This window comes from Mytilus californianus, unplaced genomic scaffold (genome assembly GCF_021869535.1).
Source record: "Mytilus californianus isolate M0D057914Y unplaced genomic scaffold, xbMytCali1.0.p SCAF_9, whole genome shotgun sequence".
Lineage (NCBI taxonomy): Eukaryota > Metazoa > Mollusca > Bivalvia > Mytilida > Mytilidae > Mytilus > Mytilus californianus.
The window spans coordinates 52,488,883-52,609,501 of record NW_026262745.1 but is presented as its reverse complement, the minus strand read 5'-3'; the positions used below and the strand labels follow the sequence as shown (position 1 = coordinate 52,609,501).

Below are 120,619 nucleotides of genomic sequence, written 5' to 3'. Positions count from 1 at the left end.
TTCAATTCTCGTACCCCAAAATGACCATCCAAAGCCAAATACCTCCATATTTTGATAATATAGAACCACCTATTATTTCGTATTCTTATAATAAAAAAACCCAGCAAAGTTTGATTTTTAATTATACGTCAGTTACATCAGACGTCAATATAGAAAATAATGTCCCTTCCACTTGAGATTGTGAAACATCTAGTTTTAGATATGTTCCCTATGGTCATGTCCTTACAGGAGACCTCAACATCGTCGAAGACCGTGAGGTCATAACTTTTCTTAAGAAAGGACCGAAATATCGACCTCCATCTAAAATAGATTGGAAACAGTGTCGTCAGGTCATTAATGACGCTCTGTCTGTATACTGTAAAAAATGGTGTAAACGTGAAAAATCTGATAAAAAATCTCTAGACAGTTTTTTGAATAAAATTATGGATACTGTTAATATTCGTATATCTCATTTTGAAAACAATTCTGAAATTAGTAATAGGGTCCATGATATTCCCATTTCTAGAATAAAAAAATAAACTCCAATTACTCGCAAAGGGGTTTGTGTTCGTACCGGCAGACAAAGCAGCAAATAATGTTGTGGTGGTGTGACGCATATACTACACGGAAGTTCTCCAAAACGAAATTTCAAATTCATCTACATTCAGGTCCGTACGCTCCACAGAGAGTCAAATTGTTAACAAGCATATCACTGCCACTACCCAGCTTAAAGCCTCTTCCGAACATTTGAAAGTCCCTACTATGTACTGGTTACCTCAATTGCACAAAAAACCATTTAAATTCCATTTCATCTCCGCATCTAGTAAGTGTTCTACTACCAATCTATCAGTGCTTCTAACTACCTCCCTTACTACTATCAAAGAACTTGTTATTAACTTTTGTAATAAAGCTTATGAAAATAATGGTATTAATTATGTTTGGAGTGTTAAAAATTCTTTAGATAAAATACATGCTTTTGATGGTCCTTCTAATTCTGTTAACTGTTATGATTTTTCTACTCTCTATACTACACTTCCACACAATCTTATCAAGAAAAAGTTTTCATATTTAATTAAATGGTCTTTTGAAAAAATCTCATTACAAATTTATTTGCTGTAACTCGTTTAAAGCCTTTTTCTGTAACGAAAAAGGAAAGTATACAAGATACACTTACTGGAAATGTGAAGATATGATTGAAGCTTTAAATTTTCTCCTGGACAACATATATGTACGTTTCGGCGATAAAGTGTATCGACAAGTAGTAGGTATTCCTATGGGCACTAACGGCGCCCCTTTAATAGCAGATTTATTCCTGTATTGCTATGAATCTCAGTTTATGACCAAACTCAGTAAAGACACGTCATTGTTACATTTGGTCGATACATTCAACAATACCTTCCGTTATCTAGATGATATTATTTCGTTAAATAATCCAGAGTTCTCTACATATACTACCGAAATTTACCCAATAGAACTTACTTTAACTAAATCTAACATAAACAGCAGTAGTTGTCCTTTTCTAGATTTGAACATTTCAATCTCTAAAGGAAAACTCCATACGAAAATTTACGACAAAAGAGACGACTTTTCATTCATTATTGTCAATTTTCTTTTTTTAGACGGCGATGTTCCTTTGGCTCCGTCATACGGTGTTTATATATCCCAACTCGTTCTTATGCCTGTGTGTGTAGTGATGTTATAGATTTTAACGAACGTAATCAATGCATCACTGGAAAATTATTAAGTCAGGGATTTCGTTACCATAAATTACGTAAATCTTTTACTAAATTCTTTCATAGATACAAAGATTTGATTAGTAAATTTGGCTGTACCTGTAGAAAACTGATTAAAAACGGAATTTCACAGCCTAAATTTTACGGTAATATTGTACTTAAAGCGCGGAAATCACTATGTGATCCGTGTAAACTCAACAAACCTTTATACAAACTTATTAGTGAAGGTTATCTTACCAATGTTGTAATTAGATCTTTGAATATAGTTTACATTGGCACTAATATCGATTTTGTCATCAGCAAATTAAAACATAACTAAATTTGTATTCTTTTCAAACGGGATGTATAAAGACAAACCCACGTTCATTTTGATCTATAAAGAGGTTAAACTCCTAACTATCCTACTGCCTGTCGATACATTTATTTTTGGCATTGCACAAGTCATGTCTTCTTTGACTGTCCATGACGTTAAAATACTAAATCCCTGGGATGTGTTTTAGTTGATTTTAGTCTCTGATGCATGATTTTTTATTATTAGTTGTTTTTGGCTTTTAACTAGCTGTCAGTAACTGCGAGTACTCTCAAATCGTACTTTTTTGTTTATTTGACCTGTTGATACTAATTTTAATGCTTTTTTGTTATTTAATGTTATTCAGGGTTATATCTGGTCTATATACCAGCTTTGATAAGTGTTTGGTATTACTATAAATTTTCACTTCGTACTATGAACATCAAAATTATTTATTTTGTAAAAATATTTCCAATCTCTATTTGAACTGTACACGTATACCTAACAACAAAATTATTTTCATTTACCTATGTTTAAAGTAATTGCAAATGGCTGATATTTTTGTTCGAGCTTATTGTTTTTCTTAAATTGTTTAACATTTCATAGCGGTATAACATGTTACTTTCATTATTCTTCCCTTAGTTTATTTATTTTGTATTTACATTGTATCATAGGTCAAATTTATTTGTTCAGTGTATGTTCACTGGTGTTAATATGTCCTTTGATTGAGTTAAGCTATTTCAGTTGATATTTTATAGTGTGTCTTTCTATGTTGTGATGTTACACTATTGTTTCAGAAAAAGGGTGAAGGTTTGGTACCATTAAAACGTTTAAACCCGCTGCATTTGTTTGCACCTGTCCTAAGTCAGGAATCTGATGTTCAGTAGTTGTCGTTTGTTGATGTGGTTAATAAGTGTTTCTCGTTTCTTGTTTTTTATATAGATTAGACCGTTGGTTTTCCCGTTTGAATGGTTTTACACTTGTAATTTTTGGGGCCCTTTATAGCTTGCTGTTCGGTGTGAGCCAAGGCTCCGTGTTGAAGACCGTACTGTGACCTATAATGGTTTACTTTTATAATTTTTGCCTTGGATGGAGAGTTGTCTCATTGGCACTCATACCACATCTTCTTATATCTAATAACGTCACTTCAGTGGTTTTATTTCATTGTTCAGGAGGTTTTTAACCATCACCAAATTTTGGTGTACGCTTTTGAATCTATTATATTATCCAGATTGCATTAGATTCTGAATTGTGATTATATATTGTATGATCTTTACAACTGACACACAAGTAGAGCAGTCAATTGTCCTTAACATTCAGCAGCTTTAATTATGTCATAGCTCCCCTCTGGTATCAAACAAACATATGACACACTGCAGTTTTTAAACCTATGGAAAGTTGAATAAAAAAAAAGAAGTTTACCGATTTCAAATTTATTATTTCATTTTAATAAAGAAACCGGTAGAAAATAGACATGACACTACCTTTTTCTAATACATGATTGTGTAACTTTATTCAATAATTATCGTGTCCGTTTGTATTAATTCCTATTAATTTAAGTTAAACCATTTCCGCCTTTTTTATAGCACTACAAATTGATGAACACTTCCTCATTCTGCAATTTGTTGAGGAAGCTTGCACAGCATGGGTTTCATGCAAACTTAATAGTTTTCCATTGGATCAGTCGCATTATATGTTCAGAAACATTTAAACCTTAAACCAGCCCATCAAATTATTTTGTGTATTCCATTTCTGTTCACAAAAGAAATCCTACGGAATCGCTTTTATTACGCTTTACGATTCATTAGAACATGCAGTGGTTGGAAAAGAAAGAACTAATGTTTCCTTTGGTAGTGAAAGATAAATTGAGTCAAAAAGGGATGCCTGAAGGCCCGAGAACACAGATATTCCTTAGTGCATTTCTTTTAGACAATAATTTCAAATTAAAAAAAAATCGCATCTGCTCCATCTCAAACAGATTTTTACAGTGTTGTGTACTACCTTTAAGACAAATTATATCAAAATTATAGAAAAGTCTATAGGCTCTAAATGAAAATTGGACAACTCTATGTTAAGGGGGTCTGTTATTCAGTTTGACAGCTTCAGACATACTCATTTTTGACCTATTCCAACTGGACCAAATCACTACTTTACATAAAAATTCATCACCCAAATTTTTTTAACATGTATTTTCATCCCCTTACTTAATATTTCATGCAGTTACACACTGTCCCCACTATGGAGTATATTTGTAGTCAACGAAAATCAAAAACCGATAATTGTGTCCTTGGACCTGATATAAATTGAGCCTGCAGTTTCGGAATAAATTCAGCGTGAGACCGAAAATATTGGAAACAATATAATATTTTGATTATCAAAATAAATAAGACATAAAAAAAATGCAACCTCCAAAGAAATTAGCCTGAGTGATCGAGTTGCAAATTACTACTGTTAGATTGTAATAAAGGATCTAAACTATGATATATAACTCTACACTCTCTCAAAGACGCGATCAAAAAGAAAAAAAAACATTTTAAAGCCATTATTTGAAATCTAGTCATATTGAATAACATTATTCAGATGTTAATGCTGTCAGATTTGAATTTGTACACATTTTGTTAGGATAACAACCTTTTATTTCTAAAATAAAAAATTCCAAAATATCCTCACTGAAATACTTTGCTACACTTTATCGTTTACATATTTGTAAAGATACGGATGTCAGTATATTATCTTTTTGGTATGACTAGTGTTCATATTTAATTTAATTGCCTTATATGAGATTGTAACATCTACTAAATACATCAATACAATTAACATCATTTTAAAAGGATTAAAGAATCTTACTTGTATTGTAATTCCAGAGGACAAATGACAAAAAGTCCCATGACATCAAAAAATGTGTTGACAAAAAGAATATTTTTGGTAAAAGATATGAATTAAAATATCTAAAATTTAAAAACAATTCGAAACTACAATATTAATAATCGACCCTTGTTTGCATAACAATACGGAATTAATGATTGATATCGTCTTGCATAAAAATATAAAGAATAAATAACTGAAATTTGTTTGCAATAATAATAAATTGTAATAAACATTTGATTGCATAGACAAATGAAACAAATAAAATCAAATAAATACATACTTGAACATTTTAAAGGTTTTCCGTATTTAGAGAGATGAAAATAGTTTACCATTCTCTCAAGTGGAAGAACATTTGTATTGTCAATTGTTTTTATCTTCCTTTCACGTATTTTGTAAAGAAAAAAGACACAGATTTTTATTTTGTGTACCCTCTGTTTCCATTTTCAGCGCTGTATCTAACAATGGACTGATCTACTTCCAGGAACAATTCTGTTGTGACAATTTTGAACGACATGAGGATGGAAAATGCCATGGTATAGACATTTATATATGTCAATATAAAAAAAACATAAATTAATTAATTCCTTTTTTAATTAAAAAATAACATGAACGGTACCAATTTGACTGCAGAAAATACAACGTGTTCCCATATATTTGTCTAAAGTAAGACTCAATGAATATATTCAATATTATACACGACCAACTTACATTTGTTTTCAAAGAAAATTATCGTGTATTTACATCAAATATTACGTTAAAGTGTAATGAAACGTATTAATCAACAATCAATAGCGCCATTGGAAAACAGTTTATATCTTATGATTATCTCGATCCTAATAACAAGGCTCTGATTTTTATAGACATTTTACAGGCAAATGGTGTAATACTTAGCGATAAGATATATCATACATTATCGATTTCTCGATTTATTCTTTTCCCCATGTGTTACAAATACTATTTAAATAAAAGAATATATCTCCCTCGTACATAGCTCTGATTCCTTATCCGTGTTGGCTTTACTTTAGTTCCTTTTTTGTTTTATTAGCTCTTCCACGTCTGTAATTTGTTTTGGACTCGTGCATCACTTAAGAGACATTAATTGTCGAATTGCGCATCTGGTGCAATAAAATTGATACTGTTATTATTATGATATCTTTAGAGTATCATAATTAGTTCATTTTTCACTTTTCGCGGGAAATAATCTGATATAAAGAAGACGAAACTGAAAAAAAAAATGTGTGAAATAATGGCTTGAATACATATGAACAAAAAACATAAAAGTCAATAAAACCATCCAGTTATACAAAAAATCAGAAACACATCTAGATCTAAAAACTTATAAGTGGTCCTCAACTGACAATTCTCTATAAGCATATCCAAATCTAGGATAAGCCCACGATACTTAATTCAATATGAATAAGAAAATGTGGTATGAGCGCCAATGAGACAACTCTCAATCCAAGTTACAAAGTATAAAAAGTTAACAATTATAGGTCAAAGTACGGCCTTTAACACGGAGCCTTAGCTCACACCGAACAGCAAGCTATAAAGGGCCCCAAAATGACTAGTGTAAAACAATTCAAACAGGAAAACCAACGGTCTAATCTATATAAAAAACGAGAAACTAGAAACACCTATGAACCACACAAACAAACGACAACCACTGAAAAACAGGCTCCTGACTTAGGACAGGTGCATAAAAATGCAGCGGGTTTAAAAGTTTTAACAGGGGCCAACCTTCACCCTAAACTGAGACAGTAGTGTAACATTACAACATAAAAAGACACACTATAAAATTAAATTAAAAAAAACTGAAATGGCTTAACTCGATCAAAAAACCATTTAAACAAAAACAAGTAAACATACACTGAACGAATAAGTCTATGACACAATATAAACATGATAAATACAATATTAAAACGTAGGTGCCTATATAACATAGACGTTATAGGTAGTAATAAAAAAGATGTAGGAAGAGTGTCAATAAAACATCACTTACCTGAGACAAAATGGCGTTAAATAAAACAACGTACACAGGTAAATTTAAATATAATAATTTTGTTGTTTTTTACAAGATTTATAAATTTGTAGTTCAGAGTACAAGTACAGAAGTGAAAATTTATCGTCATACTAAATACCGAAGGTGGTACATATTAAAAGTAGTGAGACGAGATATAACACAAATAAGTAAACATTGAATTACAGAAATGCATTAAAAATTGTGTCAACGGGTCAAATTAACACGAAAGTACGATTTGAGAGTACCCGCAGTTACTGAAAGCTAGTTGAAAGCCAAAAACACTTAACAATGAAAAATCATGCATCAGAGACTAAAATCATTAAAACACATCCCAGGGATTTAGTGTGTTAATGCAAGGACAGTCAAAGAATACATGACCTGTGCAATGCCAAAATAAAAGTATCGACAGGCAGTAGGATCGTTAGGATTTAACCTAATAATAAATATGTATCATGTTATATACAGATAAAGCAATCTCTAAAAAGAAAATTAACGTGGATATGTATTTATGCATCCCAAAAACCATTTGAAAAGAATACAAATTTAGTTATGTTTTAATTTGTTGATGACAAAATCGATGTTAGTGCAATGTAAACAATATTCAAAGATCGTATTACATTATTAATAAGATAACCATTACACATAAGTTTGTTTAAAGGTTCGATGAGTTTACACGGATCACATAGTGATTTCCGCGCTTTTAGTACAATATTACCGTAAAATGTAGGATGTGAAATACCGTTTTTAATAAGTTTTCTACAGGTACAGCCAAATTTACTTTGTATCTATGAAAGAATTTAGTAAATGTTTTAAGTAATTTATGGTAACAAAATCCCTGACTTAATAATTACCAGTGATGCATTGATTACGTTCGTTAAAATTTATGACATCACTATACACACGGGCATAACGAACGAGTTGGGATATATAAACACCGTATAATGGAGCCAAATGAACATCGCTGTCTAAAAAAGGAAAATTAACAATAGGGAATGAAAAAACATCTCTTTTGTCGTGAATTTTAGTATGGAGTTTACCTTTAGAAATTATATAGTTAATATGGACTAGTCGATAAAATGTGAATATCCAAATCTAGGATAAGCCCACGATATTTACTTCAATGACCATATACTATTTATATGGACTAGTCGATGAAATGTGCATATCCAAATCTAGGATAAGCCCACGATAGTTACTTCTATGACTGTATATAGTTTATATGGACTACAAGTCCCAGTATATATCTATTTTGAAAAACTGACAATCATTAGAAAAACGCAAATCGAAGTAATAACATATCTGTAAATACTGAAATCAACTTACATAGTTTAAGCACAAAGACGAATTATAAATACTGTCTAATTTACGTTAAATTAAAATAAAAAGACAAAATCAAACTTTTAAATCTATGGCACAAGTATGTTTAAAACACATATAACAGTATAGAGGACACAGTCGTTTAAATAGACGAACGATGGTTTATCTTTAAATTGTGGTAAGAATTGAACACTTCATGTTATCGTTTCGAACCATGTAGATTGAGAAAAGCAACAAAACAGCATTTTTGTTTTACCTCAGATGGATTTTTCTATTCTATTTTGGTCAATATTGGTCAAATAGCTCCTCACGTATTTAAGTACTGATACATTTTGACTTCCAATAATTTGAACTGAGTGTTCCTAATGCGCGCCGGACGAATCGACTAAATGTAAGAAGTTTGAAGCCCTAATGCCAAAATATCAGACCTAATTCACAATATAATGTCTTATGTACATCAAAAGAATGCTATTTGGTATAGATTTTCAATCCCTTTTTATTTTCGAATTATAGAGGCCACACGAAGTAGCTTTATTAACCCTTCTACTTTCTTAACTAGCACTGGGTCGATACAGCTGTTGGTGGACTGCTACTTCCCGAGGGTATCATCAACAGAGAAGTCAGTACCTTGGTTCTGACTTGATTTATAATATACTGTTTTTTTTTTATTTCTGAGTAGAAATATATAGAAATTAATAGTTAAGGTACCATATTCTTCAAGCAATGTTGACGTTAAATGGATTTTGTTATTCTCTTTTTGTCCCTGTAACTCATATAGCTCCTCCCATTTTCAAGAATTTAAAAGCCAGTTGCTTTCATTTTTGGGGTTTAAGTGTTCCTGATGAAGGTACAGTAAGAAAAGCATTTTGGACGCATCAAATTGAAAAATTGTGATTTTTCTTTTAATATATTAGTCTTCCAACGTTTGTTCTATTATTGTATTTGGAATTATTATATCATCTTCGTCGTTCAACTGAAATCCCAAAATTAGACAAGCAGATTTAACCTTTATATTTTGGTTGTTTCGTTTTCTATACATACGTATAAAATAAAGGACTTTATTTAAATAAAATAGTATACCAGTGGCCAGGAATAAACAACTCTAACTGTATACATTCAATGGGCAACCGGTATGTGGGCTAATTTGTCTAACATATTTCGTAGAAAGGATGATTTAAACAGATATTGTAATTTTGATCGATAAAAGTATTATCATTGATATCTTCATGGTAATGTTTCCCCGTGACTTTATTCTGTGTGTTTACTCAGGGCCGGAGGTTCACAGCGGATAAAACACCAATGCTATCACAAAAACGAACGTGAATATTTCAATAAAAAATATGTTCATTCAAAAGAAACTTTGCAATGTAGTTTAAATCAATGGATATCCTATAAAACTGGCAATTGATCAATAGCAAAAGTTTCCTTGATGGTAATGTCACCAGGTTGTTTGCGTTCCTGACAAGTATTTATTTCCTTTGTTTTATATAAATTAATTTTAATTGCAATCATATCGCATTATTAAATGGGTTAAACATGTATGCATTATATCTTCCGATTCGGAAATTTTAATAATCTATTAAAGAAAATTAATTACCTAATTTGCAAAAACTTCCTCATACGTACGTCTCTGGACAATGACCAATACACCGGAATAAATCGAAATCAATCTGAAGCTTTTTGTTACAATAAGTAGGCGAAATGTGTCCACAATCATCATTGGTGTATCTAGTTTTAAAAACGTGCCCGATGACCCACCTGCTTTCCAAGATGGCTGGCATGGCTAAAAAAGAACATGAGGGGGTAAAATACAAGTTGTGTCTATAATTTTGAAAACCGTTACACATAGAGAAAATATGAGAAGGCAAAAATGTTCAGAATTTTGAGCTCTACTATTGTTTATTGACGTCAAAACTGTCAGACGACTTCTTTTGGGAATTATTGCCCATAAATGACAAATTATAAATTTGAAGATCTACGAAGAAGTATGATGTTTGAAATCGTCAGTTGAGTTATTGCCCTTTGATGACGATTTTTACCATTTTTTTTACGTTTTTGCCTTATATCTTAAAAATTATAATAGATAGATAGATAGAAACTTAAATAAGCAAAACTGATTAGCAAGACAAGATCTGCATTTCAGACAATATGGAGGAAATTTTCCAACGGATCATTATTGGAGTTATTGCCCTTTAATGACGATTAATACCCTTTGTTTGGTTTTGTTTTGGCATTTTGCCTTATATGTGAAATAAATATAATAGATAAATTGAAACTTTACATAACAATAATGATCAGCAAAGCAAGATCCACAAACAAGTCAAATTTTGCCAATATAGTTAGTAGACTGTCAATCTGCATAGGAGTGATTTTCGTTAAATGAGGATTTTTTACCCTCTTTTGTTTTTCGAGCAAAAACTAAGGAACATAGAGAGAAACTAAACAGACAAAATGATCAGCAATACAAGATCAACCAAAAAGAAATTTTTGTCATGAATTCTATGTTGGAGAGATTCCTTTGTTGATTATGCACATAGACCTAGGTGAGCGACACTAGAGCCTCTAGTTACCAAATGTCAGTACTCATAATTTTAAACTAATAATAGTGTATGTAACATTAAATTGTTATTTATGAACTAAAATTGAAGACGACGATTTTTTTTGCATCCATCAACTGTTTTCTAATTAACAACAAATATAGTGCTAGCCAAATTATCGCGAACTTTTCCCATTCGAGATAAAAACAAAATATTCCGAACAAGGAAAATCTTCAAGAAATAAAAGAACATATAATTTAACTTATTTATGAAATGTTCATCTAATTGTTATGTGATAGCTGTATCAGAAGTATTTACCATATATAACTTATTAGTAAACTTCAAAGTTGACCTTTAGTTTGGCTATTATTTTTGGGTCTTTTTGGTCATAAAGCTGTTAAACTGTTTCGGTTCTTATACATCATTGGCTTTTCAAATATTCGGCTTTAAGCGTTCCTGCTGAAGGTAAATCCAGAAAAGTGCTTCGGCGCATGAAGTTGTTAAGTGTTGTTTTCATTTTCTTACACGTTAAAGTGACAGATTTTGATTGTTAAATACGAGGGAGATATTATTAGTTGTCTTGGTGTAAATCAATGATAATATGAATAACACATCTCTGAGAGGGTGATAGAGCTGGTTGTAAACCATCGCCTCGGTTGTCAATTTTTTCGGGTTAATTATCAGCTATAAAACCGTCTTTTGTTTTTAATAGATATAAGAAGATGTGGTATGAGTGCCAATGAGACAACTCTTCATCCAAGTCAAAATTTATAAAAGTATATATTGATTGACCTTACTTTGGTGTCTTTTGTAGTGATAAAATCAGTTTAGGGGATATGTTCTATTTAAATAAAGTCATGTTACGTACACAAGCTGTTGAAAATCAAACCATTGCTAGCCGAATCCTATAATAATGATATTTTCATAGATATACTATATAAAGCTAGTCTTCATACCAGGTCATGATACCTTAATCTATATTTGATTAAGGCCACGCATGACGAGACATACATGCATGAGCAGCAGGATATGTTAATTCTCGCGCGAGGTTACACTCCTTGTTGGGTTTGCATCTGCTTCTTTTCCCATAAAATAAAAGTAAAAATATTTCATATTTTCAAGATTTGAATAACGATCAAACAACAATATTCCATATGACTACTAATGTTAGACCAACAAGGCCAAGCAATGAACTACATAGTGGTATATGAACAACACCAAAATCCATAAAAGTAGATAAAAACAATAGTAAGACTATATTTGTGCTTGTCAATGTTAAATCTTTAAAATTAAAAAATCGAGCAAAGAGGTCAGAAAATTTATGACGACTAATGTGTACACACTAAGGAATCATGCATCATTGGTTCTGCTATTACTGCATGTTTAATGTCTCCGAGATCCATAGCCTGATATGAGATCAATGATAGACATGCCGTTGTCTCAGAAACTCCTCCTAAACAAGTGGGTGAAGTTTTCCCCTACAGCCTTTGTAAATCTACATATAAAGACAGGATACGTTGGTGGTAGGTTATTGCATCTGCAACTCATCTTGAATCTTGGGTTGATTTCAAAAATTGAAAAGATCGCGAAAATTGTGGAGTTGATCTTTAGAATTTTTATGAATCTACATCTGATTGCCATCGATGATTGAATGTACCTCATCATTCGACATTTCTCGTGTCAGTTTTTTTACCGTAGAAAGAATTGCAGTTATAACAACACTAAACTATTGACACAGAAATGTGTCTCACCTGTACGTAATTTGACAGTAAAATGCAATGTTCAAATTAATATAGCAATACTTTGAAATGTAAAAATACGCAAAATTTTCAAAGTCAATGAACCATGACTAGAGGTACAGTGCCATCTTATTTCCATAGAAATGAGATGTTACAATCTTTATACGGATGCATACCAGAACGCATTTACTGATCATAAGTAGCTCCTCTTAAACTGACTTAATCGTAAACTTAAACATGTACACTAAGCAAGAGTTTAAAGTTTAAAAAAAATTGTTGCCGCCCCCTACGGAAACAGTATGATTCTCATTTTTTTCGACAAAAATATATATCACGTTTATTATACACTCAAAAGAGAGGCAAAAGATACCAAAGGGACATTCAAACTCATAAGTGGAAAATAAACTGACAACGCCTTGGTTAAAAAAGAAAAAGACAAGCAGACAAACAACAGTAAAGAAAACATAACATAGAAAAACTAAAGACTGAGCAACACGAACCCCACCAAAAACTCGGGATGATCTCATGTGCACCAGAAGGGTAAGCAGATCCTGCTCCATATGTGGCACATATCGTGTTCTTCATGAAAGTACAAACCCTATGATAAGTCTAATGCGCTAGGTCACATTCGGAGAAAAGGGGACGGGATTGTGGTGACGACAATTGGAACATATCGGACGTCATCTGTGAAACAGATATTCCATAACGGTCAACCAACTCGTGATAGCATCCGTAAAATTTACGAAAGATTGATTTCAAGCTCACCATTTGGAACTCGTGGTTGAATAGCTTCCTTGTGAGCAGCAACCCTCTATCAAGGATATCATGATAGGAAATTCAAGCCCTGATTCCAATGAAAATTCAAATATACAAATTCGAGAAAAAACCGATTGTTTTATATTTTTATACTTTTTATACAAATTTGCAGGCTTCATTGACCAGAAGGTACTAACCTATATGTTTATGGCTGTAGCTGAAGCTCTTGTGGTGACTATAGGACTTTGTCTGTGTCTTATATGCGTTTGCTGGAAGCGACATTTGTCTTCAAAAAAGAACATCACTACTTCAAGTTCTGCTATTCCACTTACTAAGTTTCAGATGTCCAGGAAAATGTTTCAGATTCTCAAGGAACCAGCGGATACGGATATGAGTTAATTGATGAATCAAAACTTGAACGAGAGATACCAGTTATTCAACTCAATTTCGTTAGCGTTAAAAGTTCGAATGACGACATGTAAAGCAGATCTCATTTCCACGATTTGAACTATAAATTCTTTAAGCATGACATCAACATTATATTGTACATATTTACACTCCCAAAGAAACTAATTGAATAGTTGCGTTAGGCAAGATATCTATTTGTCTTTTAGAAGTAGGACAATATGTCGTTTTGATTTAGTATGTTTATGTTTGCCCGCTCATTAACGAATACTCGCTGCTTTTATCATTACACCATTCTCTTTTTTGTTTCCTTCTTTTTGTTCCACTATTATGTATTAGAAGGAATGAAACAGAATTTATTTTCATAATGAAATGTCGTTCTTTTTTTCAAAAATTGTTGTTTTTGGTTTATCACAGGTGAGTTACCAAAATCATTGAATGAATTAATTGATTCATTCATGGAATACTTGATTTCGCTGAATGCTGATTTCTTGTTCAAATAAACAATTACAAGAATTTGCATAACGTACAAATAAGTTGATTAATCCACATTTTAATTTAATACAAATTAAAGTTTTTGACGATATTGAAATAGCGATCTTATACATAAAAATTTCAAACCTAAAAGGTAATACAGCCTTGAAAATGTTAAATGCATTCGATATAATCAATTGAATTAAATAGCGAAAACGTAAATCGTAGTGTATCGTAAAAAAAATATGTATTGAATTAAAATGTTAATGAATTTATTCTCTACGCGATATATTTCAAAATTATCATAGACGGGGAATTTATTATTTGATTCAAGCAATGCAAGCGACATTCTTTACCAGCATTTTAACCAGCCTGATCATTCAATCCTTTCTATGCAAGTTCGCATCATCGAAAAAATATACCACAGGACTAACAATCCTCATCATGCAACGCCTCTCCGTAGACAAAAAGAAGACTACTGGATTCGACTATTGGGAACTGCGACACCATATGGTTGCAATGACAAAATTGATGGTTTAGATATTCTGTCTAGTCCTGTCTGTAGCTCGGTGAATGTGATGAATATTTTCAACTCAACTCCTCGACGTAGACGCAGTCATGGTCATCATCATTATACATCACCAACTCTTCATGATGTCTCAATTAATGACTTGCTGCCATTTATACAAAAGCCGTTAGGTATTCATCACATTCGCACGACGCTCTATTCATTACCCCTTTCAAAACTTCATTCTCTGTTCAATTTATGTTTGGAAACCACTGTTACAAACCCTCATTCAAACCAATACAAACTTACAGCTATCATTTCGGATATTGCAAGTCACAGACATTTCAAACCAGTTCGCATATTAAAAGATGAAAAAGAGAAAAGATCCTTTCTTAAACTTTCCTTTGCCAAACCTAAACTACATATTAAGTGTCCTTACAAACAACGGTATATTGCTGGGTCTTCCAAGTGCTCCACGAAACCTCTTTCTAAATTATTGACATCAATTTTATCAGCAATCAAAGCCGGGCTTCAAATTTATTGTGAAACTGCCTATTCCAGAGGTGGCGTGAATCAGATGTGGATACTAAAAAATTCCAAAGATCATTTAGAGTACATACAATCTAAGACTCTTTCATCTTGCAATAGTATTAAAACATTTGACTTTTCACACTTTACACAAGCATTCCCCATTCCAAACTAAAAGACAAATTGAAAGAGTTGGTATTGCTTTGTTTCATAAAAAAGAATGGCCAACGTAGATACAAGTATCTTGTCTAAGGGAGGGATAAATCCTACTTTGTAAAAAATCACTCTGATTCAAACAAAAAATTCTCTGAAACTGACATTATCAAGATGCTTGATTTCTTGTTTGACAACATATTCGTTTTATATTTTTCCTTTGCTATGACACTAAGAGGATGATACGAGGGGTTTTTGTGTTCAACACTATTATACGAAAGGCCGTTCCTGATGTGTTTTATACATTGATAACATTCGGGATTTCTTTTCAATTTAAACTATTCATAGCGACATCCTTCTAATCCAGATTCAAATGGGATAGGTCATAATATCTTTATATTCCTGATATGAATACATGTATATCAGTAATCGTAGTCTTCAAATATTTTTTTAAACAGTTCGTGGCATTCTATGGCTGACAATCTCTTGAATATTTTGCAGTTAAAAAAAAAAAGTAGAGTTATTAGTTTCCTGTTTGAATTGTTTTACACTAGTCATTTTGGGGCCCTGTATAGCTTGCTGTTCGGTATGAGCCAAGGTTCCGTGTTGAAGGCTGTACTTTGACCTATAATTGTTTACTTTTTATACATTGTGACTTCGATGGAGAGTTGTCTCATTGGCATTCATGCCACATCTTCTTATTTATATTTATTATGCATATTTAGTTCAACAAATCTGTGACGTAATGATTTTGTGATATTTGGCAATAATGACCTGAAGATGATTTTTACCGGACTTTTGAGAATGTAAAATTAACATAGTTTTATTGGAAAATATTCAATAAACAATATATAAACATAACTTTTTTTTCGAGAGCCCTGCAGGTTGTTCATAGTAAGTGTGAATGATAACGCGTTTTGATACTTATACTTGTATATCACGGCTTACGGGTCATCGAGCTTTGCAGTGAAAGTAACGTATAACGACTTGATGGTCGATAACATATGACGTCATCAATTTACATTAATTTTTGGATGAAGTTCTACTGAATATTAGAAAGGAAACACACCTATGAATTGAAAAGAGTCTGAGTTGTCAATTTCCACATTTACTATATGGGCTGAAATCTGACGCCCCACAGCCCTGGTAAGTTCTAAATCTCTGTTAAACGTCAGAGCAATCTAGGACTTACTCTTAACATGAAACGCATTTAATTCGATCCCGAAATATGATATTTACAGGACTATATCGAGCATAAACCTATCCAAATCAAAATATTAAATATTATTTAGATTTTCTATCGCTTTTTTTTTCGAAATCGTTGTTTTATTTCATATTTTGAAACAATGAAGCATTAAATTGCTAATTGATCATCAATGCAGTAATTCTAAGGCAAAAATGCATTTGAACTGTGCAGAATTATCAAGATTAAATCACATTAAGAACAAACAGAGTGTGCTTATGTCTTGTGTTAAGGATGTTTGTTGTCATACATCAAATGAATTTTTCAAGACAGTTGCATGTTAATTTTATTCAAACATATTATATTGTATTCTTGTCCGACACCCCTGTTATAATTTAACGCGACTAAGCACAAGGTAACAATCCAAAAGAAAGTTAAAGATAACTAAAACTACTACATGTACTAGGTTACGTAATAGGAAATGAAAAATCATCTCTTTTATTGTAAATTTTGGTATTAAACTTCCCGTTAAAGATATAGATATATCCAGGAAAGGGTAGTGTTCATTGTTAATATTAGCTTTATTTAAAGTCAGTTAAGCAGGATAAATCTCTTTAGTGTACATACTGAAGTCGTCATTATTGAGAGTCAATATATTATCCAAATATTTAAAAGTGTTATAAATTTTTTGTGTCAGATGTTGTTTCGATGGGTCTTTGCTGATTTTAGTCATAAATTGTAATTCATAACAATACAGAAACAGGTCCGCAATAAGTGGTGCAAAGTTAGTCCCCTTTGGAATTCCGATAACTTGACGATATACGGAATCTCCATAGCGAACAAAAATGTTATCTAGTAAAAATTCAAGTGCAGTGATCGTATCAAAGCAGGTCCAATTGACATAGTTCTTTTGTTTGTTGATTCTAAAAAATGACCTAAAAGAGTTTGAACATATATATTCGCACTCTGACTTTTTAAATGCCCAGTTAATTGGGTGTGTGAATTTTTCTTAATGAGATTATGAGGCAAAGTGGTATATAGGGTAGAAAAATCAAACTTTGAACAGATTCGAAATCACCAATATAAGCATGCAATTATCAAGTACTTCTAACGAATTTTTGACACTCCAAAAATAATTAATTCCACTATTTTCAAAGGCCTTATTTGAACAATTTATTACCAGGTTTTTTATTGTACCAAGTGTACTAGTAAGTAGAATAGACAGTTCAGTTGTGGAACAATGGCTTGAAGACGAAATAAATTTATATTTGTAAGGTGTTTTGTGATATTAGATAACGGTGTACCATTCTTCAAATCTCGTAAATCGATTAAGAAGATACAAAACAAAGTTCCCAACAACAACTTGGGATATATCTCATGACCTTCAAAAGGAGCGAGACATGGTACGTCGACATGGTAAACGATTCCTGCTATGAATTTATCCCCTCCCACCTCAGAATCTGGACACAATCAATATAAGTATAGATCGGACGACAATTCTTGTACAAGATCTAAGTAACAAAACATTACGCACGCTAGTAAAGTGAGACACAGCGTATCGGTCAAGCAATTCGTGATTAAGACCGTAAAACTTATGTTATGTCGATTTCGGTCGGTAGCAGGACATAATCAATATATCTGAAAGTGAAATTAACTTTACTAGATGCTTTTTCATTTTGTCTTTGAGAAAGTTGTATATGATTCTACTTCTTACAGTACAAAAACAAAATTGGACAGTAGAATAATACTGACTGTATGAAAAAATATCAATTCACCAAGTTCAACAAATAATTATGCTGTCTACCAAAAAGTCCAACATTATGATGATATCATCTTTGATGTATTTCTTTTTTAAAAATCAGTGTAGTTCTTCATAAATTAAGAATTGTTATGACCTAATCAATAAATTTGTATCTTCAATTCCAATTTTTGTAGGAAAAGCTCTGTTTATTGAGATTATTTAGTCGATCTTTCTATTGAGCATAGGGAATAAGAGAAAAGCGTAGAAAAATCAAAAGTTTTAATATTACTGCAAAATTGTAAGACTGTGATTGAATATTTTGGAGTAGATTTTTAGACTTCAAAAGAACCCACACAACTGATTCACATCGCAATATTTCTGAAGTCCACCTTTTACAGTAGAATAAATCTGGTAAGAATTTTTGAAAGATGTTTAGTCGAACAGCTTGACAATCCGGTAATGCATACTTATTTACTTATTTATGTAATTTTTGGTTATCCAGTAGAAAGACTTTTTTATGTTAATACAAATGGAGGGAAGGACAGATTTGTTATTTCCTAACATATACTCTACGTTGGTGGTAATGGGGTATATGTTGGAATCCAAGTTTTGCTGTGAATTCCAGATTCTTTAGTCAGACATTCTAAATTATATTGTTTGGTATATAAAAAAAATGTTGTTAAACCAATTGATGGAACAACAACATATTTGTCGTTAAAAGTGTACAAAGCACCCACAACCTCGGGCTTCTTTGTTCAATTTAGATAAAGCTTCTCTTTATGTGGCATAGTCCAAAACAACATTATTCAGGTACCTGAAGTTAATCTTCCTGTCGATATACTGGATAATTTGATAGTTCGGGTCTTTGGCTAACAACTTTGTAAGTTGTTCATTGTTTACGATTTCTAGGTCTCCAGTTATAAGTTGACCATTCGAACTTTATTTATCTAGGGACGATGGACAAGAGCAATCAAGAGGTTTGGGTTTTACATCTTTGATGGTAAAGGTCTCTTATGTCCTCTTGTGGTTGGAAATCTTCGATACAATCGTTTTGGTGTATAGGTTTATTAAATGGCATGTATAGTTTTATCTTTGAAGTGATAACTTAAAGGTATTGTTTTCTGTCCAGATTTGTTGGGTAAATATTGGTAATATTGATAATATAAAGATCCTTATGAGCGAGTCCTCTTAAAAACTACGTTTTTAATCATCTTTGGAAGTAGTTGTTATGGATTTTAATTACCCATGGTTAGCAATAACCATAATTGTTTAAACAAATATATACTAAGTATGATTTGTACTAGATAGGCAGTTTTTGAGTTTTCAATGACTTCCTAAAATTGTTCACGGTAGAATTCATTAGTTCTACTTAACAATCAAAATAAAAATTTTAGCAAAACAAAAACAACCTCGTTTTCATCAATAAAAAAGTAATCGTTAATATCAATTTCATTTTAAACAGTTTCCGGTACTTCAAAGAACAGTGCTTAAAATTGGTGATTTCTTCCTTAATTTGCAATCTGTTTTTAAAACTAGAACAAAATGAGTTTAATTAACAAATGTTTGCTAATTTTAATATCGGGATATTTCAATTGCTGCAGGTCAACCGGAGTTTGCAGCAAAGCAAAGAGGTAAAACTTCATTAAATTAACACATCTTAAAGATACCACCTGATATCAATTATCTATCAATAAAATTTTAATCATTTTGAAAAAAAATCTGTTTGTACTTTTTGCATATCCAGAGGGAAAATCATGTAATTGCAATTAAAATAAAAAAAATAAATGATTGTCTTATTTCAATCTTTTGTTTTCCCCTTTTTGAGATTTTTTAAGTTAATCTACAATTCTGAAGAAACATGCTAATTATGAAGATTTCGGGTTAAAATATGACTTTAAAGCAATAAAAAAAGAAGATTTGAAATCTTCAGAAAAAATAATTGACATCTCTTTGCATAATACATAAATCAAATAAATAACAAAATAAATGTCGCAACAATGAACATAAAATTCACAATAAGAAGTGTTATTTAAATAGTTAACTATATCTTAAATGGTAACTTTATCTGAAATAGTTAATCTTTATTTTCTTTTTAGATTATCTGATTACACACAAAAATATTGCTTAACAACATATTATAGTAAAATATAGCATGTCTGATTTTATTTGATTTCTTCCTACTGAAGTCAGGAACAAATATATACCATTGTTTTATCTTATAATCTTTACCCTTTATTTCCGTTTTGCAGCGCTGTATCTAACAATGGACTGATCTACTTCAAGGAACAATTCTGTTGTGACAATTTTGAACGACATGAAGATGAAAAATGCCATGGTATAGTAATTTATAATCTTTTCAGTTTGTAGATCATTTGTAGTTAAGTTAAAAGATTATCTTATGATGGTCGTGTGTATAAAAAGTCTACGGTAATTCCCTTCCTTTTCAAAGTTTTCTGGTTGTTTTGGTTTTTTTTTTGGAAACAGTTCTATTGCAGAAGGTTGTCATATCCGAAATAAATCGTCCAATGGAAACATTGTGGTAGAAAACAAAATTCCTTTTTATCGATTTTTTTCATAATGTAATTCTATTTACGTGTATGTGTTCAGTTTTGATATTTCTCCACGTTTTTAACAGTTTAGCCTTTTCTTGATATTTGTCTTATTATCAGTTATAAACGTTTCTTTTTTTTTCGTTAGCAATATTTTCGTGACGAAATTGATATTGATTGTTTGAAATAAGTGATTGAATTCATGTGAATTATTGGGAATAGTGGGTGTCGGTCAATGAAACAAATTCAAGACAAACAAAAAAAAAACATCGAGAGAGAAAAAGCATCAAGCGGTCAACAAACGGTTTATAACAACAGACCGTAGTCAATGTAACATGTGATGATCTTAATCACTCATAGTCTGTACCAAAATATGTTTTTCTTATTTGAATCTCATCATCTCTGTACGCTACGACAAAAAATAACACGACAATTGTTTATTTAACTAAAATCTATACATTTTTGTCTTGAGCATACCTGGTGAATAATATCCCAGATATGTGTCAAAACATATCATGTTCTCGAATATATATTTAGTCAAGATACTTATTTCTTGTCTTTGTTTTGTGCCTTCGTTGTTAATAAATAGGGATTTTCCTACTAGATTACTTTTCTCAGTGTTTTAAATTTTAAGAACTGATTATTTTTGGGCAAAGAAAAATGCTTTCTAAAATAACTTCATATTACTGATATCGAATAATAAATACTCTCATTATTCGAATGTATCCCTTTTGAAAAGCTTATGAAATACTTGAAGTAATTTCAATGACCGAATAATTTTCTTCATGACAGAAAAATGAAATTTATAAAGCTGGTACATTATTTTTTAAAAGAATTATCACAATAATATTATGCGTTTTCTCAGTTTTCCATGATAGTGTTCTTTCATGTGCATTGTTTCACTTCAGATACCAAATGTAGACTCACGGGAACTACACTTTTATTGTGTTTTTTTCTTTTCCCCATGACTATGAATACAATTAAAATTTAACATAAATGTATTTAAAAAGCACAAACTGTGAGTGTTTCATTTAAAACGAGCGCTCTCAGTATGGCAACAAAACACTAGTACATGTAGCATAAATTTGATATATAGAAAATAGGGAATTAACTCTTATTGGGTGATATAACACCTATATATATTTCAGGTAGTGATTCTTTATACTGTTCAGCCATGTATTGAGTTTAACAGAAGTGCAAAAAACTCACTTTATCGACAAAACAAACATAACTATTTCAAAGCAAACAAAATGTCATTCATGACACACTTTGATTTTAAGGTTGTGCAGTTTGTTCCCGTCAAACTTAATTGTTTAAGCGGTACAGATACAACAGGTTTTGATATCACCTTATCCAAATTTATCAACAGTCATTTGTATATTACATGTAATATGTAAGGTGCGGCGTATTTTTCATCAATCAATATTATAACATTCTGAAAAAACGATAATTGTTAATAGTTTCATTGATGGCTACGTCACAGGATCATCCACTTGTATGAAAACAGATTAACTTCGATTGTTTAAAATAAAAATCGTTTTAATTGCATCCGAAAACAATCATACTGCACTATTATACGGGTTAAATATATGTGCATCTCATCTTCCGCTTCGGAAATTTGATAACATTTATTTTGAAAATTATAAACAAGTTTTCAAAACCTTCCTCATTCTACAAATGAGCATTTTTAGACAATGACCCATAAAATCTGAATGGAATTGAAATTGGTCTGCTAGCAACTGCAAAACGCGACTTTATTCAAAATTGATTCATTAATTTTTGTGGAACTGCACTAGATCGCCGACGGTCAAAATTATTTTAAGGAATACCGCAATACACCTTTCTGATATTTTATTTATTATAATATAACTTTGTTGGTTATCATTACGTTTGAATGTTGCATACTATTACGGTTGTTTATTAAAATGAATCCATCAAAGTATAAATAGTAAAGAATTTGGTTTATCCATATACATTTTATAATCATCTGGTGGCAATTAAAATATCAAACACTAGTTAACCCCACCATATGTTCTTCTGTCGAGTTTTATAAAACTTATGATTTAGTTGATGTAGTATGTCCACCAGCAGTGGCATCGCGACAGTCAATTTTTCTTGATGTACTTTGCGTGTACGGGTTTCTTACTCGCTGAAGAGACCGTTTGTTTGTTAATGTCCTCTCATCAAGACCAATATGTTGCTGTACCAGCAGACTAAAGCCTAAAAGTATGCTGTTCTTTATGCAAAAATCATAATTTGGATTTCCACTTAAACATCCCATTTTCAAACTTACATTATTCAGGAAAGAGGAATTTTATTAAATTTAAAATATAGTATCTCTGCTTTGTTGTAAGAAGAAGAAGAAATACATGTAAAATCTCCTTCCCAAAATTAGACACACAATCATCGTATGAATAAAGATAAATATACCTCATCGAGATATCTAACTACACATTTTTTTCTATAAACATTGGAATATCTTTTTTAAGGATGTTCGCTACTCTGTTTCAAAATAACAAGATTTTTAAAAGACTGTTCTAAAATGATAGTATATGAATAAAGGAACTAAAAAAGCAGAAAAAAATGAAGGGTCCGTGTGCTTGTTTTCGAGATAAAAGCCTTTTTTTTTCAAAAACTATGAAAAAATAACAAGGATTATATAAGATTTTCAAATATGGCTTTTTAAACTATATGTAATAAAATTATCAAAAGAAAAGAAGGGGTTAGTGGGCAAAATGTTTTAATGGCAAAACATGGATAAAACCAGAGGATTCCGAAAATCTGGCAGAAATTCAAAAACAAGAGGAGCAAACATGCTTAAGAAGGGAAAAATCTTTCTTTTTGAATAACAACAAACATTACAGTAACAAATACCAATTCAACCTCATAAAAGGGTTGATCTTTTTTTTATCAACAACGTATATGTCGAGTTTAATGGATTGATATTGCAACAAACAGTCGATAAGCAAATAACTACGTATTGTGCATATATTATATGAATCAGAACCATGCAGTAATACAAATGTTCATAGACAAAAAGATCAACATCTGGTCAAGTTTATTTCACGTCCAACTTTATTGGTGATGTTATGTCACTAAAGAACCCCTTTGTTATCATGTCATGGCTTTTAATGACATATAGGATACACTAAAACAAGGTCGTCTGTATGTCTAACACTTTTTCTTGACATTTACAGGACTGGAAAACCTCAGACAGTTTTCCCATCGTTAATTTCCAATTTCGGAGTTGTAACATTTACTCTGGTTAACCATGCACTGGTCAAATAACACAATTTATATGTTACTAGTGTTAGGAAGGATTTATTCCTCACAAACAAACTGTCCCAGCAAGGTTTTAATAGAGAAGTACTTATATCATCTCTACACAAGTATTGGGAACACCATAATGGATTAGTTGGCATATACGATATGTCTATAGCTCTACTCACGAGTGAATAGTCATATGATCTATAAAAATATACAGATTGGGGTGTTTGTCCTATCTTAACATTTTTATCATATCTAGATTCTAATGACGATCTATACATGAGTAACAAGAAGCCATTACCCTATATCGTTCCGTTTGGATTTCATGCGATTCGCTTAGATTTGTATTTAGGTTTTAATATAAAACTGAGACATATCCATCAAATACGATATTAAAATTGAATCCAATGACACATGGAACAGTTGTCGAGACCAGGAACCGACAGTAAGCAACCGTGGACAGGCATACGATCTTTGACAGAAATTCTATATCATCAGTGACAGAAAATAAATATATTGTACCGATTAACTAGTAACTTTGGTTATCGAATTGTTGGAGTGATAACATAAGGTGTTTTTTCTCATAACTTGCTAGACGATTTTTCTCAAAGAGAGGTTAACCTCTATCAGTTAATGTAGGCAACATTATTTTACCTATTTTCATTTGTGATTTATCTATTAAGAAGATGCATATCGAAGAAACAAACGAAAACTGAGGGAATCGCATAAACTCAAAAAATGTGCTAGACAGGTTAAGTGTCTGCTGCTATGTATGAAGTACCTGCCATGCGAGAATGCATCCTCAGTCAACTTGTCACAATCTAGAACAGGTCTACAACACAATCAGTACAACTACAGATCAGACGATTATATGCTCTATCTAAAAAGTAAAACAGCTACATGACAAATGTTCTAATATATCGTATTAGCTTAAAACAAACCTATTGACTGAGATAATAACTATGTTTTACTCAAGAATGGGAAAATAACATGAAAACGTAAATCTTCGAGTTTGTAATTGAGTTTTATTAAAACTTGTCCGTAAGAGTCAATTAAAAAATACACTAGTATATAGACAGAAAACATATATGTGTGTGCTTGTTCAAACTTTTATCTGAACGTTACTATTCTTTTGACAACAAATTACCGTAACGGATATTTTGAGAACAGTAGTACTTAGAATATTCAATGGTTTCTGGCTAATGGTACAAATATAAATTGACACTTAATTTTGTTTAATACATATAGAATAATGGCATTTTTGTTTGTGATACAGACTTTATCAGCAAGAATATCAAGTGAGTCTGCCAGGGCAAGCTGGTATTCGAGCTGATGAAGTCAGTATCAAAAAATAAAATGCCAATATTTATCGGCAATTTATCTTAACTGTATGTTTTTTGGGGTTGAGAATATGAAGTAAAATGAAATAGTAAGTAAAACTACTTTTACGCATACAAAAACGTTTGGATGGTTGTTCGGTTGTATGAATAAAGTCGCGTGCATTTCTTTGATAAATTGACGCAGATGGACTTGAGCATGTAATGTTGCTGCACTGATACATGACGTCATTGCCTAATATTTAGTATCAATTCCTGTCCATGATCTTAAAAATATTAGGCAGTAAGATCAAAGGGAAAATGTACAAATTGCCGATAAAAAAAGATATACGAAGTAAATGAACACATGGTTGCAGTAAATAATTCCTACATATAAGCATGATAAGGTAGGGATTATTGTATCACATTAACATTTAAGACTTGACTATTTTTGTTTTTAGCTTGTCGTGTTGGATTTACTTCAAAAGCAGGACTTGACTGTACTCCATGTCCCCAAGACCATTTTGGATTCAGATGCGCTGAAATTTGCGAATGTGACCACAATAAAAGGTTGCACTTTTGCTATTTTGTTTGCATGGAATTTACTTCGTAGTAACTCGCACTTAGAATAGCGAATTGTGAACGGAAAATATGCCATGTCAACGACTTTAATTCGATAAAAGAGTCACTCATTTTAAGCCTATCAATTCATGTTATGAATTTTTGTATGATTTTAAAACAAAGATGTTTAACAACTTCAAAAATTCAAGAGATTTATTAAGTATTAACAATGAAAACAAAATCTTAATAAACACGAACGGCAGTTAACAAAACGAAAAATTTAAAGTAAACAACGAACTAGCACCGGATAACGTATCTAATAAATCACACAATACCTGTCAATTTAAACCGTACCGGATAACACTGAAAACTTTAAGTAGTAAGTAATGAAGTAGAAATCGAAGGAAATAACATTTTAACTTTTAGACTTCAAAATGGTGTGATATCTTTTTAGATATAAAGCCATTAGATAAAAATGTGGTCATGTTTGACATCCCCTTTAAATTATTACTCACCATCCTACATGACAGAGATATTTCGGATTTTGAAAAAAATATTCATTTATTTCTGTGTATTTCCTTTGTATAATACATGGCTTTATGCACTTAAAAAAGAAATATCCTTTTTTGTAGCAGTCGAATGGTCTTTACTTACTGATATATTTTAGTCTGCACTTTACCCAATATTTCAAATATGTATATTTTCAGGAAAGAAGTAGGTTAAATTTCCCTTGTATTTTCTTCACTCATAAGGTCAAATTCTAAAGGTATTTAAAGCCTACTGGAAATAAAATATCATATATATTAAATATTTTTTCAACAATTTTACGACCAATAAAATATTTTTATACAGAGTTAAGGCACATAAATATATCAAATGGTAAAAACAAATACAAAAAGATGTTCAATGCCTATCGAGTCGGCCACCATCTGTATATTGGCTACTCTGTTCGTGATTAGACCAATCAATACGTTTAAAACAGAGATAATTTAAATAAGAAATAATTCTTGTTATATAGAAATTTCCCCTATAGGTTGATAAGATTTTATTTAAAAGATACAGATACACTGTGCTAAAATTACCATACAAGGTCAACATACGATAGTAAATAATGTTTGGTCGGTTTACTTTATTTCAAGTTCGAAATTTGCTTCAGTGAAATAATAATATCAGGATAAAAGAAACACGCCACCAACCCTTCCCAAGAAAAAGGACTATAAATGAATACACACAGTGACTAAAATTCCAAGGTATTCAATCTGCTAAACTATACAAAACAAATATAATTAATAAAATTAAAATTAAAAAAACAAGTATCAGCGTAATATTGTCTGTCTGTTTTGTACGATATACGCCCAAATATTTCAATTTATTTATTTCTTCTTTTCAATAGGTGTGACAACGTGCATGGATGTGTCCCTAAACATTATTTAGACAATCTTTCGACTCAGAATAGTTTCTACAGGAAGAAGCGAACACAGAGTGGTATGTAAACTACGTCTAAGCTGTAATGAAAGTTTCTATTCTATTAAAACTGATAAGTTCTTGTTAATGGACTATGCCCATCATTCCTAATATACGGTTGAAATGCTTTTTTCTTTACTTAATTGCCAGGTGTTCGATCAAGCTGGATTTCCTGTTAAATCTTTAAAAATGAACCAATAAAAATTCGTGTATTGAAGCCTTAAATCCGCCTAATCAACTGTCCATGGTATATTGCAATCGTGGCGTAAGACAGCTTGTGAATTATAAGAAATGGGAGTTCGCTTTCACTAACAAATTACATGCTTAAATAAACGCTACAACAGTAGTGGACTAATGTAAAAATGTTTAACAGAGTATAAGACAATATTTAACAGGGTGAAAAAAATAACAAATTTTCACTTTTACAATGAAAGTTAGCTCAGTCTTCGGTTTCATTTAAGTCGACTAACAACGTGGAAGATAGTTATTTAGTTATTATAGAACGAAATGGTACTCTCAAACTTTCTGAAATGTGTTCGGCCACTTTATCAATAACGTTTGACGGTTTTCTCTATTACATGTATTATTAAACATATCAAATAAAGTAAAGATTGCCAACGGATACAATTATAAAATCTGGTGATTCAAAAACATATTCATCAAAGGCAAAGACTATAATGATATTTCGTAGAAAGATCTTGAATTATACAACATTTACAATTTGACAGAAAAACATATTTAGATATTTAAATCACACATTTGAAAAATTTTAAAGAGAAATATTGCGACAATAGTCCATAGATGTTAATAAGATCAAACTGCGACGTAATTTAATAGTATATGTTATCACTTTGACTTCAATTTTTCTCTAAGTGAATTGGAATTTCAAGGGATAGATGTCTTATACGCATCTACCTTATATAATCCTATTACATTACGAGGGTCTATTGCAGTAATGAGAATATATTCTCAACTGAGCAGTTTTTTAAATGTGATTCATCCATAATGTCGTTTAGCCGCACACAATATATAATAAGAAGATGTGGTATGATTGCCAATAAAACAACTCTCTACCAGAGTTCACATGACGTAAGCAACTATATGTCACCGTATGACCTTCACCAATAAGCTATATGCATACCGCACAGCAAGCTATAAAAGGTCCCGAAATGACAAACGTAAAATAATTCAAACTAGAAAATTAACGGTCTGATTTATGTACAAAACAACAAACGAAAACTAATATGAAATACAGCAACAAACGACAACCGCTTATTACATGCTCTTGACTTGGGACAGGCACATTCACAATGTGGCGGGGTTAAACATTTGCGAGGGTGCCCAAACCTCCCTCAACCTGGGACACAGATAAACACACAACATACAACCAAACTATAAAAAACAGTTAAAAAGGGCTTTTTTTTATGTCAAAAGCCTGTAGTTCAGTAGTTGTCGTTGTTTCATGTCTGTCATATTTGTTTTACGCAAATTGTTTTGTTATAAATTAGGACTTTAGTTTTCTCAATTGAATTGTTTCATATTTTTCATGTCGGGGCCTTTTATAGCCGACTATACGGTATGGGTTTTCTCATTGCTGAAAGCCGTACGGCTGCCTATAATTGCTTACATCCACTTCATTTGAACTTTGGTGAATAGTAGTCGCATTGGCAATCATACCATATCTTCTTTTTTTATATTAACTCATCAGATCGATACGAAGCACAAAAACAACTAACACAACACAAAACACACAAAGTGCAGATCTGAATGTACTCGCAGTTACTGAAAGCTAGTTTGTAGCAAATAACAACTACTAGTAATAAAAAATTATATAAGACTTAAATAGGAATCATTGCACATCCAGCAACAAATGGATTTTGTGTAAAGATGTCATAAACAGTCAGAGAAAAACATGACCTTTTGCAATGCCAAAAAATAGGTATCGACAGATTGTAGAACCATGAGTGTTTTTAGCAATAGCATTTGTTAGGTGTTAATTTATTGATAACAAAATCAATATTTATAACTTTTCAGAATTAGTTTATTTAACGGATCGATAAGTTTACCGGGGTCGTATCTAAATTTAAGGGCTCGTTTGTAATATGTTTTCTACAGGTACAGCCAAACTTCAAAACCACATCGTTGTATCTATGAAAGAATTAAGTACAGGTTTTAAGTAATTTGTAGGAACGAAATCCTTGACTTACTAGTTTACCAGTTATACATAGACTACGCTCATTAAAATCCAAAACGTCGATTCCAACAAGGACATAGCGAACGCGTTGGGATATATTAACATCGTTTGTTTTGGCCAAATGACCGTCAAAAAGAAAAATTAATAATAAAGAACGAAAAACCGTCACTTTTGCCGTTAATTTGTGTGCAGAGTTTCCCATGTACAACTGAAATATCTAAATCAAGAAAAGGACAGTTATTGATGTTTATATTTGTTTATATTTGTTTCTTTTTCGCAATTTCTCTTCCCTGTAATAACATGACCAACGGGATCATGTCTAAAATTTGATGATTCACAGTATGAAGTTGAAGGAACATTATTTTCTATACTGAAGTCTGATGAAACTGATGCGTAATAAAAAGTTAAACTTCTATACTGGGTTGGTTGTTTGTTTGTTCACGAAATAAAAGGTGGAGTTTTTTTTTTATTAAAAAAGTGAGTTATAAAGTTTTGAATGATAGAGTCATTAAATATACTAGATAAGTTGAAAAAATCCATACCTCTGTTAATCGATACATGGGATCAGCCTATGGTGATAACAAAAATGGAATTAAACGCGTACATTCATAGAGTGGGCTGAAAACGAAATTGCGTCACGTCTTAAAACATTCCAAATGTAATTTGTTGTCGATGAAGCTGTGTTGCTTTTTAGAAAAAGGTAAATTCATACTCTAGAGACTGTACATTGGGAAATAAGTTCAGGTTTTAAGCATTTCCAGATGTATTGTTTAGTTGTTTAACAACATTGCTATTTCAAAATGGTTATAAGGAAGTACATGTACGTCTGAAATTGTAACACAACAACTTTAATGGAAATAATAACGAGGTTTTTTTTTTATACATTACACCCTCTGAATGTCTCAGATTATAAGATTTTTTTTTCTTTGGACATGGTGAAGATTCCATCGCATCCACTAGTCCAGAGCAAATATGTGTTGTTCTCGTTAATGATAAGTTTAAAAATATGACTCTGACATAAAATAATTACGGAATAAACATGAACGTATATTATGAAATGCGTATTGTGTCAGTGTTCGTGGTCTTGCTCCGTACGGAAATTGCATTTACCTTTTTAACAATAACATTTACATAAAGATGATTTTACTTTTCAAGATTCGATTACCGCTGAAACAACAAAATCCCATTTGACTACTGATGTTACACACACAAGAACAAGTAATAAACTACATAGAAGTGTATCAACATCACCTAAATCCATAGAAGACAGGGACAATGGTAAGAGTATTGTGCCGTTCATCAATGTTAAAATTGCATTATTTATTACAATACTAGCGCAAATGATATATTGAAACTAATGCTGACAAATGTTTACGCGTAAAGACCTCATATATTATGGAAGGGAATATCCGCCATAATTATACATTTCTTAATTTGTTAAATGCAATTTCTTATTTTGTAAAATGTAATTTTTTTAAAATTTGTAACATGTAGTTTTTACATCCGTTACATGAATTTCTACATTTCTTGAATTGTGAAATGTAACTTCTTAATGTGTAAATGCAATTTCTTAATTTGTTAACTTATTTTCTTCGTTCGTTACTTGAAACTCTACATTTCTTAATTTGTGAAATGTAATTTCTTTGTTTGAGTCACGTTTTGGGAAAATGTGTCAGTGTAATTGTTACCACTGCCAGGCAATGAGAAGTTCCGTTTCTTAAGAAAAACTACAAGTTAAAAATCAACAAGTTACAAATCAAGACGTTTTACATATCAAGAAGTTTTACAAATCAAGAATGAAATAGTTCCACAATATTCCGCACGAGGTCGCTGTTGATCCATGTCAACTCGTACCTTAGCCAACTCGTACTCAACCAACTCATATTTCTTTCAACTCGTACCCAATATTTTATTATTTATATGCATTAGAGTTATTATGTTCTTTTATATAATATAAAAACAAACAAATACAATAAAGTACAACTCTATTGATTGGTAATCTGATGCAATTTGTTTTCAAATCAGAAATATTTAAAGTTAATCATTCGTATTAGACAATCAGCTCTATATTGATGGCACTGTATTCGACGAATTTAGAACAGAGCGTACCAGCTCTTCGGCAACAAATTATGATACGACCACAAAAAGGTCTTACTCTAGTGCTACCCCACCTAGCAAAAGATAGCGACAGGGACCGTCCCCTCGTCCACCGAATGCAATTGCTCCAGCGACTTCTGGCAGATAGGGGGTTTGGTGCAAGAGGCCTATATCTAAAAAGAAATCGACCAGTAATGGAATTGTAAATAGTGAATATAATTTAACAACGATAGCTTAAAGTTTTGTTTCTTAAATGTTTGTGGGTTGAAGAAAAAACAACTGTCTCCAGATTTCATTGACATTTTGCTTGGACATGATATATCTGTATTTTTTGTTGAAACGATCTTAACTGGCTTAGATAATTTAAACCTACCAGACGATTGTATCTATGTTTTTGGACTATTTTTAATTCCTGTGCTGGCTTTATCGCTGCAAAAAGATTAGAAATGCCTTCTTATATAAACTAACTAGCAGATCTTCTTGACTGAGTGACCTCTTGTTACTGAAACTGTGTGATGCACCTGATCATACAACGAACGAATACTCTGATTGATAGTAGTGACAGGCTTGGTGACTGACTGAGTCAGTTGCCTGGAACTCTGAATATGAAACTCTGGTGCAAACTAACTACTGAGAGTCTGGAATACGCGATGAATAATTAATACTTCAGCATGGAATACTTTTGTTACAGATGGACTGTGTTCAGTGCAAAGTCCTGAATCCGAATCTCTTTCATAAAAATTATCAACAAGTATTTATACAAAATGAAGTAGACAAGAATAAACATAACAAACAACTCTCAATTTGAGTGATATTGTTCACTGTCAAGGATTAAACTATTTTTAGAACTTGAAGAATAAAGTTAAATTACTAATCTCATTATGATATTTAAAAACATATAATTATGAAAAAGGTAAATTGTCACTAATTAGTTAACAGAGTAAAACATGTCACTCAATGTCCAAACTGAATTTAAGTCCTGGATATGAAATGTAAATAGAAACGAACATATAAAATAAAATGAATTATAAAACACATAGAATTAAAGTATAAAATATCAAAATTGAGAATTTTATATTAAAGTCCTAAATAATAAATAAAGCTGCTTTTTCCCTGGTCACAATATATTTTCAACGCAAAAATTAGTAAACAAAAGCTTCATAGAATATGAAGAAAGATATGTTTTACTGATTTTTGCGTTGAACATGTGTTCAAGAAGATTTTTCTAGTTATATATGAAGGTCTTTTATATCTTTTTGAAGCGATAAAGCCAGCACAGGAATTAAACATAGTCCAAACGTTTTTACATATACAGTTATTTAGATACTATAACAGATATGTCAAGCTTGGTTTTTACAAAGTTGATAAGTAAAACTCAACGGAATTTGGTGAAGCATTTATTCCGAAACCTGTGTTTTCATAAACCCTTCTATGTTTATTTTTCATTTAAACAACCCCATTCTATTTTTGTAGGTCCGAGCCTATTTTCCACCTATCGGGCGCGGATCCAACCATTTTAAAAAGGGGACAAACACATGTATACAAGTCATATAAAAAGGTCATTCAAATAGGGGTTTCAACGAAGGAAATACGTTAACAAATTAAGAAATTGCATTTACACATTAAGAAGTTACATTTCACAAATCAAGAAATGTAGAAATTCGTAAAAAAATACATGTTACAAATTAAGAAATTACATGTAACAAATTAAGAGATTGCTTGTTACAAATTAAGAAATTGCATTTTACAAATTAAGAAATGTATAATTATGGCGGATATTCCCTTCCATGATATATGTCCATCATTAAGGTTCAAAGTCGGATGACACTTGCCAGTCAAGAAATGGGTAACTTGTACACTAAACCAAAAGACGGAAATAAGTTGACTCGTAACTTCATGATATTTAATAACTATTTAAGTTTATATAACATTCCACCATGTCTGTCCGGTGGCAATTCATAATTGTTATATGTTCGTTACATTTTAAGTGTCTTTCAGTGTTAAGCGTTGAAAAAACCCATAAGTTTGTGTTGTTTCAAAATGATTTAGCATCAGATGCACCAAATTTTTAAAGGATTCATTCCATTTACTAATAGGTAATAATTGGTGGTAGGTTTCTCGTATCAGCAACGCAATTTAAATGATGCGGATTTCAATAAAACCTCGAATAAAATCTTCGTAACTAAATACTTTAATTGTTAATGCAATGATTGTTTGTGTCCTATGCGTCAGCAATGCTTCAAGAAAAACGGAAATGAAAAAGAATGCAATATAGAACGTTATAAAAACGCTGAAAATAACTCAAATAACAATTAAAGTATACAAATTACAAAAAGATTTTTTTTTGTATTTTGTTCAACTTTTACAGGCTTCATTGACCAGAAAATACTAACTTACATGTTCATGGCTGTAGCTGGGGCTCTTCTGGTGATTATAGGACTGTGTCTGTGTCTTGTTTGCGTTTGTTGGAAGCGTCATGTGTCATCAAAAAAGAAGAACATTGCTGCTGTAAGTTCTGCTGTTCCGCTTACTCAATTTCCTATCATTCAGGAAAATGTTTCAGTTTCTGAAATTACCAATGGATACGAATATGAGGTAATTGATGACTCAAAACTAGAACGAGAAATACCAGTTATTCAGGTAATTGATGACACAAAACTAGAACGAGAAATACCAGTTATTCAACACGATTATATTAGCGTTGAAAGTTCAAATAATAATTCAGAGGTTTGTGGAACAGACAGTGATGGGTATTTACACCCATATCATTCTTTAGTTTCTGAAAACAGTATTTCATCCAATGGTGTTGATGATAAAAATAATGAAAACATATATGAAGAAAAGCCTTACTTATCTGTAGAAAAGGAATGCAAAAATGAAGTGCAGCAGAATGAAAATTGTGAATTGGTAAACAATGAAACAGTCGATAAAAAGGAAGATGAGATCATGTATGACGTACCCAAAAAATACCAAATCTAGTGGTGACAAAGTCATTTTCATGTAAAACAATGTTACTACTTAATCATAATTTACTTGACTTTTGCTTGAATTCTATAAAAAAAATATATACCAACTAAATTGTATGATTGACTCTTAAATGAATGATGGATTCTGGGGATTTAATCAATATCCAGTGAACATTCCACTTTAAGTATTGTTGTTTATTTCCCAATTAATATGAAAGAGCTTCAAGGGAACTTTGGCATATTCTTTGTATTCTGCGTGATCATAAATGTCTAAATCCAATGCAAAAACAAATTTCATAAGGATAATTAAATTTTACATGTAAAGATATTAGAAATGTCTATCTTATATAAGCCGCCTCGGTGGTATCATGGTAGCGCGTTGTGCAGGAGGTCGTTGGTTCGAACCCCGGTCGAGTCGAGCCAAAGACTTTAAAAAAGTACTATCAAAAATACCGAACATCAAGATAAATTCAAAAACGCGGAAATCCATAAAACCTGATAAAATCAAACGTTAGACTTTATCAACCAATAGAACGAATGGAAAACAACTGTGATATTCCTGACTTGATACAGGCATTTTCCGAGAAAAAAAAAATGTTGGGTTAAACCTGGTTTTATAGCTAGTAGTTAAACTTCTCACTTGTATAACAGTTGTTTGTTGTTCAGTTGTATCGACAGAATTGGGTGAGAAACCTGAAAAGATATAATTGGTTAATGAGAAAATAATTGGGATTAAGCAGGCAAAAAAGTGTAAACATACATCACAGACAACACAACTGACCAAAAAATCCAAACAAACATATATACCAATAAATCTGACAAAGACGCCAACAAAAAAGTTATTGAAGTTGATTGAAAATCTGACAGAGCCGCCTATACAAAACAGGTATTAATTGAGGTCTGGAGCTGGCATGTCAGTGACTGCTAGTAGTCCTTTATTAATTTATGTATCATTGTCGTTTTGCTTAGTTTCTTTTGTTACCTATTCTGACATCGGACTCGGACTTCTTTTAAACTGTGTTTTACTGTGCGTATTGCTATGTGTTTCTTTATTCTACATTGGCTAGAGGTATAGGGGGAGGGTTGATATCTCACAAAACATGTTTAACCCCGCCGCATTTTTGCGCCTGTCACAAGTCAGGAGCCTCTGGCCTTTGTTAGTCTTGTGTTTTTTTTTTAATTTTAGTTCCTTTATATGTTTTGGAGTTTAGTGTGACGTCCATTTTCACTGAACCAGTACACAATTTTATTTAGGGGCCAGCTGAGGACCACCTCCGGATGCGGGATTTTCTCGCTGTGTTGAAGACCCATTGGTGGCCTTCGGCTGTTGTCTGCTCTATGGTCGGGTTGTTGTCTCTTTGACATATTCCCCATTTCCATTCTCAATTTTATTTGTATTTGATAGTACATAAAACGTAATGCCCTACTAGTATACACTTTCCCGATAAAGTACAAATTAAGTATAATATAAATACAAGGGTAAACAAAATGAAAACAACACTGTAACATCTTTCGTCCGAATCGCACCTCTGGATCCACCTGCACCAGGAACGCCAAACGCCAAAAACCCGATAGCTGGATGCATAAAAAGCAACTAATGTCAAGAGTCGTATGAACAAAAGAATCGTTATAGCTTAAAGACAAATGAAGGGAAAGCTGTAGATTCAGAGATTAATGCGAGGTTTTTATTAATGCGAAAATTGCGCAATAATAAGAACTGAGTCTCGCATTCTGATATTCGATACATATATATAACTGTATGCAGATTTTATTGAAATTACAATTATTAATCTCTCATTTATGTTTTTTTCATAAAAAATCGCAATAATAAATGCATGCAATAATTTTTAATTTACAGCAGTAAATACAAAAATACACAACTTATAACTCAAGACTATTTGGTATTATTATGTTCTTTGGCAAAACCCTAGCTCATTAATTATTTGCTCAGACATTGATTGGTCTTTGCTGCTGCTTTTCCGCTAAGCACGCGACATTAACGAGTAAGAGCAGAGACTGATCGGCTCGAAGTCAGGATAATGTGTCAGGGTAGGGTGACATGTCTTCCGGTGGACTGTTACCTTCTGAACTAGCACGTGAAAAGTCCCGCTCAGCGTGTCCGTCCAGTAGCAGGGTTCATATTCATATCGCACTTATATGTTCTCGTCCTGAATTGGCATTTGATTTACCACTGGACGTTATATACCCATCAGTCCATCTATCTATGGTACATCGTGATGGGATAAATCTGCTCAATATATCATGTTTCTCTATAATGTTAGGTCTCACCATCTAACAATGTAAATGCGGCAAAATATACTGCCCATGCAGGTGTACAGCTGATTTGTTATGTGATAACCATTATAACCTATTTTTGTTAATATCAACATAAATTTAAGATATTTCCCGAAGGGGGGACCTGCTGGGTATAGAAATATGGATACCTGAACTTCCCTGCGTAAAGTCCTGCTGAGCTGGCGTCCATTTGCCTGTACTGTATCAGCGGGATGTTTCAAAACGCAGTCACGTCAAGCTGGAATGGTGCCGCTTAATTCAAATCCTCTTGTAGAAAGAGTGTCAGAATAATAACCCATTGCAACATTCTTAGAGAAGCTTGAAGGTTGCAAGCTGAATATTTGAAAGGCAAATAACTGTCCTTTTCAAACATACCCTCTTTTTGTTGCCTGGTCTTCTACCATAACGAAGGTCGTACGTTTGGGTGTACGGGATGTATAAATACGCATCCACGTCCAGATGGACTGGGAACTTTCATGCTGAAGGCGTGTGTAAGGAGAGTGTAATGCACTGTGTACTTCTTTGCAATAAGGAGGGATCTGAAGATGTAGAGCAAAATTTCTGTTTCCAATTCAACATACCGACTTTCCTTCAGTTGCAGTTTACATTTCCCGCTTTTCTCAAGATAAAAGACTAATTGTTTGATCTGTAAATTTACCGATCGTTTTCTATTCTTTATAGTTACAATACAAGTGAAACCTCACGTGACAGGTGACGCATGAAAAGCTCGAGCTACCCCTTTCAACGCGACAGGTGTCGTTTCATTTTGATGAAGATGTGGTTTGATTGTCAATGAGACAACTCTCTACAAGAGACCAAAAGCGACGAAATAATATGCAACTAAAAGTTATCGTACGGCCTTCAATAATGAGCAAAACCCATACCGCACAGCCAGCTATAAAAGGCCCCGAAATAACAAAAGTAAAACAATTTAAACGAGAAAACTAACGGCCTGATTTGTGAACAAAACATCAAACGAAAAACAAATATGATATGCAGCAATAAACGACAACCATAGAAAAACAGGCTCCTCACTTGGGACAGGCACATACAGAATGTGGTGGAGTTAAACATGTTTGCGGACACCCAACCCTCCCCCATTCAAATGTAACCTGGAACACAGTATTGTTTTATTATGATTTGTTATTCAAAATGTATAGGAGTTTTGAACATTGATAACCTACTGTTGCCTGTGAATTTTATTTGAAGATCAACCAACTTTGTAAGACCTACCTTTTGGATTTATTGTTAATTTGTTCTCATCCTGAATATGCATGAAATATTTGCCACTGAACTTAAAGCAAACAAAAAATCTGTATGTTTAATATAGCTTATTCTAATATAGTCTACTTCTCTTCAAGTCACAGACTTCCACTTAACAGGCATAAAAACAAAACGCCAGAGTTAATGTTAAAATTACGATTCGGTCCCAGTGCTTAAAAACCCAACGATCCTTTATTGGTTGATTTGGCATACATAAATAAAATAAGCAATGAACGGGGTTGTTAAATGTGATATATGCTTTTTTGTGCTTCTATACAAGTGAGAGGTTTAGCGCTATAAAACCAGGTTCAATCCACCATTTTCTACATAAGAAAATGCCTGTACCAAGTCAGGAATATGACAGTTGTCCATTCGTTTCATGTGTTTGTGCTTTTGATTTTGCTATTTGATTAGGGACTTTCCGTTTTGAATTTTCCTCGGAGTTCAGTATTTTTGTGACTTAACTTTTCATTGATTTCTCTAGGACTATTTTCAAGGAACTCTCACAAATTATCAATAAAGCGAGCTCTGCTTGAAATGTAGAATAATAGAACAATTAGAAATTAGTACACAACTAATTTTTTATGCTTGTGCCTTTTTCTGAAACTGTCAATGCAAAAGTGGATGTGCAGACTTTCTTCATCTCGTAGAATATATCAGTAGAAAACTCTGATTTGCTCTGCATGTTATTATAAACATTACCGGTGAATAAAAAAGAAAGGGTTGCTTGATATCACTCAGTCAAAGGCGTGAATTTATGAAATCTAAATGAATTTTTGTTTTAGATTTTAAAAATGTGATAAACTTTTTAGGGGGTGTTAAATACAACATTTATTTTAATCTGAAAGCAGAGGTGTGCCTTTGAAAGGCAGGATCTTCATACAAGACAAGAAGGCATTATGAATTTACTACTGACTTTTAACACATTTGGACAAGCCACCCTAAGAAGAAATTATTCCACAGTGTAGAGAAGTGTTCAGATCACATGTTGAACTGCTTTTTAGTTTGGAATTACGAAGGGAAATAACTAGGATTTTAAAACAATCTACTGAACGCTAAAAACAAGGTGTTTTTCCACGATTTTCAACATTATTTTTTTTATTAAATACTAAAATTCCAGGCTTTTTTCTAGATTCTAAGGTGAGGTATAGTCAATCCTGGCACCTCAGATTCTCTTTGCGCCAATTTTCTTTTTCATTGCGCATTATATGTTGTCTATATTTTTGACACCAACTTTTGCCCGTGTAATTTGTGCAAAGCTTCTCCTGATATTCTGTTTGGAACGTTAACTGAATATGAAATTAATACTGTTTTGCTTATATTTTGAGTTTTTTACAATTTGTTTTACAGAGACTAATTTAAAAACAAGAGAGCACAAGAGTGTCTCGGCTGCTTTACTTATGATTGAATTTATATTTAGTCTGTAATATGAAGGTTTTGCATGTCTACAAATGTAAGTATCACATAAACTTAACATTATGAATGATCCATGAAAATGAGATCATGGTAAGATTAACCAGACAAACATGAACATCTTGCAATCATTCCATACACCAAATATAGTGGTGCTATTGCTTATAGTACCTGGAAAACAGACCAAACCACAAAATCTGAACATTGACCAATGAACCGTGAAAACGGGGTCAAGGTCATATGAACCCTGCCAGACAGACATGAACACCTTACATTCATTTCATACACCAAATAAAGTTGACCTATTATAGTATATAATAAACTGACAAAACCACGAAAAACTTAACATTGACTAATGAACCTTAGATATGAGTTCAAGGTCATATGAACTCTGCCAGAAAGACATGTACACCTTATAATCATTCCATACACCAAATATAATTGACATATTGCTTATTGTATCTGATAAAATGACAAAACCATGAAAAAATTTACATGACAATGAACCATGAAGTATGAGGTCAAGGTCCTATGAAACTTACCAGTCAGACATGTTCACCCTACATGCATTCCATACACAAAATATAGTGGCCCTATTGCCTATAGTATCTGAGAAAAAGTCAAAACAACAAAAAGTAAGCATTGCCCACTGAACCATGAAAATGAATACAAGGTCAGATGAAATATGTCAGTCTGACATGTACACCTTACAATCATTCCATACAACAAATAAAGTTGACCTACATGTATTGCTTATACAGTATCTGAGATACAGACTTCACCTTGATCACTGATCCATAAAATGAAGTTGAGGTCAGGTGAACCCTGTCTGACAGCCATAAATATTTGCAAGGAAGCAATATTCCAAATATAGTTATCCCATTACTCATTATAATTAGTATTTTAACATGGCAAATAAGCAACATTTTTTTTTCAAGCAATCACTGAAACATGAAAATGAGGTCAAGGACAATGGACAAATGACAGAAGGAAAATTCGTAACATAAGGTATATGCATACAAGATATGAAGCATCCAGGTATTCTACCCTCTGAAATATAAAGCTTTATATACAAATAGTTTATGCCATCGCCACCACTGCCACAGGATTGTAATCCTTATGTCAAGCATTCTGGCAGGCGAGACAAAAATAATGAAATAAATATTACTCTTCATCAATTTTATTGTAAATAGAAATGCATCACAATTTCATATTGTGGGCAAGTAGATAAATATATAAACAGAGACAGTGGCTTGTTAACTAAACTGGTAAACAATGGTATACAATTCAATCTTGGAGGATACAAAAAAATAGTTCTAATCACTTGTTTGTGCAGGTACAAACAAAACAATAAAGGGACATGAAAAATTGAATGGACCATAATGTCAGAATGTTCATGCAAATACCCTAGTCCATTTTGTTTAATACATTTCAAGGTATCTGTATAAGTTTTGGGTATTATGTGTGGACTTGTTTAGGTGCCTACTTATGATTTTTTAATAGTTTGTTTAATAACTGGACAAATAAAAATCAACAACATTAGTGTAATAGGGTAATAACAAATATTTGTTACAATTCATTAAAAAAAATCAAGAGTATAGTTTATATAAGAATAATATATTGTAATGATTGTCTTGTGGTTTTAACCATACAAAAAAATAAAATCTAGATAATACTTTCATTTTCAAGATATTTTTTTCTGATATTTAAGATAAAACAGAGTAAAGGGAATGGAAAGGCCTGGGCATACTTCATCAAACTTATTCAGATATAACTTTGGATACAATTCATAATAAAACATTAAAACACTACTCCAAAATGGACATAAACCTATAGCTACGTACTCTTTCCCAATCTATTAAGAACTTTATAAAATAGCTTTATTTGAAAAAAAAATATATGAAAAACCTCAATCAATTCTGAATATAGCCTAATTCACTTGAACGGTAGTAGAATTTATGTCTTATTCATAAATGTGTAATTATAGAAGTTATTTATTGTAAAAAAAAATAACATTTTTTTAAGAATCTAAGGCATGAAAAATTTCCAATTTTTAAAGAAACCTGTGACACTTAGTGTAAAATAGAATTATGAAAAATAAAAACTTGAATACCCTTTTTAGAAGTTAACCTAATGGTCTTTATAGATTTAGATAAGATTCCTATAATTGATCATTTATTAAATATATTGATTTAAATGCACATTCCTCAAAAACTTACAAGTAAAAAAAAAATATTAAGCCCTAAAAAGCAGTGACTTCAGCAGCAAAATCTCTGTGTTGCAGGAAGTGAATACTATGATCATAAATATATATAAAGTTGGCACACATGAGGAAAATATTGCATAACATTATCACATATAAAATAATATACTAACAGTATACATAAACTCTGAAATATGTACATATATACATGAATAAATACTATACAAAACAGTAAAATAAGATAAAACTGAGTATAAAACAGGAGTGTTGCCTGCCTTCTCCAAATTCTACAAGCAGATATAGCAAAGTCCATGCTTTGGTATAGGAAACCCCAAAAATTTACCATATCAAAAATTAAAATAACAGATGCAAAAGTCATTTCCAATAAAATAATCTATGCAAGTTAATTTAAATTCTGTCAATCCATTTTTTTAAGGAGTTGTGGATTAAGCAGAAATGGCCAAGTCCATGTTTTGGTAAAATTGTGAAAGCCCAAAATATCACTCAGATCAAAAATCAAAATAGCCAGTGCACAAATTCATGTCCTGCAGAAGGGATCTGTGAAAGTTTGGGAGAAATCTGTAGTGATGTTTTAAAAAGTCACTGGTTAACAAAGAGTGACATGGACAAGGCAAGACAAAAGAAGTAATCCTTATATCATGTATAAAACGCTACAGCATCCCCGTCAGGCCACATAATAACTTGAACAAAATTGTATATCATAATTTTTATCACATATTTTTTATTCATTTGATTGACACAAAATGGACGGAATTATTCAAAATGGTAATAAAACTTTTATTCATATTCTCGACATATGAATTGAAAACTTGGGATCTTTTGATGCTAGAATGTGCAGTGGCCTTTAGCTTGTGCAGTGAACAGACTACTAACAATTTAAAAAAAATTATGTAAACTTGCACTTCTTTTCACTACAGTCACCTGTCCTGTATGTGTAAATTCAAAAAGATAAAGCTAGATCCCAAATTTACTTAGAGCCTCATGATTCAAAGTTCAAATTTTCATTAAAAAAGACACTCAATTATGCTACAAAAATAATAACAGAATAGACTTTTTTCAAAAATATACTTTATAAAAAGTTTCAACAGACTAACCTCTTATACTATCAAATTCCATGGGAGGCCTTATATACTGAAAATAGCCTCTTATCTAACAAATTGGCTGCTGTCATATCATACAGAAAATCATGTAAATCATTTGTAAAAGCAGCAAATATTGGATTTGTTTTCAATAAGCATTCTATTAACAAAAATTTCTACATTTAAAATTAGTCAATGTAATAACTTTATGAAAGTATAATGTTGGGTCATATCCCTGCTGTCTAGAAAGGGTAACAGGAATATAATCATGATTATCACAGTAAAATGGAAAAAAAAAACAACTATCAAATGCAAATTGAGGTAACTAATTCTAAAAAGTCTCTGAAAGTAACTATAATATAAATGTCTGAATGGTATAAATTTTAAGCAGCAGTGCTTTTGTGCATTTTAAAGAGGTAATAGAATTTAAGTAAGTAATACACACCCACATTTTTTTTACTTCATACATGTATAAAGTTCAAGATTATCATTCTGTGCATAACATGGCTAGTACATATAAAAATAACATTATAGTAGTTCTATAGCATTTTTGAACATGTAACAAAATGAAATTCAGTTACATTATATTTATGATTTTTTCATTTGTGCAAATAAAAATCAAATTACAATAAAACAAATCTAAAAAAAATAATTTTCATATTAAATATTGTTTCTTTTATACAAAAGACCAATAATTATGACACAGCCTGCTGTTTATTAGTAAAAGATTTAAGACTATTGGTCATCATTTCAGGATCCATTCCTGACCCAAAAGGATCGTCTTTGTCAAATTTCACTTTGGGAAAATCTGGTTGAGGTGGGTCCACAATTTGGGACCATTTTAAAGTCTGATAATCTGAAGGTCCTCCTTTGTCTATTTTCTTGATCTTTGTTTTCTCATGTCTTAACCTGAAAGACAGAAAATTCAAAATGTATATGCAAATTAAATAATGCTGGGTAGTTTTTAATATGTTGGTTCAAATGGTTGTGAAAAAATCGGGCATACATGCTTGGTTGGTTAATAAAATATAAAGTGGAAAATTGAAAATATTCTACAGATTATTAGCAAATATAACCGATTGTTCCTGTCCCTGGAAAAACAGCTACAAGGAAATTTCCTATTTTGTATATTAGACAAACATAAATATATATGAACATCTTAAAAAGTGACCACTACATTCCTTAAAATTTGAATTTTGTGATGATTTCATTAAGCAACAGCCAGTACTTAGAAGTCGAAAAATTTGGTTAATCTCCATTGTCCTGAAAAACTAGTTAAAACTTTTAAGTCTTCTTGAATTCTATCCAACTTCAGAAAATAACTTCTAAACATGGCAAAATATTTCCAAACCATGAACTCAAATTTTGTTTACATTTGGATGCTCAAGTTTTATTTGATTCTGGATTAATTATCTCATTAACTCTTCAACTTTGCAAACTAAAGGCTTTTAATATCCATCTATTTTGAATAAAAAAAATAGTACAGGGTTTTAGAAAGTTCATCTATCTTTAGTTTTCACAAAACTATTTAAGAAAACTCAACTTATAAAATTATACAAAATAAAATCTACAATCTAAGGGGGATAACTGGGGAATTTTTTCAAGTTTTTAATTTTTATGTCATTTTTTCAGATTTATAAATCCACTGTTCAATCATTTATGAATTACTTTTATTTCTATTATTCCTTTTAAGATGATTCTCTTCCTTTTCATATTCTGTTTTTTTTTTTTAAGTGTGTGTTTTTTCATTCCTATTTAATGTAAAACATTCTGATATTACTGAAAATTTTATAATTTCTTATGCTGTCAAGAGTTAACTCCCTTGCATAATATGTTATAGGGTATATCATTAAGCCAAATAACCACTATGTATGTTTTTAATGTAGTTATGTGAAATCTTTTTTTAACACTTATCAAATAACACATCTATTTATTTTCTTTTTAAATTTAAAATGTTTGTGTTTTAGTCATTAGTTTATATATCCAATGTAATGTTTAAGTCGTATAAAAATTAATGTCAGTCATTATAGCAACACTAAGTGAAATATGGGAAAAGTATCTAAAAGAAGTATGCAGTGTCCCAGAACCTAGCTCTTCAAATCTACAAATTAGAATTGACATGACCTGAAAATTCTGTTTATAGAGTGAAAAATTTATATATTCTATGATGTTCAGAGCTAAATTTATCCAAATCTACCTTTACAAGGTGGAAAAGAATCTGTATTATTCGTTTAAGTGTTTTGCAAAATTTTGGATAAATCTTTGTTGATATATAGAAAATTTTACAAAATTAAAACTTTAAACTTTGTAATTTATAGCTGGATAAAAATTTAAACTTATTATGTGTTATGATCTATGGGAGACAACTCAGATATTTTTTGAAAGTTTTTTATTTAATATATTTTCATGTTTTTCAGTTCTTAAATAAATGTAAGATTATATTAAAAAAAAATGAACTGATTTTGACATTTTCCATAACATTTTCTTTCATTTTCTGTTTTGGGCTTGTTTATTTTATTCCTTCCACATTTTTTTACATAATTAAACTTTGCCAAATTTAACATTTCATTAATTCTATGTGATCAAGAGTAAGCTCCCTTATATATTAATGTTGATCGTCTTTAATTCTGTAAAAAATATTCAATTTATTTTAGAATTTTCTCTTCTTTCTCATTCTACATTCAGAAATTATTGTGTGCAGACATTATTACATCTATTCATCAACAGATAAAAATGTGAGACAATTAAATTGGTTTCTGGAAATGCTGCATACAAAGGGTGAAGTCAAATTTTAACATGCTAGTTTAAAATAATGCTCGGCATTAGATACAATAATGAAAACAAAGCAATTTTTTCTCTGAAATCACAGTATTTGAGAAATAATTTAGGGTAAGTTCTTGCTGAAATAGGTATTTGTGTAAGCTGTAAAAGTCTTTTAGAAGTTGGTTTACAGTATTTGCCTTTTTATGAACATAAATTAAACACCTACCATTTCCCGTGATAGTTTTTCGCCTGTTCTTCATCAAGTCCTGTATCTTTGAGGATATCATTTAGATCTCTGATGTCTTTAGCAATAGTTTCATCATCTATATTGATCTGTGGCTTGACATAAGATGTATATGCTGGCTGGATCTTAGCCTAAAATATATTTGAAAATGCTGTTGAATTGTGTATTATTTATAAAATATGCTCATGCTGTATCAGCAATAAAAATGTTTTTTTGTTATGTGGTAAATTTGGTTATTTCAGGTACTATCAATCCCAGGTATAAGGATAATCCTAGTGTATTACAACATACCTAAAAATACCATTGCATTTTGATTTTGTGTCCAGATTATATTTAATGATTGAAGTTGTACTTCTACCACTGATTCCCATACAAAGACTGAACAAGTTTCCTTGCTTTCGAATCAATAGAAAAATGTTTTTCTGACCTAAATATTCATTGTTTAAACTATTGTATGCAAATGTTTTTTTTAACACACAATTCTTTATTTAAACCTATTATTAACTTTTCTGTTTAATCATTCTTTCAATAACTACTAATGGTAATTGAACCCAACAACATCAAGTGTATATATATATATATTATAAAATCCTGCCAGTTCATCCACCATTTATTCAACAAAATACAACCACCACATGTTTCTATTCTAATATATAATTATATCATGACAAGTGAAAAAGGGATGTAGAAATAAAGGAAAAGTACTGTCCTTCAGCTTTTTTTTTTGTGTAATGACATAATTCTGGTGCATTGCACTTGCGCCAATGTTGACAAAATCCAATCTTCATTTGCGCAATAAGGTTATATTTCATTTGCGCAATAAGGTTATATTTCATTTGCACAATAAGGTTCTATTTCATTTGCGCAATAAGGTTGTATTTCATTTGCGCAATAAGGTTATATTTCATTTGCGCAATAAGGTTATATTTCATTTGCACCATAAGGTTATATTTCATTTGCGCCAAAAAATGAAAACTACATTTGTGCCATTTTACAGGTAACATATAACGGAAACTTTTAAAAGATTCATTGCTACATCGTGAATAAGATTATTTTTAGAGTATTTCCCCTGGGTAACTAAGTAAGTTCATACTCATTTCTAATATAAAACTGAGTCACTTAGGTTAAAAATTATATAGTGTTCACATGTTTGAGGTGTAAAGATGGACATTGTCAATTTTGAGACAAACAGGCCTTTAGTTTTCTCAGAATTAGATTGTTTCATATTTTTCATGTCGGGGCCGACTATACAGTATAGGTTTTTCTCGTTTTTGAAGGCTGTACGGTTGCCTATTATTGCTTTCATCTGCTTCATTTGAACTTTGGTGGATAGTTGTCTCATTGGCAATCATACCACATCTCCTTTTTTTTATATAGAGGAAATAAGTCTGTATTTTTATGACCACACATCTAGGTTAGCTAATGTACATGAGTACATCCGAGCCGTTGCTTATACAAGTCTTGTGTCAGAACAAACTTTTGGTTTTACTCCAGTGTATCGTGCTTTCTTTAGGTTTTGATCTCGTTAATTTAAAAGTCTCTTTTGAATAAAACTATTTTTTTTACTATTTACCTGTATTATTGGCGCAAATGAAATGTTTTATTTTGGCGCAAATGAAATATGGTTTGTGGCGCAAATGAAAGATTATTTTGGCGCAAACGAAATGCCAATTGGCGCAAAAGCAAAGCATAATTCATTTAAAATACCTCAAGGGCTGTTCTACAAAAAAATGTAGGAAGGGGGTGGGTGAAGGTTGGTGGAGGCAGATAAATAAACTATTTATCTTACCCAGCCATACCTTAAGTTTTAGTTAATTGTTTTCTATTTATGTTTAGGCTATCTTTCTAACCCATCAAGTTTAAATTAAATTTTTTTTAAAGCTTTTCGATTTTGCAACTGGGAAATTCCAATTCAAATAAATTTTTAGATATTAAACGTGTGAAAGAAAGTGAGAACTTTTAATGTTTAACTAAGATGACAGGTGGTTGAATAACTGTCAAAACAATATTTTAATTATTCTGTTGATTAGGTTTGAAATGGCATGGCTGAAAGTCCATCACACTTTATGAGGTATAACGGAAGAATTAAGAGAAATTATAATATGGCACACGCTTATAACAACCCCGGATCATGTGACTTCTGCAAATTTCCTATTTTTGTAACCCTACACCATACACTTCTTTCAACAAATTTCAAAGTGCAGAAATACCTTGTCTAAAACCAATGACTTTCTAAATCTATTTTATAGTGCATATATATCAAAATGAACCTTATCCCATTTTTTTGTCTGACTTACATAGAAACAGAATGAAGATTTATGCCAAGGTGAACCACTCTAAATGAAAAATATATTTCATGAATTTAGGCTAAAAGGAGATAAACTTCTGTAGCAGTCAATGAATAAAAAAACAAGATGGACTTTATTTAAAGTGGTAGAGGACTTCTATAGTCATCATTCACTAGTTCTCTTGAAATATGTTTTATAATGTTGAAGCTTTTTATAGCTTGTTATGGGTTTTGCTCATTGTTAAGGACCTTTAGTTGCTAACCTTCTATGTCATTTTGTCTCTGGTGGAGAGTTGTCTCATTGGCAATCATACCACATCTTATGATTTTATATAGATGAAGCATTCTATTTCTTTTCTTTAGCTATTTCTTTATTTAGACAAATGCAACAAATATGTATATAGAATTATGCTGCATCAATTTTCTAGCAAATTAATGGGCAAAACATTGTCCAATAATAAAAAGTGTTTGCAAAAACAATATTACCTACTGGAGTTACCCTATTACTGATACTAAACTGCTTTACCCTGCTTTGTACTAAACCAATACACTGAGTCCAATTTTCATTATATTTGGCCTAATGAAATACTTTGTGCTTATACATATAATACTAACAGTTTCATCTTCCTTTTTTTTAATTTCCTCCAGGAGATCTTCTGTCTTTGTTCCTTCTTTCAATACAGGGTGAGATGGTAAACTCATGGGGTCTATCAGTACATCATATGGCACCATGGGATGACAGAAAGTAGATGTGTTATATAGGTCCCACTGTTCTGGCTGACCAAATGTACCTGAAAATTATATGTTGTCATTGAAAAAAAAATTTATTTAAAAAAAAATTAAAATAACACTTAATAAATTTGTTGTGTCCAATTTTACACAAATTTACAACATTTTATTTATGTCTGGAGTTCCAACAGACATACATGGGAAATTTTAAGCCATAATTTGCGATAGAACAATATGTGGATTTGTTTTGGAAGACACAAAATGGTTGGTGTTCCTTATAGCTATGATCAGCTATTAGATAAATTTGAACTCACTAGGGTAATATATGACATCTACCTGAAACTCAACATTTTTCTTTTTAACTTAGAAATATGACTATTTATTCCACAACTGTTATTGTAAGATTTTCCTAATGTTTCTTACTAGAATATACTGCAATTTTACTTTCTGGGTATCAATATTTGGGTAAGGCTGTTCCAGAAATAAATGCATTGGGGGAATGGGAGGCACTTTTCGAGACCGAAACTACCAACAGACTTGGAAAATGCTATTATTGGAAGACCTTTAAACATAATTTTTTCACCTTATTGTTAGGTTACTGTTTCATTAACATTTGCCTGGTATCTATTTTTTTTTATTATTCCTGTTTAAATAATACAATCAGAACTTACCTATATAATTGCCTTCATAGTTCCACAATCTGACTGTACAGTCTATAGCCGCTGTCATTATAACTTTGTTTTTCTCGACTAAATCTATACATGATATACTATCTACGTGACCTCTCCATGTGTTCAATAAACAAACAGAACTTACCTATATAATTGCCTTCATAGTTCCACAGTCTGACTGTACAGTCTATAGACGCTGTCATTATAACTTTGTTTTTCTCTACTAACTCTATACATGATATGCTATCTACATGACCTCTCCATGTGTTCACCACTGTAATTATATAAATATCTGGTACAAATTTGACATTTCTTATACAAATATTCATATTCAAAAATAACTAGTCTGTATTGGTATTTTTAGGTTATATTGTCAATTATCTCCCCTTGATTTCACATTAAGATTAGATACTGATTGACACAACGAAATATTGTTCTAAAATGAGCTGTGATATTTCTCTTTGTAGTCTTTCTGGTAGTGATGTTTTATATCCAAATCAAAAAATTAAACCCAAACCATTCTTGTGACATTATAGTTTCCTATCATAATTAGAAAATTGATCTCAGATGGAAATATGGTGGCACATAATGACTATCCTGTAATTGTGGAAGGATATCTAGATCAAAGCCTTAAAGGCTGTAAAAGCAATTGCTGCCATGTTAATGTTTTGGGGACTTTTGTTTTTCATCCACATATATATATAAGAATTAAACCTGATAGGAGTGTTGTCTAGTGAGAAGTAAGAAGGTTTTAACTTTATGTCAATAAAAGACTTTAGCAGAAAGTCATTTTTAATATGTTTTATATTTCACAAGGAGACAACACGTTTACCAGGCTAAAGATGGGGTCAAATTTACATGTGCTGAAACATATAACTCAAGAAGAAATTACCCCCTGGTAGTGTTTGTAACTGGGCAATAATTTCCTTTATTGATTTAATTTTAACAATTATCATAATTAATTTAAATTAAAACCATTCAATTAAAACATTTCAACTTTCCAGACGTAAATGTTGAAAAACAGGAAAGAAATAAAATATCTTACAAGACATTAACATGTAAGTAATAAATATATATTTCAGCTTACTAAAAATATTTTCATAATGTTACTTTGTCTTCATTTCTTAAAACTAAGTCCCAAACATTATTGCTCAGTTGATATGCGTCATCCTCATGCGGTACAAGATAACTTTAATTCTCATGCAATCCTGAAAAGGGGGGGTCATCACAGACAAACATGACATTAAATTGTCATTATACGAACAAGAACAAACAGCTCTTCGTTGCTTTGATATTTATCAATTTTTAGGAAACATTGTGAAAAATGATCTTCAATATTTCGAAAACATGTGAAATAAAATTGCAAACACGGTGGACCGTCGAGTGTCAACACACGTAGTAGACTCGTCCACTGGAAAGACGAGGATAATGGTTTCATCATTTGTCATGCATACCCAGTTTTGATTATGATATCCAAAAGGACGTACTTTTTTTCAATCTATGAAACTAGAAAATTCCAAATTGAAATATCTCTTTGACGGGTCCATATTAGTAGGGTGATTGATAAATCTTACGGAGTTATGACAAAAAAGGAAAACGAACTTATTGTTATGTGTTTTTAACAAGGGTTTCGTTCCGCTAAATTATTTGCGCAAACAAATCAACAAAATAGGTCAGTTAAGTTTGTCTATTTTTAGATTACAGGTAATCATTTGACACTACGTATAACCTGTGTAGTGATTTTGATTTTAAAATAAATTTATGAATGAACGATAATTTTATGAATGAACAAGCGCACCTGGCCTCTTTCTTAGAGAAACACCAATTAAACATATAAAACCGTATTTAATAAGAGATAATTCTGTAAAATTTTCAATACTAAATCAACAACTGAAATGATTCCATATTTTGTTGAAACATCGTACGAAAGGAGAACGGAATCGCAGGTATAAAAATGCACTTTTTTTCACTCGGACTTCTATGTTTTTTGATAGTCAAACGGTTGTCCCCCTAAATACAAAAATACATCTACAAGAACATATGCCGAAACCTCTTAAATCCACTAACGTTTTTCAAAAGTTTCAAGCTATGTATTGCATTAGAAAACATACATAGGTGTTTAAGAATGACAGACCAGGAGACTGTTTAACAAAATACTATGGCTTGATCTGGGCGGAGTCTCTGATTTGCGTCACAAAGATGGCCATACGCGATGGCATAAAAGCAATTGCTTTAAAAAATGCATTGTGCATACATGAATTTCTATCATCTGTTCATAAAAGCAAATGTCTCTCACAGCAAGTACCCCCATTTAAACCCTTACTGTGGGCAAAATGATGGGTGCCACCAGTGAAACTGCTTACCCTTCTAGAGTACTTGAGTACCCCCTGTTTTAGTAGGGAAAGTGCTTGCTTAGTCTAATCTTATGAGTATTGCTCTGTGGACTATAATTGTTCCTCTGTTTGCTTTTTTCTTTTAGTTTAAACTTTTTTTTCTTCGACTTAGGTTTTTGATTGTCCCCTTGGTTTATTCTCCCCATTTTTTACCATTTCACAGAAAAATTGAATTTAAGGATGTTCGCTCCAGTTGTTTTTGAATTTTTATCAGATATTCGGAATCCTTTGGTTTAATCCATGTATTGCCATTAAAATTTTTGCCCACTAAGCCCTACTTTTCTTTTCATAATTTTATTACATATAGGTTCAAAAGCCATATTTGAAAATCTTATAAATCCTTGTAATTTTTCTTAGTTTTTGAAAGAAAAAAGCTGCCAATGTTAACTGTATGAAAAATCTAGAGAGAATCATTTCCCGCCAAATTTTCAATGGCTTATATCTCAAAAACAAGCACACAGACCCATCATTTTTTTCTTCTTTTTCAGTTTCGATATTTACGTACTATCAATTTATAACAGTCTTTTAAAAAGCTTGTTATTTTGAAACAGAGTAGCAAACATCCTTAAAACAATACATGTACTTACATTCTGGAGGTTCCTCTTCATACCCTGACATTGCATAGCCTTCAACATTATATACAAATACAAATCCTAAATTATCAGCCACACATAGCATAGTGTTGGCTTCGTTGATTGTCATTGTACTGATTAAAGCACCCTCTGTGGAAGTCTAGAAAAATAATAATTATTCAAATTAAAAAAAAAATTGATACTGAAGATTCATAATTATTCAAATTAAAAAAAAAATTGATACTGAAGATTCATAATTATTTGTAGGATACTAATTTTCATAGATTAAGTGGGTTTATGTGAACTTAATTGTTTGCACATAGATATTGGGAACACCATGATTATCCATGAAAAAAGTAATTTTTTCTCAATCCACAAAAATTGGAACCCACGATCGATAAATCTGCAGACATTAAGATAGGATCAGAATTGACAGGTAGAGCATTATTGATTAAAAATGTTTTTAACAACGATGCAATACAAATTATATTGACATTTTATAATTACTGTTGTCTACAATACAAAATCATGGGAAAATAATTGAATGATACTAGTTATGAGGGTAGGAATGCCCTTTACCGTCAGGCGTCAAAAGCTCATTTTCGGCTACCGTTAGCGTCAAATTGATTAAAATTTTACCGTGATTGGTCAAAATATCCTTATCGTTACCGTTATTTGTGGAAAAAAATTAAAGTGATTCGTCAAAATCAGTCGATTTTTTTTATCGTCTAAAAGAAAGTGTACATTTTAACGTCATGCACCAAAAATTACCATTAACGTCATTTGGCAAGATTTTTACCGTTATTCGTCATGAAGGGACCCCCATTACGTCCCTCAGTTATCATTATGTAGTTCTGCAACATAATTTTATCTTTAATTTTTGGTTCCTTTTCAGAAATTAGGAATTTTCCAATTGGAGTTTTTAAATATAACTTATAAAATCTAACAAACACTGATCTGAGACTGCCCCATAAATGATATGAAGCAAAATGATTTATGTTTTACATTTTCACCATTTATAGCTTACTATACGGTAAGGGTTTAGCTCATTGTTCAAAGCTATACAGTGCATTATAGATGTTTACACCCTCGTCTTTTGTCTCTTGTTGATAGTTGTCTCACTGGCAATCATACCAAATCTCCTTTATTGTTATTATCAATTATGCATAACTAATTTAAAGCTCGTTTTGCATCTTTCTCCTTCGTAGTGAAAATTTTTGAAATAATTTTCATGAATCAGCCAAATGTTTTTATCGTTTCACTTACCCCAGAATCTCTTTGTTGTTATTTTGAGATAATCATTACAAATGACGTTTGTTTTGCCATCTATCTCCTTTGCAGAAATTTTTTAAATAATTTTCATGAATCAGCAAAACGTTTTAATTGATTCACTTACCCCAGGGAAGTCTGCTTCTAGAGATCCACCCTCAAAAACTTTCCAGAACAGAATATGTCCATCAGGTCCATTGGAGATCAATGAAGCTGCCCCTTTGTTATAGGCTCTTTCTGACATAAATACTAACTTGCTCACACTACTCTTACCATGTACTGTAAAGAAAATCCTACTGGTTATGCACAGTGTAAAAGAAATTAATGCATCTTTCAAGCAACTCCATTTTCATTGTAAATTGTTTAGATTCAAAATCCTCGTTATTAACATCTTTACAAATTAAAACGTCCAATAAATCAATAGATTTCAATCACATCTAAAATAAAATCCAATAAATGAATATTAAAATTCAATGAGGACCTTTAAAAAGTACATTATCCAGTCTTAGGGTCCTCATAAATGACATCTTGACCAATCAGAACGTCAAAAACTGTTGCATTCCCAGAATGCAATTTCTATCCTGAATAGGCTGATTTTGCAGAATCTTGTTTAAGTAAATGCTATTGTGTTATATCTGTATTCAGTTTTAAATTTAATTGTCATGGATTCTGAGTGAAGATGAGTACACAAACGTTTGTGTCAAATTTTTGATTTTAAATCATGAAAACTGAGCCTTGCAAGTTCCCAGAATAAAAAGAGAGAGATGTCATTTTATACAACTGTCATACAACTGATAGGTTTAGCTAGCTATAAAAGCAGGTTTAATCCACAATTTTCTACATAAGGAAATGCCTGTATCTAATCAGGAATGAGACAGTTGTTTTTGCCATTTGATAAGGGACTTTCCTATTTGATTTTCCTTGGAGTTCGGTATTTTTGTTATTTTACTTTTCTCATATACATGTATATAATTGATAAACTTACATTTACAGAAAATATGACCAGATACCATATTCCATACAACTATTTCACCATCATACCCTGCTGTTGCTAGTAAGTTTGGCTGGCACTGGGCTATGGACAATATGTCTTCCTTATGACCATTTTTCTGTAATATTTAATGCATAGTTTAAAGTACAAAATAAAAACATCTAAAATAATAACATCATATGAGGTAGGTGCCTGGTAAATACCTCAAGGTAACAGTTTTTAACATGTGGGAATTTGCATGTTTGTTTTACTTTTCAAAATACTTTTTGGTAATCGGACATATAAATTAAGGGAAATCATATACTCCTTTTATGTATGTATGTAAGCATTTACAAATTTAGTTGAAATTGTATTCTCCTTTATGAGGTTTTTAGAAAAATCAGGAAAAACCTGAAACTGGACAGAACTTTGCCACCATTGTATATAGACCCAAATCAACACGTCTACCATGTATGCTATCTAAGAGAGCATTCATAGTTAATGTTATAAAATAACTGTTGCCTAAAAATAAAAAAAATAAAACTTCCACATGAAACTAAGGACTATATTTTAAATTGTAAAATGTCTTCCCTTTAGTTCATTACTGAAGATTTTCTTCTAACTGCCAAGATGAAGAACAGCAATTAACATGTTGGACAGAGCAAAATGTAACTGTCCACCATTCCCTATTCAAATCTTCTACCTTTCATAAAAATCTGTCCTCAAAATTTAACCAAAATATCTTATTTTGTAGAAATTACCCTAAACATTGTTGCTTAACGTTCTGTAAATCAGATCAAAGTTGGGGCTCTTTCTCACGAAAAATCTTAAGACAAAAATTGATAGTCAGTTATACTGAAATGTTTATAACTTACAAATCTTTTTTATCATACTATATTTTTTTTGTGAAATGAGTCGTTGGACCTAAACATATGTAAGTGGACCTCGTCACATTCTCTTTTTGTTTTCAATTGTTTCCACTATGAACAAATTTGGGTTATCAAGGATATCTCATTCAATATCCCTAATGCGCCTCAAATGGAGGAACACAAAAGTTGTGTGTAAACATAAAATCTGTGTAGTCATATTGGACATGTTTCAATTTTAGACAAGTGACTGAACTTAACCATTTGTGCTGATTTGGAGAGCAGAGGACCATAGAATAAATGTATAAAAACTATGGAGTTATTAAATTATGCAAAGAACTAAATTTTTGGGATGTGCTAATTTACGGAAAAATGAATCTCACTTCAAACCTCGAAAATTTAACCACATATGTGAAAACATCTCAGCCTTGAAACGAGCCATCATACATATCCAAGTTTACGATATAAGCAGAGGAATTGAGGAAAGGCTACCATTACCGCCTACCTGAAATGAATTGACCATCTGTGCCCATCTGAGAACATTAATGTTAAGTACTGGATCATTTTACCCATCATTTCCATGCTACTGAACAGATGCAATATATCTAAGTACCTACCAAATCATCAGTCCAGACTATATTAGGATTCTGCACTTGATGTATATTGGAATCAGTCTGAGAGTCAGAGTAAATATTGATTCTTTTGTCCCATCCTACAGATATAATGTAGCGATTCTTGTTCATCTCTACATAAACAACATCACAGATTTCATCATTACCCTTGGCTGAAAATAGAGGTTAAATCATATAAATAACAGTTAGAAAATTTGGAGGTGCACAAGACATTAGATACTAAATGTTCTAGAAAAATTATCATTGAAATTTAGTCTCTGGTTTAAGAGATGCAGATCAGCAAAGAGCGCACAGGGGAAAAGAAGAAATGTATGATAAGACAAAACATTCACTATTTGAGGGTCCAGAATGGGGTCCTTCATTTTTTATTCTTTGATTGTTTAGACCATTTTTCTCTACTTCTTATCTATTTCGCCCATTATGCTCGATTCTGTATATTTTAATACCTCGTTATTCTCTATTCATTTTTTTCCCTACTTTCTCTATTCTAAATTTTTTGTCCTTTAATCTTCACTTTTTGACCATTAATTTCTGGACTGTAAACCCCATCCAGACACTCCTATATACCATTGCTTTAGTAGTGAGAGGAGAGGTATAGAAAGAGACAGTGAAGACCATGGATGACAAATATAAACTGTTATCACAGAGATATGTCTCGCCTTTTTGTAATTTTGATAATGCAAATGTTGAAATTAAAATAGCAATACTTTAACATGTAAGTTATGCAAATATTCAAAGTCCATGAACCATGAATGAAGGTTCATGGCTAAACAATCTCCATGGAATGAGATGTGCCAATGCTAATACAACTGCATACCAAATACCATTGACTTATTATAAGTCGTTCCCTTTAAACAAACCTAAACACAAACATTAATTTGTAAACTATGTAAAAGTTTCAAAGTCAATGAACCATGATCAGGGGTGGGGCTATATAATCTCCATGGAAAGGATACTTGCAAAGCAAATATCATTCACTTAACATTAGCAATTCATCTTAAACTGATCTAATCACAAACTAATACATGTAAAATAAGCAAAAGTTTCAAAGTCAATAGACCATGACTGAGGGGGCGGGGCCAAATATTCTCCATGGAAATGAGATTTGCTAATGCTTATACAACTGAACACCAATTAACATTGGCCTACCACTAATGGTTCCCCTTGAACTGACCTAATCACAAACTAATACATGTTAACTAAGCAAAATTTTCAAAGTCTATAGACCATGACTAAGGGGAAGGAGCCAAATAATCTCCATGGAAATGAGATATGCCAATGCTTATACAACTGCATACCAAATATCATTGACCTACCACTAGTGGTTCCCCATAAATTGACCTAATCTCAAACTAATATATGGAAACTATGAAAAGTTTCAAAGTCAATAGACCTTGACTGAGGGGGCAGGGCCAAATAATCTCCATGTAATGAGATGTGCCAATGCTAATACAACTGCATACCAAATATCATTGACCTACCACTAGTGGTTCACCATGAAATACCTAATCACAAACTAATACATTGTTGACGCCATCGCCGACGCCGGAAACAGCATACCTATGTCTCGCTTTTTGACTCTGTCAAGGCGAGACAAAAGCCAGGAAAAATCAAGACAAAATACATTAGTAAAGAGATTAGTACACAGAAAAACTGGTCGATGCTTTATTTGATTTCAATGGACCATTTAAGTCTCCATAACAGATCAATATTGAAGTATCCCTAATAAATTCATTAAAATCACATTTTAACAGATATTTACGCAAATATACTTTCAAAATGCTCTGGTATACCAGCATAAACTTGATTAAAAACTTTATTTTTGACCATGACACAATGGACTTGATTTAACCGATTATTACGAAAGATCTCTGAATATATGTATTTTAGTTTGTAGTACACATATTTATATGTAATTGATTATCTGTCAGTCATTCATATTTATGTTGTTTAGATCTTTAACAATACAATACGGTGATTTTTTCGCGTGTATTTTCCCATTCAGCAAAAATTATATACAGCGAAAATTTAACCTACCCATTTTGCCATTAAATAGCGAAAAAAAGCCGACAGGAACAAAACCCGATATACGGTATATTGGCATAAAAGTGATACAATAAAAAAATACATCCTTTCAAAGATGAGCCATGCAATTCTTCCTTATATCAGTTTAGAGTTTCAAATTGATGGGCTAAGTTTGTTTAATTTATTTAATCATTCAATTATTAAAAAGTTTTTTCATGAACATGATCCGGCCACAACTCGTTTTTTTTAATTTTAATTTGATTTACAGATGAAGCAAGTTTTTAATCATATGGCTTTCGTATGATTCATAATCAAATGTATATGTATAAAAATAAGAAGATGTGGAATGATTGCCAATGAGACAACTCTCCACAAGAGACCAAATGACACAGAAATTAACAACTATAGGTCACCGTACGTCCTTCAACAATGAGCAAAGCCTATATATATAGTTCTTACATTTTTGTAGTTTTCTGAGACAATGTCCATTATTGTAATTCCATATATTCAACACTCCATCTCTGGCTCCAGTTATTAACCTGTAAAATCAAAAGTAAAGTTTTTTTTTTTTATTTAAACAAATGATCAGGGGCTCAAAGGAAACTTTATCAAACACTGCGCATTGGTAACCCATGAGCCATGGTATATTGTTGTCAAAGTGGTAAATCCTATTTTTCACCCATTTGATCCAACTTTTCTTTTATTTCTGAATCAATTTCCTCCATTTTTTGCATCTTCCTACAGTTGAAGTCCATTTTTTTTTTTACAAATTACTAAATATTATGTCATCCCATTTGTTCACATTTACGGAGGATACTATTTTGTTGAAATGATTACAACTACGTCTGCCAATCCAAAATATTATAGTAATGTTCATATATATCAGCTGGCTCTATTTAACCTACAGAATAATTGAGTGCTTCTTTATGTTATAGCTACACATATTACACACATTCGCCAGAGTATAAGTATAGCATCTTAACGCCATAAGAATATACCTATGCTTTGAACAAGACCCAAAGAGTGTCATTAGTATAAGTATAGCATCTTAACGCCATAAGAATATACCTATGCTTTGAAAAAGACCCAAAGAGTGTCATTAAAATAATGCTAGCTCAAAAACTGGTATATGTGTCATTATAAGTAGACAAATTATTCTTGATGTCCAATTATCCCAACAAAAGAACTTTTAAATGGTTGTCCTTACTTTATGTGTATATCAATTTTGTGTTAAGCAAATTAAACAACAATCAATCAATCAATATTTGTACATAGTTTTAATTGTTTATATCTCAGAACATTTAATCTGGAATGTCAGTAACTTCTAGTAGTCCTTTGTTAATTTATGTATCATTGTCATTTTGCTTAGTTTCTTTTGTTACCTATTCTGACATCGGACTCAGACTTCTTTTAAACTGAGTTTTACTGTGTGCATTGCTGTGTGTTTGTTTATTCTACATTGGCTAGAGGTAACGGGGAGGGTTGAGATCTCACAAAACACGTTTAACCCAACCGCATTTTTGCGCCTGTCCCAAGTCAAGAGCCTCTAGCCTTTGTTAGTCTTGTATGTTTTTTAATTTTAGTTCATTTATATGTTTTGGAGTTTAGTGTGACGTCCATTCTCACTGAACTACTTCACATTTTTGTTTAGGGGCCAGCTGAAGCCGCCTCCGGGTGCAGGATTTTCTTGCTGTGTTGAAGACCTATTGGTGGCCTTCGGCTGTTTTCTGCTCTTTAGTCGGGTTGTTGTCTCTTTGACACATTCCCCATTTCCATTCTCAATTTTATCTGTAAATAGTTACATGAGAATTGCTGTCTCATTCTCCGTCTAGTGGACTAATTACATTCCAATAGGAATCCAATCCATAGAAAGGAAGAAGAAGAAGAAATTTCCCTCTTCAGGAGCCCCTGAGATCACCCCTGGTTTTTGGTGGGGTTTGTATTGCTCAATCTGACTTGTAGTGTTTTGTGAACTTTTTGTCTTTTGATGTTTCTCATTTTTTGCCATGGCCTTGTCTTTCTCATTTTTTGCCATGGCCTTGTCGTTCTCATTTTATGCCATGGCCCTTGTCAGTTTTTGTTAAACTCATGAGTTTTGAATGTCTCCTTGGTAACTTCTGTCTCTTTTTTGCTACTGTAGATTCAGAAATTATTGCGAGGTTTTTATTAATGCAAATAATGCTACTGGCCGACTATTACAATAATAAAAACTTGCATTCTTATAACTGAGACATATATGTGTATGCAGATTTTCCTGAAATCACAATCATTAATCTCGCATTTTTACCCATTCTTCAAAAATTGCAATAAGAAATGCACACAATAATTTCTGAATTTACAGTATTATTTTTTAAATAACTTTTGTAAAGAACAAATTTAATTCTGAAGCTGATTGACTTTGCATATTTCATGATTTCATAACTTTATTGATGTATTAATATAAGAGAACATTCAATTTTGACATTATCTTAACAAATAATTTAAAAAAATTATTAAAAGATTTATCTTTTGACCACATATAGCTCAACTGACTGGCCATGGTTATTAAACATTAGCACATACTTACAACTTCTCGTCCAATCAAATTGCTTATATTTGCCTTCTAATTTTCATAGTACATACTTTTCCTGTGTACTAAGTAACTACGCATGAATGACCACAAGGGTAAGGTTTCATTGTATCGTAATCAAGATATTTAAAACAAAATTTGCCACTGGCTATTTTGAAATAAAATGCTGTGTTCCAAATTAAATTAAATAGTTTGTAATTAGTTTTCACATTGATTTTAAATATCCTGCTATTAAAATCTTTGGATCTAAAAAATGTTTTGACAATTGCAAATGTTATCATTTAAATAAAGGGTAATACACATGGTTCTTTATACCTTGATTAGAGTACAATGATATCTTAAAATTATGATAATGTATCATCCATGCAATTACTTTGTACACAGAAAAGTGTGTACTATGAATCCTTGTGAAGGAAAATTAAAGCAACTTGGTGATAATTTTTTAAACTTTCTTAAGGAAAGTGATCTATTTCGTCATGAATTGATTGATTTATTGATTATTGGTTGCTTAATGTCCAGTGGCAAATATTTCATGCATGTTCAGGACGATGTCATGAATTGAAAAACTGTGATTATGTCTGAAAATAATGTGCAAGCTATATATATAAACATATTCTGATAAATCTTTTAGTTTTTACTTTGAACTAATAAAAAAAAAAAAACACAAAACCTATAATCTTTGATCTATTTGTAGTTGCTTTTTAATGCCTATCTGCTAGACTATATGTTTGGGGACAAACTATCTATATGTTTCAAATTTATTATAGCTTTAGTTTTACTGTGAAATTAAAAAATGTTTTCAAAACATGTAAAGCTTCCACTGCAATTTAATTATTGCCTGCTTTTGGTCAATTTATTTTGTCATCTTACCTTGTAAGAAGAACATGTATAGTAAAACACCGCTTTATATCAGTATACATACTTACACTAGCAGCTACCATCTTTTCATTCTGGAGTGAAGGGCCTTTTGAAATCACATATTTTACAATGATACTAGTGAGTAGATTTACAAAACTCGTTAATGAGCTCCGTTTTACAAACACCTGTGATACAAGTAGTCAGCCAAAATAAACTATCAATAGACCAATTAAAAGATTACTCGAGTTGTAAATATGTGCTAAATTGGATAGTCTATGGAAAGGTATATACTATGAAATTAAGAGCTCGGGGCAAGCCCCTCGCTCTAAATTTCATAGTATATACCTTTCCATAGACTAACCTATAATTAATCATTGTATAAGTAAATGTTCTAATTCCTGACTTGGTAAGTGTTCACTAGTGAACTAAAATCTGGATTTAGGTAGTTTGGTTTTTTTTTAGCTCCAAACAGACAAAAGTTGTTCACTGATTAATTAAATGATTGGGCTTATACAAATATTCATTATCGTTTTCAATTGATAAATCAATTTTTCAATGATAACATATTAAGTCAATCTTAAGATGGACTAAACCATTTTAAGGGACAATCCATCACAAGACGGACTATTCTATACTAACATGGACTAGACCATTAAAACGGACAATCCATCACAAGACGGACTATTCTATACTGACATAGACTAGACCATTAAAAAGGACAATCCATTCCAAGATGGACTGTCCTGACATGGACTAGACCATTATCAGGAACAATCCATTCCAAAATGGTCTATCCTATACCGACATGGACTTGACTGAAATGATATATTAACCAAAGCCAGATTTAAATTTAATGCAAGATAAATGTGCAGCACTATTTCCTATTATTAACTAAAATTTCATTTTTATCAATTAATTTCTTCAGACAAAATATTCCTCCTTGTAGGTTTCAGTACTGTCCCATTCCAGTTACAGATTCTACACCTTATAGGCCTTTTCCTCACACAGTAGCCTACTCTAGACAAAATGTATGTCTTGATGGTTTAAGCCTCTCCACAGGTGAAAACTTGTATTTTTCTACCTAAGTATTTGAGTCATTTTTGAAACTCCTCTGAGGCATTAGACATAAATTTGTACTCATGTTCTTAGAGGGGCAGAAGGACCTTTCACAGGACTTTGGGATTGGGCCTTTAATTTTGGGAAAATTCAGGATTGGGCCTTTATTTTTGTGGGAATTCTGGATTTACACCTATCGGGACTCTGGAATTAATGATAAATTTTTCAAGATCTGGGAAAGAATACTTTATTTTTTCAGGAATTTGGGATGACACCCACTCCTACAGCCCCTCTTCTTAGTTTTGAATTTAATTCATATAAAATCTTCAAATAAAGAATAAAATATAAGGCTACAGATTTTGAAAACATTTTATACAAGAAGAAAGAAAACATTAAACATTTACTTATAGATCACTGCAACAAAAAATTATGCATTTTATTCCTCTGGAATTTGATTATTAATTATGATCTGATATCCTACTTGAACTCATTTTTCATAACACCTATCATTGAGAGTAAAACTCATTGACCACTACTCCCTTTAGTCCTTCACTGACCATCAATAATAAATGGTTTGATGCATTACTCAGTGAGTAAAATCACTCATGAGCACATATCTAGATTAAGAGTTTGAGATGTTAAATCAGTATGTGTTAATACTGATAGCTGGTCAATATGATTGACAATGAAAGTCATGTGAATAGATTTTAACCACCATTCAGTTCCTTCAATTGTTAGATAAGTGAATTGTTCACAATATAGAATTCACTAATCATAACTGTTTTTAAAAAATGGACTTGACCATCATGGGGTATAACCTATTCCCAACCAGACTTACCCATTTTTGGAATGAATACAACTAAAATGGAATATACCATTCCTTGCCAGATTAGTCCATTTCGACGTGGACTGGGCTGATTTGGAATGATCCATTCTAAATCAGATTTGCCTTTTAAGAATTCATACTGATTAAAAAAAAAGGTTAACAAAATAGTAATATACTTGTTGTTCAAAATACCACACATAAGTGTCAAATATTACCTTCTTTCTGTATTATCAAAGGTCATACATGTTATAGCAGAGTCACCATGTGCTTCTCCATACTCAAATATAGCTGTGCCTGTCTCAAAGTCCCAGATCTTTATTACCTAAAAATAATACATAATACTCAAATATAGCTGTCCCTGTCTCAAAGTCCAATATCTTTATTACCTAAAAAAGTAATACAATAATACTCATACATTGTACTCGTCCTGAATATGCATGAAATATTTGCCACTGGACGTTAAGCAACCAACAATCAATCAATCATACATTGTACTAAAATATAGCTGTCCCTGATCTTTATCACTATAAAAAAACACCATAATTATCATACATTTTACTCAAATATAGCAGTACCTTTCTCAAGTCCAAGATCTTTATAACCTAAAAACATAATACCATAATACTCGTACATTATACCAAATCTATAAGTTTTAGGTTTATGCATCTATTCTTACGGATATTTTTACTGACAATTGTCTCCCCTTGTTCATGTTTCAACTTGGATAGGTAAATTGTAACTTTTAAAATAATATAGGTCTTAGTTTAGAGGATAATGATGAATTGATGCATATAATCTTAATCAGGCGATGATCTTTCAATGGGTTTTTTCAATTCAGTGTATTCAAGAAAAAAGAAAGTGGGGAATGTGAAATAAACCATCATCTACTTACCGAGCCCTCAGAGCAGGTAATAACATAATTAAAACAGGCATTATATTTGCAGCAGGTGACTGGTTCTTTGTGAGTAACTGTTATATCTCGATGTAACGTTGGTCTGTAAATAGTCCAATCCATAAAAAATTACAAAACATTTAACAGTAGCATATGCATTATAACACATGAAAAATCTTTATGGAATCCCTATAAATTAAACTACAAAAATCGTAATTGCCAGAATTTATTAAAATTTTGAAAAAGATAGTAGTCTGTGTATATCACTCTTTTAACATTGAACAGTATTTGAAGTCTAAAATATTGCAAATACTGCAATTTCTGCAAAGCTATAACTAGCATATCAAAAACCTACAAGAGTAGCATAAATTGTGTTAACCTAGTTTGATTTTGTAAACTTCATAAAAGATCAAAATTTTTTGAATAAATTCTTATGCATTTCTTCAATTGCATTTTAAGTCTTTTACAACTAGCTGCAAATAGTTTAAAAGCTTTAGAAGAATTAAAATTCTGAAATGTTTCAGTTTGCTTAACAGTATTAGAATCAAGCCCTAAACATCCAGTTAAAATCTTACCATGCATTCAATGTAAAACACAAATTTGCAAATTCTGCTGGCAAAGGTCAATTTTAATAATGGCCAAGCAAAATCATGCATGTTTTAATATGTCAAAAAAGCAACTTTGCCAAACTTTTATAAGAACTGCATTTAAGAGACACTTAGAAAGTTTATTCATTTGTTTCGTCAAAAGCAACTGTTTATATGATGGGTGATTCAGGTTAAATAGGTCCATTGGCCTGTGTCAATAAATCATTTTTGAGAGTCTGGGACTATTGTCTAATGGACAATTTCAAGGTTTTAAGGAAAACATATGTCAACAAGACTTGCTTAATTGTTTTTAAATCTATCTGCAGTGAATTCTATTTTCAATAATGTAATGTTCATTCTGGTCAACAGCATGATGTGCTGAATATAATACTAAATTTGATAAATGCACAGTATCAAAAATAAAGGGGGAGGGTGGTGCTTGCCAAAAAAGAGAATAACTTACATGAAATTATGCTATTTGGGTTAAATTCATGGTCTTTAAAATATTCCTTTCAGGAAAGAGCTATCCTACAGCAAATAAATCAGTCTAATTCATGTCATATTTCTTGTCTCAAGCATTTTTTTTTATATTATAGGTCACATGTGTACATGTTTTACAAACTCCATTAAACTCACAGTTTTACTCTAATGAACTGAATATCAATCCTTTGTAATATTTGTTTTCTTTAATCTAGAACTCATTTGGTTGTAAAAACATGTCAAATCATAGAAAGTAGCCCTGTATAGAGGGTACCTGCTCCAAAGAAAGACAATTCCTACAGAACCAAATAGGGGAAATAACTTGAAAAGATTGAAAATGTGAAATGCAGTTACATTTCAACGGGGTAGAAAAGAGAAGCTTGGTATTAGGTCAAAGGTTTTCAGGACATATATATTTTTTTCATCTCATCAACATTAATACTATATAAAAAGTACTTTAATTAACATTTCAAATTAATATTTTAGATAATACAGTACTAAATATATGTTTGATATCTGATATTATATTTGGTAGAATGGTAGAATATATTATGTTGTTTAACAATCCCTTCATTTCCAGTATTTTGGTTAGTAAATATATTTTATGTTTTGTCAGCAGACATACCATATACCCAAGTTTTACAGACATCTGACTTATAATATTTACCCTTCAGAAGTTTCTAATTCATCACTACATCATAAAAGAAGAAAATGATCGTGAGAAAATTGTACACATACATAAAGTATGTAATTTCTCTCTTATATTCAGTTATTAACAGATAACATTTATTCTAGTTTTAGTAGGCTAACATATATATTGTATGTAATAGAAGTTCAGTCAATTTGTTTAGTACCATCTGGAGACTAATTTAAACCATATAAAGACAGACAAGTCTGACCATGGTCAGTGCAAGAGCCTCAACCATTTAAAAGCTATAAGAAGAGCCCAAGAGACAAAAGAAAACATTCAAGCATATAGGCAATCAGGCTCAGATACTTTAATTTTGGTCTACAACAATAAGGAACAACTATACATGAAAAAAACTGCAAAAGTTTCTACACATGTTTTTGTTCTAGGGGGGAAACGGGAACTAAGTTTTTCAAATTTAGAATTGTAAAATTAAAACAGAATATTGGTAGGTAGACAAAATATGAAGTAATTACTGTGCTCAAACTTTCGTAAAAAAAATTACTGGTGTCTAAACAAGCCAGCACTACAGACTCAAAATTTTTGGTTAATATTGTGTTTTAATTAAATAAACTTTATAAAATATTTTAAAAAAATGTCTGAATTATTAATTGAAAAATTTGTGAATAAGATTGAACATGGTGATGAAAATTCAATGTTCTATATATAGAAATTCTACAGGTGGGGTAAAATAAAAATTATTTTTTACATATATAATATAATTTTTTTTTGAGATACTTGAATTTGTGGTGAAACAAATTATAAATTAAAAGTTTTTTAAAACTAAAATTTTGTAAAGCACTTTGTGGTAAAGGGTTATTTTCGTGCAACTTGTTTTGCCATTTTTTATTTCACATGCAGCCGTGAAAATGGTTCGTTATTCACCGTGTCGTGAAATCGGTAAAAAGATCAACGTGCAAGAAATTTTAAATTGTTCGTTCATCATGAAATGGCAATTTTATTTCATGTTCTTCCGTGCAGATACCCCCCCTTTACACCCCTCTTTAATTCATGGTGAAGGTTAACCACTATATCTATGAAAATTTGAACCCCCAAAAATAATAACTAATCCACATTAACTATATAGAAAAAAAAACTCTAGATCGACTTTATAATTTTTTTCCAGTATCCACGTCTTAAAAGGTAATACCAAACACAGTGAAAAAATTCATTATACAACAGCAATACAAGGTGGGACAACTCTGCATTGGATATAAAGGAAAACACAAAACCTGGTGTCTATCTTGATTGCATTGTTTAAAAACTTCAAATGGTATAAAAAGTAAATTTCCAATAAAAACAGCCATGGTTTGTCATGGTCTTGAAAAATTTCTGTAAGTAATAAAGCATTATAAATGACAAAAAGAATTGTCATTATAAATAGCAGAATTTGGCTGAGGTTCTGTGTATATTTCTGAATAGATCATCTATACTTTTAACCAAATTCATTTTCAGTACTTTTTCATGAAAAATAAAGTTCCAATAAAAAAGAAATTTAGATTTTTCAAAAGGTCTAAAATGTAGTACATGGTATGGATCATAAAAAACTTGAATGCTTAAATAAAGTAAGAACCTTCTTGCAATTTTGTAAAAAATGAAATTTTCTTAATGATCTGAAACCAAGACAGATAAATTAAGGCTTACTAAATTGTTGTACAATGTAATAATAGGTTGGCTGAAAAATAAATTATGTGATTGCACACAATAGCCAATGACAGTGCAGTAAAGAGGAAGCCATTTTAAGTCCATTCTAGATGGTTAGTAGGACTCACCTGACATTTTTTGCATCTTGATCTGATCTATTAGCAAATTAATTATATATTACTTATTATCTATTGACTACAAGCTAAATATCTTATCATATGCATCTGCTCTCAAAATATTTTTCTAAATGTAAAACTTTTTTGAATTAAATAATTCATCTCGTCACAAATTAATACGAAGAAAGGAGATTTATTAGTTCATGAAAAGCTATAAAATTTCAATGATATTTTTGAATGAAATGATTGTTAAATAAATCGTCATCAAAGCAGCTCTGTAAATTGGTAGAACTATACATGTTTTATATACAATATATCAGCAAATCCTGAACTTTATACAATAAAAATCTTACTTCTGTCTTAGTTGTAATAAGCACATATTGTCTGTTGCAATAGCCAATGTTTTAGAGATAATTGAGTAATGGCAGGCTTGGATATCTCCTCTGATTGCATGACCTTTTTCCCTGACTGTCATCAGACAATTGTGGTCCTGAATATCCCAGATCTGAAATAAGGAACATGTATATTCTAAGTTATCTCCCCTCCTGAAAAGAAAAGATGATTATTGAAGCATAAAAAAAACCAGATTGTTTATTTCAGGGCTTTTGGCCACAGACCACAATTAATTCCTCTATTAGTTCTTTATAACGTTTTGTCCAATTAAAAAAAAATGACCTGTTTTTTTTTTGTCAAATTTTTTGTGTGTGTAATGTACAGTACAAGTCCAAAAAAATATCCATCTTTCAGAAAAATTGCATGTATACATCATACAAATTTAGCCAATACACATCCATACCCCTATAGACAAGTCAAGAGATGTTCCGAAAACTGTAAATATTACCTTTTTGCACCTGGCCTAATCACTATTTCCATATCAAAATCAGTAAAAATAAAACATCCAAAAATGTATTTCAGCTCTCTTCTTTCATTTCCACCCCATAAAAACTAAGAAATGTATGAGAAAGGGAAAGAAAAAAAAATAAAGAAAAAATAGACTTTAATTAAAGGGAACTATATTCGTGGACAACGAAAAGCGGGATCATTAATTGTGGTCTGGGGCCTTTTCCTTCATGTTTGATTTTTCATAAAAATAAAAAAAAATATTTAAGCTAATAATCCTTTGATATGTTTTTAAAAAAATATTATTTCAAAGTATTTTTCCAGCATCTTCAGAAAATGGAAACTCAAAACAAACAACATTCAAATCTACACAATAGGACAGAATTAAGATATTCTAACAGTCAATTGTTGAGAATACTTACAAACTGGCAAAAAAAGTTTGAAGTAACTTCCTGATATTTTGTTAAACTATCAACATGTCAATGAGAAATATTTTATGATACAGGGAATACTTTTGGTTGCCTGATGTAAGTGCAATAGAATACCTCCAAAATACAGTTAGAAACAAAATTGAAATACAAGCTAATCCCTAATTGTCCAAGATTAATCTTTTTACTATATTTGAATCATTTGAAGTATGTCAGAATATAATGTATAAAAATTTATACCAAATTCCCAAGTAAGTTTTTACCTTTATACATCTGTCTGTAGAAATACTGAAGATTCTGTTCTCCTCCTTGGCAATCATAAGGTAAAAGATTGGTGCATTATGTCCCCTTAACATGGCAGTTGGCTTTCTGTTGATTCAAAAGAATATACACTTTAAACCAAAACAGATTGTATTTTCGGAACAAAAAGTTGCATGCAGTTGTACAAAGTATACCATGATCTGGTAGTTGGTAAATAATAATTCACAGTACAAAATGTATAATTAAAATACTATGAAATTAAAGCAGATTAGAGAATCACTTTCGTAATACAACTTAACGTTTGAAAGTTCCACGCCAATATATGTACCTAAAGTTATGAACAGATGGGTAGACAAGGTGATTGCAGTATACCAAATGCTCTGTAAGTGGGCAATAAAATGTGTTGAACTATATAAAGAGTAGAAAACAGTATATAATTCATATAAATAAGAAGATGTGGTACGAGTGCCAATGAGACAACTATCCAACCAAGTTACAATGTGTAAAAAGTAAACAATTATAGGTCAAAGTACGGCCTTCAACACAGAGCCTTGGCTCACACCAAACAGCAAGCTATAAAGGGCCCCAAAAAGACTAGTGTAAAATAATTCAAACAGGAAAACCAACGGTCTAATCTATGTAAAAAACGAGAAATGAGAAATACTTATGAACAACATCAACAAACAACAACCACTGAACAACAGGCTCTTGACTTAGGACATAGGGGTTTCATTATCTTTCTTGTTGACTGCTAGATTCCTATTTGTAGCTAGTACTTTTCAATATATTCAATGAACATCTTACATAAAATTCCTGAATTCAGGCGGTACTTATTAGTAGCATAGGAGGGTAAAAGTACCGGATACCGCCTCCTAATGAATGGCCTGAGGGCAGGTGCATAAAAATGCAGCGGGGTTTAAACGTTCATTTGTGTCTGGTATTTTTAGGAATAAATATCAATTCACTTCTTTATACTTTAAGGTGGTACCCAACACCTTGACTAATATTAATTAGGCTCATTTAATTTTCATAAAAATTTGACAAAATGTTTACTTTGACCCTTTGACAAAAATATAAAAATTTCAAAAAATTTGAACCAACCACTTTATCAGAAAAATTTCATTGGTTATATAGCAGTTTGACAAACACTAATTTTGATCATTGAGAAGCTTAATATTTCCTTAACAATACAACGTAATTAAAACGTTTAGCTGATTTTTACAGAGTTATCTCCCTGTAGTGTTAGGTACCACCTTAACTAAAACAAAATGTTTAATCTGCTTTTTTCTGTATTAACATTTCCTACAGGTTAACTTTAACCTGGCATAGCATAAATTTATGTCTTCCTGTATTTTTTATAACACTGCTTTTGAGACAGAAAATGCTTTAAATTGACGCAATGATGCCTATATATCTAATATGGTATATTTTCTAAATGACAGAATGAATATAGTTATTTATATAAGTGTTGTTGAGCCTCATAGAAATGAAATGAATATAATAAAGAGGTTATAAGATAAAGTTTTACTTAACATGAGCAAGTACTTACAAATTCACATATGGATTCCATAACCGTACAATCCTGTCCATGCCACCAGTGACAATGATATTTTTATCTTTACAGAAATCAAAACATTTGACTCCTTTGTACACCTGAAATACTGCTTGGTCTGATGATTGTCTGGGTTTAGGTACAGCTAACATCTGTCTAAGCTTTGCCTTGTCCTGGGGATCTTTGGAATCTTTCTTTCCTTCAATGATAGACAAATTATATAAAAATTATATTCTTTTAATGCAAAGCAAAAATGACAGATACCACATGTTTTTGTCAATTTCTTGACCTTTTAATTGACCCTTATTAATTTCTGAAAACAGTTAAAACAAGTGTATTTCTTCATTTTAAGGACTTCTCTTTTACTTGTCTTGTGTGTGTCATTAGAAAATGTCAGTCCACCATCACCAAAAAAAACTTTTTTTATTCAGCCGAATTTTACTGAAAATAGTCTAGACTTGTTGTAGAATCATAATCTGTGAAATAATAACAAACTAACCCATTTTGAAACTATAGAACACCCTTGTTGTCCAAAACTGAAAAAGGTACCTAACAAATTAAAAGATAGAACCCACATGGTTTATGATAAAATTGAGAATGGAAATGGGGAATGTGTCAAAGAGACAACAACCCGATCAAAGAGCAAAAAACAGCCCAAGGCCACCAAAGGGTCTTCAACACAGGGAGAAAATCCCGCGCCTGGAGGCGAGCTTCAGCTGGCCCCTAAACAATAATGTTTACTAGTTCAGCAAAAATGGACGTCACACTAAACTCCGAAATGAACCAAAATTAAAAAACATACAAGACTAACAAAGGCCAGAGGTTCCTCACTTGGGACAGGCGCAAAAATGCGGCAGGGTTAAAAATGTTTAATGAGATCTCAACCCTCCTCCTATACCTCTATCAAATGTGGAATAAACAAACACACAGCAATACGCACAGTAAACCTCAGTTTAAAAGAAGTCCGAGTCCAATGTTAGAATAGGTAACAGAAGAAACTAAGCAAAATGACAATGATACTTCTTCTTATAAAAGACCAATTTGTTTACCTGCATTTTGTTGGCGGATCATTGATTGTTGGTATTCAGCAATTTCCTGTGATCTGTGTGAACTACCCATAATACATCCTGTACAACAGAACAAAAATTGAATTAATGGGTGCAGCTTTCAGTTATTGGTCATCATTCTGTTAAATAATGGAACAAAGAGATTTAGAGCTTTCTAAAGTGATGTGGACACCTAAACATTTATTTTGCCTGTAGATTTAGAGCTTTCTAAACTGATGTGGACACCTAAACATTTATTTTGCCTGTAGATATTGAGCTTTCTAAAGTGATGTGGACACTTAAACATTTATTTTGCCTGTAGATTTAGAGCTTTCTAAAGTGATGTGGACACTTAAACATTTATTTTGCCTGTAGATTTAGAGCTTTCTAAAGTGATGTGGACACTTAAACATTTATTTTGCCTGTAGATTTAGAGCTTTCTAAACTGATGTGGACACCTAAACATTTATTTTGCCTGTAGATTTAGAGCTTTCTAAAGTGATGTGGACACCTAAACATTTATTTTGCCTGTAGATATTGAGCTTATATTTTTCATATTTGAATTACAGATGTATTTTTCGATTTGTTTTGGGTGACCTTCCTTTCATGGAATTACAGCAGATGGAATAGGACAGCATGCAAAGATATTAATGTTGTGACGATACATCTAGATTACTTGTAGGATCTTACCTTTCACAAGTGCTGTGTCTCTATCATTGGAACAGGAGATTATCATTTTGATATCATGATAGTACTTCAACTGGAAATATAAATTGTTTTAAATTATATAAAGTTAGATCATTTCTAGTTACAGAACGTCAATATTATGTGTAAGAAAATATATGTATTGAATAAACGGGAAGTTGAAGAGCAATGGATTTGAAAACACATCACATGGTATACCATACTCACATAAAGCTTGATACCTAATTTCAGGATGCTCTGATTTGTAGTTGCTGAGAAAAACTGTGATGAAGTTTTCATGAGATGGACACACAGACAAATAAATGTTAAGAAGTATACCCCCATCTTTGGAGCAAATGATGACTATAAAAAGCCTTCATCTAAGAAAATACTGTTATTATGAACTTCAGCATCCATAATGAACATAACTTTGTTACATTTTAGATCTGGGTCTTTTACTAACCTGTTGAACCCAGTCTTTATGAACCTGCCATCTTATAAACATAGCTCTGTGTTTTTCTATGATTTGATCTAAAGATATACTTGGTATAAAACCTTGATGTCTTTTTTCTTTTTTCCATAACCTGTAAATGTAATTATACCATGTACTTTTATACTCAGGAAAAATAATGAAAAGCATGCTATTTATATATTTCTATTTTGCTTTGTTTTGATGGGTTGTTGTCTTTCTGATACATACCCTACATTTCCTTTTACTCATAACTTTTTATGAATGTGAATGAAAGTTATGGTTTACACCAATAAACCAGCAACCCATCAACACAAAAAAAAACAGCAATAAAAACATCCAGTCTGAAAGTCTTATCATTCAAAGGATACCTATGTTTACCTACTTTGTTGTTCATCATATATTTCATTGCCAATTAATTGAAAATCATCAATTGATTTGACATTTTGTCTTTTCTTTTGTGAGACAAAGGCAAACCTGGACATAATTATATAATGGACAGAAACAAATGTTCAGTGTTTGCCCACATGATTCTTATCACATATACCATGTATACATTGTTATTACAATCCGTTTCATTCTAATTAATAAATTAAGCCTAAAATCACAAATTCAAAACCAAAGAAACTAATAACTTTTCTATAGCAATAATGACAAATAAAATGCTCCGCTGCACGCAGCTTGATACAACCGCAGAGGTCGAACCCTGAACAGTTGGGGCAAGTATGGACACAACATTCAAGCTTGATACAGCACTGAATTTGGATTGTGATTAAATATTTGACACAGCATAGGTTTCTGACACAGAATGAATGTGGTCTAAGAACTTAAAAAATTTTAATTTACCTATTCAAACCATATCATTATTATTTGCTTTTATATATAAATCAGAAATAACCAATTTAAAATGGAAAATTTTAAAGAAAAAAAAAAATCCCTCCCCCAAATTTTTTGAACCCCCATATGATTCATCACCCCCAAACTCAATCCCAGCCTTCCCTTTGTGGTATGGTACCTTGCAGTACAATTTCAGAGAGATCCATACACTTGAACACAAGTTATTGTCTGGAAACTAGAAAAATGCTTGTTTTTAGGCCCCTTTTTGGCCCCAAATTCCTAAACGTTTAGGGCAATTACCCCCAAACTCGAACCCAGCTTTCCCTTTGTGATATGGAACCTTGTAGTACAATTGCATAAAGATCCATACACTTACACACAAGTTATTGTCCTGAAACTAGAAAAATGCTTGTTTTTTGCCCCTTTTTGGCCCCTAATTCCTAAAAGTTTGAGGCAATTACCCCCAAAATCAATCCCAGCCTTCCCTTAGTGGTATGGTACCTTGGAGTACAATTTCAGAGAGATCCATACACTTGAACACAAGTTATTGTCTGGAAACTAGAAAAATGATTATTTTTGGCCCCTTATTCCTAAACGTTTTAGGCAATTACCTCCAAACTCAATTCCAGCTTTCCCTTTGTGATATGGAACCTTGTAGTACAATTTCAGAAAGATCCATACACTTACACACAAGTTATTATCATGAAACTAGAAAAATGCTTGTTTTTTGCCCCTTTTTTGGCCCCTATCTCCTAAAATTTTGAGGCATTTACCCCCAAAATCAATCCCAACATTCCCTTTGTGATATGAAACCTTGTGGTACAATGTCAGAGAGATCCATACACTAACACACAAGTTATGTCTAGAAGTTACAAAAATGCTTATTTTTGGCCCCTTTTTGGCCCCTAATTCCTTAACTGTTGGTACCATAACCCCCAAAATCAATCCAAACCTTCCTCTTGTAATATTGAACCTTATGGTAAAATTTCATAGAGATCCATTCACTTAAACTAAAGTTAGAGTGCGAAAACCAATGTGTCTTCGGACGACGACAACGACGACGACGACATCATACCAATATACGACATAAAAAGCAGCCATAAATTGTCTAATTTTAATAACAGAATATCAGAATACTGAAACACATCTGAACATTTCATATCCAAACTGTTCCAATACATGGACTCAAATATAGGGGGGAAAAAAAATTTATTTTCACATACCTCAAAGATTCACCAGGATTTTTTATGACTAGAATATTAATACATCCTTGACTGTCACCAAATACAATTATACATTCATCTGTATTTGTAGCACTGTAAACATAATAAATAATGATTACTAAACAAAATATTATACTGAATATATCTCATAAAACAGATCAATTGTCTCCTTTTAAAAAAAATAATTTCAAGAATCTTAATTTTAAGATAATGCAACATATTTGACCTTGATCAACTTTTCATTTCTCGAAAATTCCTAACCAAAGACCCATACAGAAATTTAAAAAAAATGAATATTCCTTTGTCTTGAATCTTCCTGGAATCAGTTTGTAAAATGTATCTTGAAATGAACAGTATTGTCATGAATGAACAATTTATTAGTTAGGTCTTATGACGATTCTAAAATTAACATGCATAATTTCAGAGGATTATGATCTATATTGACTTATGCATAGTCTAAATAATGGTTCATGTGACATACCAATTGACTATAAAGGATCATCCTTTAACATTTGTGAAATTGGGGCCTTTTATAGCTGATTATACAGTATGGGTTTTGCTCATTGTTAATGGGTGTATGGTGACCTAAATCTACTGTTACATCCTTTGGTGTCTGGTGGAGATTTGTCTCATTGGCAATCATACCACATCTTCTTATTTTCTTTATCTGTGACATACCAATTGAAAATACAGGATCATGTGACTTACTAGAACTAATAAATCATGAGACTTAAAAATAGTCTTTATATGATCATGTGACTTAAAAATAGTCTATATTTGATCATGTGACATACCAATGGTCTTTAATGGATCATGTGACTTACCAATAGTCTAACTGTAAAGGTACTGATTCTAGACTACTGACTTGACAATATGGGTCAAAGGAGGATAACTCAAAGAACTGGATTTCTCTGTCACTGTAAAAAAAAAAATAATCAAAATTAAAAGTCAATCAGATACAATTTTCTGGCCTTTCTAAGCCAAAACAGTTAAAGCCTTCAAAATTAAAATAATATATTATCATTATAAACTGTTTTTTTCAAGTCATCTTTAATAAAGATAAAGAATCAATAAATGTCTTTTGGTTAGTTGTGTTGTTGGGTTGTTGTCACATTCACAGATACCCTATATCTTCTTTCAATTATCAAACCAATCAAACTATTACATTTATGCATACATGTATAAATTACACTACAGTTTTCTGTACTATAATGTTTCTGTTTTTATTACTATCTCAAGAATTAACAGATGACAGAATTTAGATACCTGACAAAAGAAACTTCAGTTCAAGCATGAACGTTTGATGTCAACAAAATTAAATCAATTCACTGTACCACAGTAACTGTAGAAGTTATATTACAAAACCTGTCACCTGTTGTCCACAATTCACTGTGAATAGTGTTATACTAACCCTGTGCCCACTATAAATTTGTTATATTCTGGCATGATGACAAAATCTGTGATCCATTTTGGTTTGGTTCTAGACATTGTTTCTGTGTTCTGGAATTATATATAAGTATTGGAGAGATAAAAATATCATATGTATTTTTATCTACAGCCTAAAGCTCTCAGAAAATTCAACTGACAGATAAAAGTTTTTTTTTATATTTTCCTTGAAGGTTTTCTGAAGCTTATGATGTGTTCATCGAAAAATAGTTACTTGGCAAAATTATTAATATTTATCATATTTATATCACAAGCATAATAGAAGGAACAATTTTTAAATATTTCTTAATAAAATTTCCTCTAATTTATACCTATCAACTTTGTATTTGTAAACTTTGACTATAAATTTACATGTATTGGTCTCAGATGTTTACAATAAATCTACCATTGTGTGTTTGTGAATTTGATTTTTTCAAAAATATGAATTTTTCATAATCAAGCTTTATCATTTTCAATAAATATTTTAGTTAGATTCTTTGAAGTGTGATCTTTCAAATTACTTACAACAATCTCTTTCTTTCTCTTCCATTTCAGTTCATTACCAGACATTCCCCAGAATGTAACTGTCCCATCCTGAAATAATATCAATTACATTTTTTACATGTTGTTGGTCTTATCCATAGAGTGTGATGGCCTGGATTACCGAAGCAGGTCAGCATGGAGTAAGAATAATATTGTGTCAAAGCAGACTGACATGTCAAAAATAGATCTGTGTTGAGCATAACAATGGGATTTCAGAGCTAAATGCTTGAAAATTGCAGTAACTTTTGAAGTTATATTAAAATGGTGGTATTAAAAGTCCTATTTAATCAAACTTTCAAAGATGATTTCAGCCTATTTTGTAATGCTCTAATGAAAAGTATTTCAGAAATATGTGCCCTGCAAAATCTGTTTAATACAATTTCAAAAGGTCCGGCATTAAGATTCACCAACTTTGATTATGACATTTACCTGACTGCAAGCTAAGAAGGATCCATCAGGATTACTTGTAATCCTCAGTATAGGATCTCTGTGAGGGGGACTAGCTATCTTTGCTGGTAACAGAAACTCCACTTCCTTAGATCTGAGGTAGGAGTCCTCTTTCTCAGCATACTCCAGCTGCATGTATGTACAGAACTCATCCCAAGTAATACCTCCATTGTACGACCAGTCAATCTTTTTAAATAGTGCTTCAATTTGTGCTTCCTGTAAAAGACATACAAACATTATGTATTAAATTTGTTCAGTGAATCTTGTCAGTTTAATACGGATTCAATATTTTCATTATATGTAACAAGTTCCCATTATCAAAGAGATCATTTTTGGAGCTGGTTTGATTTTACTGTAAGATGTATGCTCTTCAATTTATTGCTAAAGGCTTTCCAAAAACCAAACGAGGAACAACAATAAAACCACTGCAGCGTGAGTGTTCTAGCTAGGATTTTAGGACAGAGGGACAAAGTTTAAAGATAAAGGGAACTTTGGAAAAGTTTCTTGTCTGATAACAGACAACCTTATTATGTTTATAATTCAAAAATTTAAATCATCAGTATTAGTAAATGAACTAATGTATTGTGCTGGATTTTAAGTTTTAATTGGTTGTAATAAGCTTTTACCAGAAATTTATTTGCACCAAATTTTACAGTTTTTTTTTCTTCAGAAAACAAAACTTCATAGGGTAGACTATTGATACAGAGGGGTGCACAAAAAAGGCACAGGGAGCAGTGCCCCTAAATTTTGTGCTAGCTAGGACACTGCATTTTTACTTACCGGTATGTAAGGCCATTAATTTCAAAATGAACTGGCATGTGAAGTGCTTGTTATAAAGAATTCTTTTTTCAAAAGTCATAGTTTTCTCCCATGACAACATATATCTGTCTGGGGGAGTAAGTAATGGTGAAAATCCTTCTTAATTTCAAATTTAGATGAATGCATTTCAACTTAAGTGTTTATAGAGATGAAATTTTTCAATAAGAATTTCCTTTCAAAAAAAAAGTATTTCAATTTCTACAATTAGCATTTTGATTGTATTGTTATGCACTTGCCTGATTAAACATAAAGAAAAAGACACAAGCATTACATATTATTTCATAAAATAGATATTAATAACCTATCGATCAATATATCAACCCATAGATCACACTTTCTTATGCAAGTATAAACAGCTTATTACTAAATCTTCATAATCATATTAACCTTTAAAGGATTAAATAGTATATCTTGAGTATTTGACTTAATTTTCACAAACCAGAATTATATATTGCGTTGGAATAATCAATTATACTGGTACATATATTGTATCTTTCAATCATATAAAGGAACTAATCTAACTGAATTATGGGAAAAAACACTACAAACAGAAACATACCCATCTTAAAACAAACAAACAAGAATATTTTATAATAACACAGAGATTTAGGATGTAGATAAAATTATCGGTTTTCAAGAGCTAAATCGACAGTGTGTCATCCCTACAGGCTCAAGACCACAATTAATGACCCTGCTTTTCGTTGTCCACGAATATACATTGTAGTTCCTTTTAATCAGAGTGTATTTTTTCTTAATTTTTTTTCTTTCCCTTTCTCACTCATTTCTTAGCTTTTTTGGGGTGGAAATGAAAGAAGAGAGGTGAAATAAACTTTTGGATGTTGTATTTTAACTGATTTTGATATGGAAAGAGTGATTAGGCCAGGTGCAAAAAAGGTGATATCATATTTACAGTTTTCGGAACATCTCTCGACTTGTCCATAGGGGTATGGATCATGATGTGTATTGGCTAAATTTGTAAGATACTGGAGAGCAATCTTTCTGAATGTTGGATATATGTTTGGACTAGTACTGTACTTTACACACACAAAATATTTGACAAAAAGATTTGGTGCATTTTTTTTAATGAAACAAAACGTTATAAAGAACTAATAGAGGAATTTAATTGTGGTCTGTGGCCTACAATGGCTTCCATTTTCAAGGTTTAAAAAAATTAGGTGGAGTAATGGGGAGATAATTTTGACAAAGTGAAATCTTGACTGACAATGACCACAGCTATCATTACACACCAAAACATAAGTTTGGGAAAGTAATAGTCGGGTGTGAAATTGGGAAAAATAACTTTTACAATAAGATCCATCCGATTATCTCCCTTGACAACTTGTAGATAATTGGTCAAATTGAATTAGTAACTAAACAACCATGTTTGGCAACAGTAATACAGCACACTTGATGAAAAGGAGCACCGAAATGAAAACTTAGTAACCTCACAGGCTCAGTGAATGAAAGAACAGAGTTCCAATGTCCATCGCATTGCACATATTTTATCTATTTAAGGTACAAGGGCAATAACTAAAATAATCTAGCAAGAATTGTACACATTAGAGCGCTCACAATGCAATTGATTTTCAAGCTCGTCTAAGACATTGCTGATATAAACCTTTGATATAAGTTTTGCAAAAATTCTGGCAAGAATTGTACACATAAGAGCACTAACAATGCAATTTTCCATATAATTAATGTTTCCAGGGGGCATAACTCTTTCAAAAATAATTGATCGGCACTAATTTTCAAACTCATCAATGACATTGCTGATATCAACCTATGATATAAGTTTCATAATAATCTGGCAAGAATTATACAAATGAGAGCACTTACGATGCAACTTTCCATATAATTAATGTTTCCAAAGGGCGATAACTCTTTTAAAAATAATTGATCGGCACTGATTTTTGAATTCATCAATGACATTGCTCAGATATAAACCTATATATATGATATAAGTTTCAAAAAAATCTGGCAAGAATTGTACACGTGAGAGCGCTAACAAGACCAGACGGAAGGACGGTTGGTATTTCTATGTCCCCTGCAACACGTTGCATGGGGACAATAACCAGTTGCTAAGGTAGTGATTGAAGAGGACGTGGTGACTGAATTAATCTCATTTGTATATATCTTCCTTAAAAAAATATTTAACGACAACAAAACCATTCTTTTAAAGTAACATCAGTATAAGGAGTACTTACTTTAGTGACCCTAAGGTTCAATCTTGCCTTCAGTAAAGCTTTAAATTCTTCTAGATCTAACTGTCCCGACTCATCCCTGTCTGCTCTCAAGAATGCCTTTTTCAATTCTTCCAATGTATTCAAATCGATCTGTTCTTCAATCTGCAATTAATTATTATACATGTAATATCCATTCATCAATTCATGATAACTTTCAATGTTAAATTATTCACAGCAAAATATTAAGGAACCAGTCACTCAAAGAAAAAATTCAATAAACTAAATTCAAATTCATATTATTGTTTACTCACCAGTGAAATTAGATCTATCATCACAGTTCTATATATATCTGTATAAGTTGGATTTTTATGGCAGTTTAAAGTAACTATGTTGGTGTTCTTTTTTGAACAATTTTGTAGATATTGTTTACAATATGTTTTTATAAAAAAACTTTTGCATATACATTTTTTTATATTTCCACTAAAAACCCTCTTTCAACAAAAAGAAATGTTTTGTACCATGCTCTAGACCTTTTAAAATTTATTCCTACTCTTTAATAAAACTCATTCACAATCCCTTTTTATAAGACATTTTCATTTTATGAACTTTTTTAATAAGTTAACCTAGCTGTATACTCTATCATCCATTCATGGACAGAGAATTTGAACTAGGATAATCTTTTTGTATAGTTTGTTGCAAGAAGTTATGTATGTTTGTTTGTTTGTTGATTTTTAAAGTTTTTTTCAATACATTCCTACATATAGATATATTTGGTTGTTTGTTATATTGAAAGCTAAAAAAATCTTTCATCTTTAAAATGAGTTTACAGTTTTCTAATACGATCAGGTTAAAAAAAAATCAAAATTCGAATCTAAGTCAGAATTGTACCCCAGTCATGACTTGATGAATTTCATTGGTTGCTGAAATTATTATGTTGGCCAAGACCAAACCATGATCAACTAAATTTTAACCTTAAAACTGACCAGTCAACAATCTGAAGTTGACTCAGACTATTGAACAAATACAACATACAGTCACCATTCTATATTCCTAATGTCAAGGGTATTTAACTTATATATACATTGCAATTTTTAATAATACATGTAAATACTAAATTCAATTAAGGGCTTCATACAAACATTGCATTCAGTTTCATATAATTTCATTTTTCTATTTCTAGATGTTTGCATCCATAACCATTTTAGGTGAATACCAAATCATAAAAAGCTATTCATACGTTTTATCAAACAGTAATATCAAATAAGAGTTTATTCTACACTTGAACATAATTTGATTTAAGGATAAAATTGTTTGTTCTACAACAATAAAACTGTTCATAAAAATTACAGAGGCATTAAAACCCCACTGTTCATATTTTAAAATTTCACTTATCATAAACAATAAATTGTACTCTGATTATTATTAAATTCATAGCAACCATAGATTTCTGCAAACACTGTAAAATATTTAAGTTTTCTAACCATACAAAAAAAGTTTAGATCATCCTAAAAAGTAAACATTTATCATTCTGAAACCAGAAAGTTTCATTTGTTCAAAAGTCTGAGTCAACTTTAAATTTTTTTCAGTCATAAAAGATTTAAATTTAGTTGACAAATTATATTGTCGAAGTTTACAATATGTTATGAAAAATAAGCGAAAAAGAACAAATGTCAATATGACAGCAAACCATCAAATAAAGGACATAAACATGGATGGATCAGTGTTTTCATGAATTTTTCTAAATCCACCTAGATAACAATTTCAAATTTGAGCTTTAATTCATCAAGAATTTAAGGGATAAAGTCACTCATTTAACTGCATACTGAAAAGTCAGACCAATATTTGCTGCTGAGGCATACATGACTGAAATGGGGAATTCAATAAATAGATTGAATTAAACAGTTTTCCATGTAAATTGCCCTACCATTCTTCCTTTTTTACCCCATTCATCCTTCTGTAAATGATTGGTTATATGAAATTACCCCTTATATATATATATATTAATGCAGAAAAAGTGCTGCCCTCTCTTTTGCACCCTAACCCAACCCCCCAAAAAACTAAAACTACATGCTCGAGGCATTAAGTGGGTGGGATATATTCACTAAATATATTTCTGCACAACAAGCATATCATACAGTATCATATTTTTGGGTTCTAAATGGACTCAAGATCATCAAGTCCCATAGAATGACCTCTAGATGTCTGATTCTTAAATTAGCTTGTAATTATAAATGATTGTTTGTTGCTAACTTCCAGGTATATACATGTATTGCATAACTAAATTATTGAAAAAAGTCTATTTCATGACCCTAGCTATGAATAATCAATCTAATGTATTGAAAGTTATTTAAAAATTACTTCTTAAATGCAGAACTCCCTGTAAAAGACACATTTCACTTTCAACTCACCATATTCTTAAATGCTATAATGCTTTTTTTATGTAGTGACATAAAAAAGCCTTGAAAAAGATTTTTGTGGACAAAAAATATGTATATTTCATTTCATTTTTCCTTTTATAAACAAATATTTAAATACACTGTTGGATCAAATCATTTTTTTCCAGGGAAAGCAGTGAAATCTAAACAAAGCGCTATTGTAGGATTAATCAAAGTATTGCAGTGAGTGAATGCACAAACAATGATTTTCTGTGAGATGTATAATTTTAAGGCTTCAGGTGCGACAATAGCAAAGATCTTGACTTGGAAAGCATCTTAATAAGCTCTTCAAATAGGCATGAAAATCACAATAACAATGAATATGCAAGGTTTGATAAAAAATTAAGCTGCTACTATCCTGTTTTAAAAGAAAGTCTTAATGAAGGGTTTCCTAACAATGAAATGATTGTATATATCAATATAACCTCACATTTTTAATTTGATTATCTTCAGTAGATAAATATCATAATCAACAGAGGTGGTGTGGTAGAATCTGTATATATGATGTACCAGGAGTTATATATAAGTCTGAAAGAGACTGCTGAACATTTGCAAGCAATTGCTTCAATTTAGAGGTCCTTGGCAATCACTTTTTTGAGTAAAAGGTCAAATGAAATGATTCAAATTCCTGGATTCAGTGCAAATGAAAACACTCTACTGTCCTGGAAATATCAGGATCTAGCTATATATATAGGTAAACACTTTTTTTGTCTGTGAATTGTTTTGCATTTTTCACTCCTCAACCTTAACAAAAATGAATCTTATACTGCAATTTTCATAAAAACTTGGCACTATTAGATTAATTGATTAACTGTCGGTTGCTTAACGTCCAGTGGCAATTATTTCATGTATATTCAGGGCGATGCACTTTTAGACAGAAATAATTTAATAATTCCTTGGATTCCCTGAGTCAGTCAAAATGATAATCTGATTGTTTGTCAAATTTTAAGCATTATAGAAGTATGATCCATTGGTAACAGACATAACATTATTTTTTTTAAATCAACCTAAAAATAAGTTAAATCTTTAACAATTTGTTTTATTTAAATATGAAATAAAAGGACATTGATAATTACTGTAGAATTTTCCTACCTCAGATGTATCTCCATAAACTTGATGCCTGAATGAAGGAGCCGAATCTGTGGAGTGATCTACCCTACAACTTGACCTACTTGTTCTAAACAATAGCTGTGCATTTGAAAATTCAGAGGTCCAGTCTCTTGGAGAAGTACTGAAACTACGTCCAAGTGAAATAAGACTTCGTCCACTCAGTGGCGTGACTGGACCTACTCCATCTTGAGTTAGAAATGTACTACTTCTTATTTTACGGAAATCTTCATCAGGTGTTTTGTTTTGTTTTGGATCCTTGTGAGAATGAGGTCGAATTTTCTGGCTTGAAACAATATTTTTCAAATCCCTGTGAACATGCGCCATTGTTCCAAAGTTTTATAAATTCACTTTAAAAAAAAAACACCAGAATAAATTTGAATACTTTTTTTTTGTTAACAAATAAAACTATCCTAGATAGAAAAAAGTAAAATTCAATAATCCCTATGCAACAACGCTAAACAGAAGAATAACTCCAAGATTTTCTATCAAATCCATCTTTCTTATAACGGATTTCCTTCCTGTCAAATCGGATGCCGTCAATAAATTTCAGTCTCATTTAAATATATTATATCTAAATACGATAAATCTCATCATAAATTTCTTTATGGTGTGTCCGAGTAAATATTCCATAAGAAGTTACAAGTCTAATAAAGTCACCAAATCAATTTTCTTTGTGGATTTATTTAGATTTATTTGCATCATAATTTAATATATGGAATAATATATCATGTACAGACTGTATACCTGCCGACTGCTCCTTAAATCTTTTGTGAATGATAATTTTATCATATGAGATTTTATACTTTGAAAAGGTACAATTGATCATTTATGCAGATTTAAGGTGAGACTACATGAAATAATCGGAAACAAACGGTTTTTCATAGTGAAAGTTTGTGTAAGGAAAACAATTTGAATTTTTGTTTTTCATGATAAATGTTATTTTATTGTTATTTACATCAATGTTAATCTAAAATCTATTCAAAATAAATATTTAGAAACAGATTAATTGAAATTTATTATTGTTATTTTAGTGAAAATAGATTGTAGTAATTCATCATTATAAAAAACAGTCAACAATAGATGAACGGTGTTTGGGATTCTATAATGGTGATTTCTAACAATCTTAAGGGCATGCGAACATCAGACCTTAATGCTTTAAACTAAACTTGATTTTGAAGTCATCTGTACCTTTATAGACCACGTAACTGCTTTAAAGACCAGGATGTTAGATAAAAAATAAATTGGGTTTATATTTGACAAACAATAATCAGTATTTACTAAAATGAGTGCAGTTGAACATCAAAACTTGAAAAGAATTGATAATGTCTTATTCAGGTATCCATGATTATAAGGATACTCCTGTTTACAGCCATAAATAGTACTTAGTATGGTATGGATAACTTGAATGTCTTTGGTTTGACCTTGCACTGACAGAATCATTATCTACACTAGGTGATGTCGGTAAATTACTGTAAGTATAGTTTTTGTTTTGGGCTATTAATAATTTGATTTTGTATGTACATTTTAGTATTCTCAAACATACTCTGGCCAATTCTTTATTAATTTGTAGTTTCATTCATACTCTCAGCAATATTTTGTTTTTCTCACTTCTTAAAGTGTACTTTATTTTGGAAAAATTTAAATTGTATTTTACCATTCCACAACTGATCCAGAATTCAAAATGCCAGTTCCAATTAATGTGATGGCAGTTTTATCCAAATTTTTGCAATTATAAAAATGTTCCGAAAAAAATTTGTCATTTCAAATTTGAACATTGATCAGAACCAACAAAATTAGCAGATGACTTATGGCAATCTGAGAAATGCTCATCCCAATTTTTCGCAATTATGAAAATATAACTGAAATTTAATAATTAGTTCAGTCCATGAAATGTAATTTTTTAACCCAGGACATTAGACAAAGGTCATTTATAATGTTGCCGCGATATAGCCTTTTTGTGCTGATGTGGCGTAAAGCAATCACCAATCAATCATTGCTGTATAGTAATATTATCATTCAAATCAGAGACAAGTTTCATTGTGTTTGTTCATAAATAAAAATTATCATTTACACAGTGTTTAAAAATACCATTGACATTTCATTAATTATTTTATTATATGTCTATTCAACTTACAATTAAACACTTGGCCACAGTAGATTTCACCATAATTTACTAAAATTTGAAAGTATTTTTGACTGACAGATTATGTGTCTATTGATGTGAAATCAGGTCAATTCAATTTCAGACAACAGAAATGTATAAAACCTTACAGTATCATGGAGCAAATTGAAAACATGCCAAACTGTACTTTCAATGGTATTTTAAAATGCAGTGTATGACAAATGAGTGTAGGAAATCTGTCATTATATAATCAAATGTTCTTCAGGAATTAAGGCTCTATGTGAAACTCTTCAAGAATCTGTTAACACTAAAACTAACAAAAACTTGATCTAAACTAAAATAATAAGAAAGTTTTTCTTTTATAGAATAAGTGCTTAAATTAAAATCTTAAAAAATTCAAATGACAGGTGATTGATAAAATATTCATGATTATTGTGTTAAAAAGTTTGAAAAAATAAATGTAAAATGATTTTAAATGTGAAACAAGAAGTTGTATACCAAATCTGTGAATATCCTCTTTTTTTTTAATTTTATAATAATAACAATGATCAGTACAAATGTATATAGGGAAAAAGTGTCTCCTGTGCATCCTCATTATAATCTGGCTTTGCTTATCATTCCAAACATCTGTGCATTTCAGAATAATTAACAGGCAATTATGATTAAAGATACAAAGCCATTCAGAAACTCATTCAATTTCAGTAATTTTCAATCTTAACAAATTATCAGTTCACCACACTTGGTTTCTAATTGTTGTACTGTATTGATTCTGACATAAGCAAAGTTAATGAGAAAACTACTGGGAGACAGCAGAGATGAAAGAGAATTTATTTGTCCTGGTTCAAATTTGGTATACAGCTTTCTTTATATATAATTTTTATAAAGTTTAAAATAAAAAATAAAGGGTGCATAAAACTTCTAGCAAAATGGTTCATAAAACAATTACACTGACGAAACAGAATACACACACAGCTAAAGACAAGCAATGTTTACTTACTCTCTTCTAATAAGGTAGAAAAAATGATAATCAAATTAAAAATAATGTACATCAATATGATTTTGGTTTTTTTTTTCAATTGAGGACCTATTGACTGCATGGTAATAAACAATAATTACAATAAGCAATAATCATGAAATTAAACATCACACAAAGCAAACATACGTACACATGTAATTATTACAGATTTCTGATTAGAAAATTTTCAATCACATAAGAGTTGTTTCCCCTGAAGAAACAAACATCTGACTTTTTCATCTTCCAGCATGCCTTAAATCCATGAAACAACCTGTAAAAATCTGGTTAACAGGGCTACATAAATTTGTGCTTCTTATTCTCTGAAACAAATTTCCAATTAGTGCTCCCACACTGATGACGCTAAAACCTGTTATAGATTAGTCTATTCAATTTAATGGAACATGAATTATCCTTTTTTTGCAATTTCAGAAAATGTCTCCCACTCAATTGTTTTGTAAGAGTTATCTCTTATTCTACTTGGATATATCCTTTTTCTGTTTATGCTATAAAAATGTCATTTTGACTCAATGAGGCCTCAGAATTATTAAAATTAGATCTATATTAATGTCATTAAGGAATATGATTAAACAAATATAAATTCTCCATGAGTGTCAATGTAGTTGATGTTGGAGAAATTTTCAAATGAAAATATACATAGATATAAGAAGATGTGGTATGAGTGCCAATGAGACAACTCTCCATCCAAGTCACAATTTGTAAAAGTAAACCATTATAGGTCAAAGTACAGCCTTCAACACAGAGCCTTTATACATGTATAATTGCTAAAATTTGCTGTATAATTAGGGTTGGCAAAAACAAAACAAAAGTTAAACATGAACTGAACTACAAAAACAGAAAATTCAATGTTCTAAACTTGAGATCTCTGATGAACAACCTAAAATAAAATGAGATGCTCTAACAATTTTCTACATCAAAAAATATAATGAAGACCTACCTTTAGAGAGTCATTAAATAAAGATTCCCTTGGACTCTCATCTGGAACTTTTTCATTATTAATCATAATATAAAACGCTTCAGACAATGTCATTGAAACACGATCCATTTTGAATCCTTTATAATTTGAAAAAATATCTAAAATAGTCACAGCCACTCAATCTATATTAACGAAGAGCTCCATGTTCAATAGTTTTTATATTTGAAAAACGTTCAGATAATATTAATAACATTTTGCTTTAATTTCATCATTTGGTATAATTGTCAATTCCAAATGACAATTAAAATTTGATATATTTTTCATATTCTGGTTATCAATTTCATGCGTCAGTTATTCCCCTTAATTCAAAGTACAAATGACAATAAACAGCTGGATCGTCAATTACTAATTCCATATTAATGTTTATTTTATTATAAAATTATCATAGCCAACATTAATCCTGGATTAAAAATATTTCTATCCACAATTTCGCAACAACAAAAACAAAAAGTTATTAAAGATAGCATTGCGTAACTTTAAATAATTAAATAATCGCGGATGTCTCCAAAACTATTTATTGAACTGAACACTCTTCAAAATAAACATTTCCTGACTGTGTCCATTTCTCCATGAAATTATTACTATTAATAAATTGACAAGAATAATTACTAGTTATAAAATGAAAATGATGTCTCATTGCCGTAGATACTGCTATTATCGATCACTTTATGTGACAAAGTCATGCAAGTTAAGTTTGTTAATCGCGGAAGCCATCAACAATTTAACGATCATAATAAAGCCATAGTTAATCCATGAAATAAAATGACTATTGTTTAATTTGATGTAAAGTTAACATGCAAATTTAAAAAGATTTTCTCAGAATTTTATTTCCTATTACGGAGATGATTTATTCTCATGAAAGTGTTACATGCTATAGATGATATGGAAGAAAGGGATGAATAATTAATTTCTTCAAGTTCTACCTGATCAATAATGTATTATTTTCTTATTTTCAAATGCTTTTCAATTTTCTTTACAGAAACAAAATTATGTATACTTAAACATAAGCTTTTCATTTACTTCAGATTGGAACAATCAGATAACTGAAATATTGATCAATAGTCACTGTAAATTAGGCCAAAGCAATATAGTTTTTTTCTAATTTAACCTTTCTCCTTAGCAGGGCATCTCAAAGGTTGACTGGGTATAGAAAATTAAAAAGTTCATCTTCTTCAGACCAGTGGTAAAACCCTCTCCAAAGTGAGGCATCCATTTGGCTGTGCGAGATGCATAACTTCTAAGCCATATGTCTGTTCAGAATGAGGCAGATGACTCGAGTAAGGAGAGTGCCACACTCTATGCACAGAAAGAACCCTTGTAGCAACTCTTCAAGGGGTCTGTAGGTGGTCTGTTACAAGACTGAATTTCTGTCCCTATCCAATGTACACTCATTTTCCAGTGGCATTCAAAATTTTAACCCCATCTACCCAGTCGACCCCTTATTCCTGACCTACCAATTGTATTTCGTTAATTTGTTCTCATCCTGATCATGCATGAAATATTTGCACTGGAATGTTAAGCAAACAACAAACAATCATTTAATATCCAGGGAATGAGGAAGGAAATTTAATCTTCCAATAATTCATTTTCAAATGTAAAGTAATTATATAAGAAACAGGCTGGACAGGTTAACCTTTGATCACTCAGGATAAAATAAATACTCTTCAGAAATGCTTCAACTCTTATTTTAGCTTTGTCTGATAGAATTACAATTTTCACAAACATTCTGTAAAAGTTGAAAAAAAAATTCTGAGTTATTGCCCTTCTATCTTAATAATAATTATTCAGTCCCAAACTCAACCAAATCAGTATCTTTTTCTTTCTTTTTTTCGGGGGGGGGGGGGGGGGGGGGGGGGGGGAATATTTTAGGGAAATTCATTTAAAAAAAAAAAACATTAAACATTCAACACATCATATACATATGCATGAAGAAAATCAAATGAGAAAGCTTATCATCAGATTTAAATTTTGAACATTATTTTTTTTCCAGATTTTATCGTAATTATGTTCTTTGAAAAGCTAAATATGCAGTATAAAGAGACTTACTGTAATATTTTGATTCTGATTTTTACCATCATTTTCATTTCTAGATGAAATATTTAAGGGTTGAGCAATTTCCTTAAATCCAACACTTAAATTTAAAATTTCCACAGAAAATGGTTTTGTTTGTAATAATTCATCTAGATGTTTGTTAAATATCTTATCAGCCATTGTCAAACCAGAATCTCCACAAGAAAATCAAAATTGATCTAAATCTAATTATTGTAGATAGGGCCAAAAAAGAGTGATTGTCTTTAATATTTTATTAAAATGTTCCTCCGAGCAGAAGTCTTTCTTTGGCATTAATTTCCCAAGAGTATTCTTCAGAATGTTTATGTATTTACCAAAGCTAACACTAACCAATATTAGATTAAACCTTTGTAAAACAGGTCCAGAAATACATGTACAGTCACCCTTGGGACCAGAGAAAACTGACCTTATAAGAGAGCCATTGAATTGAGGCTCAAAATGTATCTGTATTAGTACAGTGGAATGAGATGGGTTTTTGCTGAATAGAGGTGACCTTCATTGCAGGTTTGACTATTATTGTTTTACTTGTTAGTATTAAACAAAAATTTCTGGATAGACAAATATACAATATTCATGTAAAGGTATTGGTTATTCTATAATACGATATCTACGTGTAGCACAATATCTAGAAAATAATATCAAAATACTCTTGAATGTAAAATATCTTAAACACTGTTGTGAAAATTGAAACACTGAAGTTTTCATTCATATTATGTCTTACTGTTTTTGATTTTTTAAGAATAAAAAGGCTTTTTTTCTCTTTTGCCACATAAAAATAACTTCTAGATTATCATTCTACTCTGAGTATTCCTGTAAAAGATTATGGCAGGTTTATGGATTTTGATTATTATTTTTTTGCTAATTTTTCACTTTAACTCTTAGGAATTAATTTCAATAAAATAAATCTAAAAATTGAAAAATAAAAAATTTCAAATTAGAAAAGAAATTTAACAAAGTGGGGATAAGAATACGGTACATCATTTAAATTCATGTAGCCAAAATTTTAATTTGTGATAGAAAATCTTTAGCATTGTTTATATAATTAGTGGATGGCAAATGTTTTGTTTTAGGAAGGAATGAATAAAATCTTAAAATATTTAAACTGCTGCCTAATGTTTTAAAAAATTCTAAATGGTTATTTTGCTGTTTAGAATATGAATATGTTCCCCAAAAATCTTACATTTTTACTTTTGTAAATCTGGACTATGGACATGAAAAAAAAACCACAGACTTCTGTGATGAACTGCCCTTTAAAAGAATCATTCTGAAAACCTAAAAGTTGTTTCCTTCTTTAAATGGTTAAAAAGATTCACTTTAAAGAAGAGCAGTAGTGAGTAGCAGAGAGTCACTGTTGAATTGTTATGCAATAGTTGGTTAACATGTATATGTATATAAATTTCTAATTTGCCAAGGTTTGAATTAACAAAGCTCGAATATTAGGCGATATTAAGTAAGTTTTAAAAGGTATATTTTTTTCAGATCCTTACTCTTTGATACATTTTACCAGCATATTAAGTATTTATTACTAGGAAAAACATTAACTATTTACATGTATATATTATCAAGAGTCATATTTTATCTTTTGTAAGGGTTATATTTTCACATTTGTCATTCAAATATATATCTTATTTAACAAGTACGCTAAAAATAAAAATTTTAAAATCAAAATAAATTAATTTGCTTCAAAATTGAAAAAAAAACAACATAAGAGTGTCTTGTAACTTGAAAAAATACATGTACAAATGTAGCAGGTTTTATGCAACTTTACTGTCAGACAAAAAGTTTTTAAATCATGATTCAAAGTATGAATTGCATGGAATATAATTCACTATGAAAGGCAACATTGTCAAATAGTTTGATAAATTTCACACTTTTATGAATAAACAGCTGATGAGACACGCCCCCTTTTATACCGGAAGTAAACATGTTGCTACAACAAACCTCCATTTTGATGCTTAATAAAAGGTCGATAATGATTAAATCTACCATAAATAAATGATTTCCAAATGAAAAAATCTTGATTCTGTAAATTTATTACTCCTACAAGTTAATCTAAGAACAATAAAGATAAAAGAGACCGAATAATAAGGATGTTTTATAGGTTTTCTACACGCACGTGTTTTCTTTACCTGTAATTTGTAAACAAACAATAACAAATGAAATATCAAAGTATCAAACAGTAAAACTGATTTTCTTACTTTATTTTTCAGTTGATCTGAAATCTGTCCATTACCAGATCTTGGTCGATTTTTAATCAAGTCAGGCTGAAGCCCATCAACAGTACCGAGTGTGAGTCGACGAGGCTGTTTTTGAATTTCTTGAAGTCGTACATCTGCTTGAGGCGCTCGATACTGTCTCCGTGGGCCAGCCTGTGTCACGGGTCTGGCGGGTAACGCACCTTTCTCCTGTGTTCGTAAAGATGAAGATGAAGCTGTTGAGGGTCTATTACTATCGAATAAACTTGTTGAGTAACATGGATGAGACTGCAGATTTGGTCCAGCCGAACTGGGACGTATTTTCTTTCTCATTGTCGCGGTTTGTGGTCTTGTCGTCGGCATATTGACACCCGGGGGCTGGCCGGCAACAGCCTCCAACAATTTTTCCTCAAAAGGTGTAAAGAAATCACTCCGTTTCAATGAACCTGACGACCACGGACTTCTGTCCCCTGCTAACTTCCTGTGAAGGTCAGTTGAAGTAAGGGTGGCCTCGTTCCTGTCCCAACGTAAACAAAATATATTTTAAAGATCTTTTGTGTTTGATCGAATTCAAAAGATTTAACGATAATGTTGATTGATCAATAGCTTATGATATAGACATTTTTACCTTCAAAGAAATGATTAATTATCAACATATCGTCATGCTGATACATATTAAGATTCGTTAAATTGAAAATTTATTGAGCTTATAGTTGAGTCAGAGACATATAATACAATTATATGTCTGGTTGAGTGTCCTTATTCCATGTTATTTAATCAATAGAGTCTGGATTTTTTTTTGAAATAATTTAATTTTTAAATCGTTTATAGTTCATCTCATTCAATCTAAACATATCTATATATTATATATATGAAAACATGACATATGCATCGAAGTATAACTCAAAGCCGCATGGACACAGGGAGTTCGGGGTTTTGGAGGGGGCGTAAAAAGTCTATGCATTAACAATATATGTAGACCCTTAAAGGGGGACAGGGCTCCCTAAATTCGCCTCTGGCATGCCCCCTTTGATTGGAAAATATATCATATCATTTTAAGAATAAAATAGTCAAAATAAATAGTATTCATTTATATATAAATATGGAAAATCGCCTCTCCCCCCTTTTTCACAAAATCCTGGACCCGCCCATGTAAACCACATCGGATTATAAGTAAAAAAATCCATACACAGTTTTACAGACATCATAACTGAAAATCAACATTCGAAATGGCCATTAACACTGTAAATCAAGTTCGGCCAATTAATTGATACATAACCTTCGTGAAATTGCACCACATTGATATATTTGGCATTGACATTCCAAAAAGTGACCCATACCCGTGGCACGTCTGTGTATACCTTTATATAGGAAGCGCCCACCTTTTCCGTGATGGAAACTTATCAATTAGTCCTTCTGTATTTCTGTCGAAAAAAATGAAAGAACAACTGTTATTGAAATACTATTATAAAAAAAGGAAGATATGGTAAGATTGCCTATGAGACAACTCTCCACCGGAAACCAAATGACGACTATAGGTCATAGTACGGCCTTCAACAATGAGAAAGACTATAGTAAGAATATTATCGTCAGATCTATTCTATACCTAGACGGAGTCACTGATTATACAATATATATTTGTCCATTAAGAAACAAAAGAAGTCACTGCACGTCCAACCAGATTCAGTACACTAAAAAAATTGCTGAAACATATAATAGTTAAGTTCATTTTCTTCTTGATTAGGTGTATCGATCAATGAAAAAAAACCGTGTCAGACTTTCAAAAATACACGTAAAGATTTTCAGTAAGCTGAAATTATTGATTATCATATTCAACATGTCCAATTTCGACATATTAGAATATATAATTATACTGAATTGTACTTTTATCCAAAATTTGACTGACAATAAAAATCATAAATCTACAACATGAAAATAAAATTTGTAGGAATTAAAAAGACAAAGTATTCAACACAAAACATTTATTTTACTAATAACAAAAACTTGTCAATTCATATTTTTTCATAAAGAAAATAAACAGAAAAATGTACACACACGCACAAACGAAAAGAACACAAAAGAAAAATACCTTCTTTCCGTTTCTAGCATTCTGTTTATTAGCCTTTCTTATTTTAAAACTGGTCAGATGCACAATTATTAGCAATCTCGATATAAACACCATATAAAGGTATATCTATTAATTAAAAAAAATATATACAAATAAAACATTGAATCTCAAAAAAAGAAATTTACAACGAAAAACCAATACGCACGCGTACAAAAGCATCACGGAAAAGGGGGGGGGGGACTCAGTAATATGTATGTTTATTATCTGGTGTATTTTCCTTAAAAACTAGAAGTTCAAAGCAATTCGGAAGACAGCATGTCATCAATGAGTTCTATACAAGAAATATATTTTCGAATATAAAAATAAGGAGATGTGGTATGATTGCCAATGAGACAACTCTCGACTAGAGACCAAATGACATAGAAGTTAACAACTATAAGTCATCGCACGGCCTTCAACAATGAGCTAAACACATACCGCATATAGGCATAAACTTACGGCCTTCGCATATAATCGTATATACCTTAGACTGATGGATCCTTTTCTTTTAGACATTTTGAAAGTGCAGGTCCGAAGTCAGCTAGTATTCTTCTCTTCACATTTTGTGTTTGACTGACTGTAGATGTTCTATCCCATTTCACATTCAAAATAAATTTCAGCACACCATTATCTATCCTCCAAACGTGGTTACGTTTAGAAACGTATTATGACGTTCTTGGTAGAAACCTAGTGACGGTAACGTCGACTTTTATTATTCGAATGTCAAAAACTTACTCTTTTACTTGTTTTTACATGTACATATTTTTTCTACCGTGTCGTCATAACTTTTATTTTTTTTACAAATGGAAGCTGTACAATATTTTCAGACATTGATCGGATACGGTAATTTGACAAGACCCGGCTCACATCTGGATATCACGTTCAGTTGGTTTTATTTGTGGGAGTCGGTGTTAAATTGTTAACCAATTTTAAAACCCCTCATTTTGCACTTTAATCTAGAGAATGAAATAAAACAACAGAGACAAGACCAGCTTTATTCTGCAACCGTGTGCTATTTGATGGACTACATAAATCTGATTGTGAGATATACAGTCAATAAGGGGACGAACATTTGATATTCTGAGGGGGGGGGGGGGTAACAGCATTCTAATCATTTCATGCGTTTCGTAGATATTTTATATCCCGGACAGCACTAAAATCGAACATTTTGCTTTATCGATTTTTACAGGGTACGTCGCGTTTATAGACTGGTTTATTTCAATTGACAGTTTTTTATATATATGTGAATAAAATGAGTTAATTGTGGGATATACGACAATGAGACAGAAACCAAACAACAGAGAAAAGGACATCTTAAAAGCAACATGCATCCTCCAACAATAGACAGTTGTCTACACAAATGTTAAGCTATCAAGCGTCGAAAGTCCAAAATATAGTTACCTATAATTGTTTACATCCACTTCATTTCAACTTTGGTTGTCTCATTGGCAATCATACCACATCTCCTTATCTTTATATTAGTAGAAACATTTAAGATTTGCCCTTGACACAAAACTCTCCAAATAAAGCAAAACATACGACAACTGCTGACGAAGTTCCTGACTTGGGAAATACGAAACTGTGTACCGAGAGTTAACATATTTTATTATGAGATCTCAACACTCCTCCCAGCCTGCAATTGTCTTAAATATTTGATTGTGCGAGTTGTGTAGAATTATATCTGTAATGTGATGGACGATAACCATCATTCAATAGATCTTATGTGATAATTTTGTGGCCTTTTCAAGGCCTTTACTGGTCTCCCTCAAATATACTCGGGCTTTGTTGCCGAAAAAAACTAGACAAATATAACAGAGATAAGATTGGTCTCGTGTTTGATATCCGGAAAATCAGCGCTTTGATGGCCAGAAAAAATATATATATTTGTTTTTAGGTTAGTTTATTGTTTTGTACATAAATCATAAAAAAATTTGTATACAACATAAATTGATGTCCTTTCCTAGATCGACCCTACTAAAAGGCTTATACGCACATGCAATCCTACCCCAACACCCTCAAAAACCGTAAAGACATAACATCACGTACAAAAGAAATGGACCAAAGTAACATAGACATTAGTTTTCTTGCTGTTGATGTACAAAAATGTAATACATTCACTATTACCAAAATTTACTATCTCAGATGAGATATACAAAAAAGAGATGCCGTAAAGACCAATATCATCAATGATATCAGAAAATTAATCATGTCGCACACAGAGCCACTGGTTAATCAAATAGACCAACTTAAACATGAAAACCAAAAACTTAAAGAAGATCTAGATGCAGTTAAACAATATGGGCGTAGAAGTGTAACTCGCTTTTCTGGTGTCCTTTAAATAAATGAAAAGAGAAGCACGAAAGAAATTGTTTGCAGAATTAGTTATTATAATATTACCCATAGGTGAAATTATCATATCAAATCGAGTTGGTGAACTATCAGATGACGCCGATGAAAATAATGATGCTGTAACTACCATTATTGTCCTCCCCTTCGCCTATATCACCCTGCTTAGTAGCTTCGTAATTTCGTAATTCTCGTATCACGGCTTTGCGTTTAGACGTGAACAGACATTATCGGTCATCCCACTGTCTGTATCACTCTGCTCAGCTTTAAATAAAATGCATAGCACGGCTTTATGACCTCAAATACGTTGATCCGGCCTTAATATCATTGACCCGGACATATCAATGACGTCATAAAGAATGAACTGACGTTGATAAGTTTGACCCGAGTTTTGAAGTCACCGGTTTGCTGGTGAAACAAAGAAAACACTTGTGTCTATCATGCAAAATACAACCTGATAAATCGATTATCTGGTTGTTTGCATATTTATATTGTAAAATATCACCTGCTCGCCACAATATGAAGCCTTTTTAAGCTCGTTCTCTGCACTCACTCGACAAAAAGCTTCATATTGTGACTCGAAGCTGATATTTTAAAATATCATTATGCAGACAACTGATAATCGGTACTTATCAGCGATGTCACAATTCTTCAAATAAACCAAAACATTAAGAAATGACAAACGAAAACTACTGACGAAATTTCTGACTTGATACAGGGAAATGAAAATGTGCAGAGTTAAAATATTTTTTGAGATCTCAACCCTCCTCTCTGCCTGCATTATTGTTTTAAAAATTTAAAAATTTAATTGTGTGTAAATTTGATAGATGATAACCTCCATTCAATAGATCTAATGAAAAAAACTGAAATGTAGTGGCTTTTTCAAACCTTTTCTGGTCCTCTTCAAATATGCTCGACATGGTTGCCGAAAAAAAAAAATAGACAAATATAAATTAGTGTATTTAAGCCACTGTACAAAATGTGAATATGTTTAACATTAAGCTACAATTAATGTTATTTTAATTTGTAATTGAACTGTGGCAAATATTTTTATTCTATTACAACAAAATTTTCGACATCCATTTGCATGTACATAGCGCCACAGTTCCGGTATATTCTACACTCCGGCACCGGAGTCTTTCCCGTACCAGGAAGAAGAAAGGATAACAGAGACAGAGACGAGAAGGGTCTGACTTGTGGCTGAAATCCGGAAACTAAGCGCTTTGGCCGAAAAAAGATCGGTATAATTTGTACATAAATTAAAAAAAAAAAAAAAATTATACAACATATAAATAATTATTGACGTCTTCTCTAAATCGACCACCTATATATATAAGGTTTATGCGCACATGTATTCCTACTCTCTCAAACCGTAAAGACAAAAGATCACGTACAAAAGTAATGAACCAAAGTAACATAGACGTTAGTCCTCTTACTGCTGATGTGGAACCTTCACTATTACCACAGTTTACTTCACAGATAAAGATATACAAAAAAAGCACACAGAACAACTGGTTGAATAAAATAGACCAACTTAAACATCAAAACAAAAAAACTTAGAGAAGATCTAGATACAGTTAGACATCTGGTGTCCTTGAACCAAATGAAGAGAGAAAACGACAGAAATTGTTCGCAAAATTATCTAAGATATTAACTCAGAGTTGAAGAGATGTCATGTATCCTCAGATCACATCGATTTGATAAACTATCAAACGACGTCGATGAAAATAATGAAACAAAACGGCAAATCATTGTTCGATTATCAGAGACTGGTGTCAAGTTTAGGATACTGAAATGTAGATAAAAAAAACCTGAGAGAAACTGCAAAGTTCAATTCGGTCTACATCAAAGATATATCTATGCTCCGCAATAATATACTTTATCGCTATTTTATGAAAATGTCCTTTGATCTTACTGACTGATAATTTCCTTTCTCAGCGGAGTCGAGTGATATGAAAATTATCGCTAGAAACTAAGGGGGCACGTGCCGTTGCTAATGAAATTGACATGAAATTGACAACGTCGTCATAGGTAAAATAGCGATAAACAGATTATCATTGGTCATTTCGTTGAGATGATCAACGATAATCTATAATTATCACAACAGAACACTGTTAAAAACATTAAACAGCTATGCATGGACAACCAACGGTACAGTTGTTGTTTAAGGTAAGTTAAAGTTTGGTTAAGGCTAGTTTGTGGTCTCATCAACTTGAAACTTTGTATACATGTTCTCTTTTAAATGCACTGTTTAATATACATATATATCCAGATTAGGGGTTTGACCCATATTCACTGGTTGATTGAACATGAAAATGTAATAGGTTAGAACTTTGGGTTAAAGATATTTATGGTCCGTCAACTTGAAACTTAGTACATCTGTTCATTATTAAGTAAACCTTTAATTATAATATATAATATGCCGTATTAGAGTTTTGAGCAAAATTTCATGATTCACTGAAAATCGGAATGTGATAGTGCGAGCGGGGCATATTATCCTATGGGCACATCTTATAGTTAATTATATGTCCAAGTTAAGCAAATACGACTTATCTTTTCAAGGTTAACTTCAACGGATGCGATCAGTTCCGCGATTTACCTCAACTAATACGATTCTTGTATGCCTTAACCAAAAAGATCCGTTTTGTGCTAAAATTCAACAAATACGTTATATTTTTATAATTTACATCAGCGAATACGATAAACAAAAAGACATTTGGTAAGAATTCTAATGAGACAACTTCCCATCAAACCAAAAGGACAAACATGTGCTATCATATCTTGCAAATACATATAGCTTATAAAAGCTAGAAAACATTACTTTTATTTTAAACTCTATATATTGGTTGTATAGTAAAGAAGCGTGAAGTAATAAACAAATGTGAGTTAGGAGGCTCGGTTAAATTTTGAGACAAAAACATATTTTACCTAAATATCTGGCCGTTCTACAAATTCTTTTTCAACCAAAAAAACTTGAACATAGGCCTAGGCACAAAAGATATTTTACGCATATTAACATCTCTGTAAAATACAACATATATTGTAAAACCCTTGGCTCATTACTAACTAATACCAGAGACATATATATGTATATAATTATGTCTCTGATAATATTGATGAAATCTCAAAATAAAGCAACGTTTTGAACCCCTAATACAAATATGAAAAACAAACTCACCAAAGATACCGGGCTTATAATTTTGTACGACAGACGCGAGTTTCGTCTACAAAAACTCGTCAGTGGCGCTCGAATAAAAAAAATGTGAAAAGGCAAAAGCAAGTACGAATTTGAATTTGTAATAGCAAAAGTGCAACGATAAGATAATATTGAAATTAAAAGACACTCGAACAAAATGGGGTGTAAAGATACTCGAGCCCGGATAGTCTGTTATTGTCCAATATTAACTGACTTGCACACCGTCGGAAATATTACACTAATACTAAAAAACACTTACATTAACCTTAATCCACTATAATATACTAGTTTTATTCAGATTGAGGTTATATGACAAATAAATAAGTACTCAAACTGATATATACAATTAAGTCAGAATGGTACCAACACACTTAACAGTAAGGTAAACAAGGAAGCGATCAGTTCTACGTTCTACATCACCTCATGTACAAGAAAGTAAAGTGTGTACCAATGCACTGCAAACTTGTCCACAAGAAAATCTCCGTCGGTAACGAAAGAAAAAGACAATCCAGTCACAGGGAATGCTGTACATTGCATGTAACCAGTATGCGGCCAAAGACATTTCAGTTAGTCGCATCCTGAAGAAGTTTGCATGCAACTATGTTGCAGAACATTTAAGAACATTTCGCCAGTGTTCTATTGTAGTGAATTTGTTCTTATTTTGAACTTTAGTGCTAAGCTATGAACTTTAAGTCTAGATCATGAGATGAACCTTACTTTCAAATTAGAGTCTGTCGATCTTTAGTGCTTAAAAATAAACTTTAGTTAATAGTATTGTACGAGAAAAACTCCTTTTGAGTGTACGTCTTTAGAAAATCGGATAAAATATATGTTAATTTTATAAAGGACTTACTTAGAAATAACTTATTTGGGTAAATAAAGATATGCATGTATATACTAGTATTGTAGTTAATATTTCTTTTAAGATTAGAATATGTAAAGATGTATTCGGACTAATAGTGTAACACATTGCCTTGAAATAATTGATGATAATTAATCAGGCAAAAAGAAATCTAGCCAAAATACCATAAACACGTATGAATAACAGCATTCAAACAATAAAAAAATCAAGATAGCAATATATAGTCTTCAACTAGACAGTTTCATGTCCATACAAAATCTCAAGCTCTAAACCGTCCAGATTTTAAAAGTTGTGAAAACATTCAACAAAAAAATAGTTCCCTGAATTGAAACAGGCATACGATAATGTGTTAAGGTTGAACTAGCTTGTGAGATCCCAACCGTTCTCCTCTTTTTTTAATCTCGATCACCATAAGTTAAAAAAAGAACACATTATGACACCAGTGCAGGAAAAATCAAACTTATTTAAATATAGATCTCTGATTTCGTGATGCTCATATGTTCGACGAGTACTCGAGTTCCGATGTATCTGAATTTTAATCAAATTGAGGGAAAATACCTTAAGTTAACTCTAAAGTAATGGTTTAATAGACAAAACGCTCATGTAATCATTTAAATTCTTTTAATCCAATCCCTCTTTTATTATTTGTTACATTTATCATAAATTTGTTCTCGTCCTGAAGATACATGTAATATTGGCCATTAGACGTTAAGCAACTAACAATCAATCAATTTATTCTTTGTCGGAGTTCATATTGTAGCTTTAAAGACGTCCCATTTGTCTTCATAGACTTTTCTTTTTTGTAGAAAGTTCCAGTTAACTTGTACACAGAACAGAAACGACAAGAAGATACGGTACTGGGCATTCAATGAGACTTAACTCTTTCCGCGGTTGTTTTTTTCTTCTTCAGAAATAAGAAATTTACGGAAAAAAAGGTATAATCTATAAACGACTTAATATTGAAACACAAGTACAATTTGGAAATGTTCATCGATTTGGCAAAAGAGGGTTAAACTAGAAAAAGTCGATGCATAATATATTGGTCAAAGACCTTGAAGTGGAGCTGAAAAAATGCTTACAAACCTAAAGTAAATCGATATGGACTGTATGTGAACAATTTCTCTAAGAAGAAAACTTGTCATTCATAGAAATTAAAGTTAAATAAACAACAGAAGACAGTATTTTTTGTATGAGAAAATCAAGAATGATTTTTTTTTAAATAAATTAATATAAAAGAGATAGACATTGAGGACTCTTACACTTACCTTGGAATCATTATTAATTATAACAAATAACAATAATTTTTGCACTGGTAGAAAAGTAAAAAGCTTAAGGAGCGGACACAAAAGCAATGTATGGTTTAAAGATTAAAAAACATTTAACCGATTCGAAGCTGTTTGATGCTCTTATTGCTCCTATTTTATTTGTACTCAAGATGATTGATTGATTGATTGTTGAATGCTTAACCTCCAGTGGCAAATATTTCATGCATGTTCAGGATAAATATAATAGATAGGTCCTGTTATAGGGGCCATCCGGGATGAAGGTCGGGAAAACGAGGGTATATTAGATAAGGACAGCAATTTTGCCTTGGAACAGGTCACCTACGGACCTCACAAAGAGTTGTTGCAAGGGTTCTTCAAATGCAAAGAAGGTGGCACTCTCTCTACACTAGGCATCGGATTTAACGTCCCCATTGTGATCGGACGTGGCTGCGTATTTATGCATCCCGCCCAACCAAACGGACGCCCCACTTTGGCAAGGGTTTTACTACCGGTCGAAAGAGGACAACGAGTGACCACGTTTCTATTACCTAGTCACCCATTGCGGTTTGAAACCAAAAACAATATAGAAAGGATTGCATTTACAATTTTGAAAATTAAACTCCTAATTTAATGGTGTACAGAGGAATATTAAGACCGCCATTATAAATTTGGTGAAAATGCGCATGGTATTGTTTTGAAATGCTTTACATAGTTATAAATTTTGTACAAACTGATGTTTAAGTTGCACTATAACACGAGTTCATACTTGAAATAGGTTGCCTTCATTAAATCAGTTTTTGGTGAATATGGATTGAGATATGTGTAGAAGAATCAAGCAGCTGTCAAAAAGTTCTAGCTTAAATGTCTTAATTAGCAGTTATCTATACAATCATGTAACAACATAAAAAAAACTCAACAAAGAAACAAGGCTTTTAATTTGTTCGCCATTTACAACGGACCGACATGAATTAATATTAACTGATAACATTTTTTAACTTTCGCCAGTGTATTGTATTGATTGTTACATGTATTGATTTGTATTATCTCCCTTACTCCATGTGTCTTATACATGTATGATTATTGATGGGTTATTTCCCTTTATTGTTTACCGCCTCACGATCATTATTAAATGTGCCTTTCTAACGATCACATGTGTTATAGTTTTCTCTACTTACTGGCGTGGCGGCACCGGTTTAAGAAACCCACATCTCAAATAACTCAAGAATTTGAACATTATTCCACTCTAGAAGTAAAAGGTGAGCAGGGAAATTTGTCATTTATTTTGACTAACACGACAACATTTTCTATTGTTCGACTTAACTGATCTTTACAAAATGGCAGGCACACGTGCTCCAAAACAATGGTCACTCTCAAAAGTTGAAACAATAACATCGTTTGAAGCATGGAGACAAAACTTACAATATACCTTGTCCTTTGACGAAAACTTCGCAGCGTTCCTTGTAGATGGATTTACATGGGTGAAGAAAACCAACGCCAATCCTTTGCGTGGCATTGCTGACGATGGCGAGGAGGTTGCCGAAACTAACCGACGAACAGCAGCCCAAAAGTGCACACATTTGGACCTTATGCTTGGGCAAATAGCAAATTACTGTCCGATTATTTCAAGGACCACTATAATTACAAATTCGACATCAATTAATTCTATTTGGCAGTCAATTCGTCTACACTACGGATTTCAGTCTACTGGTGGAAACTTTCTTGATTTTAATAGCATCTTTTTGGAACCAAATGAGCGTCCTGAGGACCTTTTTCAGCGATTGGTTGGTTTTATTGAAGACAATTTGCTTCGTGCCAGTGGTAATATTCATCACCACGGAGAAGTACCTGCGCCGACCAAGAACTATCGCCTTCTTTGGAAAACCTGATTGTACTTACTTGGTTAAGACTTAATAATCGTGACTTGCCCAACCTAGTGAAACAGCGATATGGAACTGAATTACGGTCAAAAACATTAGCTTCTTTGAAACCTGAAATTTCACAGGCACTTGATAAGTTTTCTTGACGAAATTCATTCAGCCACTGATGCCAAGGTTTTACGGGCGTCAATAAAAGACAAACATTTTGACGGAAGTGCAAAGAAGACAGGTAGTATAAGAACTGGTCGTCAAATAAAGTGTTGTGTTTTATGTAAGCAAGCAGGTCGTCCGTCCCAACATTTTTTAAGTTCTTGTAAATATTTACCTGATGAAGACAAACAATATATGTCCGGAGTAAGGCAATCTTATTGTATAGAAGTAGTTGATAGTGAGTCTGAGGACAATGTTGATAATTAACAAGTCTCATTTTTAAATGATAATGTAGGTCCTAGTAAGCTTAGAGTTGTATCTGCTTTAAGACGGGTGAGCACTAAACAGTCCCCTTAATTTAAGGCATTTTATAAACATTTCCCGCTTGAGCTAACACTAGATACGGGTGTTGAGGTGAGTATGATAAAAGCTTCTTCCGCGGATTACATCGGCGTAACAATCAAGAAAAGAAACCATTCTGCTCTACAAGCTGACGGTGTTACCCCGTTAAATACAGTTGGTGAATGCCATTTCACATTTTCGAGAGACGGAATCGAGTTACAGTTAGAGGCCTTAGTAGTGAACGACTTGGACGTTGATATACTCGCCGGTATCCCTTTCATGTCATCGAACGACATCGCGATTTTCCCCAGCAAACATAAAATCGTAATACGCGACAAGGTAACTGTTAGTTATGGTAGCCCAAACGAGGAACTTAATTCTAGTAATACTCGCGTACGTAGAACACAGGCCTTTCTTATCCGGGCTCCTTCAGCAAGTTCAGTAGTTTGGCCAGGATGTTACGGCGAATACAACATCCCATCGGAAATAGAATCGGATTGCATTCTCGCGATCGAGCCTCACACTGACGCTTCTCGTACGAAAGATTGGCCCAGTCCGCAAATTGCTCAGTCTGTCGCAGGCCAAATACGCATCGTGAATAACACGTCGGTACCGCAATTCATACAACGAAATGAACATTTCTGTCGAGTACGCCTTACGACTACCGTAGACAACACACCAGAGGCTCCCGACAATATCCGTGACCTAAAAACAACAAACTACATAGACACAACACATACTTCCCACTTTGTCAAGCAAGTTTTTGTAGATCCGATAATTTACTTAGTCCGGATCTCCAAACCCCGTTTAATGAACTTCTGCGAAAGTTCAGTGAAGTTTTTAGTCCTAATTTTGAAGGGTATAATGGGACAATAGGTCCCTTTGAAGCATCTGTTAATATGGGTCCTGTCCAACCTCCCCAAAGGAAAGGTAGAATGCCACAGTATTCAAAAAATAATTTGGTAGAACTCCAAAACAAATTTGACGAATTAGAAAGTAAAGTAGTGTTCCGTAAACCCGAAGACGTCGGAATTTCAGTCGAGTATATTAACCCTTCATTTCTTGTCAAAAAAGCTTCTGGTGGTTTCCGACTTGTAACGGCATTTGCCGATGTTGGCAGATATAGTAAGCCGCAACCCTCTCTTATGCCCGACGTGGATTCCACACTTCGTACGATCGCACAGTGGAAATATATAATCAAGTCTGATCTTACAATCGCATTTTACCAAATTCCCCTGGCAAAAGATTCGATGAAGTATTGCGGAGTCGCGACCCCTTATCGTGGAGCTCGCGTATATACACGTTGTGCGATGGGAATGCCTGGTTCCGAAACGGCTCTTGAAGAACTAATGTGTCGTATTGTTGGGGATTTCTTACAAAAGGGTTGCGTAGCTAAATTGGCAGATGACTTATTTTGTGGCGGTAATACCCCGGAGGAGCTTTTATACAATTGGGAATGCGTTCTTCAGTCGCTACAAAAATCAGGAATTTGTCTATCATCTAGCAACACTGTTATTTGTCCAAAATCGATAACAATCCTAGGTTGGATTTGGTCACAGGGTTCAATTTCCGCTAGAACACACAGAGTAGCAACACTAGCCACGTGTCCCGTACCAGACACTGTGCGGGGTCTTCGATCATTTATCGGTGCTTACAAGATGCTAAGCCGCGTTATACCGAATTGTTCCAACTTAATAGCCCCGTTAGAAGAGGAAATAAGTGGTATGAAATCAGCTGACAAAATTATTTGGTCCGACATTCTAAGAGAACTCTCTGAGCTCCCGTAAAGCCATCACGCTACCTAAATACAGTGATCAACTGTGGATAGTCACAGACGGATCTGTCACTAAACGCGGTATCGGAGCGACCCTATACATAAATCGTGACAGTAAAGTGTCTTTAGCAGGATTTTTCAGTGCTAAGTTACGTAAACATCAAGTGCTGTGGCTACCGTGTGAAATCGAAGCGCTTTCCATTGCCGCTAGTGTCAAACATTTCAATCCCTTCATTATTCAGTCAAAACTGCAATCTAATGTGTTGACAGACAGTAAACCATGCGTACAGGGCTTTGAAAAACTATGTCGTGGTGAATTTTCGGCCAGTCTGCGTGTCACATCGTTTCTTTCTGTTGTAAGCCGATACCAGGTCAGCGTCAATCATTTATCCGGTCGTGCAAATATTCCATCTGACTTTGCAAGCAGAAACGCACCCGTATGTACAGAGCCTAATTGTCAGGTTTGTTGCTTTATATCGCGTACCGAAGATTCTGTCGTACGAGCCGTAAGCATTCAAGACGTTCTCAATGACGAATTTCGCCTACCTTTCACCACCAGGTCGGCCTGGATTAATATTCAATCAGAATGCCCTGATCTTAAGCTCACTAACGCTCATTTAAAACAAGGCACTCGGCCCTCCAAAAAACTGACAAACAGCAAGGACGTCAAACGTTACCTGAATGTTGCATCAATCGCCAAAGACGGTTTGTTAGTTGTTCGGCGTTGTGATCCGCTTGCTCCACCCAACGAATTGATCATTGTTCCACGTAGCATTCTTGACGGACTCGTCACCGCTCTACATATTGAGTTGAACCATCCGTCAAAACACCAATTGAACCTCGTCTTAAAATGTCACTTTTACGCTTTAGATATGCCAAAGGCGGCCGAACAGGCTAGTGACTCCTGTCACACATGCGCGTCTTTAAAACGGTTCCCCAAGAGCCTCTTCGAGCAGTCTTCAGAAGACCCACCGGACTTGGTTGGCATATCTTACGTGGCCGACGTTCTTAAGCGCAACCTTCAACTCATCCTGGTCGTCAGAGAAACTTTAACGTCGTACACTAGTACGTGCTTTATCAAAGACGAAAAACTGGGTAGCTTGCGAGATGGGCTAATTCACTTATTGATACCTTTAAAGCCTTTAAACGGTCCCAGTGTTGTCGTTCGAGTTGATCCGGCCCCTAGTTTTCGCCCTTTATGTGACGATTCCTATTTAAAGCAGCTCAACATATCAATTGAAATTGGCCGTGTCAAAAATCAGAACAAAAATACAGTTGCCGATAAAGCCATCGCTGAGCTTGAAGACGAGTTACTTCGTGAGGAACGCGATCATTCTCCTCTATCTGAAAATACACTAGTTATTGCTACCACGAGACTTAATTCAAGGCTTCGCCAGCGTGGATTGTCCTCCCGCGAACTATGGACTCAATGAACAGTTGTCAATTTCTGACATGAACCTTATTCGCGCACAACACGAGGCCCGAAATAAAAATCACGGATTTAGCGAAATTTCTAAATGCAGTCGACCCGGTCGTCCGAGCCCTGATATTTCTATAGGGGATTTGGTTTACCTTTATACCGACAGGTCAAAGACCCAATCGAGAGATCGGAACCTTGTTGTAGCGCGTGATGGCGAATGGTGTTTCATCAAAAAATTTTCAGGCAATCAACTCCGCGCCTCGTCCTACAAAGTAAAACTTTCGGAATGTTATAAAGTTTTAAACACTATAAGTGTCGACCGAAATCCAAGATATTCTCAGAACGTATACAATCAGGAGTCTGATTGTGATGACCATGATGAAGATAGTCTTCCTGGGACTATCCGTGACCTACCACCAGCTCGCGCGGAGCCCCCGCCTTTTCTTATTTGCAAAAATATCGACGATGTTGAAAATCAGGACGAGCCGAATGGGCAACCTGATAATAGTCTCCAACGTGACTTGACACATAGTAAGTCAAGCAATGAACAAGATAATAAACGCGTTCTCCGTAAGCGCTCCGAATTGAAAACGCCAGCGCGGTTTAAATATTTCATTGCCTTTTAAATTTAATGCTCACTCGTCTTTAGGTTGTTAACTTAGAGATACGCCATATTTCTTTCTGTATTTCATTTACTGCTCATTTTATGTTTATTACAATGTATATGCACAGTATTTTTAGTTTAACTACTTATACAATATATATATACATTCATTTGATTGCATTCGATGAAGATATAGAATAGACTTTAAAGGAGAAAAGAAATGTCAGAATTATTTTGTTTCTTCTTGATAGTTATGTGTTTAGTTAATGCATATTAATCATATTTATTTTCATTCATGTTCTTAATATAACAGAGATTATTAGTTAACAATTGTGAGCATATAACACACATATATATATATATATAGAGAGAGAGACTTTAAAGGAGAAAAGAAGTTGCAAGAGTGTATTGTATTGATTGTTACATGTATTGATTTGTATTATCTCCCTTACTCCATGTGTCTTATACATGTATGATTATTGATGGGTTGTTTCCCTTTATTGTTTACCGCCTCACGATCATTATTAAATGTGCCTTTCTAACGATCACATGTGTTATAGTTTTCTCTGCTTACTGGCGTTTTAATAAACACCGTGTGATTGTTTTGTATTTTTGAACTTCCAACTCATCGTAATAAAATTTGTTCATACTTTTTCAAACGAGTAAGTTAAAAACACTTTACAGGCCTCATTGATGATTGACCAATTAATCTTCTTCACACATTTGTAATATATATTTTAATTTTTAAAATTGTAATCAGGAAACATTAGAAAACTATTCAAACAGACCTTGATGCAGAAGGCTCTTCAGAATATTAAGGTACATGTGCAGTTAGGTTATACCTCATATTTACCTCTCTACAGTGTTCTCTGTCCAGTCCAGCTGATTTATAAATATCTTTTAGTTTTATTAAATGATCACCTGTAAAATGTCAATGAATAAAATCGTATTCAAGCAGCCCAAAATATTACATTATCATCAGGATCAAGTAATTTAGGTTTGAATGATTAGCCCAAAACGTGTATAGAATAGATAGCTTAACCAGATTGATTAGTTTGAAAGAAACAATTTAAATTTTATGTGAAAGCATTCGTTAATGTATTAAGCAAATTTCCTTTAAAGTGCAACTCTTACTTTTCCTTGTACTACATAAAAGCATAATTAGCCAGACAATAAGACCAATAGTCTAAAACAATGAAAGAAATCCAGATAGCAGTGTTCAGTCATGGAGTTTTGTAAAGAAATAACTAAAAATTTCCCAAAAAAATACATCAATTTTAAAGTTTCATAGTTATCATGTTATATTACTGGAATCAATTATTTAACTCTGGAAAATATGATTCGAAAGTCATAAAGTCTTCCTTCTTTCCTTTTTTGACAGAACAAGAGTATGTCAACTTTAAAGTGTTTTCCCCATTTACAAGTAATGGATATAAACCATTGCTGGCGGACTGTTCAATACAGATGGTATTACCAACTCAGTAGGCCTAGCTTTGGGACGGACAGAGTTATTAAAATATTTCGTAAATTCGCCGTTATTTTTTTTTTTTTAGAAATAACTAGCAAATTAAGGTTCCAAATTTTAAGGCATAGTTGACCTTAGTTGAATTTGGCTACTCTTTTTTGGGTCCCTTTAGTTATATAGCACCTAACGTTTCTACGTACATGTATTTATACATCCTTGGCATTCAAACGTTTGGGTTTCCTGATTAAGGACGAGCGAAAGTTGTACAAGTATCTTGTCTTAGGGAGGGATAAATTGTAATTTGTAAAAAAAATTACTCTGATTTTTAATAAAATTCTCTGAAACTAACATAGTGAAGATGCTTGATTTTCTGGATTGACAACATATTAGATACGTTTGGAGGACGTGTTTTTCAAAAAACAATCGACATTTTCACGAGAACCAACTGTGCTCCTCTTCTTTTTTGTTCCTTATTCCATGAGACTGAATTCATACAGGAGCTCTTTGGAAGAATGAAAAGAATATAACTTTTATCTTTATCCTTTATCTTTATGTTCCGCTATAACGATGATGTCCTTTCACTAAATAATTCAAAGTGTGTTGACTATGTTGAACCCATCTATCCCATTGTACTTGAAAAAAAGATACAACAGATACAGTTAAGTCTGCCTCATATATTGATATACATATAGAAATTGACAATGAGGGTGGGTTTAGAACAAAACTTTACGACAAGAGATGATTTCAGCTTCCCGATTGTGAACTTTTCATTTCTATGAAGCAACATCCCACCAGCGCCTGCATGTGGAGTATATGTCTCCCAGTTGATGAGATATTCCAGAACATTCATTTCCTATCATGATTTACTTGATAGAGGGTTGCTTCTTACAAAGAAGCTATTGAACCAAGAGTTCCAAGTGGTGAAGTTGAAACCATCCATTCGAAAATTGTACAGACGGCATCACGAGTTGGTTGACCGTTATGGACTATTTGTTTCACAGATGACGACCGATATGTTCCAATTGTCGTAACCACAAACCCGTTCTCTTCCTCGAATGTGACCTACGAAATTAGACTTATCACCGGGTTTCTATTTACATGAGCAATACGACGGGTGACACATGTGACGTTTTTCTTTTCGCTTTGTGCCATGGCATTTTCAGTTTGTTTTTGACTTATGAGTTTAAATATGCCTTTCATATCTTTCGCCCCTCTTATATAAAGTGTTATTTTCATTTGTATCCAAATAGATAAAATAATTTCATGAGTGTCACAGAATTCGTCGATATCAAAATATTTGACTCCTCATTTTAGATATGCTCAATTCATCAAAGCTTACAGATTAAATGAAGAAAAGGATTCCCCTTTTAGTGAGTGATATCTTTAGAAAAGCTGAATACCAGCGAAATACATACACGCCATTACTTTTACTTATACGACACCAGTGTTCCCGGCCTCACGCTGAAATATCTGTTACAAGGGTTGACATATTAATTACCTTTTTCGACGAAATCAACAGAAAACCCACAGATCCTTCTTTGAAAAATGCAGTCGACAAACTCAATATCCCACCTTTGGGAAAAGAACAATCACTAAAGATCAAATACCTGATGCCATTAAGATAAATTATTGGAAGTAGTGAAAGCTGATATTCACGTTTCGGATAAGCTGAAATCTAAAGTTTTGTAAAAAACCACCTTCATTTAAGAATGTCGAAATTTCTTTAGGCCATTGGAAAATAAGTGTTGGTTATTATTCCACGACCGGGTCTATTTTAAATTGATCGTTTCTATTTGCCGACACACCAATAAAAAAGAAGAAAAAAACAACTCTCTTGATTTGTTCCAATTCAGCGATGTTGTGATCAAATATTTTTTCGAACGTTTCAGTTGAAGTACATCATTGTCAAAGTCATATTTTCCCGCCTTGGTTTCTTAGACTAGATCGTCAAAGCGCTAAACACATCGGAAATATAACCATGATTAAAAGCGTTTCGCTCCCCCGAAATGGCAAACTTTGCACCAAGCGCAAGTATCTTTTATTTACCAAAATGTACGTCTTTCGATTAATTATTCGTCAGAATTTAAAGTAATGCAGATAGTATTGTTTCTTTGGAATAACAAGGAACATCCTTGTTTTTCTGCACTTTTTATAAAATAATATCTTAATCGTCAATATGGAAAGCAGATTTAAAATGTTCAAAATTATATTTTTTCTCAGAAATTTTCCAGAAAATAAAGAGGAGAGTAGGAAGTCCATTACTTATGATTTCCTGTGAGAAAACTTCCATCACACAATGATGTGAATGTAAGCAGCGATACGTTCTAGGTCCGCAATAGGGCCATCAACAATTAACCAAATCTATATGCGGTACAGTAGTTTTAGAGAGGCACTGACATGGCAAATTGGTAAAACAATAGGACGAGGAAATCAATGGCCTGATTTATGATAAAACAATTAACAAAAAACAGATAAGTAGATTATTTTTATTTTATCTTTTAATTTAATACAGCCATTTCTGAACAAAACTGCATTCGGGTGATGGGTCTCGAAGATTGTGCTGTCCAGTTCCATCATGATATACACTATTTCAAGGAAAGCTGTGAAGTTGTTTTACTGCAGTTTTTGTATAGTTTTAAATGTTTGGCTAAGCATTCACAAAACATATTTTGCGCATCTAATGCCTATTTTATATAATCCGAATCATTTGACATTATAAGATTGCCAAATTTTTGAAACAATACAAATATTGACGAGCAGAAATAAACAAAACAGGACAAAGATACACGTCCAACAAAAATCAATAAGTATAAAAGGTCTGCTGTAAGCACAATTTTATAACTTTTTTAATGTTATTTTGACTATAGTTGAATGTTGCAAGTTTGCTTGCTATCTAGTTTTATAGGCTTTGATTTTGTGTAACTTAATTGACGAAGTACAATTACGAATACTTGGAAACCATTTCATATGTAATAAATGTCACCATAGTTGAATACCAGTTTTAAAGTTAATAAATATTTGTTCTAGAACTGTTGTAAAATTGACTTGAGTCTTTCCGTTCATGAGGAATTTGCACATAGTTAATCGACTGGAACTAGTTTGCTCGATTTCTTTTTAACTAACATGATAAATTAAATAAAGCGGAACTGATGTGTATTGTTGAAACTTACTTTAAAGTGATATTTATTACTTATTTTACGAACTTTCATGTTCGTGTTGTAAAAGGATGAAAACTTCTCCTGTGAAGATTCGTAAAAATTATATTTTTAGGAGAAATTCATCCTGTCGATAAGTATGACAATTTAGTATATGAAGATAGAAATAGTATTAGTCAAGTTAATGTGATTGAATCCCCCTTATACTTCTGAGGATTTAAAGTATTTATCTTGTTAAGATACCGTTAATAATGATGTTCAAGCTACCGGACCATTTGAAAGATTTATATGAGAAGAGTTGTGTTAAACTGAGTAAATCTAAAGTTAAACTTAAATTGACTGAAGTCTTGATTAAAAACCAGAAAGCTTTTGCTAAAAGTAAAACTGATATTAAGGTACTTGCTCATTAATTCAACATAAAATTGAAACAGCAGGGGCAGCTCCAATTAGGCAACCGTTAAGGCGCACACCACATAATTTTGAAGGGGAGGAAGAAAAATATTTGAAGGATCAACTTGACTAAGGTGTATTTAGATTTTCAAAATTAGCTTGGGCATCAGGAGTTGTTCTCGTAAGGAAGAAAGACGGCTCAGTCCGCGTGTGTGTTGATTACAGAAAATTAAGCAGTTTACCCTACCTATTTCCAAAAATATCTATGTGCCTTGATTGTTCAGCAAACGTAAATCTATTTTATGATCTTCAGTCAGGTTATTGGCAGCTTCGTATGGCGAAGGAAGATAGTCATAGAACAGCTTTTATAACAAAGTACGGTTTGTATGAGTATATTAAAATGCCATTTGGTCTTTGCAATGCTCCTAGTACATTTCAGAGGTGTATGGAGTTGATTTTTGAGGGCTTCAGTGGAAAACTTTGCTCATTTAGCAAGATGCTATTATTATCTATAGTTCAAATGTAGAAAAGTATAGTGTTACACATCTTGAACTCCTTGCTGTGGTTACTTTCATTATTTGTCTGGTGAGAAACTTCTGTTACGTACTGATCATGACTCTCTATATAGTTATTGGATTTAAAGATCCGCAAGGTCAATGTTGCATGATGGTTGGAGTTTCTTTCACAGTTTAATTTTGAAATACAGTACAGGCCATGAGTAAAACATCAAAACGCTGAATATGCTTAAACTCGTAAAGATGGCGAACATCCATTATGTACACATCAGAAAGATGGTCAATATAAACATGATAATATAGAATTGTAGTACTTGTCAATCTGTTGTGAAAAGCTGATCTAAATTTAATAGTGAGGTGGATAATGATGGAAATCATACTCAAAAAACATTTTCTTGTGGTTTTCATAATTTGTAGCAACTTATTCCGGATTCTACTTGTAAATTCCATTTATTCAGTAAAAAAATCTAAATACATGTATATGTATATGTGCGAATGAAATTAAAAACATGGTAAATGATAGCAAAGTCTTTCATATTATTAAGATTTAATGTGAAACATGAGATTTTTGTTCAGAATTTTAAAACCGTTTCAAAAGTGTTTTTAATTTTACTTTCCAACATATGCATTTTATTGTATTTCCTATCATTACTGTAACAGTGAAAGAACTGAAGGAAATGAAGAATTGTAAAACACTGGTACCATCATTCTGTATTGGAAAATCAGCAGTTGAGTATAGCTACATAAAATATGATTTATATAATAAATGGCAATTGAGGTAGAAAAAAATTATGAAAATTGTGATTTTTATTAGATGACTGGCATCTTGGTGTAATCACCGGCACCGGTTCGGAACCGACTCTATATCTGGTTTATGTTATTTGTGCTCTTGTTTAACTGCTTTGTGCTCCTTTGTTTACCATGGAGGTTCTTTGTGTTATTTTTATAGACGAATTAACTAATCCATAATAACATAAATTTAATCAATAAACTATAAAAATGAGGTTAATTTCAGAAGAAACCTGCTAGAAGGAAATGCACAACCTACAACCACCCTTCCATACACCAAACATAGTTGTTCTATTGCATATAAATGTTATATATTGTACAATATATCTAAGAAATGTTGTTAGCTGATTACTCTCAATAAGTGAGAAATTCACGACAAAAAAAAATAGATTTTTAGCAGTTGATTTTTACTTGCAAGATAAGATCAAGCAAAAAATAAAAGATTGACTCAACACACAAGGCATATTTTCAACATATTCTTGGCACACCCAGAAAATTCCAAATAAAGGAACAAACATGAATCCCTGTAACAGACTATACATTTATTTATGGACATAATGTTGTCTTCATTTCAGACTACCATGCATGACTACCTAGAAGGGAGATTTTCAAGAATTTTTTTCTCTCGCAGTTCCTGCTACTGAATTAAAGGTAAAAAAATGTAAAAAACAACACTCAATTTACAAGATGGTTTATTATCAAAGCAAATCCCTATACAGTATTTTGTCTTTAAGGTTTCATGTTTATATTTTACAACTTATTCATAAAAATAAGTCTGTGAAATTGATTCATTTGCTGTAATATTTTACTGCTGACTAGGATATACTTAATTTATGAATTTTGTTTAAAGAATAATCTATAGATTAATGAATTGGGATAATCTTCTGTATCTCAATATGCAGGATGAAAAGATTATCTGAGATATTATACTAGTCTTGCAACATAATATTGCCACTAAAATGTGTAGAAATTACCTGACTTGTGCAATAAAAATGTTGATAACCGGATAAAAAAAAAGAAAAAAATCAAAGTGATTCAAATTTTAATGGAATGTTTAGGACCACAAACGACAGGTTAAGTGTTTGTTGATAAACATGCTCATTTAAATGAGTTGTTTTCCCTTACACATAATGTGGCATTTTCATATTCCATCTTTTTAAAGTTTATGTTGTAGAGTAAAATTTTAAGTCGGAGGAGAACAGTTGCTTCAGAGTATGATTGACCGAGGTTTAGTGCCAGGAAAATGGTGGATTATAGGGACAATGTGACTTACATGATACAGTTTTATTATTATAAAATATTTTGTAAAAAGAGGTTCTAATGTGACTATATTAACATATATACATGTACACTGTAGTTTACAGAATTTGTTTAACACTGACACTTTGCTATCTTTATAGATATCAAAGATCCTTAGTCGCCCTGGAGATAGTGAAGACTTGGGTTGCCTTCAAGTGGATTCATGTTTGGAAAGTTCATACCGGAACAGTCAGAAGAAACTATTAATTTAGTATTGGCTAGATATAAAGACAGTTATCAAAAAAATTTCACAAATACAATTTATTTTACAATTTTCTAAAGACAAGTGTGTAATAATAATGATCATGTTATGAGAAAAGAGTTTAATGAGTTATCTCCCATTTTGAAATATGGTTGAGTTGGCCTTACACGTTTAAACATTTTAATACTCTCAGTGTTATTGACCTGTGTGTCTACATGTGTGTGTAGACATGTTTGAAGTAACATTAGTGATAGAATAATTTTATTTCGCATGTTTGAAGCCGGGCTTCAAAGTTATTGTGAAACTACCTATTCTGGAGGTGGCGTGAATAAGAGGTGGATACTAAAAAATTCCAAAGATCTTTTAGAGTACATTCAATCTAAGACTCTTTCTTCTTGTAATAGTATTAAAACACTTGACTTTTCTACACTTGACACAAGTATTCCCCATTCCAATCTAAAACACAAATTGAAAGAGTTGGTCCTGCTTTAATTCATAAAAATGAATGGTCTACGTAGATACAACTTTCTTTTCTTTGGGAGGGATAAATCGTACTTTTTTAAAAAATCGATTCAAACAAAAATTTCTCCAAAAATTATAATATCAAGATGCTTATTTTTTCATTGACAACATATTTGTCACATTTGGATGACGTGTTTTTCAACAATAGGCATTCCCATGGGTACTTACTGTGCTCCTCTTCTTGTCGAATTGTTCCTTTATTCATGTGAGGCCGACTACATACAGGAACTTCTTAGGAAGAAAGAAAAGAAGTTAGTAGTATTACCTCACTTTCCGCGATATAGATGATGTTCTCTCACTAAATAATTCAAAATTTGGTGACTATGTTGAACGTATTTATCCCATCGAACTTGAGATAAAAGGATACAACAGATACAGTTAAAACGGCCTACTATCTTGACTTACATCTAGAAATTGACGATGATGGTCGGTTGAAAACAAAACTTTACGACATAAGAGATGATTTCTGCTTCCCAATTGTGAACTTCTAATTTCTACGTACTAGTAGCAATAATTCAACAGCAACTGCATACGGAGTATATATCTCCCAGTTGATAAGATATTCTAGGGCTTGTATTTCCTATCATGATCTCCTTGATACAGGGTTGCTGCTCACAAGGAAGCTATTAAACCAAGAGTTCCAAGTGGTGAAGTTGAAATCGTACCTTCGTAAATTTTACGGACGCCATCACGAGTTGGTTGACCTTTATGGAATATCCGTTTCACAGATGACAACGGATATGTTCCAATTGTCGTTACTTCAATCCCGTCTCCTTTTCCCGAATATATGTGACCTACCGACTTACATTTATCACTGGGTTTGTAATTACATGAGCAACACGACAGGTGCCACAGGTGGAACAGGATCTGCCTACCCTTCCGGACCATCTGGGATCACCTCTAGTTTTTGGTGGTGTTCGTGTTGCTCAGTCTGTGCTTTTCTTTGTTGTGTTTTGTGTACTGTTGTTTGTTAGTCGTTTTATTTTAAGCCATGGCGTTGTCAGTTTATTTTCAGCTAGTGAGTTTGAATGTCCCTTCGGTATCCTTCGCCCCTCTTTTTCTATTATATGGTGAATCTGGTTTCCATAATAAACTATGAACACTCGACCTGTATTTAGCACTTGAATGTTTTCAAAATGTTGTTGAAACAAATTGGCGTTTCACATGTTAATATAGGATCATCATTCTGAAAGTTTGATAAGCATTTTTCAGTTATCACAATATTTTTTGTGAATAGGCTGCGGCTTTGAGTATCAGTATGCTGTTTGCATGTTTGGAGCCTCCTGCGAATACATATGTTAACTATTATTATGGTGTCAGTTTTGAAGATATAATGGATATCAAATATCAATAAAAAAAACTACAAAATGACCTTGTGCATTATCTCTGTTCTTTGAGAAAAAGGGAGAGAAGATACAAAGTTAACAGATAAAAAACACAATAAGTTCCAAAAAAAAAAGACTACACAGAAAACTAAAATGTAAAAAAATGCAAACATCACCAAAACCAGGATTGATTGATTGGTGGTTGGTTGCTTAACGTCAAGTGGCAAATATTTCAGGACGAGGAACAAATTAACAATAAATACAATAGGTAGATTTTGTAATAGAGGGCGTAGGTCGGGTGAAATTTATACCGCCACTGAAAAATGAGGGAATACTGGATAGGGACAGACATTTATCCTTGCAACAAGCCACCTACGGATCTCTCGCATAGTTGTTGCAAGGATTATTGACGTTCAGAGAGCGTGGCACTCTTTCTTCACGAGACTTTGGATTTAACGTCTCCATTCTGACCGGACGTGGCTGCGTACTTGTACATCCCGCACTGCCAAACAGATGCACCACTTTCGAAAAAGTGTTACTGTCTGTCGGTAACAGACCTGTAGTGACCATATTTCTTTTCCCCAGACACCATTGGGGAGACAAACACAGGAGATAACTTAGGTGGTCCGGAAGTTTCAACAGTTTCTGCTACACTAACAGTAGTGACCTGTACCTGCAAGGTTAATAATTTCAAGCACAGCAAAGTTTGGGTGAAAAGTCTAGTTTTGGTTTTGTAAAAGAGAACAGAGTTGGACAAGTAACACATATCTGTGAGAACTGTGACACAGATATTCCATTATATAGTATTCCTTAAACTGGAACATAATTACCATAAAGCACAGTTAAATTATAGAATTACTATAGTGGATATTTTAAGCTCACCTGATTCAATGTGCCATTGTCAGTGTTTGCTATCAATTGGCGTCTGTTGTGTGTTAACGTTTAAACAAATATTCTCCTCTGAATCTGCTTACCCTTCCGGAGCACAAGGGATCACCCCTAGTTTTTGGTGGTGTTCGTGTTGCTCAGTCTTTGCTTATCTATGTTGTGTTTTGTGTACTGTTGTTTGTTAGTCGTTTTATTTTAAGCCATGGCGTTGTCAGTTTATTTTCAACTAGTGAGTTTGAATGTCCCTTTGGTATCCTTCGCCCTCTTTTTCTATTATATGGTGAATCTGGCTCCAGTAATAAACTTTGAACACTCGACCTGTATTTGGTGCTTGAATGTTTTTCGAAATGTTGTTGAAATAAACTAGCGTTTCACATTTTTCTTGGGTACTGTTATATTAATATAGGATCATCATTCTGAAAGTTTGATAAGCATTTTTCAGTTATCACAATATTTTTTTAATAGGCTAGCTGCGGCTTTGAGTATCAGTATGATGTTTGCATGTTTGGAGCCTCCTGCGAATACATGTCAACTATTATTGTGGTGTCAGTTTTGAAGATATAATGGATAGTAAATATCAATAAAAAAACCTCCAAAATGACCTTGTGCATTATCTCTGTTCTTTGAGAAAAAGGGAGAGAAGATACAAAGTTGATCAGAAAAAAAAAGACAAAAAGTTAAAAAAAAAAGAAAAGACTACACAGAAAACTAAAATGTGAAAAAATGCAAACACCACCAAAACCAGGATTGATTGATTGGTGGTTGGTTGTTTAACGTCCAGTGGCAAATATTTCAGGACGAGGAACAAATTAACAATAAATACAACAGGTAGATCTTCTAATAGAGGGCGTAGGTCGGGTGAAATTTATACTGCCACTGAAAAATGAGGGAATACTGGACAGGGACAGACATTTAGCCTTGCAACAGGCCACCTACGGATCTCTCGCATAGTTGTTGCAAGGGTTATTGACGTTCAGAAATCGTGGCACTCTTTCTTCACGAGACTTCGGATTTAACGTCTCCATTCTGACCGGACGTGGCTGCGTACTTGTACATCCCGCACTGCCAAACAGATGCACCACTTTCGAAAAAGTGTTACTGTCTGTCGGTAACAGACCTGTAGTGACCATATTTCTTTTCCCCAGACACCATTGGGGAGACAAACACAGGAGATAACTTAGGTGGTCCGGAAGTTTCAACAGTTTCTGCTACACTAACAGTAGTGACCTGTACCTGCAAGGTTAATAATTTCAAGCACAGCAAAGTTTGGGTGAAAAGTCTAGTTTTGGTTTTGTAAAAGAGAACAGAGTTGGACAAGTAACACATATCTGTGAGAACTGTGACACAGATATTCCATTATATAGTATTCCTTA

At 32.2% G+C, this 120,619-nt stretch overlaps 1 protein-coding gene and 2 long non-coding RNA genes across 6 annotated transcripts; 2 read left to right on the top strand and 1 right to left on the bottom strand.

Moving 5' to 3' along the window:
* Positions 1-20,485: 20,485 nt before the first annotated feature.
* On the top strand, positions 20,486-34,787 carry LOC127715370 (uncharacterized). The gene is made up of 5 exons (XR_007988360.1): positions 20,486-20,565; positions 25,824-25,932; positions 27,317-27,408; positions 30,737-30,859; positions 34,047-34,787. It is a non-coding gene; the product is annotated as an uncharacterized LOC127715370 (long non-coding RNA).
* A 5,992-nt stretch (positions 34,788-40,779) lies between these two features.
* On the bottom strand, positions 40,780-93,752 carry LOC127715359 (WD repeat-containing protein 64-like). 4 transcript variants are annotated; one of them, XM_052221392.1, is made up of 26 exons: positions 92,757-93,752; positions 80,834-80,974; positions 77,793-78,026; positions 77,346-77,414; positions 76,807-76,895; positions 76,220-76,312; positions 75,396-75,488; positions 73,330-73,450; positions 72,873-72,942; positions 72,186-72,263; positions 71,134-71,335; positions 69,587-69,692; positions 68,409-68,560; positions 68,068-68,094; positions 66,275-66,298; positions 64,541-64,643; positions 63,864-63,970; positions 58,799-58,878; positions 56,300-56,466; positions 54,832-54,955; positions 53,974-54,125; positions 52,593-52,737; positions 49,758-49,886; positions 48,828-49,003; positions 45,908-46,056; positions 40,780-43,827 (listed from the first exon to the last, which is right to left on the bottom strand). In XM_052221392.1, exons 1-26 carry the CDS (start codon positions 93,114-93,116, stop codon positions 43,614-43,616), a joined length of 3,405 nt encoding a protein of 1,134 aa, XP_052077352.1. In that variant the 5' UTR covers positions 93,117-93,752; the 3' UTR covers positions 40,780-43,613. The 4 variants fall into 4 exon arrangements, with proteins under 4 accessions (XP_052077352.1, XP_052077353.1, XP_052077354.1 ...); XM_052221393.1 differs by lacking the exon at positions 66,275-66,298; XM_052221394.1 differs by lacking the exon at positions 68,068-68,094.
* On the top strand, positions 85,626-92,900 carry LOC127715369 (uncharacterized). Its single transcript, XR_007988359.1, has 3 exons — positions 85,626-85,828; positions 90,918-91,062; positions 92,769-92,900. It is a non-coding gene; the product is annotated as an uncharacterized LOC127715369 (long non-coding RNA).
* Positions 93,753-120,619: the final 26,867 nt, after the last annotated feature.

Coding starts and splice junctions, on each gene's coding strand:
- LOC127715359 (XM_052221392.1), bottom strand. CDS start 93,116: ATGCCGACGACAAGACCACAAACCGCGACAATGAGAAAGAAAATACGT. Junction 80,975..92,756: donor CAGATCAACTGAAAAATAAA/GTAAGAAAATCA, acceptor AATTAATTGCAG/ATTGAAGAACAGATCGATTT. Junction 76,896..77,345: donor AGAGAAAGAAAGAGATTGTT/GTAAGTAATTTG, acceptor ATATAATTCCAG/AACACAGAAACAATGTCTAG.